Raw genomic sequence first — 144,179 nt, 5'->3', positions numbered from 1 at the left:
AGACCTGGAAGACAGGTGTAGCTGAGAGGATCTTAGGTGGGCATTAAAAAGGAGCTCATACAGCTCTAGTTGGAAAAGAGAACTTCTGCTAAAATAAAAGTTGAAACCACTGGTCTGTGTAATCCCAAAGGACCTTCCCAGCTGCAAAGTTCCTTGATGCTGTTCACTGAAATTGCAGCTGAGACCATTTGCCTTTCTGGTGGGCAGGAACCATGTCCCCAGAGAGTTGGAAGCAAGATTCCTGGAAATGTGTATCCCTCAGTGCCCAAGAGTTGGTGCCAACTTTGCTCTATCCCCCACCCCTGGCCCTGCTTCCCTCAATTTCCATGCAGTTTGAGAGCTAACACAGATCGTATTTTTAAAGAGTCCTGATGGGACAGGAAAGAGGTGGGGCTGATAATCCCACCAGGCTGGGGGAATTTTCATCTTGTTCATTCCAAAAGTCCCAGCCTCCCTGCCAGCCTGGACTCCCCTCCACTCAGGAGCAGCTGTCGGCTCCAGACAGGAGGCAGATTTGGTGGTATTTAAGGGATTGGAGATTAAGTGAGCCAGAGAGGCCCCTACTGCACAGCCTCATCCTCTAATGGCTGGAAGCCCACTCCTGGGTATTATTAAATGATGATTACGTCACAGGTACTGCATATCCCTACCTTTGGAGCCCAGCAGGCTTGCAAAGCCAGCAGAGAATGAGAGATTAGGGTCAGAGTGGGAAGCCTCAATCCTTCTTCTCTGGTGTATGCATAGATCAATCTGTAGATGGAAGATCAGACTCACCAAAATTAAATCTGGGATCCAGTCTGAGCATTGTCATTGGCTGACCTTGGGTACACTACTTCAGCTCAGGACATTGGCCTTCCCTGATGCAAAACAGGGACATCCCCTGCTTGCATTTGACATGGTGAGGAACAAATGAGAAAAAGCAAGCTATAAAGCAAACGTGCCCTTTAGTGGGGCTGGGGTGGGCATTGGGGGTGTGACCTGTGGGCTGCTGGAGCCCAGGATGGGACTGATGGAAAATGGTCCTGATGCAGGCACCAGCCACAGTCAAGATGGGACATACGGGCTCTGATCAAAAGGAGAAGGAATAAACCCAATAAAAGTCTCTCAAGAGAAAAGACAGGAAAGAAAATAGAATGGAAGTAGGCATAGCTCAAACCTCTCACATCATGGAGGGAAACCTCAGGTCCAAGGACAAACTGTTGTAAATAACAAACCCACCAGTGCCAGGCTCTGTGCTAAGCGCTTCACATGCATTATTTCACTGAATCATCACAACCCCAATGCAGTAGATGCAACAAGCTTCTCCCTGTTACAGATGAGTAAACTGAGGCTGAGAGGGGTTGAGCAATTTACCCAAGTGTCACAGCTAGTTAGCAACGGTATCAGGATTGAAATCCAGGCAGTGTGCCTTGCAGATTGTTCTCCGGCTTCTTTTTTTTTTTTTTTAATTGAAGTATAGATGATTTACAATGTTGTGTTAGTTTCTGGTGTACAGCAGAGTGATTCAGATATATATATATATATATGTATATATATATATATATATATATATGTATATATACATATTCTTTTCCATTATGGTTTATTACAGGTTGCTTATTCTTTTATATTTTATATTCTTTTCCACTATGGTTAGCATAGTTCCCTGTGCTATACAGTAGGACTGTGCTGTTTGTTCTCAGGCTTTGCCCATTGTTCTCTTTTCTCACAGGGAAGCTGTCTCCCCAGGTAGCCTCTAAGATTCTAATTGTCATCTATATTCCTGTGACTCACAAGTCTGTCTGCCCAACTCCCAAGTCTGGCCTAAGTTTCAGATCCATGGGTCCATCAGCCTTCCTGACCCACCTCAAGCTTAATGTGTCCAAGGATGAATTCTCATTTAGCTCCAACCCACTTCCCAAGGGGTACCTCCACCATCCACCCAGCTGCAGAAACTGGCCACTGCCTGAACTCTTCTCTCCTCACCCCTGACATCCAAGTCACAGCCTTGGTACCTCCCACACAACTCTTGATGTCATCAATTCTCTCCTTTCCACTGTCACTGTAACCAGTCCAGGACCGTCACTAGAAGAACTGGGCCCCAGTCTCTAGTCCTGCCTCCTCTCAACCACCTCCCCGAACCCCCATGCTGTGAAGGGAAGGGTCTAAAATGCAAATATGTTGGTGCCACTCCCCTGCCCAACAGCCTTGAACTGCTTCCCATTGTTCTCTGGATAAAGGCTCTCCTCCTTTGCGCTGGTTCCTTCCCCAGGTCAACTCCTGTTGCTCTCCCTCCCTGCCCTCTGCTGCTCTCACTGAACTTCTTTCTGTTCCTCCAAATATCAGGGTCTCTCTGGATGCCAAGCCCCCTGGCTGGCTGTCCCCTCTGACTGGAACACTCTTCCCCATTCCTCATGTGTTTGGTGGACTTCTGCTCAGACTTCACTGTCAGCTCAGAAGTCCAAAGTCACAGCTAGGATGTCCATCTGAAGCCAAGTCCCCCTAAACTGAGTTCATGATTAATCTCTCTATCCAAAACTTTATTCCCTTTCTCGTCCCCTGTGACCTCAATCCTGTGCTAACTGAACACTAATCAGCCAGAGTCAGATGACTAAAACTGTTGTTGTTAACATCATTAATGTACTAAAATTGCTACTATAGATATCATCATTAACATACAAACCCAGGTTGTTTCTCCAGGGCAAGATGAGCTAACAGACCCCCCAGCCATGGACCATCTGGTTGGAGAATCATAACCAGAGATATCCGACTCCTGAAACAACAATTAACAAATGTCACAAGACGATGATTAATCCCAGCCTCTTTGTTCTTCCCCTTAAAAAAAAAACCCTAACTCAAAGACTAAGTTGGCGTGGATCTGAGGCTGGTCTCCCACTCCCTTGCTTGGCACCCTGCAATAAACGTTGTACTTTCCTTCACCAAGTGGACCAAAAAAAAAAGTTGTCCACCATCAAGCCATCAGTCACTGCAGCTGCCCCCCACGGTGCACCCTGAGGGGAATTCAGGATGGAGAAAAACAGGATTCTGGCCCTAGATAGTTAAGATGCAGATCAAAGGTCAGTAAGCCCAGACTCTTGCATCTTCCCATACACTAATATCTTTAACTTGAGATGTCTGTTTTTTGTGATTAGCGGTAATCTTTTGATGTTCGACTACATTTTTTTTTTCCTCAGCAAAAACTCCTGTGTATCATGGCTCCTCCCTTACCTCTTTGGAACAGTTCCTCAGAGTTATCTGAGCTATCTGGCCTACAGTTCTCAGTAATACCCCGAATAAAACATAATTCTCAACTTTTAGGTTGTGCATTTTTTGTCAGTCGACAACCACAACTCATTGTCAGTAAATTGGCTTTGCTCCACGTTTGCAAACGGAGTTCAGTTCCCTAAGGCCTCCTCCAGAAGCCTTGTCTGACCCCACCCCCTTCAAGTCTCCACCCTCACAATACTCAGTACCTTCCCCAGCACACCACTTACCAATCCGCACCCCGAACACCCCATGTAAGTCTACTAGGGTAGGGCTCATCCATTCTCGTGTGGGATGGGGCGCTGCTCAGGAGTTAATACATGTTTGAATGGAAGAGAAGGGAAGTAACTTTTACAAAGCCACAGAGTCCAAGAAAGTGACAAAGCCGGAAATGGATTCTGCATCACCCTCCTCCCCAACCTGGAAAGAATTCGCTCTTCTTTGCGTCCTACCCTCCTATCCCACCGATTTTTGATTCCCAGCGTCAAGGGCCATAGAGTTGACATTTTAAGGAGTGCTATCTTCCATCTGAGGAAGGAAAGTGCATAACACAGTGGGGAAGGACATTGAACCCGTCCCTCCAAGCCTTCCCGTCCCCCAGGACAAGGGAAATCCAGTCTCGTCTCCTCCCCAGGGGAGCATTTGGGTCGAATTAGTCTTTCCCCACGTCCCTAGCCCACCCTAGACTAATATCTAATATGCGGGTCTCGGGCAGCCTAGGCAAAGCTTCCCGCCCCCGGCCACGCAGGGAACCCCAGCAGATCCCAGTCCCATTAGGCTACCCTTTGTGCCCTCCTGCCTCGGTCCCCACCCACTGCCTGGGACGCCACAGTCATCGGGCCCCTCCTTCTCCGCGCGGAGCCGGCCCCGCCTCCCGCGCTCCCGCGGCGCGTCTCTTGTCCCGCCCCCCGCCGGCCCCTCCTCTGGCCCGCGCCTCTGGCCCGCGCTTCTGGGGCCGAGCGCTCTCCCGCGGGTCCGTACCCGCGGTGGGTATTTGCTTTCGAGGCAGTCAGGCCAGCCGAGCCCGTCTCCAGCTCGGGACAGCGGGGCGGAGGGCCCGGCCGGCGGGGCAGCCATGGAGGCGGCGGCGCGGAGGCGGCAGCACCCGGGAGCGGCGGGTGGCCCGGGCGCGCAGCCGGGAGCCTCCTTCCTGCAGGCCAGGTGGGCGCGCGCCGGCGGGCGGAGCTGAACCGCAGCCCCGCCACGTGACGGGGAGGGCGGGGGACCGGGGCCACGGAGCCCGGGTGGGTCGTCCACGCGCTATCCCTGCAGCTGCTTCTCGCCTACTCGCCTGAGCCCCGCCTCCGCGCTCCTTTCTCTTCCTGGGGGACCCCCGTGCCCAGGGAGGCTCAGCGGCGGGGTTCAACGGCCCAGCGGCCCGGCCGGCTCTAGGACAGTCGCTCAGCTGGGGTCCAGGAAACTAAGGGTGGGGACGGCGGCGGCGGGCCCAGAGGACAACTCTGCTCACTAGGGCCCCCAACGCGCCTGCAAGCCCCGGGCGCCAAGCCGAGGTCTCGGGGTGCCTCTGAACTTGACTTGGGTTCTGATGTTAACAGGAGGCTCACTGCTTGCCCCGAGGAACCAAAGAATGTGGGAATGTAAATGGAAGAGACAGCGAAATGTGGAAACTTCCCCCCAGAGAAAGAATTAAGAAGGGCTTTTCCCACACGGTTGCTGTTCCCTTCTCTCAGTAAGGGGAAGTTATCGGTTTATGTAGCTGAGACCCGGTGCTTGGGGCAGAGGAAAAGGTATAGAAGCCACCTTTTAATCTTTCCCTCCACTCTACTTTCATACCATTTTACAAATTATAGACATTCATTGCACAGAGTAGGCATTCATTAAGCATCTCTGTTGAGTCCAGCGCTGTGCCAGGCACTAAAGCGGTGGGTAAGGTGAAGCTGGGAGGGTCCCACAGTCCGGTAGGGCGGGCCTGGGAGGAACAGTCCAGGGACTGAGAGGTCATCTTGGAGGGCTGCCTGGAGGAAGTGGAGCTTGAGAGAGATCAGTAGGTGACAGGGGAAGAAAGGTTGTCCCAGCCATGGGAAAGCTTGGGAAAGGCAAGGAGTGCAGTGGTGTTGGAGCTTCTTTGTGTACAGTGGCAGGAGGATGCAGACCGATTGTGAAGGGCCTTGAATGGCAGCAGAGCTGGGACCATAGTGAGAGCCTTGAGTGCAAAAATTAAGGAGACGCTCTCGGTGCACTAGTGTTCAAAAACCTTCCGTGGCTCCCCTATGCCTACTTAAATGTTGGGCCCTGTGTGCCTCACTTGCGTCACCCTAGTTCCTGCCCTAAATGTCAGGTTAAGGATGCAGCTTTTGTTCTGTAGGGCACGGGGGAGCCATGGAAGGTTTTTGAGCACTAGTGTGCTCAGTTTTAGGAAGCTTGTGGTATGATTTGGGATGAGGGAAGAAGTCTGAGAGACTTGGGTAAGAGTAGCTCTTTTTCATGCTACTAAGGACATCTCTGTTCCAGATCACCTATAAGTTGGGAGTCTTTGACTGCCTTGAATTGTGGTAGTCCAATTAGAACAGCATGTGAGTAGCAGATACGGTCACCACTTTATCTCATATGCGGGGTTTCCACATGCCGCATCTTACTCGGTCTTTTTGTATTTTGTGTATGTGGAAACTGAGGTCTAAGGAGCTTTTCATCATTTGCCGGCAAGAAGCAGGGCCTAAACCCGGGGCTTCTGATTTCTGTTTTCTGTTCTAACTACTCCACTCTGGCTATTCCTCTTTACTCCTACATGAGCTCCCCACCATCCAGGTTGCTCGTGGGGATGGCATGAGAGGCTGGCTCTCTTCCAGGGTGTCTCTGCCCCCCTCATTGGGTGCCTAGGCCGGTTCTCAATATCATTGCTGCACAAGACAGTAGGCAGAATCATCCTGTCTAACTCCTAGGATGCTTGGATTTCCTCTGCTACATTCATGCTTTGCTTACATACCTCTAATGACAAGGTGCTCGCTACCTTTCAAGGTACCCTATTCCAGCTTCCACCTGCTCTGTTGACAGTTTTTTGTATTGTAATCAAAGTAATACCTGCCCATGATTAAATACAATTGCACAGACAGGCTTAGAGTAAAAAGCAGTGGCCCTTTTTCCACCTCTCCCTAGTACCAGAGACAACCATGTTAGCTTCTTTTAACTGTTTCTACCAGAATTAAATTCATATTTCTAAATAATAATAACAAATACTACATACATACCACTTTCTGTGGGCCAGGCCCTGCTCTTAAGTTTTTGCATTAAAAGAAAAAAAGTTTTTGCATAATTTAATTCAGCCACAACTCTTGACGTAAGATCTAGTATTATCCCCCATTTTACAGATGAGAATATTGAGGCCAGGAGGTAACTTGCTCAAGATTTGGTTAGTGGTAGAGCTGGGATATGAACCCAGGCAGTCTCCAAAGTCCACACTCAAAAGCTATGCTCAGGGCTTCCTTGGTGGCGCAGTGGTTAAGAACCCACCTGCCAATGCAGGGGACACGGGTTCAACCCCTGGTCTGGGAAGATCCCACATGCCGCGGAGCAACTAAGCCCGTGCGCCACAACTACTGAGCCTGCACTCAAGAACTTGTGAGCCACAACTACTGAAGTCTGCATGCCTAGAGCTCGTGCTCTGCAACAAGAGAAGCCACTGCAATGAGAAGACCACACACCACAACGAAGAGTAGCCCCCACTCACCCGGAAAGCCCACAAACAGCAACAAAGACCCAACACAGCCAAAAATAAATAAATTATTTAAAAAAAAAAAACTATGCTCAACTGCTATTTCTTGGTTTATCAGTTGCTATTAGCCTCTAAGCTAATGTTTACCTACTAATTTCCTGTTATGATTTGGTTCACTTATGCCTCTCCTGTCTTCACAAGATGGTTTTGTATCACCATTTTTAGTTTTGCTCTTTATTACCTTTGTAGCCTTAAGGAATATGTATATACCATTATTTCTTTTTCCATCAACTGTAAAGCAATATCTTTTTTTTTTCCCAAAGTTTACTTATTTATTTATTTATTGAAGTATAGTTGATTTACAATAAGGGCAGTATCTCTTGATTCCTTTTTAAAAGAATATTAGTCTCCTACCCTAATCTTTAGCATTCTTTAGCCTTTCCCCAACTCCTGTCATCTATAGTTTTACTTTCAAGTTGTCAAGGTTAACAGTAGTATTTACTTGCTGTGTTTTAACCATAATTGCCTTCCATGTTTTGTTTGTGGATTGATTCTGAACTTTGAAAATCAGTATACAATGTTTTTATTAGTTAAGCCATGTAAATATTGTTCCCTACAGAGTCCAGTAAGTTTAACAGTTACATTTGCTTTCTTATATTGCTTTTGTTTTTACTGGAGTTTCTAATTGCCTTTCCTTTTTTTCCTCTTATTTTTTGCCTTCATTTTCTCATTTTTTGTTCAAACTTGTCATCATGTCATGTATTTCACCATTGTGTATATAGAACCAAAATCAGTCCCTCTATAGTCCCCATTCATAGGTCCCTGCTTGACTCCACCATGGCTGAGACTGCTGACCGCTTTGAGTATTTCATCTATATGTTATGTGCTTTATGGCAGGGGTCCCCAATACCCGGTACCAGTCCACAGCCTATTAGGAACCGGGCTGCACAGCAGGAGGTGAGCAAGTGAGCAAACCTTCATCTGCCACTCCCCTTCACTCCCCGTCACCACCTGAACCATCCCCCATCTCCTCCTCCCCCACACCGCCCCCGCCCCCCGTCCATGGAAAAATTGTCTTCCACAAAATTGGTCCCTGGTGCCAGAAAGGTTGGGGACCGCTGCTGTATGGTATGCGCTCCCCAACTGTCGTGGTATCAGTTTTCCCAGATGGTAGACTTGTAAAGCCGTGGAGGAGATTAAAGGCCATCCTTGTCTTGGGTTACCTGCCATTGTGCTTTCACTGTTGTTCTCAGCAGGAGTTTCTGATGATTGAGGCCTAGAGCTGGCATGGCTGGAGGCTAGGTGTGTGAAGTCTGTGAAGTCAGAAAGTTGGGTTAGGTTTGAGGATGCTCATCCCCAGGAGAGGGGCTGGGGGAGAGGATGCCTTCACCCTTCATGATCTGCCTCCTGTGCTCAGAGTCCCAACAGGAGAACACCAGTCAGACGCTCACCAATCTTGATTCCCAAGTTAGGTGTCTGCCCTGCACCTGGCCTTTTCTTCCTGCTCTGCTCAGCCAGCCTGGACTCAGGACAGGGATCCCCATTGACTGAGTGCCTCCTGAGGTGGAAGAGGAAATAGTCACTGAGCCCCTAGTGTGTGCTTCGTATCCACAGCTTCCAGAGACCCACACTTAAGTGCTTCCCAGGCTTTCAAAACGCCTTTATTTCCTGTACCAAACATCCTGCTCTTTGCCCAGTTTGAAGGTTTCCAGAATAAAACACTGAGGACTGTCATTCTCCTTCCCCATCAAAGTTCTTCAGGCCCAGAGGTTGCCACCATCTGCTTTTTGAGGCCTTGCCCTGATGGTCACAAAGGGGAAGGGGCATGGTGGGGCCTCTATACCAGTCACTTGTCTCAGACAGTGACTGAATGTCTGCCCCCATCCGAAGGCCCAGCAGCCCCTCCTCTTCCTTCCACCGATAAGCCAGGCATCTGAGCTCCCTTTAGCCCCTTTCTCACTTCCACCTCCAGGCCTTTGATCCTGCTCTCCTGCTTTTCTGCCTTCTTGAATCCACCCATCCTACTTGAATCCACCCATCCTACTTGAATCCACCCATCCATGCTTCCAGGCTCCCTTTCTTCCTGCAGGTTTTGCATACTGCTTCAGGCTACACCGATCCCTCTCTGTCTTGATCTCCTGATATGCCACAAAGCTTATAATAATCAGCAACAAAATAGCAAGCTACTTAGAGCACAGGTCTTGAATCCTTATAGACCCAGCTTTGAATTCTCTGCCTTTCAGGACTCCTGGAGAGTGACAGAAAGCCAGTGTGAACTACAGCACCCTTAGCAAAAGGGAATGTATTGGCTCTTGTGGCCAAACCATTGCCTTGGGGACGCCTGGAACTGGGAATGCGAACCCTCTCAGGCCTTCTTCTCCTATTTTTCCCTGCTCCTCTCTGCAGCGCTGCTTCATTCTCACCTGGCTGTCCCTTGAGGCTGGAACCTTGGCCACAGGCAGCCCCGCGCTCTCATCTTCAGCGTCCCAGCACCAGAAAGGAAGATGCTCTTTTCAACTCTAGTTAGAAAAGTCCCACTGCGCCGGCCTGGGTCACTGGCCCTCCCTGTGGCTCAGGATACATCATCTCTCACCAGAAGAAGGAGGGAGTAGGAAGGCTGACAAAAGGAATAGTTGATGCAGCTTCTTACTAGTGGGGGTAACCTTGGTTAAGCCTCAGTATCCTTATCTGTAAAATGGGAGGGTAACAGCCTCCCGGTACGGCTGTGGGGATTAGATGAGATGGTGCTAGTGAAGCTCCTAGCACAGCACACAGTCGACACTCAGTAAGTGGTGGGCACTGAGTAGAGGGGACAGGAAGACTTAGTTGACCTAGGAAAGGCCCACTCCACCTGCCTTGCCTGCCGCTAGAGGATGATGAGATCCTCCAAGAGCTTGCCTCTCTGTGTCTGGGTTGCTCTAGCAGCCCAGTGTGGACCATACTTGGAATTGGCTAAAAAGGATCCCAGAAAGTTATGGAAGCAATAGCTTGACAGAGGAAAATCTTCATGGTGCCTCTAAGCTGTTGTTTGCCACTAAAACGAATGAGTAACTGGTAACTGAGATTGTTTTATATCAGCCAGTAATCACTGAGCATAAATCAGGTACTGAGCTGAAAACTCTGGAGAATATGGACTCACATCACACAGCTCCTGGTCTTGACACTAGTGGGGCAGTACAACTTACACCTCAGTCGTCTTAGGAGGAGTGGGCTGCTTGTCACTGGAGGTATGCAAGTAGTGGCAGGGACACTGTAAAGAGGATTTGTACTCTGATGGGGAGGTTGGTGAGTTGAGAGAACCTTAAAATCACCCTTCTTCTTGAGGATCTAGATACGAGCAAAAGTCCAGCCCTGTGATATCATGGCCTGAGTGGGAGTTAGGGATGATGCACTCCCTATAGTGGGCTTTGGGAAAAGCTTCATCAGGGAAGGCTTCTTGGAGGAGGTGGCACATGCACTGGCCCTTTAGCTTCAGCTCATTTGTGAAGAGCAGATGGCTGACTGCTTTGCAGGAGAGACAGGCATCCAAAGTTGTGTTGTCAGATGGTTCTCTTCTTGCCACGTCTCTCACATCACCTTGTCCCTGCTGCCTTCCTTCTTAGGTTTCACTGCGGACTGGTGAGAAGAAGGACACCTGCAGCCCTGTTCCTACCTCCTCATGGTTCAGAAACCAAGGGAAAGGGAGATCCCCTGTTCATCCCAGTCTATAGTCTGTAAGGCACATCTCACCAGAGGGCTCTGATTGATCCAGCTCAGGTCACATGCCCATCCCGTGGACCAATCACTGTGGATACGATGATGGGTTAGAGGTTAAAAATATAAGCTCTGGAACCTAATCATTTAGGTTCAAATATTTAGCTATGTAACTTTGGGCAAGTTGCTTAACATCTTGGGCCTCAGTTTTTTCACTTGTGTAATGGGGGTAATCTAACCTCAGATGGTTTCTGTGAGAATTAAGAGAGTTAAATGAGATGGTACATGCAAACAGCTATAGTAGTGCCTGGAATATAGAAAGTGTTCAATAAAGATTAGCTATCATCATCCATCACCATGTTTCATGCTTTTCAGCCACATTCGCATCCTTTGCCCCATCTGATTTCCCCATCATTCTATAGGTAAGAAAACCCAACAGTTATTATACCCTTTGGGCATTTTCCTGCCTGAATCATAGAGAAGCAAAGGTCAGGGCAGATGGAGTCCACTCCCAGGATACCTTCCCATGGACCACAGTATTTCCAGCAAAACCTTTTCCTAGAACTTAATCATGTGTTTCCTCCTGCTCTCAAATCTCTGTGGCTCATCTTCATGGGGAAGCTTCCCATGGGAGGAGAGAAGAGCTGACCCCTTTTGTCTGCCCCTTTCCCAGGCACAGCTCCGTCAAGGCTGATGAGGCTGCCAGCACAGCTCCCTTCCACCTTGATCTCTGGTTCTACTTCACCCTGCAGAACTGGGTTCTAGACTTTGGCCGCCCCATTGCCATGGTGAGTGTGAAGCTGTGGACAGAGCCCTGACCAGCAGTGAGGAGACAGGGTGACATGAATTGTCAGAGTGACCTCAGACAAGTCATTGCCTCTACCAGTACACTGTGAGAATAGGTCTGGATGCTTTCATGTCCTTTAGTTCTATGACTGACCAGTGCGGCAGCTGCCAGCGAGTGGGAGATCCGGGGGGGGCCTGACTAGTCATACTGCATCCCCCCATATCTCACACCCAGGTTTAACCAAAGCACCAATTCAGACAGTGGGGTATGAGAAAGGGTCCCACCTGCTTTCCCCACAGCCTTGGGATAGTTTTGTTTTTCTGGAGGTGAAGAGTATAGGCTGAATTTGCCTATCATGTATGACTTGAGCCTTGGGTAATTTTTAGTGTCGTCTGGTGAAACTGTCCCCTTCCCTCCAAGGCTACTTCATGCATCAGTGGGAGCCTCTACGGAGATTAATACTGGAAGAGCACCAAATCCCCTCACTGGTCACGAATAAGATAGATAGATAGACAGACAGGTAACAGAAGGTGAAAAAAATTGAGTGAGTTCCCACCAAGAACTAAGGTGTTGGGCTTCCCTGGTGGTGCAGTGGTTGAGAGTCCGCCTGCCGATGCAGGGGACACAGGTTCGTGCCCCGGTCCGGGAAGATCCCACATGCCGCGGAGCGGCTGGGCCCGTGAGCCATGGCCGCTGAGCCTGCGCGTCCAGAGCCTGTGCTCCGCAACAGGAGAGGCCACAGCAGTGAGAGGCCCGTGCACCACAAAAAAACAAAAAACTAAGGTGTTAATTTTTGCATGTGGGTGGTAAAAATAACAATATCCAACACTGAAACTGACACCTCATACATGCTAATGCTAATGCAAATTAGCAAAGCCCTTTGGGAAAGCAGTTTGTCAAGGCGATAACTAGTACCTAGAATAGTGCCTAGCAAGATACGTGCTCAGTATACTTGTACTGAATGAATAATAACAGTAAGCTAGAAAGAGCGGTTAACATACATTGAGCGCTTACTCTGTTCTAAGCTCTTTATGTGTTTAAACTTATTTAGTTCTCCCATCAATGCTATTATTAATCTCAATTTTATACATGAGAAGAGTCGAGGATAGAGAGGGTAAATAACTGGCTCAAGGTCACCCAGCCAGCAAGTGGAGGAGTCAGCACATGCCCCCAGGCACTCTGGCCCCAGAGCCCACCCCCTTCCATCATGATTTTATCCAGAACCCTAATGTGTTCATCCCTCCTGACTCAGTACGACCCCTTCCAAAAAGGGGTCGTACTTTTGCCCTGAAGATGTAATCAGCAAGAAGACAGCCTCTTTACCAAAGGTGTTCATTGAAGTGTTGTTATAATAGCCAAAACTTGGAAGGGACTTGAGTGTCCAGCAGTAGGGACTGGGTAAATCAGCTTTGCTGTACGCAGTCTAGAGGATGCTACCTGGGCACTAAACAGGAATTATGAATACTCTAGAGCAACCTGGAATGTTTAAGGAGAAAAAAACATGCCTAAGTGTCATGCATATTGACTGCCTGCCAACTAGTAACGGCCCTAACAGTCTTGTATACATGGGATCAAAGACTTGAAGGGGATGAAGAAAAGCTTCCTGGCAATGGTGTCGGGGAGGACGTGTGGTGGCTGCTGATTCTTCTTTCTGCAGGCTTGCCATAAGGTTTACATGTTTTTTAAATGTAGGTGAAAGTAAAGGGACTGAGCCAGGAGTCAGGGCACCCAGTCAGGTTCATAAGTGACTTTGGGCAAGTCAGTGTCATCTGGGCTTTGGTTCTCTCATCTGTAAGAGGACTGGTTGGACTAGCTGCTCTGAGCCCCTGTGTAGCATGAAGGTTCCACATACTGGGGGACAAAGGAGCTGCCCACCAGACTGGTGTTACAGGAAGAGGGGAGATCAGGCCAGGGGCAGGCTCATGGCTCTTCTCATTCACTAGGACTCAGCCTCATCAGCTCTAATAGGGGTCTCCTGCAGGGCAAATCACTTCCCCCATCCTGCTCAGAGTTGCTGTGGCCACTATAACCCTAAGTGGCCTCATCAGGAATATACATTTGTAAAACTCTTGTATACACTGGAGCTTTTCAAATGTACCCATGATAGTCCCAAATTTGTAATAACTACAAAATAAAACTTTTTACAAGTTATAAAAGTAATATGTCATAGTTACAACAAGTCAGTTCATACCCAGGGGTATAAAGAAGTGTGAGACTCTCCCTTTCCAGTTCCACCCCTGACAGTTTGAGGCTCATCCTTCCACTCCTTTCTCTACTCATGCAAACATATGTATACATCCTTTTTTTTTTTCTCTAACCAAAATGAGATTTTACTTTATACTTTATTTTACAACTTGCTTGTTTTACTTTAGAATATATCATGGATATCTCTCCCTGTCAGTACATATGAGGTGTTATTTCTGTTAATGGCTACTTAACCTTCTATAGAAAAGATGTACTGTAGTGTATTCAAGTAGTCAGCCTATTTCTATTTTGCTATCAAAGAGTGTTTCAGCCAACATACATATCTTGCTATAGATAAAGATACAGAGATACATGCACACAGCAAGTAAGAAAGAGAAAGATTGAGATTCTTGTATCCTGAGAGTTTTATTTCTGCAGGGTGAATTTTTGATAGAAATTTATGGTCATTACACGTGTTCTCAATCAACAGATAGTGGGTGTGGCAGGGCAGAGGTTGTGAAGTGTTTTGACCTCGAGTAGGAATTTTCCCACTGACACCGACAAGGCTGGGACTCACGGCGTAGAGCAGTAGGAGAAACCAGGGCATCCTAGACAGAGGAACAGCCCTGGCCTGCCTGCCTCTCTCAGGGAAGGTAGAAAAGGAAGAACTGAATCTTTGTAGAACTCACTTATTCTCTCCTTTGTTTCATAAGGTATAGTTTTGACCTGATTTGGAAGTGGTCCATCTGCTCAGTGGACAGAGTGTTTTTCCATACCTGCGTGGCCAGGAGATCTTGTCATCATCCTAGGACCTGGAGTGCCAGATCCTTAAGGGTCCATGTAGATCACCTGGGCCACACTTCGTGTTACAGATGGGGGAACTGAGGCCTGAAGAGGGGAAGAACTTGCCCAGGGTCACCCAGAACGTTGGTCCCAAAGGAGCCTCCAACTCTCAGGCTGGTACCCAGGGACCTTTATTTAGTACCCAGAGGGAGAGGGACACAGGGTCAGGCCCTGGATTTGTGTCTACTGTGTGCTTACCTTCTCTGGGACTCAGTTTGTCTATCTGAAAACACCTTCACTTCAGTGCTGCTGAGAGGATCCCAAGAGATCACAGAAAGAATGAAGTGTGTGCAGAAGAGGTTCTGAGGGTCTCATGGGGCTGTGCCTAGTATAAATCATTCCTCCCCTTGCTCCCCAGCTGGTGTTTCCTCTCGAGTGGTTTCCGCTTAACAAGCCCAGCGTGGGGGACTACTTCCACATGGCCTACAACATCATCACGCCCTTTCTCCTGCTCAAGGTACAGTCCAAGGCTCCCTGCCCTCCCTTCCCACCCTCATTTCTTCCTCCACGCGGCAGGGAGCTGGTGCCGAGCCCCGGGAGTGCCCTGAGAATCAGACTGTCCCCTTCCTGACTCTGGGGGACGAAGGCTGTGATAGAGGGACATGTCAAGCCCCAGGAGAGGCGGGACTGCCTCTGGCCGGGAGGGATGGAGAAGGCCTCCCCAAGGAGGGGCATTTGATTTGGGCCTCCGCCTGGTGTGCTTGGGGTTGAACTGGGAGAGACCTTCAGGCAGGAGCACCTGAAGATAAGGCCGTGCTGGAGGAGCCATAATACATCTGGGGAGGCTGAGGTGGAAGGAGTGGCTGGATCGCCCAGGGCGAGGTCAGGGACCAGTTGGGAAGGCAGGTGAGGGCCAGGTGAACTCTCTCCTCTGGCCTGGAGATCCTTGACTTTGAGATACCACTGGGAACACAGAGCTGTCTCCTAGATAGCTGCAGGAGATAGATATCTGGGCGATGGCTATCTCCAAGGTAGCTCTCGGCAATGCTGGCTTTGCATTTTGCCACATAAGGGCTCTTAAAACGATCGCTGTTTGTTGTCCCCATCATTTTGTTTTTAGAGAGACATTTCAGATCTCCAAAAAACAGGGAAGGTGTAATCTCAGAATTCAGAGGGTCTTTAGTAAAAGAATTTAGTTTCAGAAGCACCTGCCGCATCCCTGTCGTTTTCATTTTTGTTTGCTTGGATTGCTCAGTTGCTCAGAAATGGGAGGGTCTCCTCAACAGGCCAGCCCAGTGACCCAGGAGCAGAACTGGGGGTGGTGGGAGGGCAGGGCCTGGATGCCTGTGTCACCTCCAGCACAGCCCGTGGGTGTGTGTGACCTTGGGCAGAGCTGGCCCTGCTGAGTGTGTTTCCTCTCCAGCACAAGAGGGTGCAGATCCCTGGCCCCTGCTGGGTTCACAGGGATCTTGTGAGACTCTGGAGGCTGGACTGGCCCCACTAAAGGGACCCACCAAGTTGAGAGTGACGTTCCAGCTGGTGGCATCCATCCCACTCTGGGTGTGAGGGAGGGAAGCAGAGGGCGTCTCCTATCATGGTGGAGGCGGGGGTCATGCTGTCGGGCCTCCCTCTGACCTCAGCTCATCGAGCGGTCCCCACGCACCCTGCCGCGCTCCATGATCTACGTCAGCATCATCACCTTCATCATGGGCGCCAGCATCCACCTGGTGGGTGACTCTGTAAACCACCGCCTGATCTTCAGCGGCTACCAGAACCACCTGTCAGTCCGCGAGAACCCCATCATCAAGAATCTCAAGCCGGAGACGCTGGTGAGCCTCCACCCAGGCACTGCGGTCCGTCCTGGGGCCCAAAGAGGCTGCCCGACCTATCACGTTGCCCTAGATGAGGGCAGGCCGCCCCGCCAAGCTAGGATGCTCCTGTGTTACTAAGTAGTGGCACGTAGGCGCCCACCAGGGCCCCCTCCTCCGGGTAGGGAGGGACTGAGGGCAGCTGGGGGAGGCCTGGGCATTGGGGGGAGGGGGGGCGCCGGGTTGCGTGGGTCCCGCACCCTCCCTGAAGCCCCTCCCCGAAGCCCCTCCCCCTCTGCCTCGCCTCTGCCGCCCCCAGATCGACTCCTTTGAGCTGCTCTACTACTACGACGAGTACCTGGGCCACTCCATGTGGTGAGTAATGGGGCCCGTGGCCCCAGCCAGCTCTGCCGCCGGCCTTGGTGACACTGAACAAGGGCCTGGGGTCTCCAGGTGTCGAGCGCAGCGGCTGGAATGGCGTGCTCTTCCCGGGCGGGAGCGCTGTCACTCAGCTCTGGCTCCTGCCGCGCCGCCTTCCGCTCCCGCCAGCCCGCGGTGCCCGCGGCGGCCACTAGAGGGCAGCGAGTGGCTGTCCTCCCTGGGCCGAGGCTGCAGCGCTGATAAACATCTCCCCCAACCTGGGGACGGGGATGGGGACCCCGCCGTGTCGGGCTGCGGTCTTGGGCATGGAGGCGGGGAGGAAGATGAGCAGGTCCGGCTGGACTGGGTCGGGGGTGGGGCGGGGGCAGGGTGCTGTCTGTGCCCCCGCTCCTCCGAACTCCCAGGGGAGCGCCTCCCTCCCACCCCTTCACCCACAGTGGAGGAAACCTCACGAATGCGGGCTCAGCCACAGGAGTTGCAGGGCCCAAGCTGGGGGCAGTCGTCTGTTCCAGGCCCACACCTTACACAGGATAAGCTGGGGCCGGTGGGAGGGGGTTTGGCCGTGGGTTGACAGCTAGTGAGTGACAGAGCCAGCCCTGGGCCTGGGTGGCTCCACTCCCGAGCGAGGTGGGCTTACTCTTGTCGCACTTGCCCTACGCTGTGTTTCTAGGTTCTGTTTGGGGGCCTGGGAGGTCAGGGGCTTCCTGGACAGGCAGGCCTCTTGCCAGTTCTCCCTGACCTGTGCCAGAAGACCCTTCCCGTGGGAGGCTGGGGACGGGAGGAGGAGAGAGGAAGAGAGGCTGGAGAAACGAAGGAGCAGGAGAGGACTGGGAGGGCGCGGGGGCACATGAGGGGCAAGAGGGAAGGTGGGGAAGGAGACGAGGTGGTGCGTGGGAAGAGGAAGGGGGTGTGTGATGGCACAGGTGCGTGGGGAGAGCAGCCTGTGTGTGGAGAGGAGAGAGGGCGGTACCTTTGGGGTGAGATGGTGTGTGTGTGGAGAGGGGGTGAGGCTGTGGGCTGAGTGTGGGTGAAGGGGCTTCACGGAGCTCCTTGGAGTCCTCTGGCAGGTGCTGTCCCCCCCCACCTTATTTTAAACTGGGACCTCGGGCCTCTCCGTCCTCGACCCTGCTGGGTACACCCCTTTCCAGGGCAGTGAGGGGCCGGGACTGCTGGTATTTGGGTGCGTACACGAGGCAGACACACACACACACACACACACACACACACACACACACACACACACGGAGTGAGTGGGGTGGCCAGCGCCGCGTGGGAGGGAGCTGCCCCTCCCCGCACCCCCCAGCCTGCGGGGCTCTGACCGGCATGTGCTCAGGGAGCAGACCTCATCTTCCTGCTTCCCTCCTGGACCCCCTGCTCGGTAAAGGCTGCCAGGGAAGAGTGCCACCCGAACCAGGCATTTTTGTAAACCATGAAGTGAGACTGCATAGGATGGTGCTGGGAACCAGTACAAGGATGGGTGGGGAAGAGGCCCTGGGTGGGGGCAGCTGGGCGGCTCAGCACTGGCTTCCCTGCTGCAGGTACATCCCCTTCTTCCTCATCCTCTTCATGTACTTCAGCGGCTGCTTCACTCCCACCAAAGCTGAGAGCTCAATGCCAGGGCCAGCCCTGCCCCTGGTGGTGCCCAGCGGCCTGTACTACTGGTGAGTGGACGCTGGACCTGGGGTGCGGGGAGGCTGGGAGCCCTTAGTGAGCCAGGGAGTGAAAATGTGCTCTTGACCACAGGGCTGCTGTGTGACCCCAGATGAGACTCTCCCTGTTGAGGTCCCTGCTTCCTCCTCTTTCAGCGGGGACTGTGACTGCCTTATGGTGGCCACTCTGTGACCAGGAAGCCAGGCCTGAGTGTGACCTCTTCACATTCAGAGTGCAACCTCGGGGCCAGTAGAATCCATCTCCAACACCAGACCCTGTAAAGGCCTCGGGACCTCAATTTACTCCTCTGTGAAATGGGAATAATACCCACCTGTCTCCCTTTTAGGACATGGTGAGAATCCAGGGGGAGAGAAAGGGGCTTTGTAAACTATGGAGCATCATAGAGATGACAAGGACAGATATGTGGGGAATTCCGTGGCCTCAGGGGCTACCCGCCTGGTTTCCTTTTCCCTCCAGCTCCCTCTCCCCGTTCCAGAGGATCCAGGCCTCAGCCAGGCTCCCCCTCCTCTGTCACTTCCGCTCTGGAGAAAGGCTCCCCTGGGGGTTGTGGGTGTCCTGGAAACAACTAGCCCTTCTCTGGCGGGAAGCCTCCAGCCAAATGAAAAGGGCCTCCTCTCCTGAGGCCAGCTCCGGCCCACCTCCAGGGGCTGCCCTTGGCCAGCAGTGGGGGTCCACCAGGGCAAATCCGCATGCCTGCTGAGGGCAGGATTAACAGGAATGGGTGGCAACTACAGCTGGAGGGAAAGAGGTGAGACGTGGGAAGGAACTTCGGCCCGTTCTTACCCATAGCACTACCAGAGTGATAGCTACAGGAGGCCGTTTATTGGACAATATGCTTCTCCAAGTACGTAGTTCATGAGAGATAGGGCCATTTATGCCCCTTTATGAGCAAGAAAACAGAGGCTCCAAGATGTCTTGTAAATTCCCCAAGGTGACACAGCCACTAAGTTGCAGAGCTATGTAGTTCCTTGAGTGGGATGGGTCAGCATTGCGGTTCTCTCTATAGGCAGGGGAGTGGACAAGATAACCTCTCAGAAGCCCTCTAGCCAGTGTTACTGAGTTCCTGGCCACATGCTAGGTACTGCCTTAAGAGCTGGAGAGAACCCTGGGAGATGAGACTGTCCCAGCCTTCAAGGAGACAATAATGACAACTCCCATCAGCTGAAACTCCATTCCCAAACTCAGACGCCTTTAGGAACCAAGCTGGTAACAGAAATGCATGAAGCAGGCATCAAGTGAGGCAGTAGGGAGTGGTGGGGACTGTGGCAAGCTGCAGAACAATGCTCTCTCTAAAGGCAGCAGCTGCTTTCTCCTCATCAGTTATTGTTATGTGGGAATACAGGCCTAACGTGAGCAGGGAAACCAGAACTCCACATTGGCAGGTAATCTGTTATTTACATACTGGCAACAAACTCAATGTTTTAAAAAATAGTAACTCTACAAGCCAAATCAATATGCTGCGTATGGGCCATGGCTCAGAGTGAAGTGGTTGCCTCAGCCCCTCACTTGACGTGCTAACCTGACCAACTGGGTGGGCAGCCTGGTACTTGGGTAGAGGGAGGGATGCCGGGCAGGATGGGCTGTCACGGCACCCACCTCCGCTCACGCACGGGCCTCCTTAGGTACCTGGTCACCGAGGGCCAGATCTTCATCCTCTTCATCTTCACCTTCTTCGCCATGCTGGCCCTTGTCCTGCACCAGAAGCGCAAGCGCCTCTTCCTGGACAGCAACGGCCTCTTCCTCTTCTCCTCCTTTGCCCTCACCCTCCTGCTCGTGGCGCTCTGGGTTGCCTGGCTGTGGAATGACCCCGTACTCAGGAAGAAGTACCCGGGCGTCATCTACGTCCCCGAGCCCTGGGCCTTCTACACCCTCCACGTCAGCAGCCGACACTGAGTCCGGAGGGGTATGTGCACCCCAGATCCTCACCCAACCTCAGGCTGCACGGGGTGTCAAGCCACCTGACTGTGGGCAGCCAGAGCCCAGCCCTCCCCGCCACCCACCGGCCTGATCTCAGGGTCTGGCAGTGGTCTCTGATCTCCCTCTGCCAGAAGCTCTCTCTCCCTCCCCGCTCCAGGATCATGGCACCCCTTTGTGTGAGGCTGATTGCAGGTTTCTGAGTGGCCGCCGAAGGCAGAGTTCTCACGCGCTTGCACTGTTCCCTGAGCCGCTCACTAGGGGTGGGGACGTCGTGAGACTCTTCAGTCAGCCTTGTCTCAGCTTCAGTCTCTGCCTGCCACCAGCAGGCCTGCTCCCAGGAAAGGGGCCCTCGTTCCCCATGGGACGCCCCCTCCACCTCCCCCGAGGCACTGGGGCCCGGTCTCCTCCCTCGGCTGCGGACCCTCGGCCTCATTTCCCAGCAGTGCTGGCCTGCGTGTGTGCAGGGGTCTCGGGGGCCTGCCTCGCCCCCCACCCCCGGCCCCGCCTCCTCTCCTGTGCTCTCAGGGAGCCCTGTGCCTCAGAGCCTCCTTTCACCCTGCATGCAGTGATCCCCCAGCCCCTGTCAGTCCCCGTCTGCTGGCAGCATCAGGGGTGAGAAGTGTGACTAAAGGCGGTGTGGAGCCCAGCCTGGCTGGCTGCTGCTGCTTCTTACTTTGGGAGTGAATTTGGGAGGCAGGAGGAGGGTGGTCCCTGGAGCAGGGGAGGGAACGGCTGGTCTGGGGCCCAGGCAGGAGCCCTGGGCTGACCCCAAGGGCCCACTCAGCCCTGTGTGGCTGAGAGCAGGTGCTGCCACTGTCTGCTGGCCCTCCGTGCCACTTAGTAGGATCCTGCGGTTGGGGGTCACCTCAGGAGCAAGAAGGGCCTCCTCTAGGTCCCAGCTCTCTTCAGAGGAGTCTGGGGGAGGTCACAGGGGTGGGGACCAGCATAGGGCATCTCCAGACCTGCCCCTCAGAGATGTCCCACTGAGCCTCCCAGCTGTGCTGCCAGCCTGTCCCAGGGGCTGAAGCAGAGAGGGTGCCCTTTGGGGGAAGGTGGCGAGCCTGGTTTGTGGGAGGTTGGCACTTAGCCTTGGGCAAGTTGTTTAATCCCTTGGGGCCTCAGCTCTTGATCTTTGAGGGTCTCAGCCTCACCACACAGCCACCAGGGGCTTTGTGGGCTACTGTTACTAGAAAACACAGGGGAGGGCCACGCTGAACAGGAGACGCATCATCGTAGGCCATGTTGTGATGAGAGAAACACCTTTTGAGGAAAGCAGCTTTGTTTTTCAGTCTTGCTGCTGAGGCATGTTACAGCACGGTAACCCTCCTCACACCCAGAGTGTGGACATAAAGACTGTAGTTTAGGATTCCCACTTTGCTTTTCCCAGGCACCTTTTAAAATAACCACTCAGCATTTAAACCCATAAAAAGCTGGTGACCTCCACCCCTACCGTTTTATGATAGGTGCTTGGTACTCTGCTCTCTTCTCCCTCAGGACCTGGGACGGAGGATGGTCCTTCGCCTGGCTCATTGCGCCCCCTGGCGTCTGGGGTCTGGAATAATAAATCTTGTGGCTCTACTTACTTGGTGTGGGTGTATTGAAACTGCCTTCAGTCAAAAGGACCCCATGGGTTTCATTTCCCGAGTGGGAGCTGGATGCCGAGGGAGCTGCCTGCCACCCCCGCGTGGGTGGCTTGTGCCCCCTGACTCAGCAGGTCACAAGTCTGCACATTCTTAATTCATAAGCCAGCTGCAGCCTTTCAGCACACAAGGGCCCCCACCTGCGCAGCAACCTCGTTTGACTCCTTCCCTGCCTCAAGGCCACTGTTAACTCCAAAGCCTGCTCCAGGCCTGTTCTCCATAGAGAGATATTAATGGATATCGTCTGAGCAGGCATAGGCCTGGTTATGTGGGGTCTGAAGCTTACACAATTTTGGGGGTGCTTGATAAGAAAACAGTAAAAAAAAAAAAAAAGTGAATAAAAAATTAGGTATAAAAACGAGTGTTTAGAATGGTAAAGAAATCACAGCAAGTTATTGGAGCCTTGGAGAGTCATGTCCGTCTTGACCAAGATCTCTTTGGGCAGTTTACTGAAAATGTTGCCCTAGAAATACTTCTTAATTGCAACCTGGCTTCCCTCCACCTAGAAAACTCTAGGCCAATGGTTTTCAAAGTATGGCCCTGACTGGCAGCATCTGGATGGCAGGAGAAAATGCAGATTCTTTTCCCCTTTCACCTGCTGAATCAGAAATTCTGGTGATGGGGCCCTTCAGGTGAACGAAATCTCAGCCCCCAAGTTGCATTGGAGGGGGTTTCTGTTTTGTGTTCTGAGTTGAAGTGTAGCCTACACACAACAAGGTAAAGCGTACACCTTGAGAATTTTTGTATAGTGAACCCTCAGGTAGCCACCACCCCATGCAGGTGTTTTCAGTCATGAGAAACACCTCTTAGAGACACCTAAAAACACCTAAAAAAAGGAGTTGGCCAGGGTGTCTCAGTTGGTGTGCCTTTGGGGACACAGCCCCAAACTCTAGCACACACTGACCTAAACTCAAGGAAATGTCACATGTATGCTCAGGCCATTCAAGATGGCTGTTCTCTTGCTCTCTGTACATCCCCAGCTCGACCAGGCCCTGCTTCACTCCCATGACTATCTAATCCTCTTAATTGTAGGGCTTAACTAGCCCCTGGTAACTGATGAACCCACCTGAAGTCAATTCCCCCTATAACTGGTAACCTCCTTCCCCCGCAGAGCAGTAAAGATGGCTGCCGAGTTCTGTCTGCCGCACACGGCGCGGTGTTGCTCCAGGATGTTGCTTCAAACGTGTAAGATCCCCTATCCAACAAATCACTGATGTCTCTGTCACTGTCTCTGGGCTGTTCCTTTGGTCTCTAGGCTGGGCCACAACAAAGCTTGCAGGCCTGCGGGAGTGCAGCCCAACAATTGGCGAGCCAGCCGAGAAGCCAAGGAAACTCCCGGGTGCACCGAGATGTCGGGGAACAAGGACAGGGAATGGAAAGTTGTGAGGAATCCGGGGGTGGCCATCCACTCGTGTGCGTCTGTCCTTGATGAATGAGGGCCGCCAAGAGACTGGCGAATCCACAGACCACCCCGAGGGTGTTGCAGAGATGTCGCTGCTATTACTGTGGGGAAAAAGAAGCTAGATGGTGGAAGGGGTGGCTGTGGCTGTGGGCTGGCTGCTGCTTTGGAGGCTGAGAAAGGCCACAGACACTGAGCAAGTGCCCAAGGCTCAGCTTAGGGGCCTACAGGTAGGATGCCAGGCTGGCCCAAACCAAAACTGCTGGAACGTTAATGGCCAGATTGAGGGAACAAGATGGGAAACAGACATTTAGCTCGCCACGCCGCGTGGCTGAAGGGAAGGCAGCTTCCCTGACAGGGAGTCCAGATGGTTGGGGCCCGTCCAAATGGGAACCCCAAGGCGTGGGACCCTACAGAGAGCACTGATGAAGAGGAAGAAGATTGGGACGAGGTCATCGAGCTCCCTGTCCCCCAGGCACAGATGAAGAGCTCTTTTCTCCCCCAGAGTGGAGGCAGCTGACCATCAGGAGGGACACCTCTCTCTCCCATCATAATGATGATATTCTGTTAACCTCAGGGTCTGTTTCCCGTTTCAAAGTAGCAGCCCCCACGCTTGGAGCTCATTTGACAGCAGAGGGATGGCTGGGGAATGCAGACAGAAGGCAAACACCTGGATGACCTGTCAAATACTTGGGTGTTATCTGGTCAGGTAAGCCCGAAGTGGTACTCAGCAGTTACTGGCAAAATGCAAGCACACCTGTGACCCATCACCCCGAAACAATTACAGACCTGGCTAGGGCTGTTGGGCTATTGGAGGCCTTTCATCCCGCATCTGGCCCAAAATTTTGACCCTTATTCAAGCCTGTAAAGAGGGGAGCTCAGTGGGAGAGGACCCCGGGGGAGGAAGATGCCTTCACCCTATCCAAGGTGGCTGTTAAACAGATCCAGGGCTTTAGGGATATGAACTCAGGGACAGGCTTGTGAGTTGGACATGGCGAGTTACCTGAAACGGTTTGGTTGGGGCCTGTGGTAACAGCATAATCACAAGAGTGCCCTTGGGCTTCTGGTCCCACCCGTGGAAGGGGGCGGGATAACAATGCCGTGTGATGGAACAACAGCTCTGTGCAATCTACAATGCTTCACAACAGGTGAAAGACATCCCAGAAGGCACCCCAGTGACTGTACGTACTCAGGATCCCACAGCTGAGTGGCTAAAGGATACCTTCCAGAAGGGCATGCACAAGTCCAAGCCATAACTTAAGTGGCATGTCTGTTGAAGGCAACGTAGCCCTTGACCTACTGGCTCACTGAGTGCAGTTACAGGCTGAGGCCTGGTTACCTACACCATGGAGGACCCCACCGGCCTGACGGAGACAGCTGATCCTCCTGAGATACCTCCTTTAGTGGAAGAAGGCACAGGCTCCATCCCTTGGGAGGTTTCGTACACTGATGGGTTGGCCTGGGGTGATCAGTGCAGGTGAGCAGCAGTGGCCAGCCGGCCTGCAACGGACAGCATCTGGATGGATACAGTGGATAGCCCAGGAGTGGATGGTGGCGGGGCGACCCTATGGGGAAAGGGCCCTGATAGTGACCAAGGAACCCACTTTATGGGCCACGAAATTCAGGCATGGGCTGATAAAAATGACAGACACTGGCATTTCCCCCTGTGCTACACCGCCCCTGCTGCCGGGCTAAGCAGAGGGATGAATGGACCACTTAACCAGCTAGTGAGACTGGGAACCTGCTCTCTTGACATGTGGACCAGGACGCTAACTCAGCCCCTCCGAGCTATAACTGAACATACCAGGAGCAGTCGACCCAGTGCCTGAAGCACGTTAACCCAGAAGCAACTAGGCAACACCATCCAAGTTCAACTGTTGACCACCGAAGGACCAGTACTGATCAGGACAGTAACTTGTTTTCACCCTGGCCACCAGACCTATTCCTAGGGGAACCCAGTACAAAATGGCCTGGGGCTCGCAGGTAGGCCCCCGGCGGTTTGGGTTTGCCACTTCATGGGGAATAGGATTAGAAAGGGACTTACAGGCTTCACCTGTCCTCCACTTGGCCCTACCTAACACCACTAAGGTAATTAATCCAGGCCCCTATTGGAGCAAGCACCATTATATGAACCCTATGGTCTGTTATACGCCCTCTCCGGTATTTGGCTGAGGGGACTGAGGGTGGACAGACGGTGTGGGACTGCAGGCTGGGATGCAGGCCACAGGTAGGGATGGTGTGATCTCAGAATGCTGTTACTGCTTGTATTGGCTTCAGGGCCATGATCTTCCCCCCATCTCGTGCCTGTAAAACATCTCTATATTTCGTCTCTAGCCTGAGCAGAGGGAATCTGTTTGGGAACTGGGCAGCAATGGTGGCCTCACCATTGGTAAGTCTGACTGCTGGGTCTACAGCGAGATGCTATTGTCATCCTCCTCTGGACTTCCATGAAAAGTTGACCCAATAAGCGCCTGGCTCCAAAGTCTGCCCACCTCTTGGACTCTTGATACTCCTTAGCAGCTGTTGGCTCTGTTGCATTTGTGGTATTTGGTTGCAGTGCCCTCTGCATACCTGACCCCAGGGATATGGTGGAAGAGGGTCAGACCAAGATTGTAAGGGTCACATAGGGTGTGTAGGGGTGGAGTGTATGGTCAAGCCGTTCAAGATGGCTGTTCTCTTGCTCTCTGTACATCCCCAGCTCGACCAGGCCCTGCTTCACTCACATGACCATCCAATCCTCTTAATCATAGGCCTTAATCAGTAACTACTAACTACCTATGTGTTTTTGCCCCTGCCCCAGCTGCTGGTGTGCCTGGTAACTGAGGAGCCCACCTGAAGTCAATTCCCCCTGTAACTGGTAGCCTCCTTCTCCCCTGGAGTAGCGAAAACTGCCGTGTCCTGCCTGCCACCTTCCATCCACAGTGGGGAGTCGCTCCAGGATGTTGTTTTGGACATGTAAGATCCCCTATCCAACAAATAGTTGTTACCTCTGTCGCTGCCTCTGGGCTTTTCGGTCTCGAGGCTGGGCTACTACAAGGCCCAACAGTCATGTCTCCTCCAAGAGACCCTTTCCAAACACAGGGTGATTCGGAGGAAGCACTTGGCCCGGCCCTGCCGGCCTTCCCCCCAGGCCTCTGCTCTGTGCTCCCCACCTGACGTCCCGTCTCCTCTTCTCCCGTAAGGCTGTTAGTGAGAAGTTCCCCTCCTCTCCTGCCTCCCTCCAGTCTCTCCTCTACTCAGCCCAACCGGGAAGAGTGCGAATCCTCAGCTGAAATTCTCTGGGTCTAGAAATGGGTGTGAACAGGTGACTCAGGAGACACGAAGTGGAGGAAAAGAGAACCTTCCACATGGAGGTGGTCTAAGGGACAAAGGAGGGCCCCAGCTGTCCATGTGCCAATTACCAACGCATCCCTCTGCGCACGTGCAGCCCCTTTCTAGGACCCACTTGTCCCTGGTCCGGGAGCTCTGGTGCAGTGCACAACATGTGCAGCCGTACGTGTCGGTCCTGACAAAGTGGGTGGACCCTGGAGTTGGAGCCCACAGGCAGGACAGCCGCGGACAAGGGATATAACAGGTGTCTGGGAGAAGAACGGGGAGAACCCAGCTGTGCCCAGCGCTGTAGCTCCAGGGAACTGCCCCCCTCACTTCCTCAGTGGGTGTGGGGAGGGGTGGGGGGCAGCACAAACCACTGAGAAATGGGGAGAGTCAGCAGCTTCTGCCGGAAGGGGTGGGGGCTGTGGTGGGGAGAGGAAGGAAAGGAAGAAAAAGGGGGAGACTTCCCGGCTGGGAAAGTCACTTAAGAGGCCTCCCTCTGAGCCCCCTGGGCAGCCTGCGGTGGGGCCAGAGACCGCAACGCAGGCATCTACTGCATCCCCACCCCAAACCGCCCCCCCCACCAGAAGGAGGGGAGAGAACTGACACACATGCTGAGAACTGACAGTGCACCGGCCATTTGACCATCAACAGCCCTGTGACGAGGCCCGTCCAGGACACTGAGGCACAGAGCAGTGAAGTGACACGCCAAAGTCACTCAGCAGAGGGGCCTTAGAGCAACAGTGGCTGTGTCCCTTCTGCATAAGGCATCCCAAGGCTCTGGCAGTGGAGGTGGCTGTGCCGTCACAATGGGGTTTCCTCCCACCTACACGGTGGTGTGTGATGAGCCTTAAGTAAGGCGGTGTGCAAAGTGCCCGACACCTAGGAGGAGCCTGTCAGCCCCCAGCTTAGTCCCCGGAGAGAGAGAGGAAAGACCCCCCGGAGACAGGGCCAGGGACCCCCTTTCTGTGTGTCACTGACCCCTTCTTAGTGTCCACAGAGGGCTCCCAGGAAGGAACAGCAGTGTTTGTCCTCTGGCTACAGAGCATCAGCCTCCTGATGCAGGATCGAGTGCTGGGGAAGCCCTCGTGCAGCCCCGGTCTCTCAAAATCCAACCTGCCACTAGCCCAGGCAGGCCGGGCATCAGCAGTGCACGGGAAGCTGGAATCTGACCCCTGGCGTTGGGCCTGGTCTCCATGGCAGCCGTGGATTTATAACCGGGGCCTCCACCCAGCTTGGCGGACTTTCGACTTGAAGCCGGGAGGAAGGGGAACAGGAAGGCCGTTCTGGGAGCAGCGAGCACACTGGTGGCAACCGGAGGCCCCGCAATGGTGAGTGAGGGTCTGTGTGGCCCTGTCGGGCTGTCCTGGGCTGGGGTGGCCGGGGGGCTTTTGTGGAGTCCCTCCCTGACTGTTCTCCTCTCTCTGCTGCAGGCCAAGTTTCTTTCCCAGGACCAAATTAATGGTAGGTTTGGTTTGTTCTTTCATTAGCAACTCACAGCAAAATATGGGTCTCGTTAGGCAATGTGCTCTGCTCATTTTTTGTTAGTGGGAGGGAAGGAGGTTGGTGGGAGAGCTGGGCCCACCCACAGGCAAGGGGCCGGCGGCTGCAGGGAACGGCTGGGTTGGAGGTGCAGGTTGGGGGCAAAGCTCGGAGGTAAGAGATGTTGGTGTCGCACTTGTCGGTGTGATTTACAAGAGGGAGTGATAGGAGAAGGAGCTCACTGGGTTTTCCCTCAGAACTTGACAGCTGGATTTGGGGAAGGAGAGGGAAAGGGGATGGACAGAGAGACGCCGCTGGGGCTGAGGACCCAACCAAAGGAGGGGGCTTTGTAGCTGGCCGAGAAAGAGAAAAGAGCCCAGGTTTGCACTCTCAGGCAGGATGCTTCTACGCTCTGGGCCTCAGTCTCCCCATCTGTAAAGGGGGGAAGGTCGGCTTAGGTGGTCTCTGAGGTCCCTTCTGTCCTGACAGCAAGCCTAGTTTTGGTGTTCGGAGCACTTTGTTCCCGGAGTCCCATGACCCGCTGGTCCCCAAGCAGGCTTCAGTTTCCCGCAGTGCATGGTTCTGTTTCCACAAGGCCAAGCCAACAGAGTTGGGTTACACAGAACTCAGGGGCCCAGACCTGGCTGGGGAGGCCCATCTGAGCTCAAGTAGGGAGATGAACTGAGGGTTACCTAGGCAGGGATTCCAGAGTTCTGGGTATCAGGAGTTTGGTCTATAAGGGGGAGTGGGTGGGTGGGTTGTAGGCACCTCCCCACAGACCCCTTGGTATCCTTACCCCACGAGGGGGCACAGAGCAGGGAGTCTTAAAACACAAGGCCCAGGGCAGGGGCCCCTCTTGCCCAGGTCTCGAGGCAAGACTTGAGGAGTCTCGGGGCTGGAGTCCAGCTGTCAGCCTCAGCCTTCCCCAACCAACACTTGGCTCTGAGGCTCACCTTCCCTCTGGGGCCTCTGAACCTCCCAGAAGGGAAGAAGGTAAGTCCCCCTTTGTATCTTAATGTCTGACACAAAGAAAGTGACCACAAATGTTAATGAATGAAAGACTGGAGTGGGAAGAGCAGGGACCTTGGAGGCAGTGGACCTGGGGTCCAGTCACCTGAGCCTCAGTTGTCTCATCTGTGAAGTGGGGCTAATGATACTGCCTCACCAGGCTGCTGTGAGAGACACAGCAGATGTCAGCCACGTGCCTGACGCTGGGCCTGTGTGTCACACAGACGTACACTGGGGCCAGCTTGCTCTTGCTAGCGTGAGCCAGACGGTACGGTTCTAAGAAATTTGTGAGCTGGTTGTTAAAATCAGCCATTATTAAATAATGGAAGATGAAAGAATGCTCCAATCCCTCCATCTGTATAAACTTTTTTTTTTTTTTGTGGTACGCGGGCCTCTCACTGTTGTGGCCTCTCCCGTTGCGGAGCACAGGCTCCTGACGCGCAGGCTCAGCGGCCATGGCTCACGGGCCCAGCCGCTCCTCGGCATGTGGGATCCTCCCGGACCAGGGCATGAACCCGTGTCCCCTGCATCGGCAGGCAGACTGTCAACCACTGCGCCACCAGGGAAGCCCTGTATATAAACATTTATAAAAGATATCTCATGGGGCTTCCCTGGTGGCACAGTGGTGAAGAATCTGCCTGCCATGCAGGGGACATGGGTTCGGACCCTGGTCCGGGCTGATCCCACATGCCGTGGAGCAACTAAGCCCATGCACCACAACTTCTGAGCCTGTGCCCTAGAGCCTGTGAGCCACAACTACCGAAGCCCGCGTACCTAGAGTCCGTGCTCCACAACAAGAGAAGCCACCTTAATGAGAGGCCTGTGCACCACAACAAACAGTAGCCCCCACTTGCTGCAACTAGAGAAAGCCCGTGTACAGCAACAAAGACCCAATACAGCCTAATATAAATTTATATATATATAAAAAAATCTCTTGCAGTCAATAGTGCTGAAGATTTCAGTTTAATGAATATAATTTGCACAAAGGCCGAGAAGTAGTTTAATAGTAGATCACTTATCAGATGTAATGATAGTATAGTCATTGGGAAAAGAGTGGCATTCATTGGCATGCAGCCTACCTCACTTATGGTTAAATGAAAACTGTAGGTTGGCAATGGCTACAAGAGCTGTCAAAACTCACTGTGATAATCAATTGGCTAGATGGAATTTATAATCAAGTATATTTTATGATTTGTAAATTGTGTGCTGCACATCCTTAAGTCTATAAAACAAACTATGTACATATATCATCACAGCTGGTTGTTACATTCCGAGCATACAACTGGTGTTATCCTAGGCCCTGGGGAGGATTCTTTCTTGCCTTGGGATATTTGTATTTTCAAAGGGAAAACCTAAAGGGGATTTTTAATTCAATTTATTTAACCCAATTTGTTCTTTCATTCAACAGTTATGAGTCGTTTCTTTGTGCCGGCCCAGTTCTAGGCATTAAAAATATAGCAGTGCACATAATAGCCCCAAATTCCTGTGCTCACAGGGTTCACCTTGCAGGGATGGTTGGGGGGGGACATCAGGAAAGTAGTAAAATAAACAGGATGTTGGATGGCCGGATGGCCTATCAGAAGGAGAGCCAGGCAGGGAGAGGAAGGAGGTGTGGAGGTCTCAGGGGGCGGGGCAGCGGGTGGAAGGAAAAGAGCCCTGTTGTTCCAGCGCAGGACTCCCAGGTTCAGAGCCAGACTCCCAGGTATCTAAAGGCAGGAAGACAGAACACATTTTATGTAACTGAGGGGGTGGGCCCCCAATTTGACCCTAGCCCTGCTGATATCAGGGACCACGGGCCCCCGTGGTGCAGGGCACAGGGGCGGGGGGCAACGTGCACCCCGGTAGAGCCTGGTGGATTCCAGGCCCCAAGAATGTGATGTCCCCACCTGGCCACTGTCGGAAGATGGTCAACTGTCATAGGACAAGGTCTCAGGAAGGCAGCGGGCCCACCCCTCGTGCAGCGGCAAACCAGACAGAAGACAAGGTGGGGTGGCCAAGAGCAGTCCCCAGGAGGGGGAAGGGGAGAGCTGAGTTTAAGCCCTGCACACATGGTGGCCCTCTCTCTCTGCCCCCATCCCCACTGGCACTGGGCCTTGGAGGGAATTAGGTTTTGCAGGAACCAAAGGTGGGGTTAGGCCAGGCTCTGGCCCTGCTTCCCCTGGGCCACTCCAGCCCCTGCCACCAGGTCCTGTTGGTGGTCTGCCCCTCCGAAGCTCAGGCTCTGTAAAGTTCTGAAAGTTCCCATTCAACCTCTCCACAGGCACAAAAGCAGCTAATTGTCTCTAAACCCCACTGCCTGCCCTGCCTTTGATTAGCAACCTCCCTGAAATCCTCCTCTGCCAGGAGAGGCCTTAAGGAGGGACCATGAAAGGGCCCTAGGCCTGGGCTTCCTTTTGCTGTCTCTCCCGCTCTGCTGCCCTCTGGTAGCTTCTGCCCAGGAGTGGAGATCCAGTGTGGCCGCCGGGGCAGAGCAGGCTGCCCACTGCGAGTCTTCTGCTGCTCCAGCCTTCCTTGCCCCATCTGCATCATGGGAACAACGAAGGTACCACCCCCACGGGGTCACAGTGAGGATTACACAAGGGCCTGGGGGGCAAGTGCTAGTAGCGGGAGCTGCGGTTGCTGGTTTTGTTACTATCAGCTCAGGAGCCACTGGTCTAGCCCTCTGAGGAACCAGCTGGGTGTGGGAAGCGGGAGAGAGCAGGGTGCTGAGGACAGCGCAGGGCCCTGCACGTTCCCAAGCGGGGCTCAAGCAGGAGCTCTACCCCGTGGGCCCCAGGGACAGGACGAGAGGGGAGTCTTGACCAATTCTGATGAGAGCCCTACCCACAGCCCGTGGTCAGAACCTCTGTGAGGGGCCCCTGATCTTCCCAAGCTCACGGCTGGCCTCACTGTGCCTCCAGGGCTGGGGGTCGGGGGAGATGCAGGTGGGGTTCGGTTCTGCTGGGCCTGGGGGGATCTGTGGATCTGGAGGCTACTCTGCCCCCAGCAGGGGAGAGAGGGTTTGGGAGCAGCAAGCAGGATCTCAGCAGAGCCTGGGACGACGTCCTGGCAGCGCCTCTTGAAGTCTTGAAGGGGGCCAGGGCCTGTGTCAGAGAGCGGCTTGAGAGTTCAGCAGCCTGGAGGCCAGCGGCTGGAGCAGTAGACTCAGAAGTGCCCACAGTTGTGATTATTGTCATCACATATGAGAGCCTCTCTGCCAGGCCTGCCCAGAGGGGATTTCTGGTCCTTCCCAGAAAGGAGGACCAGTAGCCCTGAGGCATTATTGTCCCTGTTTCCCACATAAGCTGTCTTTGCCAAGGTCCCCTGGGAGTCTGGTGCCCTGCTGTGAGCTCCTGGTCTCCCTGGGCTGGCCCTGGAGGGTGAGAGGGAGGAGGCAGCAGGGAAGTCAGGAGAGGGAGGGGAGAGGGTTGGCAGATGAAGCAGGACACCTAGTTAAATGTAAATTTCAGATAAACAACAAATACCTTTATAAGTATATCCCATGCAAAACTTGGGATCGACTTAAACAATGAATACATTTCTTAGAATATCTGACGTCCGGTTTACCCTGGCAGCCCTGGATTTCTCTTTGCTGTCTGGCCACTCTAGGAGGGGAAGAGGAGAGGGGAGCAGGCAGAAGGAAGGGGAGGGGCAGGAAGAGGGGGAGAGGACGGAGAAGCGCGGTGGAGGGTGAAAGAGGGCTCCTGATTCTCCCTTCTGGGCTTTGGCAGAGTACAAGGAATGCTTCTCCCTGTACGACAAGCAGCAGCGGGGGAAGATGAAAGCCACTGATCTCCTGATGGTGATGAGGTGCTTGGGGGCCAGCCCGACGCCGGGGGAGGTGCAGCGGCACCTGCAGACTCACGGGATAGGTGAGTGGGCTGGGCCGGGTCAGTTGCCAGGGAAGGAGGAGTCTGGGCTGAGGGTGGGCTCTGAGCCCCACAGCTGTGGTCCTGGGGAGGGCCCGGCAGGCAGGTGCAGATGATTGGGGTGTAAACAGCTCAGAAGTTTGAGGGGTAGGTTGCAGCTGGAGCTCACCGGCTGGGTGCTGTGGAGGCACCTAGCCAGGTGTGCTGTGTATCACTCAGGCTTCCTTGAATCCTCACAGCAACCGGTGACACCCCCATCCCAGAGGACCAAGGGATCTAGGCATTCCAACAAGGTTATCACACACCTGCAGTCCAGACAGTGCTAAGTGATCCCAAAGTTGTTTTGATAGAACAATGTCCCTCTACTATTTGTCATGTGCTTAGCTCAACAACCCAATGAAGGAGGCACTATCCTAATCCGGGTTTTACAGACAAAGATCAAGATTCAGAGCCAATTAGGTAACTTCCCCAAGTGCTTACGCCAATGGTGGAATCAGGCTTGGAACCCAATTCTGATCTCCAAGTGGTTCTCTGGTGATGTGATTATGGGATTTTCATTCCCCTTGTTTCCTGTTTTTGACAATGGAAACATGGGACTTTTCATAACCCAAAACAAGTTTTTTTGTTGTTGCTGGTGCTAGGTTTTTATTTTTTAAAGAAAAAGAGGGAGGGATGTCAGAGGCCAGGATGGCTGTTTGCATTGGTGGCTGGACACTCAGGAAGGAAAGAGAAGGGTGGCCTGGAAAGAACACTTGATCAAGAGCCCATCTGGACCTCAGTTTCCTCATCTCTCAGATGGGCTCCCACCATCTGCTAGCGTTATCCTGAGGTCCCATCCGAGGGTGCCTGAAGTAGCACTGGGAGCCCGTCCTGAGGCCAGCCTGGGCCTGGGGGTGGGCCTCTGAAGGCTTCAAGCCCGGTGATGGGGCGCTTAGCAACTGCGATCCGCTGCTTCCATCTCCGAAGGGGTGGTGGTTTCCTCTGACTTCTGTCTCCTGCAAACAGGAAGCTGTGGTCAGGGGCAGTTCTGACTTCCTGCAGTTGTAGCCCAGCCAGGGCCTGGGCTGAGGTCCCCAGGCATGCCTGGCGGAGGGGTGTGGGCTGGGGGGACTGGGGTGGAGGCTGCAGTGAGGTGAACAGCCTGGGTGGGACAGAGGCTTGAGGCCCCAGGTGGGGGCCATCTGTCCATCTTTGTAGATGTGTTACAGTGGCTGCCAAAAGGGGGGCTAGACATGTTGGTGCACTTCCCTCCAGTTTAGGGCAGGAGAGAAGCATCCAGAAGGGGGTAGAGGAGGCAGTGCTTCATCCTAGTCCTGCCACTGCTCTGAGGTGACTCTATGCTCTGAGCTTCTGTCGCCTTAGTGGGCAAAATGTGATGATAACCAGTCACTAAGGGGTTGTTGAGAGGATTAAATGAGGCATATCCATGGTGGGAACTCAGCAGGACAGGCTGCATCCTCTTCCCCATGACCACTGCCTCCATGATGGTGCTTCCTGAGTTAGGTGGCCCTCGAGCTGGCCATGAAGGCCGGAAGCCAGCTGCCTTCCTCAAGAGAAGCCTTTTCCTCCCTGCTCACTCCGCTGTGTTTGGGGGTTTCCTAGACAGAAATGGAGAGCTGGATTTCTCTACTTTCCTGACCATTATGCACATGCAAATAAAACAAGAGGACCCAGAGAAGGAAATTCTTTTGGCCATGTTGATGGCAGACAAGGAGAAGAAAGGCTACATCATGGCGTCTGAACTGCGGTCAAAACTCATGAAACTGGGAGAGAAGCTCACCCACAAAGAAGGTAATGGCCTGGGTCCCTCTTTTCCAACAGCAGGCGATTAAGGGGTTGGGGGAAGGACACCAAAGCCCAATCCATGCCACCCGGGTTATGTAGGCACTGCATTTGATGGATGCCCCAGAAGGTTGTGACTAGATGTTGAGCTTGGTGAACTCTGGATTGGATCCCAGAAAAGAACTAGGGACCCTGTGGGTGGCAGGAGAAATTAGCCAGGGTGAAGGGACGGCTTGGGGAAACCCAGTTATGATCTACTTGGGCATCACACTGTGTTCTAAACTTTCACTGTGGGCCTTCATTTAGTGATTATGACATCTCTGGGAGCACTAGTGTCCCCCTCATACTGATTAAACAGGTGCAGTGAGTGGCTTGTGAGTAACAGAGCTAGGAGCTACATGCAGGTCTATTAGACACTTGGACCCCCGCCCCCCAGCCCCTCTCAGGCTCTTTCCTCTAACCACAGCTGTCTTCTGAAGCTGCTACTGCTGCCAAGTTTCTAAATTGAGATGTTACTTTGCTCCCTTTCCTCACGACTCAGCCAGCTCTAAGAGCTTTTCCAGAAGGGGCGTTCGTGGTGGTCTTTGACTCCTACCTTCCCTGCCTTCCTACCTCAGAGAGGATGAGAGGCTTGGGTCTTCTAGGAAAGCCTGATGTCCATGGTAAGGGCGACCCCAATGCTGGGCCCTTTGCAGGTGTTCTCCCAGCCTGCCTGGTGGGCCCCTCAGTCCAGCCACGGCAGCCATGCCAGGTTGCTGCTAGAGTCCACACCCACCAACCCCAGAGGCTGGGATTTCTAGTTAGGCCACTGGGCCACTGCCTATGATTGAGGCAGGAGGAAAAAGGCTTCAATAGTGATGGGCCTTTAGCCTTTGGTTAAATCACAACAAACAGACTTGAATCCTGGCTCCCCCTCATTCTGGGGGACCTCAGGTGAGTTTCTTAACCTCTCTCACCCTCCTCAGTTTCCTCGTTGGGAAATGAGGTTACAATAGACAATCCCTCAGGTCCCTCCCAAAGCTAACATTCTATAAAGCAGTCTGCTGAGATTTTATCTGCAGTCACAAAGGCACAGTGCAAAGCATGTAAAAATAGCTCTACAGAAGGCAGATGGAGCTTCCCCCGCTTTTTCAGGCCGGCAGCTATCACGATCTCATCTTTCATTGTGGCTGTTTTAATGTGAACAGGGAAACACGGGCTCTCCTTCCCTCCCCGGCTCTCAGGATACTGCTTGGGCTTTTATGTACCAAGTGGAGTGTTTGTTAGCAGAGGGCCAGCAGGGGCCTTAATTCTTACGGTTAATGATCTGTCTAAAGCAATACCACAGCTCCCAAACTCAAACATATCTCTCATTTGTTTAACCAGTAAAGAAACATTTCAAAGAAACTGACAATGTCTTCCAGACAGAGACTGATGTCCCTTCCCCTGGCTGTGGGAGAAGGAAAGATGATACTAGAAGTAAGACTCCTTTACGCTCAGTGATTGAAAGAAAAGCTTCAGTTTTACTACAGAAGCATCCTTGGAGCTGCTGAGATAGCTGGGAGGGAGGCCTCCTTTGCAACCCGGTTCTTTGTGGGTTCACAGGGAACCGCCGTTCTACCCAGAAGGCATCATCAGACTCCAGCTGCCCCTCTTCTGGACAGTTGGAGGCTGCAGTGGTTGGTGTTAGACCTGTCCATTGGGATGGTTTTAACCAAGTGGTTGATGGGTAGAAGCATCTCTATGAAATAAGATAAATTACAGTCTCAACATTCTGAAAATACTCAGAAATACTATCAGCTTAAGCACAGAGCACAGTAATTACATTTTTGGAGGAGGATGGTTAAGCAGGAAGTCACAGGATATTTTCTAACAGCTACCCAGGATTATGTTGGGGACGCCTAGGGCCAGGGAAGTTAACACAGAGCAGTGAGATAGTTTTGTAAGAGGGTGAGGATGGTCCTGAGAAACCACCGTGGAAAAGCGTAAGCTGAAATGGCTCTTCTTGTCAACTCCTGGGACAAGCTAGTATTTTGTCCCAGGGATCCAGAACCAGTAACTGTGGGGGTTTTGGTTTTTTCTTTTTTTGAGCAACATTAGAGAACAATGGCAGTTTTTTGTAGGCTTTGAGCTTAGACACAGTTGAATGTATTTTCTCTTATACTACCCCACCCCCAAAACGCACACTTTTTAAAAGAGGTGATGGTGGCAGGTACCACTTGTCACTGAGCCCCCTCGGGGTGGGGGGGTGTCAAGCTGGAAGGCAGACTGGCAGGTCAGGGGCAGAGGCCAAAGACTGGGCTGGGGGGCCTGGGATGGAGCTGCAGAGCGTTATCTGTTCTGCAGGGGGCTGAGACAGTGGGCTGTAGAAGGTAAAATTCATGCCAAAGCTTTCTGGAAATACTGGCACAGGGGCCAGACATTTTCTGAAGGGGAAAAAAAAAGCACAAGGTGGTTTCAGTGACTGAACCCTTACCAGTACACTCCTACCCTGGCCCCTGCAGAAAGCCTGATGAACTCAAAATTGGATACATGGTCTCCAAGGGGTAGGGGGTGGGTTGTCCTGTTCCCTCCACTGGTTTATTTCCTCATCTACGGGAACAGTCAATTAGACGCTCAGGGAAGACCTCCAGGGAGTCCTAACCCCCAGCTGGATGTCCTATAACAACACTAAAGCCAAACTGAAAAATTAATGTGATTTATTGCAGTGGATGATCTTTTCAGGGAAGCAGATGTTGAACCTAATGGCAAAGTGAAGTATGACGAATTTATCCACAAGATCACCATTCCTGTGCAGGACTACTGAATGAGGAGAAGGCAAGAGAGCCTCCCCTGGGCCGGAAAACTCAGACTGATGAATCTTTAAAAAGAAAAGTGCTCCTTTCACTTGCGGGAGATGGCAAACACAGCAAGATGACATACCTGACCACAGGAGAGGGTAACTTAGCAAGGAAATGCAACGATTTCAGCTACAGTATTAGCATGTCTTTAATAAAAGATTGTCACTGATTTTAATAACTAACTACCATCAGTCTAGCCCTTTATATCATGGAAAGAGCCTATGGTTTAGAGTTGGGCCAGGGTTCCAGTCCTGACTCTGCCACTTCCAAGTCAGGTGATTTTGGGCAAATCATTTCACCCCTCAAAGGCTTAGGATCCTTCCTCACTGAGGTTGGATTCCTACTTCTTACCTCATGGAGCCTGTTGAGAATGGGCTTCAAAAGGCCTCTGCAAATTGTAGGGCACTGTGTAATCCTGGGTTGCCATGGTCGTGCTTCTCCTAAAAAGGGCAATTTACCAAAAGACTAATTTGGGTGCTAGAATCATCTTCCGCATTTCCAAGATAAAGCTAGCTGAGAAACAGCAACAAGCAGAGAGCTCAAAGTATGGCAACAGTTCTTGCAGCACCACAGGGTCACATACAAATTCTCATTCCCAGTGCATACTAATGTAGTTCAGGATATTCATTCACAAACAGGATAAAAAATAGGTTTAAAACAAGGCAGCATCAGCTAAACCCTGGGAAGAGTGATCTGACTACACCCCAAACCAAAGGAAACCAGATGTGATGAGTTGCATTCACTGAGGCCTTGCAGAGCTTGAGAAGACCTGTTATGATGCTTCTGTCAGAATTCTGAGCTCCTCCCTGACCCATGATCAGAGAGGTTCATGGGACTGGGATGGTCTGCTCAAGTGGGCCGAACTGATGATGGCTTCAAGCCATTTCCTCAGGACTAATGGAAAGTAGTAAGGGGATGGAACAGGCCACAGCCATGACCCAGCGAGAGCCCTGGAAAACAATAGTAGGGGTACTGGTCCTGCCGGGAGCTTTTCCAGCACAAGTGGCTTTTTAAGTTAGTTATGTAGCCAGGAGGTGCCAGGCTGGTGCTGCCTGTGCACTCATCAAAGTTGTGGATCCATTGCTAGCGCCAGCACAGCCCTAAAACAGGCTGGAGTCACACACCAGCATGCTGAGCGGGGAGCAAGGCAGAACTCTAACTACAGAGATTTTCATCCTTATATGTATCAAAACTGGGATCTCTGGGCTGTGGCTTTTTCTAATTGTGCCTTAGTGGCTAAAGCAAAAGAAAACCAAATTAAGAGAGAGGTGCGTCTCTAGGGAGGTTTACACAGAACACAAATCTAAGGGCCAGGAACAAGGGAAACTTCAGGGGACAAAACAGTCACAGTCTTAGTGCAGCTATCTCACGATGCTGCACGGCCTCAGACCAAATGGAGGTCCTGAGAAAGGAGAGCCGCTTTCATTTCCCCAACAGTGTAACTGCCAATGAAGTGAGTAGAAATTCCTAGGAGCTGTAGAGGCGGCTTCTGTGGGGGCAGGCAATATATGGGCCCCAAAACACCAGCCTGTGATCGTCAAGCTGGGGATCTTAGGCTCACACGGTACAGGGGCAGATCCAGGTTTTGTGAGGTCTGAGGGTTATACGATTCGGCAGCCTTCTTTAAGAATATTACAGTAGAAATACAGAATTACTAGGGCTGCTCCTGGGACCCTGGAAGAGACCAGAGCAAGTGAGGGGCCCTGGTGCTTAAACTTCATTACCTTCATGGTAAATCCATCTGAGGGCTGGTTAGATGTTGGCACCCCACGTTGAACTGCTGTGTTTCACTTTCAGGCAAGGCTCAAGGGTCCTAGTGCGCCACATTTCTTTTTAACTCATCGTGGACATGAGGAAGTTAGTCCTGCACAGCCACTCTGGAATACCAAGGATTAGACAGTAGATACCTGTGATTTAGATGGGACAGGAAAAGGAAGTTCTGGGCTGTAACAATAAACGAGGGTACGTTCCCTCAAAGCTTTGTCTTCATATGCCACTGAATGGTACCCGTATGGTTTCAAAGCAAGTTTTATGAATCTCATTTGCCTAACAGGAATCTGAAGTAGACCTTGCCAAAAACACATAAGTGGTGTGTAATGGCTTTGAGAACCTGGGGCTCGTGTCCACTGACTCAGTGTTCCTCATTAAGGGTGTTCAGTGGGTAGGAGTCCAAGATCCTGGGATGTGCTCTGATTTAAACTTCTACCCCAGGAAAGGCTCTGACACTACCCCATGTCTAGGTTTCATGCTCATTCCTGAAATTCCTGTTGGTTTACCTAGCACCAAGTATTGTTTGCAAAAAAAGGCCACAGTGCTCTTAACAATCAAATTGCAGATTAAACAGATTTAAAACTAAATGGATGATGTGGTTCATTATAAAGCTAGCCATATTTCAGTAAGAAAGGGGAATGATAGCTGTATATTTGTTACTTACCTCAAAGCATGTTGCAAGAGAATGAGTTACTTGTCATGCTTTGAAATCTCTGGATCAAAGGGGCTCTGGAAGCACAAAGCATTGTCACTTTTTCTCATAGGGATTGTCCCCTTGTATACGCAGCAGTGTATTTTACAGAAGACAAATTAACTGAAGGCTTTTCTTTTATTACATCTAAAGAGCTCTACATAAACAGGTAACATTCAATAGGTAAACAATTTTTTTTCCAATGCATGTAATAAATATTTTCACTTGGTACTTTTATACAAACTGACATTGGTCTACTATACATTTTTAAAAGCCATTTTACTGGTTTGGCATGCGGTATGGAAATTCTAAGAGAGAAAGTTTTAAGGCAATGAATCACAGATTTAAGTTCATGGAATTTATGGTAACTTTTATATCTGTTTATATACATTTTTCCCCTTTGTTAATTAAACAATTAACAGCAGCACACTCTGGGACCACCAGCTATTCTCCCTCCCTCTTTCTGAAATCTAAGCTTTGTGTTTTCTTTTAATTAAAAAACAGAATTCAACATGTATTGATAAAACAAAACTCTTACTAAAATAATTTCAAATGTGCTTTAAAGTCCTAAAGATCTTGAAGTGTTTTATGTGTTTAAAATTGCAGCTGTTTAAAAACAATATTCTTTCCACAATTAGTAATTTAAAATTGGGATGTATTTTCATTCAGTTTCAGACATTTGACTCAAAGGAAAATCTGCCAAGAAATCACATTTCTCAGAAGCTTAAGTGTATCTTTTCTAAGTCAGTAATAATAGAGAATTGTGATAATGTCTACATTAATAGAAGTAGAAGATTTTTAATGCTCAAAATAAATTAGTCAACCAAGCGTGGCATGGTTAAGGTCCAGATACTTTTAAAAACGTGTTCAATAATGCCCACAAAATAATTAAAAGCCACTTCAACCCTGCTAGTCAAACAGCTATTATACTAAAGATGTGTGTGTGTGCATATACACACACACCCCCACCCACAGTACTATACAGACACACAAACATATGCGCACCTATTATGAGTGACCAAGGCAAGGGGGTGGTGCTAACTTGACTAAAGATTCTGAGAGTCATTATTTGTCCACAGCATGTCAATATTAGCATGGGTGGGGGAGTGACGGTGGGCTAGGGAAAAAAGAAATAACTGTGCTTTAAAAACAAACAAACAAAAACTTAGAAGATAAAGATGCAGTGCATGACTCCACTAATAATTACTATGGACCATAAAAAGTCTGATTGACTAATAGCGGCCATGAGACCAACAGAGTAATAGCTACTACTACTGCAACATTTTAGAAAGTTAACAACTGAAGGGAACAAACTCCTTAAGAGTGGAATGAACTAAAATAAAAAGACAAACTGAATGGTTAGTTTCTCCCGTGGAGACACGACCAAAGCTACTAGACAGACATTTATTTCTCCCTGTTACCTGTTCTTCCCTTCGGTTGGTATAACGCAGGACCCTGAGGGAAAATAACCCTCTCCAAAACTGGGCTGAAGAAAGTAGAGGGACGGTTTTTCAACTGGATCATTCAAAGAGTTTGTTATTCAGCATCATACACAAAGTTATTGATCAGAATTCTGAGACCACTAACAACAACAAATAAAGAAAAACAAAACTATTCATTTTATCTTAGGTAGCTGAATTAACAGAAACGTTTCCCATAACAATGTGAAATAAGAAGCAACTCCCTATAATTTAAGTAATTTCTATCCCAATCTGAATTTAGACACAAATTATAATACTATTAGATATTAGCCTAAGTTAACATGGCAATGAGAGTTCTAAAGTGTGTACTCACATAACACCAGATTCATTTAAAAACTTAACTATTTCCTGTTTTAACTGACAATGAATTTTTTTTATTGCGAATTGTTTAGTGACTATAACTCAGCCATGTATGTGTGGAATACACATGCGTAGGGAAGACTATATAACTCAGTTGTCACTCATACACACTTGTCTATAAATACATATATACACACAAACATATACATATCAATACCAACTTGTTTTTCAAAATTCAAGTCAACAATTTGGTGGCAGAGAGATACTGTAAAAACAGGTATGTTTAGATGCCACACAGTCATGTGAACCATTAATTTCATCAGACAACAGAAGATACAGCCATCTTGAACTCTAACTGGATTAAAGTAGGTCAATTTGTTACCACTGCAAGGTCTAAAATGACAATTTTATACACAAAGGTGGTCCTTCATCAACTCTGAGAACATTAACAGTTGTGATATAAAAATCCAGTCTGGGGCTTCCCTGGTGGCGCAGTGGTTGAGAGTCCGCCTGCCGATGCAGGGGACACAGGTTCGTGCCCCGGTCCGGGAAGATCCCACATGCCACGGAGCGGCTGCGCCCGTGAGCCATGGCCGCTGAGCCTGCGCGTCCGGAGCCTGTGCTCCACAACGGGAGAGGCCACAACAGTGAGAGGCCCGCATACCGCAAAAAAAAAAAAAAAAAAAAAAAAAAAAAAATACAGTCTGGAAAATTGGTAATCGTTATGCCCCTTCTTTATCTTTTCTGTTAAACCTGCTTAAACCTTTCAATCAGATAAACAACACCTTCAGATATTACCTGAAAAACGGACCTTCTCTGACGAGGATTTTGGAACACAAGTAGAACCACTTTTTCCTTCCCTCCAACCCTCACTCATTTCCTGAAAAACAGTTTTCAATATATTTACATTTCCATTATTAATAAGAGTAGATCAGACTGATCCATGAATTCTTAAAAAGATTTGACTTTCCTATGTCATGCTTGTCTTTAAAAGGTGAAGAAAAATATAAAACAAACAAGATAACTAGGCTAAAAAAATAAGTACACTCAGAACCAGAGAGTGAAAATGACTAAGGATCAAGCCCATTTTGAATTTCAACTGTTTATCAGATGATAGATTTCTACAGACTGACATGTGTGGTGCATTGTATTTTCCGAAGAGAATTTACTTTTAAGGATAATTGACTTTCTTTTTTGAGGTGATGTAGCCTTACCTCTGTCAGCTGCACAAGACATCCAACAGGGCTTTCTAAGCTATTTTTACTTCCTACTTTGGTATGAAGATCTTACATGAAAACTTGTTACCCTGTGGCCAAAAAAGCAGGTGTTCACAGACTTGGTTTAAATACATAATACTGGCAATCCAAATTTAAAATAAAGAACTCGACTAAAGTGTATTATTCACAGGTCGGCTAAGCCTACTCCTTACCCAGATAGCTCTACTCCCATCTCTGAAACATATTCTCAGGGGTATCTAGCAAATAAGAGACAATATGTGATGGAGAACATGCAATTGGGATAGTCGATAAAGATGCTCATATGAGAGTTCAAGACCTTCAAAGCACTTTGAAAGAAGCAGGCAACTGATTTATCAACTGAATGCAAACTCGGGAGAAGGAACAGTAACGACACAAAAATACACACAGACACACACACACCCACAAGCTATGTCCTGAAAATACATAGGGAATGCAGAGGAACAGATGAGATTTATAACTTAAGGCTGGATAAAATATGCACACACACAAACAGAATCCAAGTCTGTCATTTTTAGAAAATGGAAATTAAAACTATCCCCCCCAGCCCCTCCCCACAACAAAGAAAAGCCCACAATTTAAAACTTCATACATGCAATTCCTTTTCTGTTATTGCAAATAAAATAATGCCATTGAAGTAAAATAAAACCAAATAGGACAAATGATGAAAAAAAAATCTTCAGAATCCAGAAAGAATGAACTGAAGGTGGTTTATGGGTACTTGTTTTTTTTCTTTTTTTTTTCTTTTCTTTCCTTTTTTTTGTTTTTTACAAGTGTTTTTTCAGACAGGCAGTCTTAGATTTATATACAAAAGTAAAACTGAAAATATAGTTTTGTTCTCTGTACATTTCTTTTAATTTTTTCCCTAAAAAAAAGGAAAAAAAACACGCTTGTGTACTTTTCTAAACAGAATAAGGTAAAACATAGCACAAAGTTCTCTTCTTTCTACCAAGTCCATTTAATCTGGGGTAGGGATGGAAGCAGCAGGGGCAAGGGAATCAGTCCAATGAGATAATGTCTGGTATGATGCCGAAGATGGATGCTGTGTCTGTGCTGCTCCTATTTGCGACGGTGTGGCTATGGCTCTCCCTTAGGCTGTTGGAGGATACGAGGCTGCTGTTACTGCCACTGCTGCTTCCATTGGTGGTTGGCAGAGAAGTACTGCCTCCTGCACTTAACTGATCAAGAAACATCTGTGAGGAGGTATATGGAAAAAACCGAGACGAGTGTAAGAGGTCTTGATCATCTGAAACCGCTGCTGCTGCAGCGGCAAGCAGGGAGGTGTTATAATGCTAGGGAGGGGAAACAAAACACAGGAAATAAAGTTAATTATACTTATAAATTAATAAACTTTCTTCTCAGCAGAACAAAGTCCTGAATTTAATATATTCTGAGTACCTGGTGTTTCTGAAATATTTAGTAAAACATTTTGCAAAATCAAATGGTCTTATGTAATGATCACATCATTGACCTTTTTTTTTTTAATTTTAATTTTTATTGGCACATCACTGATCTTAAGAGACATTTTTGTAGCTAAAACTGGGGGGGGGGGTTGTGGGAGGGAATAAAAATATTATTTTTTTGTCTTCATTTGTATTGCAAGCAATTTTCATAGTGCTATTTCCAAAGAGGCATATACTCAGAAGCAGCAGGAAACAGGAAAGTCCACTTTCTTTCTCTTCTGGAGATATATGGCCAAGAAATTTATCAGTCAATATGACTCACTGCCCTGTTTTTTATAAAACAGTACTGGGAACCAACAAATAGACACTGTAGTTACTATATATTCAGGCACAGCTGAAACAAAGGGACTTTTATTTAAATTTTTAAAACCTTAACAATAATGGGTATAACTACTCTGAATTTCCTAAGGAAATTTATTTTCTTTCTCCTGGCTACATATTATATTTTTAAGTATTTTAACTTAGAATTAAAATAACAGTATTTTTTTTCATATAACATACCTGATTGTCTCCTGATAAGAAAGGAAAGAAATCTAATCCTGTGGGAGAAAAAATTATTTTAGTTTAAAAAAAAGAAACAAAAGAAAGAAAGAAAAAGCCTTCCAAATGCCCCAATACTACAAAAACAAATATCTTAAAAAGCTAATTCTAAATTCATTTAGAATTTTATTTGAACATGAAGAGTTGAGCTGAATGTTTTACATCTCTCCCATCTCTAGATTACAAAGCCTAGAGTTCAACCTTTAGCAATGATTTGCACTCCGGTGACTCCATTTGTGGGACTTGGGCCACTGCTGCCCTGTTAAGTCCAACACTGATCCCTTAAATTGACAGAGCACTTTTCACTAGATGCTCTCATCGACTCCCCTAAAGTCACCTTTCAATCTACTTGAATTTACTCCTCACAAGCACCTCATGAGGTATGTAATTACTTTGGTCTCATTTTGTGGATAAGAACGTTTTTACATTAAGCAAGTTGTAAGACAGATTTTCTTTCTCAAATTCCTTCATTTCCCACTATCTGTTCCAGATTCTAACTCAGAGACTCCTGAGTGACATGAGAGGGGAAGAGATCTGAGGGGGTGTCTGACTGCTGGCGTGGAGGCTATTACAGAAGGACCAGCTCTCATCCCTGGCTGCTAGGAAGTCATTGTAAGCCGGCCCCTTCCAAGTCACATTCTTGTCCATATTGCCCAATGTGTAATGCGACGAAGAGCAAGTAAACCAACATGAATAAAATGCCTTATTATGATATCTAAATTTGGAGAAAAGTACAACAAGCAGGTATAGATAAAAATATGACAACAACAAAAACACTTTGGGGATCCATCCACTGTCTACACTAGAACAGATTATAACATAAGGATCCTGCAAAATGTATAGTGCTGTGTTTTTTGTTTGTTTGTTTGTTTGTTTTGGCCATGCCGCAAGGCATGTGGGATCTTAGGTCCCCAACTGGGGATCGAACCTGCATCCCCTGCACTGGAAGCATGGAGTCTTAACCACCAGACCGCCAGGGAAGTCCCAGTACTGCAGTTCTTGATAGTGAGCTTGGCAGTGGGCTAACAGGCAGTGAGAAATGGGGCTACACTGTCTAACAGAGTAGCTGCTAACCACCTGATGTAGCTATTTCAATTTACTAAGATTAAATAAAATGAAAAATTCAGTTCTTTAGTCATACTAGCCACATTTTAAATGCTCCATAACCACATGTGGCTAGTGGCTACTGTACTGGTCAGATTACATTTCCCTAACTGCAGAAAGTTCTATTGGACAGAGCTGAAATAGGGTTTTCATAACAATCACTAAGAATCCACTCAACTGTCTCAGCTCCCAAGATCCTTGGCAGTGACCCTGAATTTTACTGTAGGAAATGGGTGGAGGGCACTTTGTGCTTCTGTATTATATTTTCTACAATGAGCAGATATGGCTTTTTGTAATTTAAAAAATGTTCTCAGATTATATGGCTAATGTACAAATTATTAAATTACAAAGATAATGAGAACTAGTAATTCTTTTTGATAATGTAAATGATTATTATGAACTCAAAATACATCGTAGAAATGAGTATACTGACATTTCAAATTACTTTCAAAAAGAAGAATCAGGTTCACCGGAATAAAAATTAAAGCTTTCCAATGTTTCAATTCTGCATTATCTAAAATACAATATGACATAGCTACCCACAATGCCTTCTGCATTATAACTGGATTCAGGGAACAAAAAATAATTGCCATAAATATCAAAATTTAAAGCAACATATTGGAAGTCATTAAAAAACAACCTGCAGACTACTTTGAAGCACACAAAACCTAAAGGTCATTGCACTGTTTTTACCACTGGTAGTAAAACACTGGCTACTGATGAAGGTACTAACAAGGAACTGAGTCTGTATTTATTTATGACCACTGTGTGTATTTCTCCCAGTTTCCTAGATCCAACCCCCTCTTTTCCTAATCTTTCGACCTTTCTTATACTTGGCCAGAAGAAGACTATATAGATCAAAGGCATTCACAATGCTATGTGACGACACAGAAGAACCGGTGACTCACCTTGCAAGTCATAAGGCATGGGTGTCATGTGGAAAGGATGTCTGTAGTCTTGGATGAGGGATGTGTTAATATAGCTTGTGTCTACAGCAGGGAGGCTTGGGGTGCGGGACACTGGAGATGCTTGATGTGGAAGACTTAATATGCTAGAAGAAGAAAAGGTTTGCAAATTTTCATGAGTCAGTTGAACTTTTAAAAAGGATTGCATCTCACAATGAGTCCTAGTTTTTGTGCTGAAAATAAAAACAAAAGACAAGTAAAGCAATATATAATTTAGACTACCATAATTATTAGGAAATAATTTGTATACTTAATAGCATCTTTCAGAGGCTATAGGGGAAAAAAAGATGGACGCAATGGTATCCAATATTCATAAATCACATGTTGTCTTTGGAACAATGTCATCTACACTTTCAGAATGCAGGGGGAAGGCACGGCTGAGCCACTTCAATGGAATATGAGTGAAAAGTATCTACAGCAGACAAAATTCTGAAACCTTTAAAAAATAAGCACTAGAGTGCTGGCTAGTAAAAAGTTTAGGTAAATCCTTGCAAAGAAAACACATATAACAAGACTAGGGGAATGCAGCAATATGAGCAGTGAGGAGTTAACAGTGGCCCTCAGACTTGTAAGATTTACGAGAATAAAAACTAGGTACTGTTTATCTTGGTATATTCAATGCCCGGCACAGTCATTATCACGCTATTTACATAAAAGGCCTGCTGAATGAACGAAGGCAGCAAGACAAGGAGTAAAGATGCTCCATAATGAACAGGTGGTACAGCGTTTTTAAAGGGAGAATAGTATAAATGGAAAAAGACAAAAAGAACAAAGAGAGGGATTCTGGAAGAACAGAGTGAAATGTTTAAGTAGCTGAGTAGTTAAATCTTTTTTTCTTTACCAAAAATCAAGGAAAAGCAAAAAGGAGGGAGAAATAAAGGAAAAAGAAAAGGAAGAATTAAAATGATTTTGAAAAGAAAAAGAAAGAATTCTAATAGTCCTGAGTGAAAACATAAGGGCCATATGCTATCCCAACCATACAAGAGGCTAATAGACATATAAGTTATAGAAAATAAAGAGAAAAGAAGGTAGAAACAGGCTGTCTTTTGCTTTTAAAACTTCACGTAAAGTCCTCAGGGTATAGAGATGCAATTTCAATCGTAAAGAATATTTCAAAAGATGCCAAGGTTGGATTTCCAGGAATAGAGTTCTAGTTATGACCTTCTACCATATTTTTATGAATGGGATATGAAGCATAAAATATACTCTCATCCACCTCATAAAAATGTTTCGTCTAATGGAAACTTAACTAAACCTCTTACATCTATAGAAAGTACCATTTTCCATTAGCTATCTCCTCTGACAATACCTAAGGGATTACAAGAGAGACAAAAGGAGTTGAAATGCTAGTCTCTGAAAACATCTTGGTATACCAAACAGCAAAGGTAATTTCTGGATGAACACTCAGCAGCTAAAGACAGCAAAATGTTTTACATTTACTAATCTTTGCCTCTTTCTAATTCCTGGCTGGCTCCTTCTCTTTCAATTTTATGATAATATTCTAAAGTGCATTTCCACCTTCACACTGCACAATAACAAATACAATATGCTGGGTTTAGGTTTCTATTTATTGGCTAGTCATTACTGAAAAATGGTCACTGGTACTGAATATGGTGCTATTCTTTTAAAAATGTCATAAACTTTCAGGTTGCCTGTTTTTATCTGAAAATCAAGAGAGAAAGGTCTGGCGTTAGCAAATACTCTATCTGGGTTCAATTAGTCACTGGGAAGCTCAGGAAGTAGTTAATGCATCTAATGTAATTTCCCAAACATAATAAACAAACTATTTCTGGAGAAACAGCAAAGCAAATATTCAAAGAAGAAAAATTAGATTTCGAAACACTCAGAAAGTTTCCTTTAAGGAAAAGTGTTTACATATGTATGACTACTATCAATATACTAAAGAGCAGAACTAACGTATATATAATGATGCATTTAATCCATAAAGTATTTATATACCCAGATTTATGAAATATATTTTAAGGTGCTGTTTTAGGGCATTTAAAGTAATAAAATGATGATATGTTTTGGTCATGCTATGTTAAAAATCTACCATTTAAAAATATATATAAAACATAAAATATCTTAGGATCAAAATTCTACAGATATTTGCTCTAACTACGCCAGCTTTTGCTAATTTGACTCTTCGTCCCTCCCCACCCCCCACCCACAACTCAGATTTAAGAAAGAAGCTGGTATAGTAATACGGTCGGGCTTGCTGGATAACAGCCATCAACGCAGGCTTTCATCAGAGGTGAATGTTCATAAAGTAGGATGTAAGGCAGAATTAGTGTTTAAATATTCATTTTGTATAGAATTATGATACTGCTTTTAATGTCTTTTATTTCTGTCTCTATGATAAAATAAGCTACGCTAGAGTGAAAATATCAACCTGCGTCATATGTCTGGTTGTACTATAAAGATTCCTGAAATAGTCAAAGTCCTGTAATGAGAGAGGAGCCACATTTATCACAATTGTGCTCTTTTACTGTTGCAACTTCATCTTTCAAGTAACTACAAATGTACTCAAATAGAAGATCTTTTTATCTCATCAAACAATATCAAGCTTGAAAATAATTTGACTCCAAGCACAGAAATGCCTGCTTTTGGTCTGGTGTTTACTTTCCCTCTTTAACCTTGAAATCTGTAACAATGCTTTCTGCAGACTTTCCCTTCCTCACTTGCATTCTTCCTTCAGGCACTACAGTTTGCTGGAAGATTTTCTGAATAGCTCCTATTCAATTACATCAGGCCACATAACTCTCCTGATATATACCTAAAAGGGGCCACACGTGGATTTCTAGATTTACCTTTGGTGTGCTACAACTGTGCCTCAGCAAAACATGAAGTCTTTTGCTGAGAATCCCCGAAGTGTCTCTTAAGACTAACACTCTGTTTAAGAGTACAGCTAGAGTCAGCTACTTGTTTTACCATCCTCTACAAAATGTTAAACTCTTTAAGGTTGGGACTGTACTTACTTACTTAATTATCACCCATGTTTAGCACAGCGTGTTTTACATAAAGTAGGTAACAGTGTTTCATGAAGTGACATGAAGCATAACCAAGGTACATTATTACCAATATGAGACTAATGGGAAGTATGGGAAATGAGCCTGCAAAACATAAAGCATTGTGTACTGCAACTTAAGTCCTGCACTTCTTTCATTGCCAGTCTTATACATTCTGAGGCAGGTTTAAAGCATTCATCTGGACTTCCTCTGCTTTCTGCTTGAAACACTCAACTTAGGGTTAATTTTACAGCACACATTTTCCAGTTTGAGTAAATATTTTAAATACTACGACCAGCATTAGGATCACCTGGGAACTTATTAGAAATACACATTTTCTCAGTTCCTATTCCTGAATCAGACATGGGGTCTAGGGAAGCAATGTGTTTTAATAAGCCCTTCAGGTGATACTGATGTATACCCAAGTTTAAGAACCACTGTACTAGAATCATCTTTTGGTACGATGAAGACCATATCCAAGTGACCCCTTTAATGCATTATTCCAACCCTTTAAGAAACACACCTGAGAAAAATTCAACTTATTCTCTGATTACTAAGTTTTACAATCATTACTAAGTTAAGTTTTACAATCATTTTATTTAGCAGATCTTTTAACCCTATTTGCAAAATTAACTTTCACAATGAGTTTTTTTTTTTTTTTTTAAGATCTCACCACTTACCCTTTATTACTTAGTGGTGATGTGGGAGAGAGAGAAGGGCAGGTTCTCTTGGCAGATGGCTCTTCCTCCTCTTCATCAGATGAACTGTCTATGGTTAGGTCAATCACCTCTACTTTCTTACTTTTATTTGAGGACTGGTGATGAGAAGCCACTTGGTGCTCTAATGTGGAGCTCAAGCATCCTGTGTGGGAATGATTGAAACACAAGGCATAAAAGACCTGTAACATCTCTTTTTCTCAGCCTATGGATTCAATTATCAGTTGTAGTTTAGACTTTATCAGTTACAGTATATTGCTAGGGTCCAAGAATACAAAAGCAACAGTGGCTCTGTTCCCCTAAGCGTAAAACTATTATTTATTATCGGTTGTTAAAGGATTTTTTTGAAAAACAATTCTGAATTAGGGCAAACAATCAAAGTATATGTCCACCTCAGAATAAAAGTAGTCTGAGGGCAAACACTATATATTACACATGTTTACCTGTACAATACCTGATATACTGAGAGATGTTATAGTAACATTTTTAAAAAGTCATAGTTTCCTTCCAGCAAAAACATATTTAAAAAGCCAGGAAAAAAATGTAAGTGAAAAAAGAACATTCACTAACCTGTACCAAGTCTGTAAAAAATTTAAAAGGATACCATTTCAAAAGCATGACTTTACAAATAACTTATTAGATTATGTTACTCTGAAATCTTATACCACAAAATTTTAAAAGCTGGCAGAAAGTGAATTTAGAGTTTCACTACTTCTGAACATTTAATCAATAATTTAATAAGAGTTACTGAGCTATCCATAAACTGCTGAGTATTCTTAAAATTTTTATGTGTTTTAATATTGAAAACCAAGCCTTTACAACAACAGGGAGACTGCCCCACTCTTTTGGAAAACTAACACTCACCATCAACTCCATTGTAAGAGGCAGAAACTTCCTGTACTTCCTTTTTTGATCTCATAGGTGCCCAAGAGCCATCCTCCTTAAACTGTATTTCATCACAATCTGTACAGTACTTCAGGATTTCCATAAACAAGCTATAAAAAACATTTTGTCCTTTGAATATCACATTCTAAAGTAAGACCAATTAGAATTATTACTATTCAAAAAACATTCAGACCTTCTATGTTCTGTACAAGTATAAATGAGAAAGAAAGTGTAACAAAGTATATCTGTTCTCAAAATCTAGGGCTAAATAGGAGAATAGTTACTTAAATTATGGTACCTGTATGCAAGAAAATATTATGTAACCATGAAACATGAGGTTTCCAAAGATTTTTTTTTAATAATATGGGGGGAAATATATGTTCACAGAAAGTGTGAAGAGGCCAAGAAAAGAAAACTCTATATTTTAAAAATAAAATTCTGTGTGTGAGTGGTATATAAATAGTGCTTATCTCTCAGTGGTGACATTGTGGATATTTATTCTTTTTCTTTATACTTTTCAACATAATCCAAATTGCCTACAATAAGCACATCTTATTTGATAACTGAAGAAATACATGCAAAAATATGTATTGAAAGTTAAAGCTCCTTGATAATTACCATGCAGATATTAAAAAATGAGATTTTCAAAAATGTGTAAAACTAATGATCAAATTCTTAGGTTGTAATGTTAAATGAAACCAAAGGATAAAAAATACTAATACTGTATAATCACAAATATGGGGAAAAAAATCAGAAAATAACATAACAGCTTTTTTTTTTTTTTTTTTTTTTTTTTTTTTTTTTGTGGTATGCGGGCCTCTCACCGCTGTGGCCTCTCCCGTTGCGGAGCACAGGCTCCGGACGCGCAGGCTCAGCAGCCATGGCTCACGGGCCCAGCCGCTCCGCGGCATATGGGATCCTCCCAGACCGGGGCACGAACCCGTATCCCCCGCATCGGCAGGCGGACTCCCAACCACTGCGCCACCAGGGAGGCCCCATAACAGCTTTTTATTTTCGTATGTTTCCAATTTTTCTTTAGGAGTGTGTGTGTATGTGTGGCTTTTATAGTAAGAAAGAATAATCCCAATTGACGCAGGCATCTAGAGTTACATAATATACAGAGTTGGTAAAATATTATTCAATTCTGATTTATTAGTGATCACTGACATCTCTGAAAAATCAAACATAAAACATTTAAGTTACATGTTTACTTCTCCCCATATGTCTGGTCTGACATCTTTCAAGCTCTGGATTACACTTCTATCACTAAATGTATTCCATTCCTTAGGTTATACCTTCAGGCTTCTATGTTTTCTCAAATATTATAGGTAAGTTGTATTAAGCATTTTTCTAAAGAGTACAGGAAATCTCAAGAAGATCCTTCTTTTCACAATTTATCTTTGTTCAGTGGCAAAAAGGAAAAAAAGGAGGCTAGAGAATAGGAGAAAACTGAAAGAGATATTCGAAGATGTTTGGAAGGACAGATAAAATACCAGAGTGTTAAAAAAAATAATCAACTGTTGTGATGCTATAGGTGGAGAAGAAAGACAAAGACAAGTATTTTAGAGAAAACAGAAAAACAAAGAGAGCTGCTGTTCAGTGTGTTGATCAGTTTTAGGAGCCCGTATGGTAGGGAGTAGGTATGCTGGCCCACAACCAAAGCACCAGGAAATCTCCAAAAACAGACCAATTTCTGGTCAGTTACGTTAGCCAGAGTTTCACAATTCTTTCATTCTCTCTCCAAAATGGTCTGCATGTCTAGGGATAGATGGATTCATGTTAGGAAAAGGTGTAAGTACATCCTACTTAGAACCATTGGTGCTTTAAAATGGTAAATGTCAGGAGGCACTGACAGTAAGGCACACATTTTCCAAACAAGGGGACATAAAGTTAAAAAGGAAAAATGTTCACAATATTAATTACTTAGAAAACTACTGACTTCTACAGTCATGAAAATCCTAAAAATAGGTAACTCAGAAAACACTACCTATAGAATTTTAATCCCAAACGTGATGGATAACAAAACCAATAATAGATGGTTACTTTGAAGTACAAGGAAAAACTTTAAATTGACATACCCATCAATAATAAGGTGTTCATACGGAGCCTTCTTATCACAGACAGGACAAACCCAAGTTGGTTTTTTCTCATTCATCTGAATATAAAGAGTTGCATCAAAACACTGCAGATGAGAACACGTAAGGGCCCGACATGGAATTGTCAGCCGCATTTTACCAAGCTTTGAAAAAGGGAGACAAAAGTAAATATTAGACAACTGTTATACAAAATTTTTCCTGAAACACAAAGTGTATGTATTCCAATTTAAAGCGTATTCTGTTTACTTTTAACACATTTTCTGTGAAACATCTACCGGTTAAAAATTACAATATTTCTTTGGATGTTAAAATAGAGAGACTATGGAAGGTTACAGCAGAGGTTATTTACCCTCAATCCACAGCTTACAGATCTGCTTTTAGGGGGAAGAACTATGAACGCCTTGAAATTACATGCAAAATCTTGTAAGTGTGTGCATTTTTCCAGGGAAAGTGCTTTCACCAAATTCTTAGAGTAGTCCCTAATCCAAAAATGTTAAGAACCACTTTACTAGGTATTGGGAAAGGAAAAAGGAATGCCTTATTAAATGCTCAAGATACAGATACTCTCATTAAGATATCAGGTTGATTGTAATTCAGAGGTCAGAACAGAATAAGCATTCCCCACAATGCTCGGCATAATTGCCAAACAGCTCTGAGAAGAAACCCAGGTGTGCGCACTCTCTTCCCTCACTGGGCACCATCACAGGCAATTCAGCAAACACCTCTGGACCTCTAGCATCTCTAGCATGTTATGAGACTTGCTCTTCTTGCCCTGCAAATAGTGCTTATGCTGACATAGGTTGAGTCTGTCCTACGAACAATGAAATCTGCTTCATCTGGTCCCTGAAATGCCAGCTTTGGACCAAAGCAGAAAAGCTGTCCAAAGATCTGCCCAGGGAGTTACCATATCATGACCTCCTTGCATGGAAGACACTTCGCACAGTACAGCTGGATAACCACTGTGGGGTCCCCGTAGGTCACAATGGCCATACAGTCTAGAAGTCACCTACTTTCAGTAACCACATTTTTTGCAAAATATCAGGAAAAGATCTTCCACATGTTTGTGAGCTTGAAAAACATAAGGCCTTGGAAAGGATATGAGTTAAATGAGGAAAAAAGAGGAAAAGATTCTTGGCTTAGGAGAATTTCATGGAAATGTGCAATTTCCTAGTCTACCAAGGAAATTAACTGTCATTTGGGGCCCTAAATTATTGTTCTCACACCAGTGATTTACTGTGCCTCTAGGAAAGGCACTTAACCTTGCTGGGCCTCTTTTTCTATCTCTGAAGTAACATGGTTTCCTCCTTACTTCAACAGGATGTAGTGATGAAGAATAAAAAAGGACCCAGAATGTGTCATCAACTTGAGGGAGTAATGCCAATTTACAGTATCAGAAGTATGGACAGGAGGACTCCCAAACTCATTCTATGAGGCCACCATCACCCCTGATACCAAAATCAGACAAGGATGTCACAAAGAAAGAAAACTACAGGCCAATATCACTGATGAACATAGATGCAAAAATCCTCAACAAAATACTAGCAAACAGAATCCAACAGCACATTAAAAGGATCATACACCATGATCAAGTGGGGTTTATCCCAGGAATGCAAGGATTCTTCAATATACGCAAATCAATCAACGTGATACAACATATTAACAAATTGAAGGAGAAAAACCACATGGTCATCTCAATAGATGCAGAGAAAGCTTTCGACAAAATTCAACACCCATTTATGATAAAAACCCTCCAGAAAGTAGGCATAGAGGGAACTTTCCTCAACATAATAAAGGCCATATATGACAAACCCACAGCCAACATCATACTCAATGGTGAAAAACTGACAGCATTTCCACTAAGATCAGGAACAAGACAAGGTTGCCCACTCTCACCACTCTTATTCAACATACTTTGGGAAGTTTTAGCCACAGCAATCAGAGAAGAAAAGGAAATAAAAGGAATCCAAATTGGAAAAGAAGAAGTAAAGCTGTCACTGTTTGCAGATGACATGATACTATACATAGAGAATCCTAAAGATGCTACCAGAAAACTACTAGAGTTAATCAATGAATTTGGTAGAGTAGCAGGATACAAAATTAATGCACAGAAATCTCTGGCATTCCTATACACTAATGATGAAAAATCTGAAAGTGAAATCAAGAAAACACTCCCATTTACCACTGCAACAAAAAGAATAAAATATCTAGGAATAAACCTACCTAAGGAGACAAAAGACCTCTATGCAGAAAATTACAAGACACTGATGAAAGAAATTAAAGATGATACAAATAGATGGAGAGATATACCATGTTCTTGGATTGGAAGAATCAACATTGTGAAAATGACTCTACTACCCAAAGCAATCTACAGATTCAATGCAATCCCTATCAAACTACCACTGGCATTTTTCACAGAACTAGAACAAAAAATTTCACAATTTGTATGGAAACGCAAAAGACCCCGAGTAGCCAAAGCAACCTTGAGAACTAAAAACGGAGCTGGAGGAATCAGGCTCCCTGACTTCAGACTATACTACAAAGCTACAGTAATCAAGACAGTATGGTACTGGCACAAAAACAGAAAGATAGATCAATGGAACAGGATAGAAAGCCCAGAGATAAACCTACACACATATGGTCACCTTATCTTTGATAAAGGAGGCAGGAATGTACAGTGGAGAAAGGACAGCCTCTTCAATAGGTGGTGCTGGGAAAACTGGACAGGTACATGTAAAAGTATGAGATTAGATCACTCCCTAACACCATGCACAAAAATAAGCTCAAAATGGATTAAAGACCTAAATGTAAGGCCAGAAACTATCAAACTCTTAGAGGAAAACATAGGCAGAACACTCTATGACATAAATCACAGCAAGATACTTTTTGACCCACCTCCTAGAGAAATGGAAATAAAAACAAAAATAAACAAATGGGACCTAATGAAACTTCAAAGCTTTTGCACAGCAAAGGAAACCATAAACAAGACCAAAAGACAACCCTCAGAATGGGAGAAAATATTTGCAAATGAAGCAACTGACAAAGGATTAATCCCCAAAATTTACAAGCAGCTCATGCAGCTCAGTAACAAAAAAACAAACAACCCAATCCAAAAATGGGCAGAAGACCTAAATAGACATTTCTCCAAAGAAGATATACAGACTGCCAACAAACACATGAGAGAATGCTCAACATCATTAATCATTAGAGAAATGCAAATCAAAACTACAATGAGATATCATGTCACACAGTCAGAATGGCCATCATCAAAAAATCTAGAAACAATATATGCTGGAGAGGGTGTGGAGAAAAGGGAGCACTCTTGCACTGCTGGTGCGAATGTGAATTGGCACAGCCACTATGGAGAACAGTATGGAGGTTCCTTAAAAAACTACAAATAGAACTACCATATGACCCAGCAATCCCAATACTGGGCATATACATAATTCAAAAAGAGTCATGTACCAAAATGTTCATTGCAGCTCTATTTACAATAGCCCAGAGATGGAAACAACCTAAGTGTCCATCATTGGATGAATGCATAAAGAAGATGTAGCACATATATACAATGGAATATTACTCAGCCATAAAAAGAAACAAAATTGAGCTATCTGTAATGAGGTGGATGGACCTAGAGTCTGTCATACAGAGTGAAGTAAGTCAGAAAGAGAAAGACAAATACCGTATGCTAACACATACATATGGAATTTAAGAAAAAAAGAATTTCATGAAGAACCTATGGGTAAGACAGGAATAAAGACACAGACCTAGTAGAGAATGGACTTGAGGATATGGGGAGGGGGAAGGGTAAGCTGTGACAAAGTGAGAGAGTGGCATGGACATATATACACTACCAAACGTAAAATAGATAGCTAGTGGGAAGCAGCTGCATAGCACAGGAAGATCAGCTCGGTGCTTTGTGACCACCTAGAGGGGTGGGATAGGGAGGGCGGGAGGGAGGGAGACACAAGAGGGAAGAGATATGGGAACATATGTATATTTTTAACTGATTCACTTTGTTATAAAGCAGAAGCTAACACACCATTGTAAAGCAATTATACTCCAATAAAGACGTAAAAAAAAAAAGAAGTATGGACAGGAGGGATGCAGAGAAAACTGATAGCTTCCTTCTCTGTGCTCCCAACTCTATACTGCATATGATTACACTATTTATTTATGTGTTTCTCCTCCTACTAGAAACACACTGGGCTCATCTTATCCCTGGCACTGGGAAAGGTACCTGCTATACATACAGCAAGAAGATGGTCCTGTGTACTGATCAGGCTTCAGCTATGCACGCTGGGTAGTTCTAGGAGGCACCATTCATTGAGGGTATGAATCCTGGAAGTTATTTAGCCTCTCTGAGCCTTAGTTTTAGAAAATGGGGATAAAAATAGCATCTATACCATATGACTGTGGGGTCTAAATTATATTTATTGCACAGGGCCTGACACAGAGCAAGTACTCAATATATGTCCCCCATTATTAATTAAAGTACAGAAACATATTTGCTTCAAATCACTCTGTAAGCTAGTAGGAGACCCACTCAAACCTCAGCCCAGTCAGTCTTCTCTGTTATGCTCACACAGTATTAAACAACTCCATTACTCCCTTTCTACACTTCTATTCAGGTTTTATGATTTGATTTACCTAAGTACCTGATGAAAAAGGCACATACACAAAAAGAACAAACTGGCTCTTATAACAGAAATATCATGTATTTGCCATTAGCCAAGACATGCTGCGTTAGTCTAGAAACATCTTCCAAATAACGATCTAGGTGGTGGTGCTAAATTACATTTTTATGTCTTAAGTCACACCTTAACTTATCTGTGAAGTGCAAATTCCTACTGAGTAGGTGTATTTGCTACTGCCTTAATACTAAGTAGAGAAATCCTAGATAAATACAGTCATCGTAGACAAGGTTCATGTAACTGCAGAACTAGTAGGCTACTTCTGATAGTTTATGAAGACAATGGATAAGAAGATAAGAAACAAAGATTGTTTCAGAATCCAAGCCATAGGCTGTAGAACTTATACTATGAAAAGCAGTTATTCTCCAAAGACCGTCACCTCACATAACTTTAGCCCTATAATTCCCAGCTGTCAGTTCATCTTTTCGTTGGGAGAGCAACTCTCAAGCCCTTATATGATCAGCCACACTGACAAGTTTACCTACAGAATTTTTAAGGAACACTGCTACATGAATGGCACAGGAAGGACGTTTACAAATAGGTATACAAAAGGATAAGTTCAACTTCAAATGCAGTTTATTAGCCATCACACAAACGTCTTGCTTCAAAGAATTACAAAGTAATTGTTATATGACCCTCATACTTCTGATTTTTAAAAACAATCACTAAATTCTAAATACTTATCTATGAATGGACACTGAATTCTCTAACTTCAGAAAAGAAGCTGAGCTTTGAACATCTTCATCCTGTAATTACAAATTCCCCTTTTCCCTTTATAGGATGGGGTGGATATTTGCATCATTTGCAAATAAACACTTTGAAAACAACTCCCAAATGCCTTTTCTAATGCCATTAACCTTATCAGTTACATAATAGTAACTGATGATACTTCAAGAGAAAATACCCTACTTAGATATAAGTTCAAATCAGCTTATACCAAAGGACCCCCAAAACATCAATAATATATGTACTTTCTCCTTATAAAAAGAAAGTAGTGTGATACTGAGAATTTTATAACTTTTTCATCATCATCATTATGATAAGTATTTCATGAATAAATTTCCAAGGAGTTTATTTTTTTTTCTTCTATCAACTCCAAGTGATTTGCATTTGAGTTTACAGGTCTAGGGAGTATCTCACAAAGCAGGTTCACAAACATTCTTCCAGCTCTATTTTTAATAAATTAGAACTGAAAAATTCCCAAGGAGCAAAAACATCTTTAATTATTTTCACTGCCTTTAGCTAAACAGCACACAAAAAACAGAAACTCATTTATTTTGAGCTGTGTATATCACAAGGGTAATTCAAATGCACAGACATCATATTTATATATTTCAAAGGGAACAAATCTCTTTTATTATTCTATAAATTTGATATATAGATGAGTTGCCATTACAAAGTTTTACTTTTTAGAGTAAAAACATACCTAAAATATATTGTCTTACTGTTCCAGAATAATTGTAAAGGGATTGTCCCTTTGGCCAAATAGAAACCCATAAAAGTATTATAATTATGGGTTATATATATAGTTGTTTTTCCTATAATCTGAATTTTGAAAGCATAAGTCAATTTAAAATGAACTGCTGTAACGGCTGAAACTAAAAAGGGAGGAGCAGGGGGATATAGAAAGAAAATTTTAAAGCTCGCCAATTAAATTAAGAGGTGTAACAAGCAAAACATGATTAACATTTTCTAATAATATAAAGATCACCTGAACTATGAAATTCAAAACTAGTTATAAATAAGAACATCAAGGTTTATATTGTAGTCCTTATTTATATGAATAAATGTTTCATATAAATGTTAAATAATATAAACATCATATATATTAGTACAACTGTGAACACTTTGAAAATGAGACTGCAGAAAAACAAGACTCCTTCCAGTGATTTGAATGGAAAATGAAGCTTATGCACGTTCCTAAATTTCTCATGTTCTCTGAACTGGTGTTTTATAATGGACTGGGGTGGCAAGGAATCATGTCAAGGGGGAGGGTGGATAAATAGGTGTTTGGAGGAAAGAGGGTATGATAGGTATATACCTTAAAAAAAAAACTTTGTCTTCTTCCTACCCTCTACTTAGCTGGTCTGTGAACCATTTTTCTAAATGTTAAAAAATACCACATTCCTTTACACCATAGTCTGTTATATCATCTGATTACTTAAGAATCCACCCGATGTCCCCCTGGCCAATATTTTTTATTGTGGTAAAAACATTTAAACATTAACATTAAACCTACCACCTTAACCATTTTAAAGTGTACAATTCAGTAATGCTAAGTATATTCACACTGTTGTACAACAGACCTCTAGAACTTTTTCATCTAGCAACACTGAAACTCTACATCCACTAATTTGCCCTCCCCCAGCCCTTGGATCCATCTTTCTACTTTCTGCTTCCATGATTTTGACTATTTTATATACTTCATGAGTGGAATCATATGGTATTTATGCTTTTGTGACTGGCTTATTTTGCTTATTGTAATGTTCTCAAGGTTTATCCACATGGCATATGACAGGATTTCCTTTTTTCATGTTCCATACATTATATTCTATTGTATGTATATATACCATATTTGTTCATCTCTTGATGGACATTTGGGTTGCTTCCACCCTTTGGCTATTGTGAATAATGTGATGAACGTGGGTATGCAAATTATTTCTTCAAGATCTTGCTTTGAATTCTTTTAGATATATACCCAGAAGAATCAACAGATCATATGTTAATTCTATTTTTAACTTTTTGAGGAAACTTCATACTGTTTTTCCATAATGGCTGCAGCATTTTACATTCCCACCAACGTCCACAAGGGTTCCAGTGTCTGTGGCATCCTCACTGAAACTTGTCATCTTCTGATTTTTTTGATAGGTGCCATCCTGATGGGTGTGAAGTGATATCTCATGTGATTCTGATATGCATTTCCTTAATGATTAGCAATGTTAATCTTTTCATGTGCTTGTCAGCCATCCGTATACCTTCTTTGGAGAAATGTCTATTCAAGTCCTTTGCCTATGTTTAATCAGGCTGTTTGTTTTGTTGCTGTTGTTGGGTTGTAGAAGTTCCTTATATATTCTGTATATTAACCCCTTATCAGGTATAAAATTCTCAATTATTTTCTCCCATTCCCTAGGTTGTCTTTTCACTCTGTTAACTGTTTCCTTTGGCAAGAAAAGGTTTTAAGTTTTTAAGTTTAAGTTTTTAAGACCAATGGGTGTATTCCCATTGGTCTGTCTTTGATTTTGTCACCTCTGCTTTTGGTGTCATATCCAAGAAGTCACTGCCAGATTCAACTGAAGCCTTTCCCCCATGTTTCTTCTAAGAGCCTAACAGTTTAAGGTCTTACGGTTTTGATCTTTAATACATATTGAGTTAATTTTTACATATGGTGTAAAGTAAGGGTCCAACTTCATTATTTTGCATGTGAATATTGTTTTCCCAATGCCATTTGTTTAAAGAGACCATCTTTTTCCCATTATGTAGTCTTGGCACTCCTGTAGAAAGGCATTTGACCATATTGTTTCTCTCTATTTTGTTCCATTGGTCTATATTATCTACCTCTCTGTCAGTACCACACCATCTTAATTACTACTGCTTTGTAGGATGCTTTGAAATCAGGGAGTGTGAGGGCTCGAACTTTGTTCTCATTAAGATTGTTTTGGCTACTCAAGAGTCCCTTGAGATTCCACAGAAATTTAAGGATTTTTTTTTGTATTTCTGCAAAAAATGCTACTGGGATTTGATAGGAACACACTGAATCTGCAGATCACTTTGAGTAGTATGCACATTTTAACAATGTTAAGTCTTCCAATCCATAATTATGGGATATCTCTCCATTTATTTCTATCTTCTCTGAATTCTTTTTTGTTATGTTTTAGTTTTCAATCTCCTTGGTTGAGCTTATCCCTAAATATTTTATCCTTTTTGATGCTATAGTAAATGGGACTGTTTTCATAGTTTCCTTTTCAGTTTGGTCACTGTTAGTGTATAGAAATGCAAATAATTTTTGACTGTTGATTTTGTATCCTGAAACTTTGTTGAATTCAGTTCAAACAGGTTTATTTGGGGTTTTTTTGTGGAATCTTTGGTGTTTTCTACATAAAAGATCATGTCATCTGCAAACAGAGATTATTTTACTTCTTCCTTTCCAATATTTTTTTTCCTCCTTGTCTAACTGCTCTGGCTAGAACTTCCAGTACTATGCTGAACAGCAGTGGTGACAGTGGGCATCCTTGCCTTGTTCTTGGCCTTAGAGGAAGAGCTTTCAAGTCTTTCCACATTGAGTATGATGTTCATTGTGGGCTTTTCATATATGGCTTTTATTGTGTTGAGGAAGCTTCCTTCTATTCCTAGTTTGCTGAGTGTTTTTATCATGAAATGGTGTTGAACTTTGTCAAATGTTTTTGTCAAGTTTTTTCTGCATTGATTGAGATGATTATGTGGTTTTTGTCCTTCATTTTGTTAATGTGGTATATTACAATGATTTATTTTTGTATGCTGAACCAGCCTTACATTCCAGCTATGAATCCCACTTGGTCTGGTGTATGATCATTCTAACGTACTGGTGAATTCAGTTTGCCAGTATTTTGTTTAGGGTTTTTGCATCAATATTCATCAGGAATACTGGTATGCAGTTTTCTGGGGGGGTTTTTTGCTTCATTTTGTCTTGTCTTGCTGTGTCCTTGTGTAGTTTTCGGATCAGTAATGCTAGCCTTACAGAATGAGCTTAGGAGTATTCTTTCTTCAATTCTTTGTAAGAGTTTGAAAAGGATTGGTGTTAATTCTTCTTTAAATGTTTGGTAGGATTCTCCAATGAAGCCATAGGGTCCCAGGCTTTTCTTTGTTGGGACATTTTTTATTGCCGCTTCAATCTCCTCACTAGTTATAAGTCTGTTCAGATTTCTTATTTCTCCATGATTCAGTCTTGGTAGGTTATGTGTTTCTAAGACTTTATCCACTTCTACGTTATCCAATTTGTTGGCACAGTAGTGTCTTATAATCTTTTTAATTTCTGTGACATCAGTTATAATGTCTCCTATTTCATTTCTAATTTTAACTATTTGAGTCTTCCCTCTTTTTTTCTTAGTCTAGCTAAGGATTTGTCAATTTTGTTGATCTTTTCAAAAAACCAACTCTTCGACTTGTGATTTTTTTGGACTGTTTTTCTATTCTCTATTTCATTTATCTCTGCTCTAATCTCTCTAATTTCCTTCCTTCTGCTGACTTTGGGTTTAGTTTGTTTTTCTTTTTTTTGGTTTCTTCAGGTATAAGATTAGGTTGTTGATCTGAGATCTTTCTTCTTTTTTAATGTAAGCAATTACTCCTATAAACTTCCTTCTTCTGCTGCATCCTGTAAGTTTTGGTATATTGTGTTTTTATTTTCATTTGTCTTCAGATATTTTCTAAATTCCTTTGTGATTTCTTCTTTTACTCATTGGTTGTTTAAGAATGTATTGTTTAATTTCCACGTTTGTGGATTTTCCTGTTTTCCTCCTGTTACTGATTTCTAGTTTCATCACATTGTGATCAGAGAAGATACTTTATAATGATTTTAATCTTAAATTTATTAAGACTTGTTTTGTAGCCTAACATGTGCTCTGTCTTGGAGAATGTTCTGTGTGCTCTGAGAAGAATGTGTATTCTGCTTTGTTGGGTGCAGTATTCTGTATATACCTGTTAGGTCCAATTGGCATACAGTGTTGTTTAAGTCCTTTGTTTCCTTATTGACCATCTGTCTGGCTGTTCTATCCATAACCAGAAGTGGGGTATGGAAGTCTACTACTATTATTATGTTGCTGTCTATTTCTCCCTTAGTTCTGTCAATGACTGCATTATATATTTGGGAAAGAATTTAAAAATTTTAAGTAATAATATAAAAAGCCTGGAGTCAAAATACTTTCCCTATAAAAATGACTGGCTATAGTAAGGAATAAAACGATAGAAGGATATATACAAAATTATACATTTGGTGGCTTTTATTAACTTCACTGTATTTTTTTCTGTACTTTATAGATGTTTAATAGTGAACAGGAGTTCTCTTAGCAATTATAAAACAAAAAAGTTTTTTTTAAAAAGAGCTATGCAAAGTACTCTATTATAAACTAATTCATGAGCTAATGACTTTTTCATATTGTTTGAGGTTTTATAAATTATAAAAGACTAAGATATAAGACAAATAACACTTAATTTTTGTTTAAATTTTTTGTTTAAGAATAAATAACTTCGTATCAGATTAGCAGGATTTCAATATTAAAAGCTTTCAATATCAGGCTTGCCTGAACAATCCTGGCAAATCAGGAAAGAGCTGAGTCGCCTTATTTTCCATACTTTCTCCCCAAATTTAAATATGATTAATTTGATTAATTACAGAACAAAAGGCAATCAAAATATCAAAGTAATTTACTCTCAGTTTTTCACATATTTTTGTATGAAAGCATCACTCAACTACCATTCCTACTGTTGGTGGACCTGACATCAAACTAGTTAAGAAATAAACCTTAACACATTTTTGGAAACTTTTTCACTACCAGTTTAATCATTTGGTATGTCTTGAGCCTTATATTTATTTTGTAGAAATGACTGAAATTGATCTCATTTTCTGGTTTAAAAATATTTCTAGTTGATTTTTATATGCATAACCAATTCAATTATTCAGGCTAAATAGAATAGTTTTTAATTGTTGTTACAGTCATTGTTGGCAAAATGGTTAAACTGAATGTGTGAATAATCATGGCCAGATTTTTATTCAGAAGTATACTATTTTAAAAATGAAATTTTAATAAATATACTAAGATAATAAAATGCATTATGTGGAGATTTTACACTTAAGTCTGAGAGAAAGTCATTTAATAACCACAAGCAATATTTAAATATAACTTACTAAGAGTAGAAAATTTTTATAGACATAAATTTGTTTAGATTTCAAATCCTAAGACTACATGATGTCTTTTACTTTTCATAAACTCTAACAAACAAGTGGGCATGTTTCAATTTAACAGAACTTGTTAAATACTGGAAATACTTAATAACCAAAGAAAATGTATATTAAGCCTCCTGGAGAGCAAATATTAGTTAACACTTACTGGACATAGTAGAGAAACCCTCAGGCTGGTTGTAGCTATTTCACTGTCTGGATCCGCAGTCAATTTCTCTTTAACTGACATTCATCAAAGAGAAAACAAACAGAATAAGTTTATTAAAGATACATCACTGATGCAACATAAGAAAAAGAATGAGGAACTTAAAAAAAAGAACTCAAAAATAATCTGCTCAATTATTTTCCAATCAATTGAATGAAAAGATAAAAACAATTATAAGGTTCATAATCTCTACAATAAGCAAAGGAAGGAAAACAACTGTATATCTATAGACTGACTACATTTCCTGTAAGTCTCCTATTTCTCACCCACAAAACAAAAACTGCATTGCACTAACATAAAGGAAATTTATTTAGCAGGTTAATATATTCAGCTGATGGCAGACCATCTTCCTTTTATAACTCTAAGATACTGGATAAAGATTTTCTTTCTTTTAAACTATGACAATATTATTTGAAAAGAAACATAAAAAACAACTACAAAACTAACATGTATAAGTTTTTACAATGCTCACATAATATAAATATTTATTGTAAACACATTAATTCTAATTTCAAATTATAAAAAGAAAAAAAGTTCAATTGATTTTTTTTACCATATGATTATTTGAGTTTTATATTTATTTATCCATAGCCTAATTAATTATGCTACCTTGGGCAAGTCAGTCCTCCTCTCTGAGCTTAATTTTACTTCTTGGAAAATAACAGCCTACACTAGATAATCTCTACGTCTTCTCAGTTCAAATTTCCTTTGGTTCTTAAGAGAGGAGGCACTGGTAATTTTACTTTTTTTTTTTTTTTTTTTTTGCGGTACACGGGCCTCTCACTGTTGTGGCCTCTCCCACTGCGGAGCACAGTTTCCGGACGCGCAGGCTCAGCGGCCATGGCTCACGGGCCCAGCCGCTCCACGGCATGTGGGATCCTCCCAGACCGGGGCACAAACCCGTGTCCCCTGCATCGGCAGGCGGACTCCTAACCACTGTGCCACCAGGGAAGCCCGTAATTTTACTTTTAAAGCTGTTCTGTTACTCTCGGTCAGTCTAATATAACAAGGACCTTTTTTAAAAAAATTAATTAATTTATTTTTGGCTGTGTTGGGTCTTCGCTTCTGTGTGAGGGCTTTCTCTAGTTGTGGCGAGCGGGGCCACTCTTCATTGCGGTGCACGGGCCTCTCACTGTCGCGGCCTCTCTTGTTGAGGAGCACAGGCTCCAAACGCGCAGGCTCAGTAGTTGTGGCTCACGGGCCTAGTTGCTCTGTGGCATGTGGGATCTTCCCAGACCAGGGCTAAAACCCGTGTCCCCTGCATTGGCAGGCAGATTCTCAACCACTGCGCCACCAGGGAAGCCCAACAAGGGCCTTTACACTTCTCATCTGAAAACCTGAGACATGTTACTTCTGAAAACCTCAGAACTTTAATTAAACTTCAGCACAGAAGTGAGACTGGAAATACCTAAACGTAATATTTCAATAATTTTAGAAGCTGTTCCAGAATAACTTTAAAGTCTATATGTGTAAGGGGGCACAAGTGGAGTAGTTGTGGAGTCAATCATAGAATTTCAGAGCTGAGGCACAACTGAATGTGACAGGAAGGAAGGGAAGGAGGGAGGGAGGGAGGGAGGGAGGAAGGAAAGAAAGATACAAGAAAATGGAAAGGGGGAAAGTACTTGGGTAAGGAAGAATAATTTCAGATGTCTGTTCAACTGGTAGCTATTTATAAGAACTAAGAATTCTGGGCTTCCCTGGTGGCACAGTGGTTAAGAATCTGCCTACCAATGCAGGGGACACGGGTTCAAGCCCTGGTCCAGGAAGATCCCACATGCCGCGGAGCAACTAAGCCCGTGCGCCACATCTACTGAGCCTGCGCGCCACAACTACTGAGCCCATGTGCCACAACTACTGAAGCCCACGCGCCTAGAGCCCATGCTCCACAATAAGAGAAGCCACCACAATGAGAAGCCCGTGCATCACAACGAAGAGTAGCCCCCACATGCCACAAGTAGAGAAAGCCCGCGCACAGCAACGAAGACCCAACACAGCCAAAAATAAATAAAAGAACCAAAAAAAAAAATTGAAAAAAAAAAAGAATTAAGAATTCTGCCTTTATTAAACTTGATGATCACAGAGTCTGGATTGTTTTGAGATGGTTCAAGTCTTAGATATTCTATTCAACTGCCTCCATAAACTAGTGGATCTCAACTAAGATGCACATCAGAACTACCTATAGAGCTTTCTAACTTATAACTGCCCACTGAACCAAAATGGGGAAAAGGGACACTAATAAGTAGTTTTTAAAAAGCTCCAGATGTGATTCTGATGACAGACTAAAAAGTCATTCTATGGCCTGGAAATTCAAAAATTTTACAGTCTGTATAACTCATAGGCTGTCTATCACATCTAAAAAGGCACACAATCCGTGGGTTTTAGTTTGGAAAATATAGTTATCATATCACTTATGCTAATTAATATTATATGTAAATTATGAAAAGTACGCTTTTGCCATTATAGACCCAATCTTATTCCAACCTTTCTTATAAAGATACATTTAACAAACAGTATCTTTTTAAAGGTGACAATTGCCATACGAAACAAACATGTAAATAGAATTCTAATATGATTCCTAACCATTCTGCATGTCTTCACCAACCACTCCTTAACACCCACCATGCACACAGCAATGGGAACAGTAATTGACTTTACATTTTATCTATTTAAACTTCGAGTTAAATGAAGCAATATCATAGATCATAATATCAGCCTTACGCAAAACAAAGTTCATTGTTAGTACTTTGAAAAAAAATGCAAAAGGAAAGGCAACCTGAGGTAGTGGTTCAGAGCACAGGATCTAGAGCCAGCCTAGGCTGTAATTCAGCCTTAGTCATTTAACTTTTCCGTGCCTCAGTTTCCTCATCTTGTAAATGGGAATAATAACAGTACCTCATAGCATTGTTGTAAGGATTAAATGAGTTAATACAAATAAAATACTTTAAAATAACCTAACATTATACTAAATAAATATTAGTTATCACAACTTAAAATGTGACTTGTATGTTTATTTTCTCTGAGGTGAAAGAATTTTCTGAAATTATTTTAGAATTAGCTTATCAATTTCTATTTTAAAAAAACTTTGCTTTTCACCTTTGCCATTATAGACTCAATCAATTCTTTCCTGTAAAGATACTTTTTATTACTTTAGGATCTTGATTGGATTGAATTTAACCTACAGATCAACTTGGAGAGAACTGACATTTCTCCAATAACAATACTGAGTATTCTGATCCATTAACGTGATGTATCTCTTCATTATTCAGGTCTTATTTTAATTACCCTCACCAATGTTTTATAGTTTTCAGCATACAAATTGTGCATATATTTTGTGTAACATATTCCTAAGTATTTCATATTTTAAAAATTCTTATTATTTGAATTTCAATTTCCAGTTGTTTACAGCTAGTAGAAATACAATTTTTATAAACTGACCATGTATTCTGAAACTGTGCTAAATTCACACATTGGCTTTAGTAGCTTTTTTGTAGATTTTTTGGGATGTTTTCTATACAATGAAGTCATCTTCAAATAAAGACAATAACTATTGTTCATTTCTAATCTGTATGCTTCTTTTTTCTTGCCTTATTGTGCTGACTAGGATCTTAAGGGCAATGCTGAATAGAGGCATTAAGAAAGATACTCTTGCCTTATTCTCAGTCTTAGGGGTGAAGTTTTTTACCATTAAATATGATGTTAGCTAAAGGCTTTTTGTAAATACCCTTTATTACATTGAAGCACCCCTCTTCTCTCTATTTTGCTGAGTTTTATCATGAATCGATATTGAATTTGACCAACTGCTTTTTCTGAATCTATGGAGATGATCACATGATTTTTTCTTTTTTAGTTTGCTGAGATGAGAAGGTGAATTATATTGATAGATTTTTGAATGTTGTATGAACCTAATATTCCTGGAACAAACTCTATTTGATCTCTATGTATTACCTTTTAATATACTGTATTTGTCAAAACAATTCTGAAAAAGAAAAATAAAGTTGGAGGACTACATGATTTCAAGAATTACTATCGAGCTTTAGTAATGAAGACTGTGTTATTGGTATAAGGATAGATAAATAGGTCAATGGAAGATAATGGAGTCCAGAAATAAATTCATACAACTATGGTCAACTGGTTTTTGACAAAGGTGTCAAGGTAATTAAATGGAGAAAAAATTAGTATTTTCGAGAAATGTTATGGAACTGGGTATCTGTATGGGGAGAAAATGAACCTCTAAAGCTTACTTTGCATCATACACAAAAATTTATTTAAAATAAATTGTAGACCTAAATCGAAGAATAAAACAATAAAACTTCTAGAAGTAAAATGTTTGCGACCTTGGGTTGGACAAAGATTTCATAGTATGCAAAAAGCACAAACTATAAAAGAAATGGAGGGAAAAGTTGAATAGACATTTCATCAAAGAAGCTATAAGGATGGCAAATAAGCACATGAAAAGATGCTTAATTAACATCGTTAGTCATTAGAAAAGTTCATATTAAAACCACAACGACATATCACCTACACAGTGACCAGAATAGCTAAAATCAAAGCAGCCTGACAATAACAACTGCTAGAGAGAATGGGGAGAAAACTCTAAATCTCAAATCTTGTGGGTAGGAATGCAAAAACGGAATATGCACTTTATAAGAAACTGCCAACCTCTTTTCTATACATTTATCATGTGACCCAGCAATCCTAGTCCTGAGTATTTACCCAAGAGAAATGAAAACGTATGTCCACAAAACTGATATTCATATGCAAACTGCAAATGTTTTAGCAGCTTTATTCATGATAACGAAAAACTGGAAGCAATCTAAACGTCCATCAACTGATAAATGGATACCCAAATTACAGTACAGATAAATGGAACACTACTCAATAATAAAGAAGAGCAAACTACATGAATGAACCTAAAAGCATTATACTATGTGAAAGAAGCCAGAAACAAAAGGCTACACGCTGTGGGATTTCAAGTTCTGGAAAAGAAAATACCACTGAGACAGAAATCACATCAATGGTTATAAGAACTGGGGGTAAGGAGATGAGACAGAATGCAAAGGGCCACAGGGGAACTTTCTGGGGTGAAGAACGTTACATATTTTGATTGTGGCATTTAGTTCATGATTGCATAAACCTGTCAAATTCATCAAACTGTACACTTAAACAGGTGAATTTTTACCGCTTGTAAACTATACTTGAATAAACACAACGAAATAAAAAAAAGAAGAAAGGTGTGTGTGTGTGGGGGGGAATCACTATGTTAAATTTCATAAGAACGTGAAAAATAAAGATAAGACATCAATATTCATCCTGCTGCATCAACCAACACCGGGTAAATCTTTCAGGAGTTCAGGTTTTCTTGTGTCACTGTGAGCTGCAGCCGTAACAGTATTTTACTATTTTACTATATGATGATTAATTTACTAAAATTAATCTTTGAAAATCCCTGTCGTCATGTGCTATGAGAGTTAGCCACTAGTCACATGTGGCTATATTTAAATTTAATTAAATTTAAAATTCGGTTCCTCAGTTGCACTACCACATTTCAAGTACTCAACAGACACACAGTACTAGTGGCTATCACACGGGACAGTGCAGATATAGAACATTTCCATCACCATAGAGTGTTCTATTAGTGCTGTTCTAGGTTTTCAAAAAAATTTCTATCCTTTTTAGAATTTTTTTTTTTTTGTGGTACGCGGGCCTCTCACTGTTGTGGTCTCTCCCACTGCGGAGCACAGGCTCTGGATGCGCAGGCTCAGCAGCCATGGCTCACGGGCCCAGACGCTCCGCAGCATGTGGGATCTTCCCGGACTGGGGGACGAACCCGTGTCCCCTGCATCGGCAGGTGGACTCTCAACCACTGCACCACCAGGGAAGCCCTCCTTTTTAGAATTTTAAGGCTGGAAACAATTGAACATATTAAGTCCAACACTTCATTTTATAATCAAGAAAACAGAGGCACAGAGATGTGATCTTTTACTCAAGATCTCTTTTCATCAGTTTACTTAACAAAAGTCTGAGGATCTACTATGTGCCAGGCCCTGAGCTAAGCACTAGGAATTCAAAGAAAGATAAGATTAAGTTCCTGCCCAAAGGAACTCATAGTCTAGTAGAGAGCAAAGATACTTCTCTAATGTGCTGTAATGGAAACTAGCTGAAAGTCAATGCATCAACTCTGGGGGTTCTGAGATGCCTCCTGGAAAAAGTGAAACATGAAGGATAACTAGAATTTAGGCAAAGTAGGTAACAGGGAAGTTTGAGGCACAGAGAACAATACTGGAAAAGCACTGAAGAAAAGAAAATAATTCATTATTTTTGGAGTAAAAAGAATGAGAAGAAGAATGAATACAGATGACACCAGAAAGTAATAAGCAGGTGCCACACGATGGAAAGCTATATGTTTAAGTCATGCTAACAAATTGGAGTTTTTATCCCACTGGTGTTAGGAAGCCATGGATTGCAAAGAAATGGTAAGATTAGATCTGTATTAATCACTTAGATTGCTACCAGAAGAGAGATATAAAAAGGGGGGCCAATGGGCTTCCCTGGTGGCGCAGTGGTTGAGAGTCCGCCTGCCGATGCAGGGGACACGGGTTCATGCCCCCCACACACACAAAAAAACAAACAAACAAACAAAAAAAACGGGGGGTGCCAAGAAAGGAGAGGAATATATAATTCAAGAATAGGTTTTTAAAATAAAGGCGGGATATGAGAGCTTAAATGAGGTTAGTGATGGTAGGGAGAGAGAGAGAGCTCGACAGAGTTGAGAAATATTTAGGGTTTATGTCTGATAGAACTTGGTGAGTTCAGTTTTCACTACCTGAATCTGAGGAACCAATGGTATATTTCGGTGAAGACAGTTAGCTATGTGTATCTACATTTGAAATTCAGGGGAAGGTCTGGAATGAAAATATGTATTTGGGAGTTGGTGCTAATTTAAACCACAAGAGTAAATGTGATTATGTCTAGGGAAAGTATGTATGTCCTTGTAGAGACCAAGGACAAAAACCCAGGGAAAACAAACATTTAGGATACTACCCTTAAGAGAATCCATTGAAGGCAAGTGATTGAGAAGAAATAGAGATGAGAATTTCAAGGAGAAAGTTGTTGGTATGAAATGCAGCAAAAATATCTAAGACATAAACTGAAAAGATAAACTTTAAATCCGGCAATCAGATTGTCACTTGTGACATCTGCAAGAGCAGTTTCAGTGGAATGATGGGAGTTAAAAGTTCACAATGGGTTGCAGTGAGGAGGTAGAAAGGGAAGTGTAGATGACTCTTTGAAGAAACTAGGATGAGAACAGGAGGAACACAGATCTCTATCTAGACAGTAGCTTGCTTTTGTATTTTCTAAAGGATGAAAAAGACTCGACAGTGAAGGCTGACAGAAAGAGCCTATAGAGTGGAGGAAGGAACTGAAAATACAGGACAGAGAGCAGATAAGTGAGCAGAGAGGCCTCGTAATGCTGTTTCTGAGCATCTCCATCTGGATGCCTCATAGACATCTCAAATACCAAAAGTCCAAGAGTGCACTCTGATCTTGCGCCTGCAACTGGATCTTTTCGACACTGTTTTCCATTTCAGTAAACGGTACTACCATGTAAGCTGGTGCCTAGTAAGTAAGGAACCTAGAACTCCTCCTTCACTTCTTTTTCTCCACTCCCCACACGTAGTCACAACTTCTCCCCTTTAACACCTCTCAAACCATCAACTTCTCTCTATTTCCATCACCATTACTTCAGTTCAAGACATCATCAGCTCTTATCTGTACAACAGGTTCCTAACTGGCCTCACTACATCAGCCTAGCTCCCCTTCAATTCAGTCTTCTAAGTGAACTTTTTATTGCCCATATCTGATCATACCACTCTGCTTAAAAATCCTTTAAGGGTTTTTTTTATCATCTGTCTTTATATCATCTATATGAACTCACCCCATGGTTATCTCTCTGGCCACTTTCCTCCTTTGTTCTCTCCACTCCAACTCTACTGGCCTTGTCTCTTGGCATATTCTCCTCCCATCTGGGGCTTACCTCCTCCTCATCCTTATAATCGTGTCTTAAATACCACAGCACCAGAGAAGACTATGTTCTCCTGCTGTTACCTCCAGAGTTCCCTGTCTTTCTTCTTTAAGACACATGTCACAACTGTAATTTCACTAATGACTTGTACAATCATTTAATTCTGTCTTTCCCACTGGACTGCAAACTTCTGACGAATGCAGAGACAGTATGTGTTTTGTTTAATGCTACAGTCTCCTGTGCCTGGAACACAGTAGACTCTTAATACAATTTCTTGAATGAGAAGAATAAATGAATAAAAAATTAACTTTGGGCAGGAAACTGGACATTTCCTCCTGAGATTGAAGAGAATAAATAAGGATGGGTACAAATGAAGATAAGTTGAAAAGTAGTTATATGACATTAAGGAAGAAATGGGCAATTTAGACAAGTCACATCTTATAGCACCAATTTTCTTGCACTGACAGTGTTGAAAGAGGGGGAATATTGTTTAAGTATAGCCAAGGTTTAAAGTGATTGCTAAAGTGAAAAAGAAGAGGAGACAGGAACTTGACCAAGAATTAGTAAAGGACTGTTTTGTGATAGTGGTGAAGGGACAACTCTACACAAAGATGGAAACCACAATACAAAAATCTACTAAATCAAATGAATCAGCGTGGATTTCTCTGTGAAAAGTCTAAATACCATTGACTTTATTTCAAGAATAATGTCTGATTTGACTAATAAAATTTTGCCAGTAGAATTCATTGATAAGATTAAGAATGACTTACAATGAACATATTTGTGGGTAATTTGATTCTACAAAAATATCTGAGAAACCCACCAACATTTTCTTCTGTCAAGTTGTTTCACACAATCTTTTAATTACATAATTAATTTGTTGGGTAACTTATTTCCTTAGAGATAGCATAAAGGCAAACAATCTGTTCTTTAGTCAATTATGACAAATGTTTTATTGGTAGGATCCAAATTAAAGTTTTGTTGGTTCCCCAAGCCAACAAGATAACATACAAAGTGCCACAAAAATCCAACCCAATCTGCAACTACTCTCCACCTCCAGGATGTATTAGAGACGAAATAAACAGCTTTTGAATTAAGTAGCTTTTGCTGCTTAACAGTGGCTAACAGTGGTTTGTTCTAGTAAATAAAATAACTCTAGGCTCACCTTCCCACTCTCCCTCCAGATGGTGCCACAGCTGCAAGCGGAGAAGAGTTTACAGCTTGAGCAAAGACAGCTTGCCTTATTTATTATTATGCAACATAACAACTACAACAGCTTTCAGCTTTATTTCTTGGTATGACCTTTTCTACAAAGGCTCACACAATTCCATAACACTTTCTGACTAAATGGAATTCTAGTGCTATGTGGCAAATACGAAGATTCTCAGGAGAATGACCAGGAATGGAGTGTGAAAAAAGAAAAATTCTTCTCTCATGTGCTCCTTCAAAGCAGGTGTCTGTCCCTCCTCTTCTTTCAGGATCCCCCACTCATCTCCTTGTCCTTGCCAAAAGGTGCTTCCACTCCCCTAGACCTCAAACCAGACCTCTAGCTCTCCACTGTCTATCAAGGAATGCCTACAGAGGCATTAGCCACTAGTGTGCTCCTCCTTGACTCAGAATATTTTCAATTTTAAAAGGACCCTTTTAATACAGAAAAATCCTTCAATGAACTCTTGAGGGTATACTGATATTCAGAGGTAATGGGATCTTTTAATCCGGCATAGAAACAGGTTAGAAAAAGAGATAAAAGCTATGTCGCAAAGGGAAACAAGAGGAAAGGTGGTCTTACTACCTTAGTTTCTTCCTACCAGAATGTTCCTAACTACAAATCTGATAGTGGGCTTCATTAATCAACTCACATCAAGAATCCTTAAAGGGTAGGTATCGAACCCCCATCTGTAAAAGCTTTGTTCTCCAAGTGCCCATCCCCACCCCCCAATCCATCTATCTCTCACAAAGAAGAGAATAAAGGAAGAACTTAGTTCACGTCTTTGGAAAGGCCACCAACCTCTGGCCTTAACCCTCAAACACTGAGGCCAGAAGAGTCAATGTGCCCCTTACTACCTCTCAAGTTCACCTGGACAAAAGGAACCATCTAGTTATTCCTACCTAAGAACCTAGATTTTGAAGGAGCTTTAGATATCATGTGGTATAAACTTCTTGTTACAGATGAAGAGTAAGAGATTCAGAGTACGAGTAGACTGACTTTCCAAGGCCACATAACTGGTTAAAAGCAGAACCTACTTCATTATTGTATTTACCACCCCACTGACTCTCTTTTTACTTTGTTAATGCAGGGATGTTGTCATCACATATGCTTGGACATTTTTCCTGGACAAACCTTAAATATAAAATAATTCTTGTAAAATATATGCCAAGATTTCCTTTCCATCTCCTAGAATTCCTGAACATTTATTTATTTTTATGAAGCTTTGGTAAAATATTCTTCTGTATTCATGTACTGACTTTACAAAGTTAATTTTAAGATCAGTAAAATATAAATTATAAAATATACGGGCTTCCCTGGTGGCGCAGCGGTTGAGAGTCCGCCTGCCGATGCAGGGGACACGGGTTCATGCCCCAGTCCGGGAAGATCCCACATGCCGCGGAGCGGCTAGCCCCGTGAGCCATGGCGGCTGAGCCTGCACGTTCGGAGCCCGTGCTCCACAAGGGGAGAGACCACAACAGTGAGAGGCCTGCGTACCGCAAAAAAAAAAAAAATATATATATATATATATATATATATATATATATATATATATATATATATACACGTCATGACAAAGATATCAAAACTACTCTCTTTTTTTTTGGCCCCACCACACAATGTGTGGCATCTTAGTTCCCCGATGAGGGATCGAACCCATGCCCCCCGCAGTGGAAGCGCAGAGTCTTAACCGCTGGACTGCCAGGGAAGTCCCTAAAACTACTCTTAAGCCTTAAATTACTCTAGCTCACAAAACAAAGTTTTCAGTGTTTTAATCCACTGTGACAAGCTCTAGTAAAAAAAAATAAACCCTAAAATTTCTTGAGTTGAAAAAACACTATTCTAACCTTTACCAAAATAGTTCAGCTGCATAAATAAAATAAGGTTATCATACGTACTTAAAGCTCTAGAATGATCCGGATTCCTTATTCCCTTTGCTCGTAACCTCTGAAGAAGAACTGTTGAGGACAACTGTTTTACAAGATATACTGCCATGGAATAGTTCTGGAAAAAAAAAAAAAAAAGATGTAGAAAGCAAACAACATACGTAAGTAAATAGGTACATCTATTTTAATCCCACAATAATAGGGAAAGAAAATTAACACCTGTTTAAAACACCTACTGTGTGCCAAGCACTATCTTAGGTGTTTTCATGAATGGTAATTCATTTAATCTTAACCAAAAAGCTGCTGAAGTAATCCTATTTTTACGGATGAGGAAAGTGAAGTGTAGAAAAGTAAAAGAACTTGTTCTAATTTTGCAGCTTTCAAGAGATAATGCCAGGTCTGTCATGCTTCTGTATTACCTGACTACCTATGCTTGAAGTTAATCAATTTAGGCACTTATGTAAAGAACACTGTTAAAAATAAATATAACCAAGGCCAATAAGATGTCAAAGTCATCATAAAACATATTTAGCAGGTAACAGTAGCTATTTAAAAAATTAGACTGGCATCCTAATTTATACCATTTAATCTCTCTCTATGCCTTTAACTAGTTTTGAAAAGACCCTGCTTGGGCTATTATCACAACAAGCAGAGGGAATATTAAATATTTTCAAAGAGAAGCTGATGGTTTGGCAAAAGAACAGATGAATATCCATTACCAGCAGAGGGACTACCCAGAGATGGTACTAGGAGAAGGGAGACAAAGAAAATAGTTTATCAACAAGCCAAGGCAAAGTAAAGGGTACATGACTGGATAAGAGGAAGAAAAGAGAGCTGAGGCTTATGAAGGGTAAGAGAGAGATCTAAATGAGAAGGCCCACTTTCCACTTGGTGTTGGAATCAAGAGGAAGATCAAGAGATTTGGAAAGAAGCAAAAGGAAAAATAATTATTGCCATCTTCTATTTATTAGCTACAAACAGTTTTACACGCACTCTTAATATATACTATCCACTTCATTTAAACCTCAAAGAAGGCCTGTAAGAGATAAGTAGGGCAAGTATCTTTCTAAGTAAAGGATTGAAAAATGGAGGCACACAAAAATGCTTTTAATTTTAAATTTTAAAAAATATATGTAATCTGCTCATGATCATGCACCTGCTTGGTGACAAAGGTGGCACTAGAAATCAAGAGGAAAGTGTAGGGATGTCAGGACAATGGACTAATGGCCAAGGCCAGTGTAGTTCTCTATAGTTCTTGATTTCACATACCATTTGCTTTGACCCTCCTAACCTAGTCCAATGTACATTCCAACTTTCAGTTACTTTCGCACTTTGGAAAATGCATCCCCCTCTTTTGGCAAGAAGAGAATATATTGTACAATACCCTCTGGAAGGTCAAATTTTCACTTACAGTTCAGAAACCTATTCATGTTCACATGCTACACATTTTCCAGGAAAAAAAATGAAGTATCAAAAAAGCTAATTTGGGGGCTTCCCTGGTGGCGCAGTGGTTGGGAGTCCGCCTGCCAATGCAGGGGACACGGGTTCGTGCCCCGGTCCGGGAAGATCCCACATGCCGCGGAGCCGCTGGGCCCATGGGCCATGGCCGCTGGGCCTGCGCGTCCGGAGCCTGTGCTCCACAACGGGGGAGGCCACAACAGTGAGAGGCCCGCGTACGCAAAAAAAAAAAAAAAAAAAAAAAAAAAGCTAATTTGGGAGGGGTAAATTAGGAGTCTGGGATTAACATACGCATACTACTATATATAAAATAGATAATCAACAAGGACATACTGTATAGCACAGGGAACTCTGCTCAATACTCTGTAATAACCTAAATGGGAAAAGAAGCTGAAAAAGAATGGATATATGTATAAGTATAACTTGAATCACTCTGCTGTACACCTGAAACTAACATTGTAAATCAACTATACTCCAATATAAAATAAAATTTTTCAAAAGCTAATTTACTTTCATTAATAAATCCCATAATTTATTAATGAGGAACAAATAACCTTAAAAGTTACCAAAATTTTAGACATACAACATACTAATCTAATATAAAACTAAAAAGCTCCTTTTAGAAAAAAAATCCTTATTCACCTTTATTATTTGATTAATAGTTCAAGTGTGATAGAAACTGGAGAAATGCTAATTAACACTATGAAATTATTATATATACTTACAGCCTGAATCTTCAGAACTAGTAATCACCCTAAGGCTTTATATAAATTTTTAAGGAGAGGTCAAGTAGAAACTACAAGTTCAGTGAAAAGGTATGTTCGCTCTAGTTGAAACACGTAACCAGATAAGAAATTTTAAAAAAAGGAACCAAAAAGAAGGTCAGGTATTAACAAACACCACTTGTACCGATAATATGGAATTAAATTTTATATCACATGAAAGAGATTCAGCAGCAACCCCCGCCAAAACTTCAGTGGTATAATATCTCTCCTAGGTAGATGATATATTGTTCCTGCTAACCCTTCAAAGTACTACTTAACTCCAACTACTGAAATATATTGCATTACACTGATGTTTTTGTCAAATGCTTTTTCAAAGTCTTCAAAATTGTCTATCAAGTTTATAGGACGTTTTCTTCATTATTAAGATATGATCTACTCATTAAGTGCCCTTTACACCAGTATCTAAATAACTTCTCTACAAACAATGACAGTTTAATAAATGCTAGATGCAGTGATTACTCTGAGGTAGGATAAGAAGTTACAACATAGTTCACTTATTTCCCTTCAAGCACTGTACTAGCTCTTCTTTTTCTCTTATATTACAATTTTTTTAGTTGAGCTATAATTGACATATAATATTGTGTAAGTTTAAGGTGTACATGTTGACTGCATAGAGTTATAATATATTGTAAGACGATTACCACCATAGCATTAGCTCTTCCATTTATTTCCTTTGAAGACATAATGCTAACATTTCTCAATGGCAACTAATAATACAGAAATTAATCCCCAAAACAGTAAGAGATCCTACGTGAACTATCCAGAGTATCTTCACAAGCTGAATAAAACTAGGATCAAAAACCAATCTAATAAGTTATCTTTTGGGCCTCAGAAAAGAACAATTTTCTTTCAATATTTTATTTCAAAAAGAAGGTCTCCAGGGCTTCCCTGGTGGCGCAGTGGTTGAGAGTCCGCCTGCCGATGCAGGGGACATGGGTTCGTGCCCCGGTCCGGGAAGATCCCACATGCCGCGGAGTGGCAGGGCCCGTGAGCCATGGCTGCTGAGCCTGCACGTCCGGAGCCTGTGCTCCACAACGGGAGAGGCCACAACAGTGAGAGGCCCGCGTACTGCAAAAAAAAAAAAAAAAAAAAAAAAAAAAAGAAGGTCTCCAACTTGTAGATCATGGTCTACACAAATCTTACCTGGGAGACCTGCAAATCACTGAAGATTACTGTTTTCTTTCTGAGGTGTGGAAGGCTTCCCATGGAAGAATATTTCCCCATCTCCTCTAGTGCTATATATCAGCAACCACATTTCCCTCCTCTCCCACAGTTTGACTCCTTTCATAGTTCACTGTAAACACCCTGGTGTTTATACACTTTTCACACACAGACAAAACCCAAAACATCTGCAACACCCTCTTCAAAAAGGGGGACAAAAACAGGGAGCCCAAGGTACACTAGAAAAAAACATTTAAAAGGATTTTAAAAACCTAATAGTGACATACTGATTAGGTAAAGAAAAAATATATAACCTTGATAGATGCCAAAAAAGAATTCTGACAAAATTCAAAATCCATTTCTCTCAAAGATATACAGTAAAAAAGAGGACCATAGGATTACGTTATTGCTATAATTAAGTTCTACCAAAATTAATAGCCATTATAATACTTAATGTTGTGACACTAGTATTCTCACTAACATAAAGAACAAGCCAGGTATGTCCACTAGCACTCACATTACTTAACATTGTTCTGAAGGTTCCAGACAGCACAAGAGAACAAGAATAAGAAATTATGGCATAAGTATTAGGATTATCATTATTCATATAATGATACAACTCAGACTCAAAACTGCCTATTTGGAAATACCAAGAAACCTACTAAAAAGCTATCAGAACCAATATGTGAATTTATGTACTAAGTAAATATTCAACAATAACTAGCTTTTAAATAAATCAACAATAAATACATTTTTTAGAAAATATAACAGAAAAAAGATCTATTTACAATAGCAGTAATAATAATAAACAACACAAGAATCAATAAAAAATATGGAAAATTTGTAAGAAGAAACCTATTAAATTACTGAGGAACATGAAAGAGGATTTGAATAAATGGAGAAACATACAGTTCCTGAAATAAGGACATTAAATACTGTAAATAAGTTAATCCTCTCTAAGTTAATATACAAATTTTAAAGCAAGCTCATTTATTCCCAGAAAGATTTGGGGGAATAATGCAGCAGAATTATGTCTTACTCCATGCAATTACTTTTTCAACATTTTCTCTCTCAAGGCCCAGATTTCTTCTCTCACTCTCAGCAGACTTCTCTCACTTCCTATCTCACGGACTTAAGAGAATTCATCAGATCAGAACTTACCACCTCTCCAGTACCAATCATATACATGCATCCAATCCCTTTATTCCACTAAATAAAGAAGTTGTCCCTCCTAGCTACAATGAGTTACTTAATGAAATTCACTATTGATTATTTTTCTCGTGTATATTTAATCTCTTCCTCCCAAGAAGATACCTGCCATCATCCTTTATACATGTTTAACACTCTCCCATTAAAGCAAACAAATAACTCTCATCTCAAATTTCCCTCCAGCTCAGCTGTACCTATTTCCAAAGCTACCCTTCTATAACTCACTACCTCCACTGCCTTACCTCTGCCTGGTCACAATCAGGCTTCTCCTCCCACCATCCACCAAAACAGCTCATGCTAAAGTCAACTTTATGTTTCTAATCCAAAAAGTATTCTTTAAGATTTCAACATACTTGACTTCTCAACATCTGTTCAGTACTGCTTACCATCTCCTTCTTTTTTTTAAATTATTTTATTTTATTTTATTTACTTATTATTTTTGGCTGCATCAGGTCTTCATTGCTGCGTGCAGGCTTTCTCTAGTTGAGTGGGGGCTACTCTTTGTTGCGGTGCGCGGGCTTCTCATTGCAGTGGCTTCTCTTGTTGCAGAGCACGGGCTCTAGGAACGCAGGCCTCAGCAGTTGTGGCTCGCAGGCTCTAGAGCACAGGCTCCGTAGTTGTGGCGCATAGGCCCAGCTGCCCCACGGTATGTGGGATCTTCCCGGACCAGGACTCGAACCCGTGTTCCCTGCATTGGCAGGTAAATTCTTAACTACTGCGCCACCAGGGAAATCCCTGTCCTTCTTTTTTGAAACTCTTCCCTTGGCTTCTTATACCCACCCCCCGTTCTGCCCCACATCTCTGGTACTATTTCCCCATGTCCTCTGCAGGTTCATCCTCTTCTATCCAGTATTAAAAGTTATAGTTCCTCACGAATGGTAAGTCTTCAACGCTCTCTTCTTTTTACTTGTTACATTTCCCCTTAACAGTGTCAGCCTGCTTGTATGGCTCTAGTAACCACCAATATGCAGATGACTCATTTTCTTCTCTAGCCCAAACTTATCCTCTGAGCCTATATGCCCAAGTGCCTCTTCAGAATGTCTCAAAGGCATCTCGAACTCAAAAGCTTCAAAACTGAACTCATGATCGTCTCCATGTAGTCCTCCAATACTCCTTCCTTCAAAGCAAAGCAAAACAAAATGCACCTAAATTCAGTCCTTTTTCAGTGTTTCCTCTATCTCAGTAATATTATCATTTACTTTGTCACTCAAGCCAGAAACCAAGGAGTCATCCTTGACTTCTCCCTTTCTCTTAGCCCCTATTTCTAATCTATCACTTAGTCCTACAGATCCACCTATTTATCTCCATCCCTAGTGCCACCACTCTAGACTAATATACTATTTCTCTCACTAATGCTTCAGCAATAGTAAGAGGTAACCTCTATGCATGACTCTGGTCTCCATTCAAGCTGTTCACCACTCTGAAGAGTGGCCTTTTCTAAACAGAAATATGGCCCTGTAAACTTTCTGCTTAAAAAGAGAATATCCTTAACATTAACATTACCTCAAAGGCCCTACATGGTTTGGTCCTTTTTTACCTCTCTAGCTTCATCTTGTATCCTGTTCTTCCCCATTCTATGTACACTAGCAATTCCTGCTCCCTTTCAGTTTCTTAAGAAGAACTAGGCTCACACCTGCCAGTGGACTATACTCTGAATGTTGTTTTCTCTGAAACTTTCACCTAACTGATTCCTTCTACCCTTCTCTCAGATCTTAGCTCAGTCATTACTTCCTCAGGGAAGCCCTGCCTGACCTCTCTCTAGTGCAGTGGCCTTTAATATACTCTAAAATCACCACACACCTCTTCTTTATATTACTTATAATACAGTTTCACCCTAGATCCTAGGCTCCAAAAGAGTCAGGACTTTTTTTTCTCACTATGGTACTGCCAGTTTTCAGCAGAGTGCATGGAATATAGCACACATTCTATAAATTTCAAATGAATTAGTGAATAAACATGAGCTCATATCATAAAACTGTAATAATCAAAAATATTCTGGGGCTTCCCTGGTGGCGCAGTGCTTGAGAGTCCGCCTGCTGATGCAGGGTACATGGGTTCGTGCCCCGGTCCGGGAAGATCCCACATGCCATGGAGCGGCTGGGCCCGTGAGCCATGGCTGCTAAGCCTGTGCGTCCGGAGCCTGTGCTCTGCAACGGGAGAGGCCACAGCAGTGAGAGGCCCGCGTACCGCAAAAAAAAAAAAAAATCTGAAATTGTGCCGGAAAAAGAATGCTAGGCTAAGAAACAATACAGAAAAGTTCAGAACACACACAGGATAAATCAAAGCAAATATATAATAATGGTGGCTTCAGAATTAGCATTTATTTAGTTAATGGTATTAGAACTGGCTATTTTAAAAATTAAATTTTTATTTCACACTACACAAAAATTCACAATGGATTAAATATTTAAAGGTAAAACTAGAAACCTCAAAAGTCAAGAAAAAAATATAAACAAATATTTATATAAGACTGGGAAGGGCAGACAGACTAAACTTGATGGAGGCTGACTGGAAAGACTATAAAGAAACAAAACTGTGCAACTAGAGATTATCATACTAAGTGAAGTAAGTCAGAAAGAGAAAGACAAATGCCATATGACATCACTTATATGTAGAATCTAATATATGACACAAATGAACCTATCTATGAAAGAGAAACAGAATCAGGTATGTAGAGAATAGACTGGTGGTTGCCAAGGGGGAGGGCAATGGAAGAGGGTAGGAGTGGGAGTTTGGAATTAGCATATGCAAACTGGTATATATAGGATAAATAAACAAGGTCCTACTGTATCGTACAGGGAACTATATTCAATATCCTTTGATAAACCATAATGGAAAAGAATATGAAAAAGAATGTATATATATGTGTATATATATATATATGTATAACTGAGTCACTTTGGTGCACTGCAGTAATTAACACAACACTGTAATTCAACTATACTCAATAAAAAATAAATAAAGAAAAAAAGAAAAAAACTGGTTAAGATTTGGCTCCGTAATAATTTAAATCTTCTACACATTAAATAAAAATAAAGGGCAATAAACAAGAAACAAACATTTGCCACATGTAAAAGAGGGTTAAATCAATATATAAAGAACTCATAAACAATAAAAACAGCAATACAGAAATAGATACTGATATGATTTTTAAATGTGAATAATCACAAACATAAAATATGTCCAACCTCAATAATAATAAGAGGAGTACTAATTAAAACAATGTGGTACCACTATTTACCTATTAAAATTAGTAGAGATCTTAAAGAAAATAAAACTCAAAGTTATCCGTCAACAGGCACGTGAATAAACACAAAGTCAGAGAATAAATCTGTACAACATCTTTTGGTAAGGCAATCTGCCAATGTACACAAAATTTCTTTAAATTCTGATGCTCTTTGACTCAGCAATTCCACTCCTGGGAATTTACTCTAAGGAAATTACCATGTATGTATGCAAAGTTAGAGCTACTAGGATGGTTTTCAAAATGTTCTTTGAAATAGTAATCAATCAACCAAATAAATGTTCAACAACAGGGAATATCATATTGGAATATGATGTAGCCTTTTAAAATCATGCAGATGAACATGAAATGACATAGAAAGATGTTTATGAAAATTACTCAGTGAAAGTTATCAGGTTATAGAACACTGGGTCGGCAAGATCCCGTTTTTTTAAATGGGAACATGTTGAAAATTCATTGTGAGACAAAAATAAATCCTTTTGCAACTCCTTTTATTTACATACAAGCTCAGGTAGCCATGGAGATTAACCATTCCTTATAATACAAAAATCTGGTAGAAACAAAAATTTACTTACTCTTCCAATTTCTGCAGTCCATGAAACAACAATGGTGTTTGGTACAGTTGTGGACAATCGGACAAGTGAGGTGATATTAATTGGTCGGCTGGGTCGCTTTGGTTCCACACCATTTTTAGTAGGTGGAAGATAACCCTAAGGATGAAATATAATTTATTTCTACTTATTATTTCCACAATCATTTCAACTTCCATTCCTTAAAAAAAAAAAACCCTACAAACTACATATGAGAAAATATGAGTATTTTCATTTAAAAGTAGAGAAGTAAACGTTTGTAAGAGTTTCCTGTATGTTTCTCTAAACAACCATACAGTCTCATAGTAAGCCTGCGAAAAATACTGGTGGCAGAACTTTAAAAATTTCTAAAATTTAAGAATCAGGTTGAATTCATAAAGAGCTTGGATAAGTATATAAGGACTATTTTAAAGGTGAACAATAACAGCCCCCACTCCTCTGTTAAAGGCACAGCATTCTTCAAATCTCTATTCAACCAAAGCTTCCAGACTCACACGAATACATCTGAGGTTTTGTTGAAACAATCTCGTCTTCCCAAAATTCAGTAAAACACTAAAGTTACCACACCCAACTCCTAGACTATGTCTCCATAGCTAATGTCACAGCTGTTAATTGTACATAGTTGGTACAAGTGTTTCACTCAGTCACATGAATATATATCCCAAATAAAGATGTTTTCTTAATGAAAAAGTATGATTAACAACAGCTGTGATGACTTATTTGCTAGCTATGTTGGCAATGCACTTTTTAAAAAATAGCTTTTGGGACTTACTGGAAGGCTGCAAGGTTTTGTATTCACTTTCACACAAAGATTGGGTGGGAAGTGATCTTCTTGTGGACAACTGGTTTCTGATAAACAAAACCTAAACAATAAAGGACAAGTTTAATTACCTTTATTAAAGGATGACACCACATTAATACTTTTGTTCCATAGCTAATCTAAAAGATGGTCAAACTTAATAACAACAGCAAAAAATTACTAAACCTGAATAAATACATGAAATAGGTTCAAAATAAATAATTCTGTCAATGTAGAGTTTCAGTGGTCACAACTACCAACCTATAGTTGTCTTCATAATATTTCCAGTCATTTGTTCAAGCATGTTTTTGGGGGGAGGAGGTGGGGAAGTGCTCTGTGGTTGAATAAATTTAAGAAATTTTGAATCAAAAAATTAAATTAAGTTTCCTCCATATAGAACTTCTCAGAGCTAGGCTAACAATAACTGTAACTTTTTAAGAGGGAAATATAAATATATAGTAGTTCTCAAATTTATTTGTCTGTGAAACATTTTTTTTGGTTCTCAGCAGACTATACTGAAAATGCTAGAAGTCCATCCCCAGGATCAAGTTCTGTCCATCAAGCCCAGGTACTCCATTATTCCCTGAAAACTGAAGATGCTGAATAATAACATTAATTGTATTATACCCACATATGTTTAGAATACTATTTTAGAAACTCATGAAAACATTTATTTCTAAATTAAATGCATTATCTTTTGGGAAAACCAAGGACAACTACATAATTTGTACATTCTCACTCCATTCTTACATAGATCAAGAAATAAATTATTAATTTGCTATTTAAGACAACTGTTCTTGATTATTATACTTCCTTATTCCCAATACAGAGCTGAGGCTCATTCCACTTTACAGAATGTTCACAGCACCTTTGAGTTACATGTTAAGAAGAATGCTATCTCTGAATTGTGAAATATTCATCATGCACAAACATCTTCTCTCAACATCTTGATCTGCTTGCCATGCAATCTGTGTGAGGGAGTGTCCACAAAATGGGACAATTTTCTATGTAAAATTTTATGGGTACATATAAATATATGGTCTTCTTTAAGCAGGGACAATCTATAGCTTCCATTAGATTCTCAAAGGGGTTAGAGATCCATATAAACGTTGACAATTACTAATCTACAAAGATTTTCTCAAAATATACTTAGCAAACAGATGTCAAACCCCACAAGATCATCTCTAACCCCGGCAGAAGCTTCTATTACAGGCCAGTTCTTTACTTTGCAACAGTAAGAGGATGCCATAAAGTTTTAAATCAATTACTCCGATGCAGAGATAAATTAGAAACATGAACCTGGCTGCCTGAAGCTACAGAAAAGCAATATATGACAAGTTGACCCCTATTCAATTAAGCAAAAAGTGAAAATCTAAATCACCCTTACAAACCGAAGAGAAAAAAACGATTTTAAAAGTGGGAACAAGAGCAGAAAGTTTCTATATAGGAGTTCATGGGGGTGGGGAGGAGAAACAGATAAATGAAAACAGATTAGGAATCTAATAGAGAAAATATTGATCCTAATTCTGACCAAATTGTTTTCATGTTTTAGATAAAGACTTATAATTAGGATAGTGGAAGGTATACACTCCCAACTTAATACACTAGGATTGCTGTAGGGGGTGAGGAGGGTGGGGATGAAAACAATTTCGTAAAATACAAAGAACCACCTAACAATTACCAAATATAATACAAAATGGTTCTTTTTTCATCAAATTCTGGAGATAAATTTGATGGCTAAGCCATTTTTAACCGTCAAGATCCCCTTAGAATCTCTGCATTGATCTTAGAAAGAAAACCTTCCTTTGGAATGTGAACCATACCTCTTTGCTGCTTTAAAGAATGCATGCGTACGTTAATACTAAGGATAGTAACTAGATCTTTTGTTTTAGAGCTACGGTTTTCAAACTTTATTTCAGTCTTGGGATACTCTCCTCAAATGAAAACTAACCCAGAAGTCAAACATGTACAACAGATCAAAGCCACATTACTTTGGTTCAGAGTGTGTGTATATGTGTGTGTCAGGTGGGGCAATTGGGGGGGTTGGGGGAGAGAAGGTGGAATGGTAGCCAGAGGGTAGCCCCCAAACAGTGGCTCCAAGCAACAGTCTGAAAACCACTGTTTTAAAGGACAAAGTCACATATCAGTATGAACAAAATGTAAACTACTGAGGCAGGGAAGTAAAAAATATTCCAGCAATATATAATTAATTACGAAGGCACCATATTTTAGTCCTTTAATTTATTCAGTCATTATCATAGTCTGCCCCTGACAGAGGAAAAAGTACCTTTTACACAGAAACACCTTTGTCAGTGCCTTCCAAAACCAAGACCTCAGCCTCTCCTCTGCTTTCTCAGTTTTCATCACACTATTTTTGAACCTAGATCAGAGTTTTTCACATTATTCCATGAAGCACTGAGCTGGTGCTTTCATCTCTTTTCTGATCTCCTAGTGTATTTATAATCTGTACATACAACTTAGTATCTGATTATTGAGACTGGGCTATCTGCTTGACTTATCCTTCCCACTTTATAGGGAAAACAGCTGTCTTGTATTTCCTCTTCTATCCCTATTGCAACAAGAACAATGTAGGACACTTAGGTTTACACAAGGATAGTCACTGAGTAAAAAGAACAGCATAAGATGGTTTATGTAAGCAACAAGAGAGAGACATATTAACATAAAAGATGTCTTAGATATTCTTAGAAGAAATGGGCTAAGAAAAGAAACTGAATATGGGCAGTAGCATGTTGGAAAATTTTCGTTTTCCAAATTGTAAAATTTCGTCTTTACAAATCTATCAAGAGATGTCTCACATGGAATCTAAATTAGAGAGTATTTAAATTAATGGTTTAAAAATACAGGACAAAACAAATTAGACTATTTTGGTTCTTGTTAGTCCATGAGACACTGTAGACTTAACCTAAGTATTAGTTCTTTCTCTACAGTAGTCTGCCACTCATGCAGATAAGGTCTTTGCTTTCATAAAGCTTGGTACTTCTAAAGAGCTGACCACCATATTTAAATATATCATTAGCTGGAGCTTCTCAACCAACCAAGGGCAACCAAAATAGAGAAATATGGTTAAATATATGGCACATGACTTGCTACATTAAAATCTAACTTTGATAGTAATTAGGATGTATCATAACAGGAAAAGGTTTTCCCTCACCCAAATATCTAAACCCAATACTTTCAATTTACTTACTGAAAATCAGGTAGATTTTTTAAATCTTGAAGGAATATTAACTTTTAAACTTTGGATATATACTGTAGCAACACTGTACCTTAACTGGACCTGCACTGTGAAGTCACATTTGGTCCCAGAAATATCCCTAGAAAAGACAGAGTAAGAACTACAGTTATTTTAAAGATATACAGAGGAAAGCTGATTCAAAGACACTGTTACTCCAGAAAGTATTTCAAATTTATCAGAAATATTAACAGTTATTAGGGTTAACTAACACTATAATAGTATTTTCTTTCTTTCTTTTTTTTTTTTTTTTTGCGGTACGCGGGCCTCTCTCACTGTTGTGGCCTCTCCCATTGCAGAGCACAGGCTCCGGACGCGCAGGCTCAGCAGCCATGGCTCACAGGCCCAGCCGCTCCGCGGCACGTGGGATCTTCCCGGACTGGGGCATGAACCCGTGTCCCCTGCATCGGCAGGCGGACTCTCAACCACTGCGCCACCAGGGAAGCCCGATATAATAGTATTTTCAATACTAATATTTGCACGACAATAATACTCATCCAATACACTATTTTAAAAAGTCACTTATAGACAAAACTGGATTGAAAGGTCAAGCTGCAAGTTACACTCGAAGACAACTTACATGGAACTACTGATTTGCTGCACTTGTTGTGGTGTCAATGCAAATGCAAAACAGGTTTCTCGAAAGCGCTGACTGTTGTCTGATGCTAAAGAAGAAAAGAATTATATTTTTAATTACCTTCAAATTCATCAATATAGAACACAACAGCAAACAAAACAAAAAAACCCAACCATTCACACACCTTTAAATTAAGTAGGATGGATTCTAGAGTTTAGATAACTCAGTTAAGACACTGAAAAATAAGATATGTGCCAAATATCTAATCATATATATGTCTGCATCTAAAAAGCATACTTGTATAAAAACATGTTGATATTAATTTTATTTAAAATAATATAAACCCATTTAAAGATACATGGCTTCTGAGCTAAGTAACAAACATATACATACACCTTGAGATCTGCACAGGTGAGATGACAGTTGGACTTGAAGGCAAATTAAGAATTTGATCATCTCCCATCTAACTATACCATGCCAAGTTTTATACAATAAATATCATATATAGTTTCTCCTACGCTTAGATGAATTGACATCAAAATGTGCCTGTGGTCACTATCTCAAAGGAGGAAAGGAGTTACAAGAAGGGAAGGAAGGGAATAGAGAGAAGGAAGGGAGGGAAGTGGAGGTGGGGAGAGAGAAAAGAGCAAGAGAACAGGCAGGGAAGCACAGGTCAGTGAAGACCAGGGATTCCTACAGGGCGCTGCCGTGAGCAACAATATTTCTATTGGCTTTTAATACACGTTATGTCTATTTTTAAAATCAGTGGTCAATATCCCTCTTGTTCACTAATATTTCCTCAGTGCTTGGCACAAAGAAGCACTGAATGACTGTTTGTTGAATGAACAAAAGACTAAAAATTAAGAAATACCAAACTTAATTATTTAAACTGTCCTTTTCCAGGATAATTTTCTAGAACAAATGGATCACTGAAAGTTATTACCAAGGAACTCCTGGCCTGTGGGGCACTTAAACTGGTACAGAAAAAGGAGCTGAACCCATCTCTAAAAGGGTTCAAACAAAGTATAAATGGAAGAAGTGAAAGGAAGGTTGAACTCTATCTAGATCAATGGTCTGCAAGCTCATTTGATTATTTATACCTTTCAGCAAAATAATTTAGCATATACCATGTATATGTTATGTATGTTAAACTATTATATTGATATTGTATATGCTATAAAACACACCAAAAATAGAAGTTAAAAAAGTTAAGATTTGACATGAAATTTTAGATATTTTTGTGAATTAGATTTTATGGAAAATCTCAACTTTAGAAACTTCTGTTTTACAGGTGGATATATTTTCCTTTATCCCTATGGATCGTCTTGTGTACCCACTGAGATGCATACCCCCAACATCTGGAGGTCATTGTTTCGGATGAGTTGCCTGCAAGCAACACTTCCTCCAAAATTACCACCAAACACAAATGTCAAAAAGCTGTACAAATGTATCACTATGAGAAAGAAATGCAAAAGAACACTGTTGAACTACAATTTCATGTCAATATAGGAGTATCTTTTAAAGTCTACATTTGCTTTTCTGCTTTCTGTGATCTGGGAAGGTTTTTTCTTAAAAACTCTATCCCCAAGAAACAGTTACTAACCAGAAAGTTATCTTTTTTTTTTTTTTTTTTTTTTTGCGGTACGCGGGCCTCTCACTGCTGTGGCCTCTCCCGTTGCGGAGCACAGGCTCCGGACGTGCAGGCTCAGCGGCCACGGCTCACGGGCCCAGCCGCTCCGCGGCACGTGGGATCCTCCCAGACCGGGGCACGAACCCACGTCCCCTGCATCGGCAGGCGGACTCTCAACCACTGCGCCACCAGGGAAGCCCCAGAAAGTTATCTTAATCATGAAATATCAACGTGGCAAAAGGCAGATAACCAAGGACCAGAATGTAGAAAAGCAAACAGTTTCCTCTGTCAGGCAATGAAAGTAACTTCTTTTGCTTCTTAGAGGATATGTTTCTATAAAGATTTTAGTCCAGTAGGCTTATCCTGATTTAGATTTCTGGCTCCATTCTAAAACAGTGCTATTGATAAAATAATTTCCCAAGTACCAAAATTAATATTATTCTCTGGGCAAAATTTCACATTCATTTAAAAATACATGAGTACAGAAAGTTTTGGACACACACACATGCAGATTTAGATAGAGAAGATACGACTAAAATAACAAGGCTGTTTCTTGAGCCAGACATAGAAATCAGGTTTATTACTTAATAGTAACCCCTTTTTACATCCTCTTATATATAAATGCTCATGGGGTTATTACTGTTTACCTGGAAAAGCATCTTTCATACTATTTGATTTTCAGGTTTAATTTTGCTATGAATGCCAGTGAATTTATAGTTTTGGTCTTAGATAAGGTTATTTAAAAACTTTTCTAAAAGTTAATTAAGCTATCATCATCCCTTTCAGAAAAGTTCAGGCCAAACAGAATCATGGAATCTTCATACTGAAAAATGAGTCTTACAAATCATCCAAAACAATGACCTCCGATGTTGGGGGTATGCATCTCAGTGGGTACACAAGACAATCCATAGGGTTAAAGGAAAAAATATCCACCTGTAAAATAGAAGTTTCTAAAGTTGAGATTTTCCATAAAATCTAATTCACAAAAATATCTATAATTTCATGTCAAATCTTAACTTTTTTAACTTCTATTTTTGGTGTGTTTTATAGCATATACAATATCAATATAATAGTTTAACATATATAACATATACATGGTATATGCTAAATTATTTTGTTGAAAGGTACAAATAATCAAATGAGCTTGCAGACCATTGATCTAGATAGAGTTCAACCTTCCTTTCAATTCTTCCATTTATACTTTGAACCCTTTTAGAGATGGGGGAAGAGAAGCCATCACCTTGTCAAGCAGATGATGACTGGTGATGAACAGTGTAATTGTAAGAAAGCTTGCAGCCCAACAGAGTAGCAAAGTTTAGTGGAAAGAGACGAGATCACATACACCTGGATTCCAAACTGGTTCTACCACTTATTTGCCATGTGACCTTAGGTACTTATCCACTCTGAATCTGTTTTCTTCAATATTTAAACATAAACATACACGAGCACAAAACCCCTCATAGGATTATTTTAAATTTAAATGAGGTAAGGTATTTAAAACAAGCACCAATTTCCTTTTCTGTCTCCCTTCCTCCTTATGCCCTTACACTGAATCAAAATATATAATGCTGTAACTCCCACCCACTGATGTCATATAGCATATCCAGTCATAGCCATTCTTCAAATATTTTAGACAGCATTAATGTGCCCCCTCTCTCTCCATCGACTCTTGCCACTGTACGTCAGGCAAGACTTCAGAATTACTCACCATTCTAATCTTTCTCCTCTGGACATATCCCAGTCTATGACACTTTTAAAGTGACAGCCAGAATTGAACACACTCTGCCATAGCATACTATTTCTCCAAAATATTTGCTGCCCCTCTGTATTGGCCCATCCCCGCAGGAGGAATATGACCCAGTGCCACCAATGCCTTGGCCAATGAAATATGAGAAGTGTACCACTGTGGAGCAGACCTCTAAGAACTATCCTTGGGTTTCAACATCTTTTTCTTTCCAGTCTGCCTTGATTCTAGAGTGGAGAGAACAGAGCAGAGCCACAACCAATCCACAGCTAATAAGTAACGTAAGTGAAAAATTAATCTTAGTTGTTTGCCATTGAAATTTATGATTGCTTGTAAGCTGACTTATTATTCAGATGTGATATGACAAGAACAATATTTTTATCAACAACTACCATCTACTACTGTTAATCCATACAACAATCATAAAAAAATGTACTCTTTTTTCAGATTTAGAAATTGAGGTTCAAAGTAGTTATGCAACTGTCAAGGCCTCATACTAGGTAAGTAGAACACGAACTGGAAGTCAGATCTACACATTTCCAAAGCCCATGCTCTTCTCAAAACATAGGTCTATTAATTAGCTCCCCTGATCTAAGTGTGCTGTACTTCTATTAATGCAGCCTAGCATTATACTGAATCATAGAAAACAGGAAAAGAATTACCCACTATACCCTCATCATAACTGCTTGTCATTTTTACATATTTCTTTTCAATCAAATTACACATAAATTTAAAAGCTTGCTTTAAAAAAATTATTCACCACATTTTCAATTACAATCTCTATTACCATATTTTAATTATTGCATTGCATACTATCTGTGGGGTGTATGAAAATTTTAATTGCTCCCTTGATAAACCATTTAGGTTTTTCTAATTTTTCATTATTTGAAATGACTCTGTATACAGGGCTTATACGTTTGTTTTTTGGAACGGGGTGGGAGGGGGTAGCTATTATTTTCTTTGGATCAATTCCCAGATGTGGGTTTTCTGGGTCAAAAAGTATGGAGATTTTTTTAAATGAATCTTGACATATCACGAGAGTGGTTTGCAAATGCTTGTAACACTATAAGACCATTAGCAATTTGTGCATCTACTAAATGCATCCTAGTCTGGCCTGCACGGGAGTTGCTGCTAATTTAATGGAGGATCTGGGCAACTCCTTAGTAGTTTAGTTTGTATTAAGAACTTTTTTCTTGTTTTTAACTTCCTATTTAGTTAATTGTCTAATCTTGTCCTATGCCCATTTTTACATCTGCATAAGAGTTTCATATATAAACAATATTAATCCTTTGGAAATCTGCTGCAAATATTTCCCCCAGTCTGTTATGTTTTTTCATTTTGGCTACATTTTGGGATGATACAAAAGTTTTTGAGAGTCCGCCTGCCGATGCAGGGAACACGGGTTCGTGCCCCGGTCCAGGAAGATCCCGCATGCCGCGGAGAGGGTGGGCCCGTGAGCCATGGCCGCTGAGCCTGTGCGTCCGGAGCCTGTGCTCCGCAACGGGAGAGACCACAACAGTGAGAGGCCCGCGTACCACAAAAAAAAAAAAGTTAAGTTTTATGTAGTCTAATCTGTCAACCACCTCCTTGTAAATTCGTGTTGTTCCCCCTCTCAGGTTCAATCAGTACACAATCAATTCTTTGGCTTCTTGTTTCTATGTAATTATCAATCCATCTGGAACTTATTTTAGTATGTGATATTTTTTAAAAATCTAAATTTTTTGTTTCTCCAAATTGCTTAGTTATACTAACACCATTTGTTAAATAATCCTTCTTCCCTATGGATATGTGTGCTTCCTTTATCATATATTAAATCCTTATAACCAACATGTTCCATTCCCAGGCTATTTTCTCATTGGTCTTTTTTATCCTGGTGCTGGCACTCTGTTTTTTTTTTTTTTTTTTTTTTTTTTTTTTTTTTGCTGTACGTGGGCCTCTCACTGTTGTGGCCTCTCCCATCGCGGAGCACAGGCTCCGGACGCGCAGGCTCAACGGCCATGGCTCACGGGCCCAACCGCTCCGCGGCATGTGGGATCCTCCCAGACCGGGGCACGAACCCGTGTCCCCTGCATCGGCAGGCAGACTCTCAACCACTGCGCCACCAGGGAAGCCCTGGCACTCTGTTTTTTAATTGTTATAGTTTCACTATGTTTTAATATCTTCTATCAGGTTTCTCTCCATCCATTCTTCTTTTTTCAGAACTTTAACATCAACTCAAATGTTTTATCATCTAGATAAACTTTTGAATCCTTTTGCCATGATTCTCAAAGCTCAATGGTATTTTGAGTAGAATTACAATAAACCCATAAATTATTTTGAGGGCTGACATCTTTATATATCTTTACATCTTTAATCTTCCCATCCTGGAGTACTGTATCTGTGTCTATTTATTCATATCCTTAAGGTTTTGTCATTTTCATCATATAAATTAGTCACACAGTTCCCATTAAGATTATTCTTATGCAAAATATCAACAATAGGAGAATGACTGACTAAACATTCACATAATGGAATACTCTGTAACCAAAAAAATAGAGAAAAATCAACAACACCAGAAGCTAGTTTCTTTTTGAAGATCAATAAAATTGATAAACCTCTAGCAAGACTACTAAGGAAAAGAAGAAAAGAAAAATAAGAATAAGGAATAAGAGGTAACATCACTACAGATTCTATAAACAAGAAAAGTTTATAGGAGAATATCATGAACACCTTTCGGCCAAAAATTGACAACTTAGAAAAAACAAATTTCTTGAAAAACAAAAACTACCAAATAGATAACCTGAATAGCTCTATATCTAGTTTAAAGTTTGAATTTGTAGTTAAATATCTTTCCTGAAAGCAAAGTCTAGGCCCAGATGTTTTCTCTGTGGAATTCTACCAAATATTTAAGAAAGAAATAGTACCAATTCTACATAAATTGTTTAAAAAAACTGAAGAATTCTATCAAACATTTAAGCAAAGAGTAATACAAATTCTAAACAAACACTTGCCCCCAAATTAAAAAGAGAATATTTTGCAACTCATTTTATGACAGTATTACTCCAGTACCAAAACAAGACAAGGACATTAAAAGAAAATTACCAACTGTTACCTCTCATGAACATAAATACAAACATTCTTAACAGAACTTTCACAAATCAAATCCAACCATATAAAAAAAAAGGATAATACATTATAACCAAGAGAGATTTATCCCAAGAATGCAGGGTTGTTTCAACATTCAAGTCACTAGATTAACAAACTAAAAAAGAAACAATATGTTGTCATTTCAATAGATGCAGAAAAAGCATGTGACAAAAATTTAACATCCATTCCTGATTTTTAAAAAAACTCTCAGCAAACCAGGAATAGAAGTGAACTTCCTCAACCCAATAAAGGATTTCTATGAAAAATTTACAGCCAACATTACACTTAGGGACTTCCCTGGTGGTCCAGTGGTTAAGAATCTGCCTTCCAATGCAGGAGACGTGGGTTCAATCCCTGGTCAGAGAACTAGGATCCCACATGCTGCGGGGCAGCTAAGCCTGTGTTCCACAACCACTGAGCCTGCGTGCTCTGGAACCACAACTAGAGAAGCCTGCTTGCCGCAACGAAGGGTCCCGCATGCTGCAACGAAGATCCCACGTGCCGAAATAAATAAATTAATTAAAACAACAACAACAAAATTACAATTAAAGATGAGAGACTAAAGAATTAGAAACAAGACAGTGACATCCGCTCATCATTTCTATTCAGCAATGTACTGGAGATTCTTGCCAGTGCAACAAGGCAAGAAAAAGAAAGAAAAAACATCAGGATTGAAAAAATAACTAAAACCATCTATTCACAGACAACATGATGATCTATGTATAAAATTTGATAGAATCTACCAAAAGGTATTAGAATAAGTGAGTTTAATAAGGTAAGAATCATATACAAAAATCTGTGCTATTTCTATAAATTAGCAGTAAACAATAAGAAATTGAAATTTTAAAAACACATTTATAGTAGCATCCCCTCAAAATGAAATACTCAGGCATAAAACTGACAGAAGAGGAGCTAGACCTGTACATTGAAAAATGCTAATTATTGCTCAGAGAAATTAAGGACCCAAATAAATGAAGAGATAGACAGTGTTCATGGATCAGATGACTCAATGTGGTTAAGATATCAGTTGTTTCCAAACTGATCTACAGATTCAATGTAATCCAATAAAAATCCTAGCTAGTTTTTTTTTTTTAAGAAATTGATAAGGTGTTTCTAAACTTCATGTGGAAATGCAAAGGACCTAGAAGAGCTAAAACAACTTTGAAAAAGAAGAACAAAGCTAGAGGGCCAATACCACTTGATTTTGAAACTTATTATAAAGCTACAGTAATTAAGACAGTGTGATGTTGGTGTCTAGATTAAAAAAATAGATCTATGGGGCTTCCCTGGTGGCACAGTGGTTGAGAGTCTGCCTGCTGATGCAGGGGACACGGGTTCGTGCCCCGGTCCGGGAAGATCCCACATGCCGCGGAGCGGCTAGGGCTGTGAGCCATGGACGCTGAGCCTGCACGTCCGGAGCCTGTGCTCCGCAATGGGAGAGGCCACGACAGTGAGAGGCCCACGTACCGCAAAAAAAAAAAAAAAAAAAAAAAAAGAGGAAAAAAATAAATCTATGGAGCAGAATAGAGAATCTTGAAATATATCCACATATATATGAACGACTGACTTTTGACAAAGGTGCAAAGGCAATTTAGTTGAAAAAGAACAGTCTTTTCAATGAATGGTGCCAGAACAACTGGATACCCATATGCAGTGGGGGGAAAGTGCTTTGAGTTATATAGTACACCATATGCAAAAATTAACACAAAGTAGATCATAGGTGACATCACAGAAAATGGTAGAATAGAAAGCTCCAGGAGTTAATTCCTCCTCCCAAACAACCATTAAGCTGGGGAAAAAAAAATCAGAATCAATGATTTCAGAACTCTGAACCTGATCAGACACATAGCAACCAGGGGAATGCTTGATGAAGAAAGAGACTGCTGAATCTGTTGAGAGAGCTGTGTGAGTGATCTAGCAATTATCCCCTATTCCTCAGCCCCACTGTAGCTGTAGGGACTGTAGCCTGTCATCTATCACAAGATTTAAAGAGATGTACACACTTTTGGGGGGGCAGGATGAGGGGTGATTGGATGTTTGGAGAAATCTCCATCAGATCATAGGCCGACTGAAGAGACAATGGAAGAGAAGCTCCACAGACCACACACAAGGAATACAGACTTTGCAAAAGTAGTAAAGGAAAGTCACTATAGTCCCCTTGCAGATCTAGCTCCAGCTTCTCACTGAGGGTCACACTAAGTTGCTGAAGACCTCTTTGGACTCCTCATGCACCTCAAATCCACAAAAATTGTGAACAAACTGTGGGCAAAGGTTCTTCCAAACCCCATTCATGGTGATGGCTGTAACCTCATGGCAAGCAAAGTCAATGTTTTTTATGGCCTTGTAGATGTTATAGTCCCTCCAAAATTGTTGCAAGGTTGTTCCTGATTTGTCACTCACCTTTACTGCCTGACGAGAAGTGTGATGTAAATAATATTTCTTGAAAGTCGCTATAACTCTCTGGTCCATAGGTTGGACGAGCGACGTAGTATTCGGTGGCAGATGCACTACTCTGACGTTGGGATGAAAGTCATCTATGAATGGCGGGTGGCCCGGAGCACTGTCAAGCAGCAAAAGAATGTTGGAATGGGATGTCCTTCTCCAAGCAATATTTCTCTACCTCTGGGATAAAGTGGTAGAAAAACCAGTCCTGTAAAATGGCCTGTGTAACCCAGGCTTTGGGGTTACTCTTCCACACAACAGGAAGAGAGCCCTTGGCTATGTCTTTAAGGGCTCTTGCGTTCTCTCAATGATAAGCTAAGAGAGGCTTCAGCTTCATATCACTGGAAGCATTGCCACCAAACAACAGTTAGCTTATCCTTTGCTGCTTTATAGCCTGGCATCAACTTTTCCTCCTTACTGATGTAGCTTTGGTCTGGCAGCCTCTTCCAGTATAGTTCTGTCGCATCCACATTAAGAACCTGCTCAGGTAAATACTCGCCTTCATCAATAATTTCTCAAAGCGTTTCAGGAAATTCCCGGACAGCTACTGTATCTGCACTTGCTGCCTTGACACTTACTTTTACATCGTGACGGTTGGCTCTAGCCTTGAACTGATGAAACCAGCCAAGGCTGGCATTAAAAGATGTGCAATCTGATTCTTCACCGTGTTTCTTCAAGTCTTCATAAAGGCTTTTAGCTTTCTCTTCAATCAGCATTAAACTGAGTGGGACTTGATGCTGATACTGCATCCATACACTGAGAAGTTTCCTCATCTCCTCTATCACTTTTCCATGTTTCTTTGATATTAATGATATTGTCCACTTCATCGGCACAGCAGACTTTACACGTTCCATGATCTTGTCCTTGTTCTTTAGAATCATGCCAATGGTTGAACGATTCATGTTATAAGAATGAGCGATATCTACCATCTTTTCGCCTTGCTCCACACTCTCAATTATTTTCACTTCTGTTTCCATTGTTATCACTTGGCACTTCTTAGCAGTACCAGCTACACCACCGCTACTTTTACGCTTGCTTCCAGACATCCTGGGCTTGAAGTAAAGATACTGTACTACGGTACTCTATACAGTACTGTACAGCCGGGGTCCCCAACCCCCAGACCAGTACTAGTCTGTGGCTTGTTAGGAACTGGGCTGCACAGCAGGAAGTGAGCGGCAGGCGAGCAAGCAAAGCTTCATCTGTATTTACAGCCACTTCCCATCACTCACATTACCGCCTGAGCTCTGCCTCCTATCAGCATTATGGTGAGTTGTACAATTATTTCACTGTATATTACAATGTAATAATAATAGAAATAAAGTGCACAACACTTGAATCATCCCGAAACCATCCCCCCCACCAACCCTGGTCCATGGAAAAATTGTCCTCCACGAAATCAGTCCCTGGTGCCAAAAAAGTTGGGGACCACTGCTGTATAGTAAAGTACACAAAAGCACAACCACTTGTAGAGAACGCACGCACATGACAATGTACACCAGACACGTGATCTTACATGACTGGACATGAAAATGAGCATTTGCATCTCTGAATTTTCCCAACTTGAAGGTTCGTATGTAGGGGAATTACTGTACACAAAACCAGAACCACTTCAAACTGACGAGGATGGCAACAATTAAAAACAAAACAAAACAAAATCACAAGAGTTGGTGAGGATACGGAGAAACTGGAACCCCTCATACACTGATGACAGGAATACTAAAATGGTACAGATGCTGTGGAAAACAACCTGGCAGTTCCCCCAAGAGTAAAACACAGAATTATCATTAAGACTCAGCAATTCCACTCCTAGGTATATACTAATGCAAAGAAATGAAAGCAGGGACTCAAACAGATACCTGAATGCCAATGACCGTATCAGCTTTATTCACAATAGCCAAAAGGTAAAAGAAACTCAAGTGTCCATCAAGAGATGAATAGATAAACAAATATCTATTCCAGGGATGGATTGGGAGTAAAGACTTCTTTAGGTACAGTCCCAAAGCATGATCTTTTTTTCAAGTGATGAACTGGACTTCATCAAAATTAACAACTTATGCTCTTGGAAAGACACTGTTAAAAAAAAAATGAAAAGAGAAGCCACAGACTGGGAGAAAATATTTACAACTCACATATCCATTAAAGGACTTGTAGCCAGAATCTATAAAGAACTCTTACAAGTCACTAACAAGAAAGCAAACAACATAACAAAATTTGAATGTGCAAAAGATCTGAACAGACACCTCACCAAAGAAGATAAATATATGGATGACAAAAAAGCACATTAAAAGATGTTCAACATCCTTAGTCTGTGGGAAATGCAAATTAAAACTACATGAGATACACACCTATTAGAATGTCTAAAATCCTTAAAATGACAACACCAAGTGTTGACAAGCATGGAGAGCAACTGCAAAGTTCATATGCTACAGAAGAGAATGTAAAATGGCCTAATGGTTTAAAAAACAGTTTGGCAGATGCTTACAAAGTTAAACCTGTATCTATCATCTGACCCACTTGCTCCATTCCTAAGTAATTTACCCAAGAAAAATATAAGCATATAATTATACAAAGATTTGAGCCCAAATTTTCATAGCAGATTTGTTCTCAACAGCCAAAAACTGGAAACTCAAATGTCTATCAGTGGGTGAATGAATAAATAGTGTTATATCCACATAATAAATACCACTCAGCAATAAAAAGCAACAAACTACTGATACAACAACATGGGTAAACCTTAGAATATAATCTTGAGTAAGAGAAGTCAGCCTCGCCCCCCCACCCCACCCCCCCAAAAAAGATTATATATTCCATGATACCATTATATAAAATTTTAGAAAATGCAAACTGATCTATAGTGACAGAAAACATCATATCTAGGGGCTGGTTGGGAATGGAAGGGGCAGCTGGGAGGAATTACTAATGGGATGAGGAAACTTTGGGGAGTGATGGATATGTTCATTATTTTTATAATGATGGTGATTTCACATAGTCAAAATGTATTAAATTGTACATTTCAAGTATGTGAAGTTTATGGTATGTCAAGGATATTTTGATAAAGTTGTTTAAAAAAGTAGTAACTAAAGCAAAATGGTGCACACACGCACCCACACAAAAAAAAACCGGCAGATGGTGAGGGGGACTGAACAACAGAACAGAACCCTTGTACCACATTTAAGGCTCAAGTCAAAGAAGAAACAGCCAGAAATTCAGAAAGAAAAACAGGAGGAAATGGCGACCTTGACATCAAGGGAAGAAAGAATTTCAAAGCGGCAGTGGTACACGCTCAGAAGTCAGGTTAAGAATTGAGAACTAGACTTAATAACTAGCAAGACACAGATGATCTTGGCTGGACCTGTTTCAGTGGAATGTGGAGCAAACGTCAGATTGCAACAGATTCAGGTATGAATGGTTATTGATTTTAATACTTAAATATGAGAATTTTGTTTTCATATCTGCAATAGGAAATTAATATCTCAGATTTGTGAATTAATTACTATTCTGTTTTGAATCACTACAGCCAATCCTGAAGGTCTCCAAAGTTCTATAATGTAATTTGAAATTTTGCTAAGATAGGACTTTGAATATTAGCTGTTTTGAGGATGTAGGATGAGTGTCCCAGGTAATAACTCAGCCTCTCATTGTGGCCTAAATTGTATACTTGTCAGTAGCTCTCATTGAGGGTAAAAACAGTCATTCAGATTTCCACCTTTTCCATACTCCAATTCAGAGAAAGGATGAAATGTTCTAGTGGAGTTCGTAATTAAGGATACCTATAAAGGTCGTGGAGGATATCTCTTGTGAATATTAAGGGCTCACTGTACTTATAGGAGAAGATTTTCAACAACCCGCCCTCCCCCCATAAGTATTAATTACCAATATTTCATCTGTAAGAAAGAAAACCTTTGCCTATAATAACCAGAATATAATTATCATTCAAAACATAAAATGTACAGAGAAAAAGTTAAGGCTTTAGAAATTTCATTTTTTTTAAACATTGTTCCATAGAGAGATGAACTAGACTAAAAAGAGAAAGAAGAATCATGTTGCAATTTACATAAACTAAACATATTGGAAGGCAAAACCTAGATACATAACATAAACAAAGTTATTGAGATTCTGATGATAGAAACACTAAGCTAATCTAAGTGGTTGTACTTTCAACTGCTCTAAAAATATTTGTTATTCCACCTAACCAGCAGAAAGAAAAGCTAAAAATAGTCATCTTTCTGTTATAGAGTATTTCTTGCTGTCTTGGGGAAAGTGAAACTAAAGTACCTATCTACAAATGTCAGTCTTAAAATCTTTATTGAACATTTTGGTTTATTCAAAAAAACAAACAAAAACCTGGACAATAAGGTAATTTTTAAAAATATACCTGAAATTACATAATTTCATCATTAGGCTGCTCTACCATTGAAAAAGAGGTTGCAGAGAATTTGTTTCCCCCAATAAAAGGCATATACAGAATCATCAACGAACTTATACTGCTTTTGACTATCTATCTTTAATATGGGAAGTATTTTAAGCAAACAAAATATAATGACCTGAGAACACAGTCATAAAATATTAAGGTAAAAAAGGCAAGATATAAACTTGAAATGTACAGCCTAAGTAAATTTATTTATATATGTGTATATAGATGTATATACGCATTGAAAGATCAAAAGAAGCAGCAAAAACTGGTTTCTTTGTAACTTAAAAGTTTTTTCACATTGAGTATGCATTGCTTTTATAATAATTTGTTTTACATATCTTATATAGAAACCAATGTAATATCACACATACACGTTAAACACACAGCTATGATGTTCTACTGCTAGAGTTTAAGAATTCTCATGGTAGCAAATATTCCAAAATATTTGCCTGGCTAAAGGCAAAAGTTCTTTGGGGGTACAACAAAAGCCACACATGAATTTTTCCATGAAGCAGGAAAGAACACTGTAACATGCAATTCTGTTGGACTCTAGCTCTATAAAACCCTCTGATATCATTTTATCACACCCTAACTGTAGGTTCCTAATAAATTCATTTTCAGTAAGCTTACTATGCTTTTCATCATCTTTCTCCTCTGGAATTTAACTCTACCTGTCCTATTTATTTTGTCTTTATAAGTTCTCAGATAGCTTACTGAGTTAGTCAGCTGGTCTCCTGAAGGACTTAAATTGTTATGAGCCTATACAGACTCCTGAGTAACTTTAGAGCAGCTAACAGTATGGTAAATATTATATCTGGCCTATCTATTCTATCACAGCTGGCAGGCTATAAGGCTATTTTAAGTTCAGTGGGGTTAAGAAACAAGACTGGGTCAAACCAAGTCAGCCAGCTATGAACAAAGTCTGATGATCAATGTTTAAATGCAAAAACAGAAAAAGGAACAAGACTATAATTGGAAAGTTAGTTTTCTTTCTTTTGTAAAAAATTTTCATTTTCTTCTTTTTCTGATGTTGGCAATACAACCAATCCAAGTTAGAAAAACCCTAAAATTCTGCCACTTATAGCAGCTAAAAAACATTTTGGTATCCATTTTTCCAGGTATTTTCCCATATATACACACTGTGTATATGTTCTTCCATGAGTGTAATATACACAATGTTTCCCACAAAAATTGTTCTGAATACTTTTCTCATTTCAAAATGTGCAGTAAAAATCTTTCCATGTCAATAACCTATCTCTGTCATCATTTTAAGTGGCTACATGGTATTGTATTATATAAATATGCCATAATTTAACTAATCACCTATTGTTGGATATTTAGGTTGTTTTCAATATTTTCCTTTTATAAACTATGCCTTGATGAATCCTTTCCTCTCCCCCTGGGGGTGTGTGTTTGTATTTGTGTGATCTTTATTTCCTTAGGACATACTCTTAGAAAAGGAATGCGTGGGTCAAAAGATATACACATTTTTAAAGCTTTTGTAGAAGTTGCCGAACTGCTTCCAGAAATGCTGTTCATTTGCATAAGTAAGTGGTATATGAGAGTTCCTTGCCAACACTGGGCACTAGATGAAAAACATCTTATTGTCTTAAATTTGCATTTCTTTGGCTACTCTATAAGTTAACAACTTTTCATACCCTTATTGGCTTTATGTTGTGAGCCACTCTAATCATAACAGTCACATTTTAATTTTTTCTTTTGATGTTTCAAAACTGAACAATGGGGCTTCCCTGGTGGCGCAGTGGTTGAGAATCCGCCTGCCGATGCAGGGGACACGGGTTCGTGCCCCGGTCCGGGAAGATCCCACATGCCGCGGAGTGGCTGGGCCCATGAGCCATGGCTGCTGAGCCTGCGCGTCCGGAGCCTGTGCTCCGCAACGAGAGAGGTCACAACAGTGAGAGGCCCGCGTACCGCAAAAAAAAACAAAAAAAAACTGAGCAATGACTTGCTTTTAGTGACATAATGGTCACTGATGACCTAGATTACAGAAGTTTCTTTGGCATGGGTTAAGTGAAAACCTACTTGGAAAGGATTCATGAGAGAAAAGGGAGGAAAGAAATCAGAGACAGTGAATCGAAACACTCCTGGCAAGGAATTTTGTGGTGAAGGAAAAGAAAAAGGGGGTATAGCTGGAGGGAAATTAGGAGAAAAGTAGTTTGTTTTTTAAGATGGGAAGTTAGCACAAAATTGTATATTAATGGAATGATCTAGTACACAGGCAAAAAACTGATGATGTACGAGAGAGAAGGAAGAATTAATAAGCAATGTCCTTGAATAAGCAAGTGAATGGGATCTAACACAAAAGTGTAAGGATTGGCCTTAGTCCAGAGACCAAAGAATTCATCCAGAGTCACGGGAAAAACATCTATAGCATATGGTCAGAGACGTAGGTAGGTGTGGATAAAGTACTTATGGGGTGGGAACTTTTAGAAGTTAACTTTTGGGGACTTCACTGGTGGCACAGTGGTTAAGAATCCACCTGCCAATGCAGGGGACATGGGTTCGATCCCTGCTGCGGGAAGATCCTACATGCCGTGGAGAAACTAGGCCTGTGCGCCACAACTATCGAGCTTGCGCTTTAGAGCCCGAGAGCCACAACTACTGAGCCCACGTGCTGCAACTACTGAAGCCCATGTGCCTAGGGCCCATGCTCCGCGATGAGAAGCCACCGTAGTGAGAAGCCCGCGCACAGCAACAAAGAGTAGCGCCCGCTCACCACAACTAGAGAAAGCCCGCACACAGCAACGAAGACCCAACACAGCGAAAAATTAAATTAAATAAAAAAAAAAGAAGTTAACTTTTGACTGGTTCCATTTTCCTGGTGAAGAAGAAATAACAAGCACAGTCATAAACAAAGAGAGTGGAAAAATAGCTGTGTGAGAGAAAAAGTGTGTTGTGACAGAGTAAGATGAAATAGTCATTCAGTGAAGTGGAAAGAGTGTATGAACTAGGGTAACACTGTCTGATGGCTGGGTAAGATTAAGCACTTCTGTGCACACATCAATTATTCTAACAGCCTCTCATATATTAAAGATTTGTAATATGGTCATATATTGTAAATATTTTCCCTTGGTTTATTTATTTTGCCATATAATGTAATAAAAAATTTTTGAGTCCTCACAATTCATGTTTTTCCTGAAGAAAAGTTCCTTCCTAACTCCAGTATTATTTAAATATTTTTATGCAGTGTAATACATTATTATGCATCTATTTAAATGTAACCTATATTTCCCTCTGACATCACTATAGTTTCATTTTTAAGCATTTAAATCTTTAAGCCATATTTTGATATTATTCTGACAAGTTGCAAGGTAGGAATTTAACTTTTTAATGGTTAATTAGGTACTCCTGAACAATTTAATGTCTAATTCATGCCACTAATTAGAAATTTCACTTTTGTTATTTTAAAATTATATTTCTACTTCATTAATTGCTTATTCAGGCATCAGTTCCACAGTTTCAATTATTATACCTTTGTCGTACATACAGACAGTATATTTTACATGTGTTATGCCATACACCTATTTTTCAGAATTCCTCTGTCTATTCTTATTTTTTCTTCTAAATTATACTGGCTATTTTAGTCATGCTACATCCAAATTTCCCTCCTAGTTGAACCTTCCCAGCCCACACCTTCTACCAGGAAAGCAGCTATAGGCTGTTTTCTGTACTGGACAGCCATTGATAGCAACAGGCAGCATAATTTTCCCAGGGGTGGCCTATCCACTGGGTAACCCATAAAATGACTATGCCTGAAGGTATCCATCCATTAGCAACATATTTACTAAAATCAATTCAAACTAGCTTCTTCCAGGATTTGGAGTATGGAACATAAAGGGTCTCCAAGAGCTCTCTGTAGTCAGAGGCAAACAAACTAAATGCTTAGAAAGATATAGAGGTGCCATAGAGGGAGAGAATATACATAACCAGACAGAGAAAGTACATAATCATAACTTTCTAATTCTTAGACAACCTTACAATAAACCTTTCTTAAGTGGCCTGAGGTATTACCCTTTCTTGCAATCAAAAAAACCTATAACACAAAGGAACTTTGGAAGTCATTTGATAAAGCTCTCTTTCTCTTCCCTTTACCTCCCTATTAAATTGGATTTCTAATTACAACTATGCTAAATTTATTGAGAACAGACATCTTTCAAAGGACTGTGTCTTTCTAAATATTCAAGTCTTTGTGGAATCAAACATTTTTTCTTCTAATAAATCCTGTAAATGTGAAGGGTATTCCTTTGTATTTTTTCTTTTGTTGCTGTTGCATGAGATTTTTCTTCAATTTTCTAACTAGTTCTTAGCAAACGTAACAATATTTCTCATTATGTGGGCCATGAGAATATACCATGAGATGTTCTAAAGGGAAAAGGCTTCCATGTTCAAAGAATTTTGGGAAGTTGTTGCATAAAACATATCCCACTTAGAGATTCATAGAGTACATTATTATATTTAAAACCCTGAGAAATTCTGCCATAACAAAGCTTTTTTAAATTTAAGTTTCCAAAATTAATGGGACATGGTCAAAGCCTACTGACATCCCATGGAACCAGTATCCAAGGATCACATTTTGTAAAACAGTGGTATACAAGCTAGTAGACATGCCTTGTATTCAGCAGCTTCTATTCCCGCAACAGACATTTTTATTTGTGACTTTACTTCCAGTCTCAGAATGGAGCATATGACCAAAGTCTAGGCTGAAAAGGGCACCCCACTCCCCTGAAGGGTTGATTGGTCAAGGGCAGGACATGGCATTTAAAGTAGTTCAATCATAGTGAACCTCAGGATCTTTTCCTGGGGATACTGGGACAAAGACTTTTTCTCTTTTGGGCTAGATCTGAATCTGGAAGTATTCCAGGAACTGCTGGGAACTATATAATGACTAAAAAAAATAAGACCAACAGAAAGAAAGCAGAGTCACAAAATAACATGAAACAAATTTGTTACACAAACATTCATTCAACAAATATTTATTGAGCACCTAACATGTATAAGACATTATTCTAGGTGCTTGGGATAATCAATGAAGAAGAAACCAAAACCTCTGCCCTTATGGGACTTATATTCTCACAGGAAAAGAAAGATAATAAATGATATCATAATAAATAAAGTATGTTAAAAAGTGATAAACATTACAGAAAAAATAGCACAGGGTAATAGGGATTAGAAAGAATGAGGTGGAATTTTAAATAGGGTAGTCTGGGTAAGTCTTATTAAAAAAAATTAGTATTTTGGCTTGAAGGAGGTGAAGGAGATAGCCATGTGAATATACTGGGAAGAGCATCCCAGGTAAAGAAAACACCCATGCCAAGGCCCCAAGATAAGAGCATACAGTGTATCTGAGGAACAGCAAGAAAGCCAGTGTGGTTAGAGCCAAGTTAAAGAGAATACTAGTAAATAATAATACTGGACGGGTAATGAAGAGAGGGCTAGATCATAGGATTTTGGATTTTACTCTGAGTCACATGAGAAGCCAACAGAGAGTTTTAAACAAAGAAGTAACGTGATTAAAAGAGTCACTTAATGGAATCACTCTGGCTGCTAAACTGAAAATATTATAAAGGAGGGAAATGTAGCAGCAGAAATCAATGTAATAATCCAGGTAAGAGATGATGGTGGCTCAGATCAGGGTAGTGGCAGTGCAGGTAATGAGAAGTGGTCAGATTCGGGATATATTTTAAAGATAGAGTCAAAAGAATTTCTTAACTAATTGACTGGGGCATAATAAAAGAGCAGAATCCAGGATGACTCTAAAGATTTTAGCCTGAGCAACTAGGCAGATGGAAGATGCCCTTAACCAAGATGACGACTAGGGGTAGAATTTGTTTTAAAAGAAAGAACAAAAATTATTTGCTGGACATATTAAGCTTGGAATAGACATGTGAATAGTGATTTTATATGGGCAGTTGGATGAGACTCTGGAACTCAGAGAGGACTTGGCTAAGATATAAATGTTATTTTGTCAAATAAATGTTATTTTGTCATATAAATGTTATGTCATTAATATTTAGTTACTATTTAAAGCCTTGAGACTAGATAAAATCACCAAAGAAGTGAGGACAGCAAAGAGGTCTGGGAGAAGAAGAGAAACAAGAAAAGAAGTGTAGAAGACACACAGATGGCCAAGGGGCACAAGAAAAGATGTTCAAAATCACTAATTACTAGAGAAATGCAAATCAAAACTACAGTGAGGTATCATCTCACACCGGTTAGCACAGCCAGCATCAAAACGTCTACAAAGAATAAATGCTGGAGAGGATGTGGAGAAAAGGGAACCCTCCTACAGTGTTGGTGGGAATGTAAACTGGTACAGCCACTATGGAGAACAGCATGGAGGTTCCTTAAAAAACTAAAAATAGAGCTACCATATGATCCAGCAATCCCACTCCTGGGCATATATCCGGAGAAAACCATACTTTAAAAAGATACATGCACCCCAATGTTCACTGCAGCATTATTTACAGTAGCCAAGACATGGAAGCAACCTAAATGTCCACTGACAGATGAATGGATAAAGAAGATGTGGTACATATATACAGTGGAATATTACTAAGCCATAAAAAAGAATGAAATAATGCCATTTGCAACAACATGGTTGGACCTAGAGGTTATCATACTAAGTGAAGTAAGTCAGACAGAGAAAGACAAATATGATATCGCTTATATGTGGAATCTAAAAAAAATGGTACAAATGAACCTATTTACAAAACAAACAGAGTCACAGATATAGAAAACAAACTAATGGTAATCAGGAGGAAAGGGGTGGGGGATAAACTGGGAGATTGGGACTGACATATACACACTACTATCTATAAAAGATAACTAATAAGAACCTACTGTACAGCACAGGGAACTCTATTCAGTGCTCTGTAATGACCTATATGGGAATGGAGTCTAAAAGAGAGTGAATATATGTGTATGTACGGCTGATTCACTTTGCTGTACAGCAGAAACTAACACAACATTGTAAATCAACTATACTAAAATTTAAAAAATTATTTAGAAAAGAAGTGTAAGAAGAAATGACCAGGAAGATATAAGGAAAACCAAGAGAGAGAGAATTGTGTCCTGGAATACTTTGTCCAGTGACAAAGTGCTGCAAGTAGGAGAACCTGATGAACTGTGTCAAATGTTGCTAACAGATCAAGTGAGCTGGGGACTGAGAAGGGACCATGGGCTTTGGCATCAAAGATCTTCCTGACAAAGGAAGTTTCAGTTAAGTGACTGGAACAAAAGCATGACTGGAGTGAACTTACAGGAGAATGGAAAGTGAGGAACTGGAGACAGAGACTACAGAAGACTTGTTCATGGAATTTTGCCACAATAAGGAGCAAAGCAATGGGGGTAGAGGTTCACAGGGTAAGAGTAGAGGGATAAGAAAAGGATCAAGCGATGTCATTGAGCTGAGCATCGAGCCTCTTATTCTTTGGTTATATAAACTAATGGATTAGTTTTTACATTTATGCCCAGTTTTAGGTGGATTTTTCTATCATTTGTAGTAAAAAGAATACTGATTTTTCCCCCCACAATAACCTTTAATTAGCCCTCACGCTGAACTCAATTAGTTCCAACATGTACAAATAGCTACTACTATCCTGGACTCCCATCCCTAAGCAGAGAACCTATAGGTTCAAAAGTAGAAATATCGGGCCTCCCTGGTGGCGCAGTGGTTGAGAGTCCGCCTGCCGATGCAGGGGACACGGGTTCGTGCCCCGGTCCGGGAGGATCCCATATGCCGCGGAGCGGCTGGGCCCGTGAGCCATGGCCGCTGAGCCTGCGCGTCCGGAGCCTGTGCTCCGCAACGGGAGAGACCACGGCAGTGAGAGGCCCGCGTACCGCAAAAAAAAAAAAAAAAAAAAAAAAAAAAAAAAAAAAAAAAAAGTAGAAATATCATGAGTATCAAGGTTAATTTAATGGAGTTGACCCAGAAGAATCCTCAAGCAAGATGTATGTACCTCTCCTAACAAGAGCACCTCACCATGCTTATTATGATTCTAGTTTTTTAAAGATCCATTAATAATTTTTCATACAACGACCCTAAAGATAAGCCAACTTCCTCTGTGTTCAACCAATGAAACAGCAATCTGACCCAATGCTGGAGAAAAGCTTACTGTGCTGTATATCTATTTAAATATGGTACACTATTATAACTGACAGACAATTTCAGGAATTCTCAGTAGTCAGGCTAATACACTGACTTTTAGAACCAACTCCCTTCACTCTACAGATCAGATTGTTTTCTTATTTCACAGACAACATTAGAAAGAAAATGGAGGGGTTTTGTGGAGGTTAAGAGGTACATCTGCAGGCCTGGAAAAAATGCCACAGTAAGGAGCTAAAGACACTTAGACACCTAAGAAGAAGGCAGGAGGAGGTGGGAGAAGCATCAAGAAAGACAAATGGGAAGATGCCAAAGACAACTTTCCACTGAAATTTGGCCTGGGCCAGTTTTGCACACGAGGAAGAGAATAGTTTCTTCCCGCTCCTCAAGTTCACCTTCTTGTACCACAAAACCCTCCATTCAGAAAATCTAGAAGGCCTAGAAGCAAAGGTTATTTTCCTCATGCGCACAGAAACAGGTGTTTAACCATCATTTTTAGCCTTGATGGGGGGAAAGGGGGGTGCAAATACTTTAATATCTCTAATGTACACATTCTCATTTCTTTCTCCTATTCTTTTGAACTCCGGGTGCAAATGAATGCACTCTGTCTCTTACACACAGACATTCTTGTATGCAAATGTATTTAAAGTGTATTAAAAAAAAATCGAATGGAAAAATAAGTATCACCTTTAATTGAATCAGTATCTAAACTGTAGCTTGCCATACAGCAGAAAAAGTATGCTTTGCAATGACCTTCAGTTGAAGAACTGAATTAGATTGATAATTATCATTTTTTTAAAGGGCAAAATGTTTAACTGTGTTAGGTGGTTTCTTAGGTATCAAAAAAAATTAAGTGTCTATCCTCTAATTTTATATATTAATAGAAAATCTAATATATGTAGGACAATAAGAGATATAACAAACTACTATCATTAAGAACTATAATTTCATTTTGTAAAAGTTAAAACACATTTCAGAAGTTACTTTAAAAGCATAATGGGGGTAAAAGTAGAGGTGAAATGCTAGATTGGGGAGCAAAGAAGTAAGCTGCAGACAGAAAGACTGATATAGATTACTCATTAGGTAGTAAAAGCTCCAGCATTTTAATTCTAGTCACACTAAATTAAATGTCATTCTCCAGCCTTCTGATTTAGCAAATCCAGATCTTACGGTGGGAAGGTGAGAATTAACATGAAAAAAATCATCACGTATATGAATACAATTTTGGCTTTAAACTGACTCAAAAGCACACCAAAATCTACACAAGCATAAGCAAGTTATACACAAACACATAAACAATAAATACACACATATGACCTTATTTACTTTATCTAAAAGTAACCATGGGGGACTTCGCTTGCGGCACAGTGGTTAAGAATCCACTTGCCAATGCCGGGGACACGGGTTTGATCCCTGGTCCAGGAAGATCCCACGTGCTGTGGAGCAACTAAGTTCGTGTGCCACAACTACTGAGCCTGTGCTCTAGAGCCCACGAGCCACAACTGCTGAGCCCACATGCCACAACTACTGAAGCCCACATGCCTAGAGCCTGTGCTCCACAACAAAAGAAGCCACCACAACAAGAAGCCCGTGCACCGCAACAAAGAGTAGCCCCTGCTTGTCACAACTAGAGAAAGCCCACGTGCAGCAACAAAGACCCAATGCAGCCAAAAATAAAAATAATTTAAAAAAATTTTTTTTAATTAAAATAAAAAAATAAATAAAAGTAACCATGGGATGAATTCTAAAGAAATTTCAGCCTTAAGTAGAAATATAAGTTACAGCATCAAGGCTATCTGTTAAAGAATAATGTATTATTTCTATTAAAAAGGAAGTTAACAATTCACATCTTAGGTGAACTTGGAAATATGAATTACCTAATCTGCTTAATGGATAAAATTGCAATTTAACATGTTAAATATTGTTAGAACTCCACTCTTTTGGTTGAGTTTTAACTAAATTCACAATGTATTCATCAGATTTTCTAATCCCCACTCAACCTACTTTGATTTGAAAGACCGCTTGTTAGCTTTTGGATTCTATAGAGACCTCTCAAAATAATCTGAAATAAACCACTAAAGTGAATGTCTGTTTCTCCATTTGACAGCAATTCTTTCATAACCATAATTATTGAATCTATTAAGATTTCTACTCTTATCATGCAATGAGGGAAAATGCTTCTTCTGTCAATGACTCTCATGTAAGCTTTAATTGTTAATATAAACTTTGAGGAAATAGCCATCAACATATTTCTGATTAAATAAATCAATGAATAAATTAACGAGGGGGAAGGAGAGGCAAGACACATTGATTACACTGAAAAATTAACAATGTTGGTAAGAAAATTTAGGTTTAAATGTGCTTGGTAAACTTTAACTAGTAACTACTTAAGGAAACAAAGATGGCAGAACAAAGACCAAATATAACAGTGACAACATAAAAATGAGAATATGTTACATTTTTAGATTGAGTTTTTTTAAAAGCCAGCTAGATGCTTGCTATGTATAAGAGCAAAAACTGCCACAGTGAGATACCACTTCATACCCACTAGGTTCCCTATAATCAAAAAGAGAATAACAAGTGCTAGCAAGGATGTGGAGAAACAGGAACCCTCACGTATCACTGGTGAGAATGTAAAATGGTACAACTGCTTTGGAAAACACTCTGGCAGTTCTTCAAAGTTTAGACAGAGTCACCATAAGACCCAGCAATTCTGCTCCAAGATATATAACCAAGAGAACTGAAAATACATATCCATACAAAAACATGTATATGAATATTCATAAGCATTATTCATAATACCGAAAAAGTGGAAACCCAAATGTTCATCAACTGATGAATGGACTTTAAAAATGTGGTATACCCATACAATGGAGTATTATTTTGCCATAAAAAGGAATGAAGTACTGATACACGCTATAACATGAATAAACCTTGAAAACATTATCCAAAATAGGCAAATCCATAAAGACAGAAACTGCATTAGTAGTTCCAGGGGCTGGGGAGCTGGGACTGGAAAGCGACTGATAATGAGTACAGGGTCTCTTTTTGGGGTGATGAAAATGTTCTAACATTGACAGTGGTGATGGTTGCACGACTCTATGAATATACTGAAACCAATGAATTGTACACTTTAAAACAGTAAATTTTATAATATGTAAATTATACATCAATAAAGCTGTTATTTAAAACACAGAGAACATCCTAAAATAAAATGCCACAAGAGGTTGAAAAAAACAAAGAACACAGCTTTTATCAGGCAAATGATAATAAGGAAGCTTAAAAAAGAATAGTAACACAAAACAAGGTAACTTTATGAAGAAAAGTCTGAAAGCAGGTGGGAAAAAAAATTTATCTTGAGACTTTCACCCTAAAATTAAAAACAAAGGATGGTAACTCTCACCATCAGTATTCAACACTCTGTTGGAATCCCAACCAGTTAAAAATAAGATAATGGCATAGAAAATGGTAAAAGAAATAAAACTGTCCCTATTTCCAGATGACATTGTAATCCATGTAGAAAATTCCAAAAAACTTACAAAAGCCTTCCTAGAACTAAGAAATGAGTTCATCAAGGTCACAAGATACAAAATCAACAACAACAAAAATCAACTGTACCTGTATATACTAACAACAAACACATGAAAATCAAAATTTAAAATACAATAACATCTGTAATCACTCAAGAGACCGAAATACTTACATATAGCTCTAATAAACATGTGCAAGTCTTGCATACTGAAAACTACAAAATGCTGATGAACAAAAGAAAAGAAAAAATAAATGGAAAGACATACCATGTTCATATATTGGAAGACTCAACAGAAAAACTTTTTTTTTTAAACATCTTTATTAGAGTATAATTGCTTTACAGTGGTGTGTTAGTTTCTGCTTTATAACAAAGTGAATCAGCTATACAAATACATATATCCCCCTATCTCTTTCCTCTTGTGTCTCTCTCCCACCCTCCCTATCCCACCCCTCTAGGTGGTCACAAAGCACCGAGCTAGAAAAACTATTAATTATCCCTAAATTAATTTGGAGGTTTAATTCAATTCCTATCAAAATCTCAGTAGGGGGCTTCCCTGGTGGCGCAGTGGTTGAGAGTCCACCTGCTGATGCAGGGGACACGGGTTCGTGCCCCGGTCCGGGAAGATCCCACATGCTGCAGAGCGGCTGGGCCCGTGAGCCATGGCCGCTGAGCCTGCGCATCTGGAGCCTGTGCTCCGCAACGGGAGAGGCTGCAACAGTGAGAGGCCCGTGTACCGCAAAAAAAAAAAAAAAAAACTCAGTAGGTTTTTTTGGTAGAGATAGACAAGATAATGTTAAAATTTGTACGGAAAGGCAAAGAAACTAGAATAGCTAAAATAATTTTTAAACAGAAGAATAAAGTTACAGAAATTACTCTATCCAATTTTATGACATTATATAGCTAGTAACCAAGATCTTGTGATATAAGTGGGAGACAGACTACAAATCAGTGGAACAGAACAAAGGACCCAGAAACAGACCCATACAAATAAGGACAACTAATTTTTGACAAAGGTGAAAAAGCAATTCAATGGAGGAAGGATAGCCTTTTTAAACAAATGGTACTGCAGTAGTCAGACACCTATAAATGAACCTGAACCTAAACCTCACCTTATATAAAAGGTAACAACAAATGGGTCATAGATTTAAATGTAAAACATAAAAATATAAACCTTTTAGAAAAAAACATAGGAGAAAATCTTTCAGATATAGGGTTGGGCAAAGAGTTCTTAGACTTGACATCAAAAGCACAATCTATAAAAGAAAAAAATATTTAATTTTGCTTTGCAGAAGACCCCATTAAGAGAATTAAAAAAAAAAACTACAAAATTGGAGAAAATATTTGCAAACCACATACCCAACAAAGGACTAGTATCTAGCATATATAAAGAACTCTGAAAGCTCAATAGTAAAAAACAAAATAACAAAAACAAAAACCCAAATACTCCAATTAGAAAATGGACAAAAGTTATGAAGAGGAAATTCACCAAAGAAGATATTCAGATGCCAAATAAGCAAATAAAATGATGCTCAATATTATTAGCCATTAAGGCAATGCAAATTAAAACCATGAGATATCACTGCACATCTATCAGAATGGCTAAAATAAAAAATAATAATAATACCAAATGCTGGCAAGGATGCAGAGAAACTGCATCACTTATACATGGCCAGCAGAAATGCAAAATGGTATAGTTATTGTAGAAAATAATTTTGCAGTTCCTTTTAAAACTAAAAATGAACTTACCATATGGCTCAGCAATTGAACGCTTGGGCATTTATCTCAGAGAAAGGAAAACTTATTTCCACACAGAAACTTGTATATGAATGGTCATAGCAACTTTATGCATAACAGCCAAACACTGAAAACTATCTAAATGTCCTTCAGTGCATAAAATGGCTAATAAACAGTATATCATACAATGGAATACATCCCAGCAATAAAAAAGAACTACTGATAAACACAATAACTTGGATAAACCTAAAAGAAATTATGCTGAGTGAAAAAAGCCAATCTTCAGAGGATACAAGGCATGATTTTTTTTTAATATAACATAGATGAAATAATTTAGAGATAGAGAACTGATTAGTGGTTGTCAGGGACTAGGAACAGGGCAGGAGGGTAAGTGAGGCTATGAAAGGGTAGCAAGATGTGGTCTTGTGGAGTTAGTAAATATCTTGATTGTGGTGTTGGTTACATGAAGCTACCATGTGATAAAATTGCAGAGAGGTATACACACACAAAGAGTGCGTAAGTAACTGATATAATTTGAATAAGCACTGTGAATTGTACCAATGTTAATTTTCTGGTTATGATATTGCACTAAAGTTAGAAAAAATGCTAACATGGGGAGGCTGGGTGAAGGGTATATGGGATAATCCTTACTGAAGACTTCTTCACAACTCCCTATGAATCTATAATTATTTCAAAAATCAGATGTTTTTTAAAAAAGAAACACAAGCTATACCCTGGAAGAAAATATTTCCAAATCATGTATCTAAGGACTAGTATCTAGAATATATATTGCAATGCTTAAAATTCAACACTATAAAAACAAACATTGCAATTTAAAAATGTGAAAGATATCCACAGATATTTCAGCAGGGAGGCTACAGAGACAGCAAAAACACACATGGAAAGATGTTCAACATCATTAGCCATTAGGGAAATGCAAACTAGAACACAAGGAGATATCACTACATACCTATTTAAACATCTAAAATAAAAAGCGACAATAACAAATATGCTTGCAAGGATGCAGAAAAACTGGGTCTCTCATACACGGCCAGTAGAAATGTAAAATGGCATAGACACTCCGGAAAACCGTTTGGTGTTTTCTCAAAAAAACTGAACACACACTTACACTTATGACTCAGAAATCTCACTATTGGGCATGTATCCAGAAAAAAAGGAAACTTATGTCCATACAAAAACCTGTACAAGAAAAAAAGAAACAAAACCCCTGTACATGAATGCTTATAACAACATTATTTGTGATAAACAAAAACTGGAAAATACTAAAGCACCCTTCAACAGGTGAAAAGGCAGAGAAACCATGACATATGCATACTATGAAATACTACTTAGCAATAAAAAAGGAATGGAATGCAAATTTCCAACACCAATCATAAATAAAGTCAAAAGATATCACACTAGAAAAAACAGCTGCAATTTATATCATGAAAGTGCTAAATTCCTTAATTCTACAAATCAGAGAAAAAAGTCCTATAAGCCAATTTTTAAATGGGCAAAGTTCACAAACAAAAAAATTCAGAGAAAAAGAAATACAACCATCTCAAACAAACTTCACCATCACTCTTAAGAGAAATGCAAGTAGAAACTATAATGAGTTACAAATATTCGCCTAATAATTTGAAATGATCAAAAAGTTTAATAACACAGCATTGCTGAGGCATAGGGGAAAAAACACTCTCAACATAGCCACTAGGATTATAAATTCACACAAACCTTCTCTGGAGGGAAATTTGGCAACATCTATCAAAATTTTAAACACACATTCTACTTCTAGGAATTTATCTTACAAAAACATTGGATATATTTAGACATGTGCATAGGGATATATATCACAGGACAATCTCTATAATGCAGTTTTAATAGCAGGAAACTATCTAAATATCAATCAACAAGAGAATATTTAATAAAGCACACTCCAATCAACTACATACTAAGTAGATGCTAAAAAAAAATGAGGCAAATATGAGGATGAGAACTTTCTGGACTGACATAAAAGGAACTGAAAACAACATCTCTGGTTGAAATAAAAGTAGGAGAGGGACTTCCTTTTCACTATAAACTCTTGTAACTTTCGACTTTTGTATTAAGTAAAAATGTATTAAAATGCATTTTAATTACAATAAAAAATTAAATATAATAATCACGTTAGTGCAGAATATATAAACAGATCAGGAGAACAGAATAAGGTCTGGAAGAATATTCATTCAAAAAAAGTTTTGGGGCTTCCCTGGTGGCGCAGTGGTTGAGAGTCCGCCTGCCAATGCAGGGGACACGGGTTCGTGCCCCAGTCTGGGAGGATCCCATATGCCGCGGAGCGGCTGGGCCCGTGAGCCATGGCCGCTGGGCCTGCGTGTCCGGAGCCTTTGCTCCGCAACGGGAGAGGCCACAACAGTGAGAGGCCCGCGTACGGCAAAAAAAAAAACAAAGTTTTGGAGAAAATAAGAGCCTTACAATCATATAAATAAAAATAAAATCAAGAACTGATGCAAAACCCCCCACAAATGTCAAATAGAAAATGTAGGCACTTGCAATTTACTCATCTAGACACAGGATAGGTCATCAAAAATCAGAAGACAAAATCCATAAGTCACACTGTTTAATATAGGAAAAGCAATCAATATAATAAAGAACAAAAACCACAGAGACATCTCAACGAGAAAAAACATTCAAACAAATTCCAACATACTTTCATGATTTTTAAAAATTCAACAAAAAGAATATCTATGAAAAAAATCCACAGTTAACATCACACTCAATGGTAAAAGACTAGATGCTTTCCCTCTAAAGAGCAAGATTAAGAATGTCCACTCTTCAAATTCAATAGCACATGAAAAGGATTATACACCATGACCTAGTGGGGTTTATCGTGAAATGCTAAGATTAAAATATGACAATCAAACAATGTAAAATACCACATTAAAAGAAGGGGAAAAACCCAAAACATGTGACCATCTCATTTGATGCAGAAAATGCACCTGACAAAATTCAATACCCTTTCATGATAAAAATACTCAATAAACTAAAACTAGAAGGAAACTATCTCAACATAATTAAGACCATATACGAAAAACCCACAGCTAACATCATACTGAATGGTAAAAGATTGAAAGCTTTTCCTCTAGATCAGGAACAAAGTAATTTTCTATTCAACACATCATACTATAAGTCCTAGCCAGAGCACTCAGGTAAGAAAAAGAAATAAAATGAGGTAAAATTATCTCTGTTCACAGACAACATGACATATATGTAGAAAACCTTAAAGATGCCACAAAAAACTAGTAAACAAATTCAGGAATGTTGCAGAACACAAAATTAACACTCAAAAATCAGTTGCATTTCTATACACTAACAATGACCAATCGGAAAAGGAAATTAAGAAAATAATCCGATTTTCTATTATAGCATCAAAAAGGATGAAATACTTAGGAATAAACTTAACCAAGGAGGCAAAAGACTTAACATGCTGAAAATTACAAAGCATTGCTGAAAGAAACTAACACAAATAAATGGAAACACATCCAGTGCTCAGGGATGGGAAAACTTAATATTGTTAAAAAATGTCCATATTACCCAAAGTGATTTGCAGATTCAATATAATCCATATCAAAATCCCAATAGCATTTTCTGCAGAAATCGAAAAAAAATCATCTTAAAATTCATCTGGGGGCTTCCCTGGTGGCGCAGTGGTTTAGAGTCTGCCTGCCGATGCAGGGGACACGGGTTCGTGCCCCGGTCCGGGAAGATCCCACATGCCGCGGAGTGGCTGGGCCTGTGAGCCATGGACGCTGAGCCTGTGCGTCCGGAGCCTGTACTCCGCAACAGGAGAGGCCACAACAGTGAGAGGCCTGCATACTGCAAAACAAAAACAAAAACAAAAACAAAACAAAACAAAACCAAAATTCATCTGGAATTGAAAGGGACTCCGAGCAGCCAAACAATCTTTTTTTTTTTTTTTTTTTTTTTTGCAGTACGCGGCCCTCTCACTGTTGTGGCCTCTCCCGTTGCGGAGCACAGGCTTCGGACGCGCAGGCTCAGCGGCCATGGCTCACGGGCCCAGCCGCTCCGCGGCATGTGGGATCTTCCTGGGCCAGGGCACGAACCCACGTCCCCTGCATCGGCAGGCGGACTCTCAACCACTGCGCCACCAGGGAAGCCCAGCCAAACAATCTTGAAAGGAAAAAAAAAAAAGATCAGAGGTCTCATATTTCCTGATATCAAAACACATAACAAAGCTATAGTAATCAAAACAATATGTACAAAAACAAACAAAAAACAATGTGGTACTCACATAAAGATACATATAGATCAAGGAAACAAAAAAGAGCCCAGAAATAAACCCTTGCACATAGGGTCAAATGATCTTTGCAAGGATGCTAAGACTACACAATGGGGAAAGAATAGTCTCTTCAACAAATTGTGTTAGAGAATCTGGATACCCACACACAAAATAACAACGTTGGACCACTCCTTTACAGCATACACAAAAATTAACTAAAAATGAAATAAAGACCTGGAACTATAAAACTTCTAGAAAAAAACATAGGGGAGACACTTCATGATACTGCATTTGGTAATGATTTCTTAGATATGACACCGAAAGCACAGGCAACAAAAGCAAAAACAGACATTTGAGGCTACATCAAACTTAAAAACGTATTCACATAAATGGAAACAACAGAGTGAAAAGGCAATCTATGGAATGGCAGAAAATATTTAGAAATCATATCTGATTGGTGGTTTTTTTTTGTTTCTTTGTTTGTTTTAATTTATTTTTGGCTGTGTTGGGTCTTCGTTCCTGCACGCAGGCTTTCTCTAGTTGCAGCGAGTGGGGGCTACTCTTTGTTGCAGTGTGCGGGCTTCTCATTGCAGTGGCTTCTCTTGTTGTGGAGCACGGGCTCTACGCGTGGGGGCTTCAGTAGTTGTGATACGCAGGCTCAGTAGTTGTGGTGCACGGGCTTAGTTGCTCCACAGCATGTGGAATCTTCCTGGACCAGGGCTCGAACCCGTGTCCCCTGCATTGGCAGGCGGATTCTTAACCACTGCGCAACCAGGGAAGTCCTGATCAGGGTTTAATATTCAGAATAAATTAAAAACACCTACAACTCAACAACAGAAAAACAAATAACCCAAATAAAAAAATGGGCAAAGGACCTGAATAGAGATTTCTCCAAAGATACACAAATGGCCAACAAATACATGAATAGATGCTCAACATCATGAATCATCAGAGAAATGCAAATCAAAAGCACAACAAGATATTACTTCATAACCATTAGGATACCCACCATTAAAAAAAAACAAAAACAGGGGGCTTCCCTGGTGGCGCAGTGGTTGAGAGTCCGCCTGCCGATGCAGGGGACACGGGTTCGTGCCCCGGTCTGGGAGGATCCCACATGCCGCGGAGCGGCTTGGCCCATGAGCCATGGCCGTTGAGCCTGCGTGTCCGGAGCCTGTGCTCCGCAACGGGAGAGGCCACAGCAGTGAGAGGCCCACATACCGCAAAAAAAAAAAAAAAAAAAAAAAAAAAAAAAAAAAAAAAAAAAAAAAAAAAACAGAAAATAAGTGTTGGAGAGAATGTGGAGAATCTGGAACCCCTGTACACTGTTAGTGGGAATGTTAAATGGCATAGCCATTATGGAAAACATGGCTATACCATGTATGGTGGTTCCTCAAAAAATTAAAAATAGAACTACCATACGATCCAACACTCTCACTTTTGGACATAAATCCGAACGAACTGAAAACAGGATCTCAGCTATTTGCACAATAATGTTCATAGCAGCATTATTCACAACAATCAAGAGGTGGAAGCAAACTAAATGTCCATCCAGGTGAATGGTTAACCAAACGTGGTACATGCATACAACGGAATATTAATTAGCCTTAAAAAGGAAGGAAATTCTGTCACACACTACAATATAGATGAAACTTAAGGGCACTGTGTTAAAAGAAATAAGCCAGTCACAAAAAGATAAGTACTGTATAATTCCACTTATATGAAGTACTTAAGTAGTTAAATTCTTAGAAATGAAAGTGCAATGGTGGTCACCAGGGGCTGGGGGGAAGGAGAAATGGGGAGTTGTTTTTGGGGTATAGAGTTTCAGGTTTTTGTTTCTTTTAACATCTTTATTGGAGTATAATTGCTTTACAATGGTGCATTAGTTTCTGCTTTATAACAAAGTGAATCAGTTATACATATACATATATCCCCATATCTCTTCCCTCTTCCGTCTCCCTCTCCCCCACCCTCCCTATCCCACCCCTCTAGGCGGTCACAAAGGACCAAGCTGATCTCCCTATGCTATGCGGCTGCTTCCCACTAGCTATCTATCTTACATTTGGTGGTGTATATATGTCCATGCCACTCTCTCACTTCGTCCCAGCTTACCCTTCCCCCTCCTTGTGTCCTCAAGCCCATTCTCTATGTCTGCGTCTTTAAGATAAAAAAGTTGTAGAGGTCTGCTGCACAATATGAATATACTTAACACTACTGAAATGTACATTTAAAAATGGTTAAAAGAGAAATATTTTTACCACAACTTAAAAAAACTTTTAAGGAAATCAGACATATCCCACTAAAAATAATTATATATACCAACCTGCAAAAGAATGAAGTACGGATGCATGCTGTAACATGGGTGAACCTTAAAAACATTATGCAAGTGAAAGCCAGTCACAAAAAGGCCATATATTATATGATTCCATTAATATGAAATAGCCAGAATAGGCAAATCCATAGAGACAGAAAAACAATTAATAGTTTTCAGGGGCTGGGAGGAGGCGCAAATGGGAGTGACTGCTAATCAGTATGGTGTTTCTTTTGGGGGTGATGAAATTTTTTACATTAAATAGTAGTGATGGGTACACAACTCCATGAATATACTAAAAACCATTGAATTGTATGCTTTAACAGGGTGGAGCTGTTACTTGAAAAATCCGAACACCATAAAAGTAATAACAGAGTTGACAGCTTAACTTTTTTCAACTTCTGTATAATGAAAGATATTAGAAATTACATAATAAGATCTGTAACAGACCAAGATAAAATATTTACAACATATAATAGAGGGCTGGCTAGTATGCAATACATACAAAGTACAAACCAATTAAAAAAAGAAATATAGAGACTAGAAAAATGAGCAAAGAATATAAACAAGCAATTCATGGATGACAAATGGTTAATAATCATTAAAATGTTTGGCTTCAGCAGTAAGCAAAAATATATAAATTAAAACAAGATGGGGCTTCCCTGGTGGCGCAGTGGTTGAGAGTCCGCCTGCCGATGCAGGGGACACGGGTTCATGCCCCAGTCCGGGAAGATCCCACATGCCGTGGAGCAGCTGGGCCCGTGAGCCATGGCCACTGAGCCTGCACGTCCGGAGCCTGTGCTCCGCAACGGGAGAGGCCACAACAGTGAGAGGCCCACGTACCGCAAAAAAAAAAAAAAAAAAAAAAACCAAGATGGTTTTCATCTTATCAGTTTATAAAAATTATTTAAAGTATTGATAAAACTGTGGATAATAGGCACTTTCATAACAACGCTGTTGGTCGGAGTGTAAAGTCTTTTGGGGGGCGGGGGATGAAATTTGATAGCAAATTAGAAGTATGCATATCCTTTGACCTAGCAAAATTATTTTAAATTAAAAAAAAATACTCACATAATTACAAAAATATATACTCATATATAAGGATGTTTGCTGGAAGAGGAGCAAAAAATAGAAACAACCCATATGTTCATGAAAAGGAGAAAACTTAAGTTTACGACTATACTATGATACATTCTGTAGGAGTTCAAAGAAATAACATGATCTACATGAGAAAGTTTTTATAATGTACTATGATGTTAAATACAATTCAGAAGATCTGGAGTGTGGAAAATCTCTATTTTTTATAAGCACCCTCAGTAATTCTGACTCAACTACTCCACAAGACAAAATGTTAAATTCATGCTCCCTGGTAAATATAATCTCTTTAATTTTTATCCTTAGGTTATGCCTTTTAGTTTACTTTCCCTTGTGTTTTCTAAGATGAACTATGTATGTTTGACTCCTCTACTAGATCATGAACTCCTTGAATAACCATGTCTTATTTTTTCTCAGAAACCAGAATGATGCTTGGCACAAAAAGGAACTTAATAAATATTAGTTAAATGAATAAATTTTTTAAAAATCAAAAATATAATATTTTTGTATCTATGTTGTCTAAAACATTGGGAGGAATGCATGGAGAAGACTATACTTTCATGACCATGGGTATTTACATAAAAAAGAAAACATGTTTTATTATGATCTTTGTTCTTTTGGAACATTTTACAGTGGCTTGATCCGTATGGAAAGGATAAAAATGAGCCAAAAAAAAAAGAACTAAAGAAAAAATAACCAATAAAATAATCCTCTATAACTTCATTTTATATTTCTCTTTTATTTACGTAATTTTAGAGGAACTTTAAACTTTTTATTTATAATTTTTTCCCTATTGTTTTTGAGGAGTCTCAGAATCTTCATCTTATTTTTAAGGTCTCTTTATATGTTATAAAATACCATAAATTGGGCTTCCCTGGTGGCGCAGTGGTTGAGAGTCCACCTGCCAATGCAGGGGACATGGGTTCATGCCCCGGTCCGGGAGGATCCCACATGCCACGGAGTGGCTGGGCCCGTGAGCCATGGCTGCTGAGCCTGCACGTCCAGAGCCTGTGCTCTGCAACGGGAGAGGCCACAGCAGTGAGAGGCCTGCATACCGCATAAAATAAAATAAAATAAAATTTAAATAAATAAATAAATAAATTTTTTTTCTTTCTTTAAGGCAAACAAGGTTTTGCTCCCCACAAATATCAGAAGATCAGGGAGATTGAGATTAACTACACATACTTGTCATTTCAACAGAATGAATTTAGCAAACACCTGAAATCTACACTGGGTTGAAAAAAACTTAATTCCTCTTTAAGATACTGAGTTATGAAGGGTCTATAATTCTAACACCTTAAAAAAAAATTCTAGGACTTCACTGGTAGTGCAGTGGTGCCTGCCAATGCAGGGGACACGGGTTCAAGCCCTGGTCCGGGAAGATCCCACATGCTGCAGAGCAACTAAGCCCATGCACCACAACTACTGAGCCTGCACTCTAGAGCCCGCAAGCCACAACTACTGAAGCCCACGTGCCTAGAGCCATGCTCCGCAACAAGAGAAGTCGCCACAATGAGAAGCCTGCTCACCGCAACTAGAGAAAGCCCATGCGCTGCAACAAAGACCCAATGCAGCCAAAAAAATAAATTTATTTTTTTAAAAAATTCTAGTGACCAAGATCTAGAGGTGCTAAATCAGAATTCTGCACATGTACTGTGAATTTCACACAGGTCCAAACTGATCTATTGAAATAAAACTCCATTTACAGTATGTACTGGTAAAAATTATCATGTAAAATTAAATTGTCAAACCCTCTTTCAATGTATGTATGAAATACAAAAGACCTTCAGTAGTTCTCCATACAGTAAATTTCAACACAGTGATCCCACCTGTAGATCCAACGAATTCTACTGGAAAAAAAAAAAAAAATCAAGAAGACTTCACTAAATAAAAATGAGAGCAAAAGATGTTATAAAATTGCAAAATTATTTTAAAGAAAAAATTTTAAAATACTTTCATTTATTTTTAATATATTGTTATACAGGAGCATTGGCTTTGGAAGCAAACTTAACTTATTTTCAAATCCTGACACCTTCCCCTCATCTCTGTGAATTACCTTCTTCAGATCTCAGCTACTACCACTTTCATAAAATTTAGGCTATTGGTCTAACCGTCCAAAGCTGTTTGGAGGTTTAAGTGAGATAACAGAATAAAACTCCTAGTTTAATGCTTATCAGAGTAGATAATAATTTTTAGTTGTGTTATCTAATTTCTCTCCTCATGTATTAAAGACTTTATAATTTTAACTGATCCTTAAAATATTCTCTATAGTAAATATATCAGTTTAATTAAATGCTATTCTATAATTGGATATTTAAGTTATTTCTAATTTTTATACTGGAAATAATGTTGCAATGAATATTCTTAGGCTTTGAGTTCCCAAAGGTGGAACTAATAGATAAAAAAGTATTTTTAAGCTCTTCCTGCATATTGCCAAAATATACTCTCAAAGAGCTGTATTATAGTCTATATTGCTACCAGCAATGAACATAACATTTTAACACATCTCATGGATACTGTATAGAAATTCATATATATTTTAATGTAAGCTATAGACAAGATTTAAAACCTCATTATTGACTTATTTTGAATTTTGGTTAAGAATTAGTGAAATTCAGTGTCTTTTCATGTTTCCTAGCTGCACTTCCCCTTTAATAATTTACATTTTCATACACTGCCTAATAGAGTCTTAGTATCCTACCCCATATTGATTTGTGAGTTCTTTCCTTCAGTCTTACATTTGATTCAAATATTTTTATTCGGTATTTACTCTGACACTTGGGCTTTAAGAAAACAAAAAAACTGATGCATAGGGGTTTGACATTTTTATGTAATCAACTCCATCATTTCCTTTTGAGGTTTCTTAAATTGTATGTAAACATGAACTGCTAATTTTACATTTAAACTTTACATGGAGAGGTGGTGAAAAGAAACACAAAATGCCACGAGTACTTATAGATAAGTGATTTTCCCCTCTAATTCATATCTTATGTAATAAACTAATTTTAAAATTAATAAAATTTAAGAGCAGAAATAAAATATTCAAAACTACAGCACCAAAATAAACAATGGAACAGAATTCTAAGAACTGCAGAGAACATGTAGAGGTGATAAATTGAATTTGTTAAAATAATTCAGCCTTTTTATTTTTACCTACCTTAAAGTGATTTAATTGTAATAATACATTCAACATCCAGCTTCTTTTAAACTGCAAAATCCCCATCTTTGGCATATCTAAGGCTTATTTACATTTTAGTGTTAATACGTTTAGCAAGAGTAGTGCCAAAAAACTAGAATGACTAATTGCCACTCAAAACCATTGGGGTCACCTGCAAGCACTATCAACACCGAAATAGTAAGGCTCAAGAAAGGGAATGGCGGTCCAGTGGGACTCTGCAATTCTACTGCAGGGGGCACGGGTTCGATCCCTGGTCAGGAAACTAAGATCCCATATGCCACAAGGCGGCCACAAAAAAAAAAAAAAAAAAAGAGAGAGAGAGAAAAAAGGGAATGTCTTAAAATTACCTTCCAATCACCCAGATATGTAACAACAAAACTTCTGTTTTAAAGAAAGCAAAGAAGGGGCTTCCCTGGTGGTGCAGTGGTTGAGAATCTGCCTGCCAGTGCAAGGGACATGGGTTCGAGCCCTGGTCTGGGAAGATCCCACATGTCGTGGAGCAACCGGGCCCGTGAGCCACAACTACTGAGCCTGCGCGTCTGGAGCCTGTGCTCCACAACGAGAGGCCTGTGCACCGCGATGAAGAGTGGCCCCCACTCACCGCAACTAGAGAAAGCCGTCGCACAGAAACGAAGACCCAAAACAGCCAAAAATAAATAAATAAATAGTTTTTTTTTTTTTGCGGTACACGGGCCTCTCACTGTTGTGGCCTCTCCTGTTGAGGAGCGCAGGCTCAGCAGCCATGGCTCACGGGCCCAGCCACTCCGCGGCATGTGGGATCTTCCCAGACTGGGGCACAAACCCGTGTCCCCTGCATCGGCAGGTGGACTCTCAACCACTGCGCCACCAGGGAAGCCCTAATAAATTTATTTAAAAAAAAAAAAAAAAAACAATGCCAAAAATGGGTTCTCCCTTTGCTGTACCATCCTACCTGTACCACCATTACCACAACCAAGTCCTCCAGCTGGCTGGTCTGCAGCTTGTATGGTAACTCAACTTGTGCTGGGAAGACTGGACCAAAGTGGTGTAGGATTCATTGGCAAATTCTGAAATGCTACATTTCAAGCACTATATATTCTACATGTTTGATCTTTAAATTTCATCCCAATAAAGTCTTATATGTTGGATTTCTCTGTAAAACTATACTTGCTTGCTTCTGAACCTAAATGGCTGGCTCATTGGTCTCACAATTAAAAATTTTAATGTCATATTTACAATTATACACAAGGATTCTTTACTGATTCTGATCATCAAGATTCCTTCCCAACAAAAACAAAGTCCATCATTCTAGTTCCCAAGATAACAATCAAGAACACAAAGATTCATTTATTAAAAACATAATAGATGGCTTCAGGCTTCTGGGTCACTTAAACAAACGATAATAAAAATATTAAATTAGGGCTTCCCTGGTGGCGCAGTGGTTGAGAGTCTGCCTGCCAATGCAGGGGACATGGGTTCATGCCCCAGTCCAGGAGGATCCCACATGCCGCGGAGCGGCTGGGCCCGTGAGCCATGGCCGCTGAGCCTGTGCGTCCGGAGCCTGTGCTCCGCAACAGGAGAGGCCACAACAGTGAGAGGCCCGCATACCGCAAAAAAAAAAAATATTAAAGTAAACTCACCAGATAAAAAGACAGATTATCTACAACGGGATGTACATTGAGAAGTAAATTTTAGATTTTGTTTTGAAAGTTAGAAATCAGTGCTGCTCTCCAAAAAAAAATTGCAGAGGAAGGAGCACTTCCAAATTCATTCTATGAGGCCACCAACACCCTGATACCAAAATCAGACAAAGATACCACAAAAAAAGAAAATTACAGGCCAGTATCACTGATGGACACAGATGGAAAGGGCCTCAACAAAATACTAGCAAACCGAATCCAGCAATACATTAAAAGGATTATACACCATGATTAAGTGGGATTTATCCCAGGGATGCAAGGATTTTTCAATATCTGCAAATCAATCAGTGTGATACACCACATTAACAAACTGAAGAATAAAAACCATATGATCATCTCAATAGATGCAGAAAAAGCTTTTGATAAAATTCAACATCCATTTATGATAAACACACTCCAGAAATTGGGCATAGAGGGAACATACCTCAACATACTAAAAGCCATATACGACAAACCCACAGCTAACATCATACTCAATGGGGAAAAGCTGAAAACATTTCCTCTAAGATCAGGAACAAGACAAGGATGTTCACTCTCACCACTTTTATTCAACATAATTTTGGAAGTCCTAGCCCAGCAATCAAAGAAAAAGAAGAAATAAAAAGAATCCAAAGTGGAAAAGAAGAAGTACAACTGTCACTGTTTGCAGGTGACATGATACTATACATAGAAAATCCTAAAGACACTACCAGAAAACTACTAGAGCTCATCAATGAATTTGGTGAAGCTGCAGGCTACAAAATCAATACACAGAAACCTGTTGCATTTCTATACACTAACAACGAAAGGTCAGAAAGCGAAATTAAGGAAACAATCCCATTTACCATTGCATCAAAAGAATAAAATACCTAGTAATAAACCTACCTATGGAGGCAAAAGACCTGTACTCCGAAAACTATAAGATGTTGATGAAAGACACCAAAAATGACACAAATGGAAAGATATACCATGTTCTTGGACTGGAAGAATCAATACTGTCAAAATGACTATTACTACCCAAGGTAATCTACAGATTCAATGCAATTCCTATCAAATTACCAATTGCATTTTTCACATAACTAGAACAAAAAATTTTATAATTTGTATGGAAACACAAAAGACCCCGAATAGCAAAAGCCATCCTGAGAAAGAAAAACGAAGCTGGAGGAATCAGGCTCCCTGACGTCACACTATACTACAAAGCTGCAGTAATCAAAACAGTATGGTACTGGCACAAAAACAGAAATACAGATCAATGGAACAGAACAGAAAGCCCAGAAATAAATCCACACACACAGTCAATTAATCCACAACAAAGGAGGCAAGAATATACAATGCAGAAAAGACAGTCTCTTCAATAAGTGGTACTGGAAACACTGGACAGCTACATGTAAAAGAATGAAATTACAACAATCTCTAACACCATACACAAAAATAAACTCAAAACGGATTAAAGACCTAAATGTAAAACCTGATACTATAAAACTCCTAGAGGAGAACATAGGCAGAACACTCTCTGACATAAATTACAACAATATCTTTTTGGATCCGTCTCCTAGAGTAATGGAAATAAAAACAAAAATAAACAAACGGGACCTAATCAAACTTAACCAGCTTTTGCACAGTAAAGGAAACCATAAACAAAACAAAAAGACAGGCTTCCCTGGTGGCACAGTGGTTGAGAATCTGCCTGCCAATGCAGGGGACATGGGTTCAAGCCCTGGTCCGGGGGGATCCCACATGCCACGGAGCAACAAAGCCCATGCGCCACAACTACTGAGCCTACACTCTAGAACCCGTGAGCCATAACTACTGAAGCCTGTGCACCTGGAGCCTGTGGTCCGCAACAAGAGAAGCCAATCCCACTGAGAAGCCTGTGCACCGCAACAAAGAGTAGCCCCCGCTCAACACAACTAGAGAAACCCTGCATGCAGCAATGAAGACCCAACACAGCCAAAAATAAAATAAATGAATTTTTTTAAAAAAGGCAATCTACAGAATGGGAGAAAATATTTGCAAACGATGCGGCTGACAAGGGATTAATCTCCGAAATATACAAACAGCTCATACAGCTCAACAGCAAAAAAAAAAACCCAAACAACCCAATCAAAAAATGGGCAGAAGACCTAAAAAGACATTTCTCCAAAAAAGACAAACAGATGGCCAAGAGGCACACGAAAAGATGCTCAATATCGCTAATTATTAGAGAAATGCAAATCAAAACTACAATGAGGTATCACCTCACATTGGTCAGAATGGCCATCATCAAAAAATCTACAAATAATAAATGCTGGAGAGGGTGTGGAGAAAAAAGAACCTTCCTTCACTGTTGGTGGGAATGTAAATTGATATAGCCGCTATGGAAAACAGCAAGGAGGTTCCTTAAAAAACTAATAATAGAGCTACCATATTATTCAGCAATCCCACTCCTGGGCATACATCTGGAGAAAACCATAATTCAAAAAGATAAATGCACCCCAATGTTCACTGCAGCACTGTTTACAATAGCCAAGAATGGCTAGCAACCTAACTGTCCATCAAGAGACAAATGGATAAAGAAGATGTGGTAAATATACACAATGGAATATTACTCAGCCATAAAAAAGAATGAAATAATGCCATTTGCAACAACATGGATGGACCTAGAGATTACCATACTAAGTGAAGTAAGCCAGACAGAGGAAGACAAGTATCATATGATATCACTTATATGAGGAATCTAAAAAAAAGGATACAAATGAACTTATCTACAAAACAGAAATGGACTCTCAAACATAGGAAACAAACTAATGGTTGCCAAGGGGAGGAGGGGAGAGGGATAAATTAGGAGTCTGGGATTAAAATATACACACTACCATACATAAAATAGATAACTAACAAGGACGTACTGTATAGCGCAGGGAACTATACTCAGTATCTTGTAATAACATATAATTGAAGAAAATGTAAAAAAAGAATATATATATTTATATATATGTGTGTATAACTGAATCACTTTAGTATGTACCTGAAACTAACACAACATTGTAAATCAACTAATTTCAATAAAAATTTAAAAAATAAAGATAAATAAAATAGCAATTTATAATACTTAATGGACACTAGTTTATGGTGATACTGTTGTATACAACAACAAATGTAATTAAAATGCACAAGCAATAAATTAGTCAAATTAGCCAAAGTTCAAAATAAATAAATAAATTCTCTCTACATCTCTTAAAAAAGGAAAGAAAAGGAACCAGTGCTGCCAAATTAGGAAGAAAAGTTCCTAGGGAAGAAACCTGCCTACAGAAAAAAATAGTGCTTTTGATTTCCTAAAATTCAAGCACAGAAGAGCACAGCTTGTGTTGAATTGTTAGAAGGCAAATTTTCTAAAAGCAGAGTAGAGTAAATCACAAAACCTCTGAATGCCCTTCGCAATACTTATCAGAGTCTGTGTCCTTGAATTTGCATCACCTGATCTTTAGGCACTGGCTATTAGGCATGTGGAGGAAGGCAAACTCAATTATAAAAAATGAGAAGAGAAGGAAACTGTGAAATCTAATCCAATGCCAGTCGAGCCCTTGGCAGAAAACACTGGTAACCAATGTTATTAAGATGTAGCAGAAACCTTACCCACACTGCACAAAACAAGATGGATCGTTTTAACTATTTAGGAGTGCTGAAGCATCTGCTGCCTTGTTTCCTAAGGCAAAAAACCAAGTGCATATATATAAAACATATATATATTAATTCAAATCTTTTCTATAAATTATTCATACATCTTCCCAAGCCTAAAATAATTATAATTTTCTATATACAAATGTTCTACTTTAAAAAGGAAAAACAGACTGACCTAGCTTTCTAAAATACTGAAACTATAAACCCTATACACCTAGGATGTTGGACATCCCTAGGAAATACCAATACACCGTCCCACATCAGATTAAATTACAACTACTTGTAACAGAACTCAGGAAAATCAAATATGTAACTCAGAGAAGAGATATTTGTGGTGTTTAATGGAAAAGATTGTTTGACAAACGTTAAAACTTAAATAGAAACCACCTTCCAAGACGTAAAAAAAGAGGGAGGGAGGGATAAATTGGGAGACTGGGATTGACGTATATACATTACTATATATAAAATAGATAAGAACCTACTGTATAGCACAGGGAACTCTACTCAATACTCTGTTATGACCTATATGGGAAAAGGATCTAAAAAAGAGCAGATATATGTATAACTGATTCACTTTGCTGTACAGCAGAAACTAACACAACATTTTCAATCAACTATACTCCAATAAAAATTAATTTTAAAAAAGACAAAAAAAAGAGAAAGAAAAAAAATAAGTGACTTGTTTCATGACAAACTGAAGAATGACATCCATATCACCAATTAAAATGTCTCAGTGTTTCAGATTCTTCAGTATGTAGCATCCAAATACTTTGCAAAAAACATTAAAACAGACTTTATTGTATTTAAATAAATTGGAGAGCTAATAATTGTTTACTGTGGTTACCACATAAGAGGTTCATAGCTCTGTATATTATGGGAATATACAGATGAACGCAGCAGAGCTGATCTTGAGGAACTAACAACAACAAAATGTTATTAAGAGCATGCAGGAAAGTGAAATTGATTTGGATGGGGGAAAGAACAGACAGATATAAGGGGGGCATCTTAGAAAGATTAATGGAAAAGGTTTTTAAAAGCATTTGAAACGGGATTTTAATACTGACAGACAAAAATACACAGTAAATCAAGCGTTTTACTTTACAACCACCTTTACTTCATCTCCCAATTAATGAAAAGAATTCTCTTTAATATGTGTTCCAAAATGAATAAAGACCTTAAAATTACTTATTGTTAAAGAAATAATAACAAGATGATTATAAAAATGGATAAAAATTATCTAATAAAATGGGGGAATACCAAAATTATTGTTTTGATTTTAGTTAGAAACATGAAACACATACAAACATTCAGCTTACACTAGAACACCTTAAACTCTGTTTAAATCTAGTGCTTACAGATAAAATGGAAGGGAAGAAAATGAAAAATTAAATTTAACCATCACATTCTGGACTCAAGTGATTAAGTGTGATGAACTAGCTAAGTACAGATCAAAACTAAACTCTTAAGAGCTTGTAATGATTTTAAATGTATTCAATATGTATACTAAGAAAGAGAATGCTGAAAGCCATTTAATTTTTCAGAGAATATTGTTTTCTGAAACTTAAAACAAACAATCTACTGGCGAAAGTAATCCCTTAGAAAACTGAATTCCATGATGAAGTAGTCATTTCATTTAATGAAGTACAGAGATAGTCTTTTAACAATGTTAAAAATCTTATAGATTCCTTTTTTCTTTCTTTCTTTTTTTTTTTTTTTTTACTTAACAGGGCCTTAAAATATGTTCATCCTAAACTCTTGCAGATTACTCAGAATCTTTTTTCAAATTCTCTTGAGTATTTCCATCCCCTGAATAGTTACTGAACCAATAAACTTCCACAAATTACTTTCTGGTGATCTTTTTATGCATAACCAAAATGTTTGCTTTTATTTTAGTTCTATGATAACAATGAGAAATTAGAAATCTATTTACATACCACCAAGCAATTCCATACCACCTATTCATTTTGTGTTTATATCACAAACAATGGATTTATTCATGAAAACTGGTGTTCTATAAAATTGCCACAAACAATGAGTTAGTGAATACTGAACCACTGCTCCTAGGAGAAATACAGGGTTAGGTTCCTGCAAGCCTCTGAGCACAACATTTTCATCAACTGATCAATACCTAACCTTGTTTTATGTGTGCTTCTGTTTAAAGACACCTTATTTGATATATATTGATGATTCATTCACACTAAGCTCATTGCCAACAGCACTGTAACTCAAGCCTGAAGCAAACTGATCTAATACACGTATTTTCTCCATAATGCACATCATAGCCTTTGTGCATACAGGAACACTAGATAAAACTTCAGCACTATGCTTGGGGGCCATTTTAAACAATCCAATCACCAACAAAAAGCACAGAAATGCAAAAACTGTGGCATTAAGTAGAGTGCAAAGAGGACATTTGTTTACAATATGACAGCAGAAAACATGAAAGCAAGAACCACCTAGTTCAACCACAGGTGGGAAAGCACACATGAGCCAACTCAAATTCTTTGCAGCTCTGTGCATGTCTATAAATGGCTGTGAAACTGTTGTGAGTAGTGATTTTGGATTTACTGAGATAGCAGGCATTCATCCACTAGCATGTGCAAATAATGAGGCTTGACAATACAAAGAAAGACCAATTAAATAAATCTTATGGGAAATATTTTAGTACTTCAACCAGTCAATTTTGTAAATGCAAGGGTTTACTTATGGTTATCAAGAATGGGAAAAACTTTATGACATTGTTCTTAAACTGCTACACAAAAATACCCCATTGAAGCATTCTATAAATTTTCAGATGAAGAGTAAAGACAGAAAAATTATTTAAAATTTATTGACTATTCTTTAAAAAGTCATTAGGGAGAAAATACTATAAAAAGAAAGCAAAAACTATCTGCAGCTTCTTTTTTTTTTTTTTTTTTTTTTTTTTTTTTTTGCAGTATGCGGGCCTCTCACTGTTGTGGCCTCTCCCGTTGCGGCGCACAGGCTCCGGACGCACAGGCTCAGTGGCCATGGCTCACGGGCTTAGCTGCTCCGCGGCATGTGGGATCCTCCCAGACGGGGGCACGAACCCGCTTCCCCTGCATCGGCAGGTGGACTCTCAACCACTGCGCCACCTGGGAAGCCCTATCTGAAGCTTTAACAACACAATTTCTTATGAACTACCTGCCTCTCATACCTTTTTAGGGAAAAACCAGATGTTTGCCCACTATTATTACACACTAAAAAGTTCATAAGGATAAAGTACCCTGAAAGTATTAAAACAGTAAGATATAAATTATGATACATTAAGTTAAACTGCAAAGGCATAAAAAGACAGTGTAGACAATTAGAAATGAACACATAACATACATATTTAAGCAAAGTACCTCAGTAAAATAAAAATAATTTAAAATGCTCAATTTTTATTTATTAATATTTAAAATATTATCCAATATAATCAGAATGTATGTCCTGTTTGCATTTCTACTTTTCATAACAAAATTTAGATACATATGTAAACATCACCTATTCACACTGGTACTTGAAATTTATATTAGTGAAACTGAAAACAAGAAGATATGTTAATTATTAAGACCCAAAGAAAATTTGAGAGCTGGGAATCAAATCAAATAAAAGCCACCAACATTCTTTTCCTTTCAAATTTCAGATGATGTTCACTATAGCATGTTTTTGGCAGCGAAAAACTAGAAAATACATCTTTTAATAGAGGACTTATTTAGAACATAAAATAATACACAGTCTTTAATAAGAAATGAGCTCATATATATATACACACACATGCTCACACATGTACACATAGACACTATATATACATGTGTGTACATATAGCCTTCAATTAAAAATGGGACAGACAGACAAGGAGAAATGTCTATAATATATTAGTAAGGCAAAAAAGGGGGTAGGGGCAAGTCACAGAACACTATGTATTGATACAATATGATTCCTTCTTAAAAACAAGAAACATAACTTGCTTATATATGCATATATACTGTACTAACAAGAAGGGACTTTGGCACTTTCATTTTTTATAATGAGCATGTATAAGTTTTAAAAGCTTACAGTAGGTTCTCAGCAAGTGTTGTTTTCTTATTAATGGCTATTTAAAAAATAAAGTCATGTGAAAAAATTCATGTTGTTTGAAAATGACTCCTATAATCTTAATTTATTCAGTTATTCTGCTAAAAATAATTTAAAACAAACATTTGCCAGTTCAAAGAATTTCTGTAAATGTTCTCAAAATTCAACACTCACCAATCCCCCAAACTGAAATGTTTACTGATTTGTAACAGGGGTTGGCAAACTTTTTCTGTAAAAGCCAGACAGTAAATATTTTAGGTTTTGCAGACATACATGGTCTCTGTTGCATATTCTTCTCTGTTTTTGTTTTATTTTACAACTCTTTAGGAATATTAAAAAAAAATAATAAATCTTAGCTCAGATCCACCAAAACAGGCTGCAGGCTGGATTTCCCTTGCCAGCGATAGTTTGCCAACCACTGATTTATAACAACAAACCAGCATCTGGAAGTCTGATATTTTAAATATATTACACCAAAGGTAGCAGAGATCCCAACAGGGTCAATTTTCTTCTACCTTAAATAAAGTAAGGTAGCATTATAGTAATTAAAATTTCAAGTTGATTAATACATCAAATTCTATTAATAGGCTAGGCACTTATCAAATGATGGGAAAACATAGTACATGAAATTTCAAGTGTTTATTAGTATTATATAACCATAATCATGTGTGCACCTGCAAGGTACACATATCCACTTGAAAAAGTCAACTGAAATTAAAATACTACACATCAAAGCTCAACTCTCCTTTTATAAAAATTTAAACCATTTACTCATTTAAATAATCAAAAATAGTCATTTATTTTAGATGTCATCAACCCTTGAAAATTAAAAACTGAATTCAGAGACTGATAGTAATTACGGGGTTTTAATTTTGTAAGGATTATTATAAAATAGTAATCAACAATCTAAAATATTACACTTTAAAAACGTTTATATTCTTGGAAAGTTTTTAACATTTACTGTGTCAGCAACCATCATGGAAGACTTGAATATGCTTTTTTTCTGTCTAAAAGACAGCTTTTATATATTTGATTTTGTCTAAAATTGAAAGATCCTTTTTACCATCTGGGTCCTACCACCAAATATAAATTTTATTATGAATAATAATCTGGGTCAAATTCAAACTCAAAAATGAAAATGTATCCTCCAAAAGTAACCAAAAAATCATTACAGAATAATCTTACCTAGACTGGTGGGTTTTATCAGTTCATCCAGTAAATCGTAAAATGGTAATTTTTGAAGTTTTATATCCGGATGGACTGGGTGAAGAGCTGATGTAAGATGTGGGAGTTCCAGTTCATGTTTAGGTCCCAGAAGAGAAACAGGGAGTAACGGTGATGATGCAGGGTGACCATCATAAGTGAGTTGTGGAATGGTAGATGGAGACAAAGTTGCTGGCATAGGACTTGAATGTACGTTGGGGATGGACAAGTCCGCAGGCGTCATGATTTTCTGGGGGAACCTCCGCCTATAGAGTTCTTTAATTTTCATTTGTACAGCAGGACTGCAGCCAGCCTTTAGCAAATGCAGGGCTTTTGTGAGAAGTTCGTGTTTGCGTCCGTGCTTGTTTCTCCCAGCGTAGCCCAACAGTACTTGGAGTTCAGAAACTCTAAGGCTCATAACCATTTGCTTAGAGACAAAACAAAATGTAAAACATTAGTATTCCAATGATATAATTTACAACATTAAACGATACTTTATTATAACACTTTATCCTTATGGTTTGTTTACAAAGGCCAGTTCATTTAGAGTCAATTCCAGTTATTTCAAAATTAAAATCTAATCATTTGATATAACCAAAGAAATTTAAAATTAATATTCATAAACTCACTAACTTCTACCTAGGGTTATGAAAGATGTAAAATAAGTATACACCAGGTAGAACCACATCTCACCTTATTCCATTGTTATAATGAAATTTTCAGGTATTTATCAAGCACTTACTAAGTCTCCAGGAGAGTACCGAGTGTTATGTGGACGGCAAAAGATAATGAGCCCTCAAGAACATTTGTTTTCTTAGGGGAAAATTATATAAATACATGTTAAACATATAAACAGTCCACTTCAAGCACCAGATGTGGGCAGGATACAAATAACATCATATTACATCCTATACTGACTTTGGGATTTGGATTCATAGGGCTTAAACTATACCTTTTTTGACCTATTATATACCAGATACATTTGATATTTTCATATGGGTTGTCATTAAATCTTTACAACTCCACAAGGTGTTACCCTTCCTGCTTTACATGTGAAGAAACTAGTTAGGAAAGGTTAAACAACTTACCTAAGGCCACATAGCTACTAAGTATCAATGAGGATTCAAACCTAGTTATGTGTAATTCTAAAGCCCATGCATGATCTTTCCACTAAACCATTAGGAAAAGGATGACACTGGAAACACATTATTGACACTCTATTGGCAAAGCCAGGTTAAAAAGTCCAGGAATTGGGAATTTCCTGGCAGTCCAATGGTTCGGACTCTGTGCTTTCACTGCCAAGGGCCTGGGCTCGATCCCCCATCAGGGAACTAAGATCCCACAAGCCACGCGGCAAAAAAGTCCAGGAATTCAATCCACATGCCATAATGCGTAAGGCTGAAGTAAAGAAATCTATTTAACTTTAACTGTGTTCCCAAACTTATTTCTCCTTTCTCCCCAACTACTAAGAGACTACCAACAGGAAATACCCACACCACTTCTCCCATTTTAAAGTTGAGGAAAATGAATTCCAAAGGGAAGACAAGATCATACAGCTATTAACAGAAGAATCCTGACTTTACCACCACTGACAGGGAGGTGTCAGGATGAAAGACACATGTAAGGTTACCATTTACTCTCTATTTGCACAACTATTTTATCCCCTCACCTCATCCCAAATACCACAAAAGCTAAGCTGCCTTCCCTAATTTACCACCACTCCCTGGGATAACATCCATCTCAAGCCAATCATCTAGAAGTTATTTGCAGTTTACAAAACAATTAAGAAAAATAAAAATAGTGAGAAAAACAAGTGTATAAAGAGCTTTATATGCAATATAGCGGGTTAATCAAAGAAATATGAGCCCTTCCCCTACCTTCCCTGGCCTGGAGAATGCTTTGTTTCCTCAAAGCCCAGATTTTGTCAGCCTTGCCCTTTAGGCCTGGCAGAACTAAATGACTCTCTTTTCACTGCTCTTACTGGCCATTTTTCATACCTTTATTTTAGCACTTATCTTGCTGTATTATAATTTTCTTTTTTTACAAATGATTCCATGACCCGACTGAGGTCCTCTATGGCAACAGTCCCCAACCTTTTTGACACCAGGGACTTGTTTTGTGGAAGACAATTTTTCCATGGACCAGGGAGGGGGGGATGATGGTTTCTGGATGATTCAAGTGCACTGATTTATTATGGTCTCTGTGGAGTCAAACCTATCTGCTCATGATAATCTGTATCTGCAGCCGCTCCCCAGCACTAGCCTCACCGCCTCAGCTCCACCTCAGATCATCGGGCATTAGCTTCTCATAAGGTGCACGTGACCTAGATCCCTCACATGCGCAGTTCACAGCAGGGTTTGTGCTCCTATGAGAATCTAATGCCAGGATATCCATTTCTCCCTACTATCCAAACTGTCCTAAGAGTACAAAATAGTTTTAAAGATTTTTTTTTACTTATTTTAAAAGCAACAAAGATTTCAACAGAAAAGCACTGTATTAATGTAAGCTTCTGCTCTTAGAGAAATCACATGAATTATGCTTCAAAGATTATAGGTTAAAACTAAACTTAAGTTGGCATTGGTCAAATGTATTTTGTTTTACAGAGAAAACACAATAAATTTTTAGAAAGAGAAGAATGTCTTTCCATTTCAATTCAGCTCCATTCTCTTAAGTCAAACACAAAAACCGAAACTCAGCGGTTACCATAAACTTATGACAGCTTTTGTCCTAACTCTATGTGTATAAGGGTTTAAATGCAGCACAGATGTATTATTGTTCTATTTCTATGGAAGAATACATTGACAACTCGCATAAAATAAAATCGCTTGCTTGATGATCAAAAGAAAAAAGTTAATGACATAGGCATAATTTTTGTTTTCATTTTCACAGGATGCATAATTAATCATCACAATTATAAGGTAAGTATTGTCCTCAATTTACAGATGGGAAAACTGAGGCCTAGGAAGGTTAAGAAATTTGTTGAATGTTACAAAACTAGTTCTACTCCAAATGTTGTACCTTTACACTGTTAGTGTCTTTTAGCGAAAACAAACCACATGCCTTTTAATTAGCAAAGAGAAAAACTTCTAAAAGATCAATTTATTTAATATTCAATCTCAACTTCAAGCTTCAACATTTTAGCTTTTAAAAAAATTGGTGGTTAAGATAAAAGAAAACATCTGGATTCAAATTAACCATTGCACCTTGTAATCAGGTACAGTGAAAGATGAGGTGCTATCTATTGCTATTATTGGAGCAGCTGCTGCATAATCTTAAGGACTGTAATAAGCATGCACTATTTAAAAAACCAAATAAAAGAGAGCAGGAAACGCAACCATCTGAAGTATCTCTCAACCAAAAAGCTTCAAAGACGCATGGAGCAGTCAATTCACAATGTAAAGTGTTGACAACATAGAGGAAAACTAAACACTTAAATGTGAAATGTTGAAATGCAATGTATTTTAATCTTTTGTGTGTTTAAAATCTCCATTTGTTAGCACTACAACAAAATGAATATTTATAACTAAGGATAACATCAACCACTGCTATTACTAGAAATCATTGCCTCCTTGGATAGCATTCTGCTGACTCTACATCCCCAAATGATAGAATGCCTGAGAAATGTGTATATTCTGTACAGAAAGCATTCTGTGAGGGTCAACTTTTTTAAATGAATCTTTTTAATCAGAAAGACCTGCACACTGTTTTAAAAGTCGAACAGTTTTACAAGAAAAACAGATGTCACTTGCCCTGTCCCCATTTTTCACATCCCTAAGGCAACTACCTTCAAGTCTCTTTAGCTATTTCTTCAGGCGTTTTTTTCACTATTTCTACTATATAGTAGGTCTATTAGTTATTTAAAATATTTTCCCTTTAGGAAAAAAATTGACTTCCTATTAAAAGGTAATGATTTAGATCTGTTACAACTTCCCATCATCACTTTTGGTTGAATCAATTGTTAGTTTATAATATTACTACGGCTGTAAATAATATTCACAGACGAGCCAAAAGTACATCATGATTGCTGTTTCTTTTTTTGTATGACCTTGTTTTCCTTCTAGTTAATAACTGCACCATTTTTGCATTTGCAAAATTTTCTGTGTAACCACGGTTAACTCATCTTTAAATTGCTAGTGTTAACTTTCCTCTCAACGTATTCAAATATATCAGGTAAATCTCTGTTTTAATTTCTTTTTTTTTTTTAATTTTATTTTTGGCTGCGTTGGGTCTTCGTTGCTGCGCATGGCCTTCCTCTGGTTGCGGCGAGCAGGGGCTACTCTTGGTTGTGGTGCGCGGACTTCTTATTGTGGTGGCTTTTCTTGCTGCAGAGCATGGGCTCTAGGCGCATGGGCTTCAGTAGTTGTGGCACACGGGCTCAGTAGTTGTGGCTCGCGGGCTCTAGAGCACAGGCTCAGTAGTTGTGGCACATGGGCTTAGTTGCTCCGCGGCATGTGAGATCTTCCCGGACCAGGGATCGAACCCATGTACCCTGCATTGTCCTAACCACTGCGCCACCAGGGAAGTCCTTTAATTTCTTTCTTAAAAATATACTTCATACAATCCTCCATCAAGTTCCAATTTAGACTGCTTGCTCTCTAGGCCTGGTACAAAACTATGGTCATGGAATTTCCCTTTAACTTATCCTGGGAATTCCCTTATCACTCTTCGTGTTGGACCCCGTTTCCTTGATCTCACTTCTTCCTATCTTGATTTTCTCTTTTTAGTGGGGTATTTCCTCCAGTAGCTTCCTGAGAAGGGGGCATGGGAAGTACACTTTTTAAAAAATCCCTTGCATTGTCTAAAAATATCTTCATTTACTCATACTTAGTAACTGAGCTTGGCTCAGTATAGAATTCCAGACAGGAAAGTATGTTCCATCAGAATTTTGAAGGCCTTTCCTCATCATCTTCTCTTAAGAAGCCTGGCACCATTCTGATCTGCAGTCTTTCACAGTCACCTATCTATCCTCCTCAGGAAGCTTCCAGATGCTTCTCTTTATGTGTTCTGAAATTTTACAATATTGTATCTTGGAGTAGGTTTTTTTTTTTTTAATTGTATGAACTGATAATTGCTAAGTCTTTTACATTTATAGATGTATGTCCTTCAGTTCTGGGAAGTTTTCTTTTTTTTTTTAATAAATTTATTTTTGGCTATGTTGGGTCTTCGTTGCTGCATGCGGGCTTTCTCTAGTTGCGGCAAGCAGGGGCTACTCTTCGTTGTGATGTGCGGGCTTCTCACTGCTGTGGCTTCTCTTGTTGTGGAGCACGGGCTCTAGGCGCGTGGGCTTCAGTAGTTGTGGCACACGGGCTCATAGTTGTGGATCGCGGGCTCTAGAGCACAGGCTCAGTAGTGTGGCACATGGGCTTAGCTGCTCTGTGGCATGTGGGATCTTCCCGGACAAGGGATCGAACCCGTGTCCCCTGCATTGGCAGGTGGATTCTTAACCACTGTGCCACCAGGGAAGTCCCTGGGAAGTATTCTTGCAGTAGTATTCCTTTGACTTGTTTCTGTTCTCTTTCTTGTATGCCTATTATTTAGATACTGGCCTTGATAGACTGTTTAATTCTTTTTTGCTCTGTTTTCTTTTTCCTCTTGCATTTACATCTCTTGTCTTTAGCTCTATTTTCTGGGAGATTTCCTCAACTTCATCTTCTAACTCTTCTATTAAAATTTCAATTCCCATGAGCCCTTTTCTGTTTGCTGCATTTTTCTTTCTCTTTTTTTCCCCTCTACATCTTGTTCTTATTTTACATGAATGTAGTATCTTCTCTCTTTTTTAAAAATTTTATTTTATTTTTTACTACAGCATCTTCTTTTCTCTTGAGAATATAAATAAATAGGGTGTTTGACGTCGTTGTTTTCTTCACCTGCCTGCACTGTCTCTGTAATCTGAGTTCTTTCTTGCTATTTCCTCTGGTCTCTGCCTTTCATGCTTGACATTTTCCTCAAGTAAGAGGGAACCTTTGGCTGTACATTTATATCTAAGAGTAAGACACGAAAAAGATGATCAGATGAACTGTGTGAGTGAGCAGACCGGAGTACTGCACTCTAGGATGATAAGGCAGGAACTTGGCTATCATGAGGATTCCATTTTTTCCTTTTATCTGATCACTTTTGACACAGAGGAATCCTCCAACCTCCTGCTTTGGCAGTATAAGGTTGGCTTCCAGTGTTCTCAGGGCAGAGTAGGGGAATGGGGAGGGAGGAGGGGAAGGTCCTCACCATTCTATCA

At 40.9% G+C, this 144,179-nt stretch overlaps 3 protein-coding genes across 4 annotated transcripts; 2 read left to right on the top strand and 1 right to left on the bottom strand.

The window, feature by feature from the left end:
* Window positions 1-4,318: 4,318 nt before the first annotated feature.
* Window positions 4,319-22,659, top strand: CLN6 (CLN6 transmembrane ER protein; the record flags this gene model as incomplete). Its single annotated transcript, XM_079699527.1, has 8 exons — window positions 4,319-4,404; window positions 11,280-11,394; window positions 14,779-14,877; window positions 16,001-16,189; window positions 16,488-16,543; window positions 18,088-18,210; window positions 19,843-20,123; window positions 21,632-22,659. The coding sequence occupies 7 exons, from the start codon at window positions 4,319-4,321 to the stop codon at window positions 20,111-20,113; spliced, it is 939 nt and encodes a 312-aa protein (XP_079555653.1). The 3' UTR covers window positions 20,114-20,123; window positions 21,632-22,659.
* A 5,131-nt stretch (window positions 22,660-27,790) lies between these two features.
* CALML4 (calmodulin like 4) lies at window positions 27,791-37,519 on the top strand. Of its 2 annotated transcripts, XM_079701361.1 has the most exons (6): window positions 27,791-27,819; window positions 27,922-27,952; window positions 32,689-32,829; window positions 34,429-34,617; window positions 35,974-36,066; window positions 37,296-37,519. In XM_079701361.1, the coding sequence occupies exons 1-6, from the start codon at window positions 27,817-27,819 to the stop codon at window positions 37,391-37,393; spliced, it is 555 nt and encodes a 184-aa protein (XP_079557487.1). In that variant the 5' UTR covers window positions 27,791-27,816; the 3' UTR covers window positions 37,394-37,519. The 2 variants fall into 2 exon arrangements, with proteins under 2 accessions (XP_079557487.1, XP_079557488.1); XM_079701362.1 differs by lacking the exon at window positions 35,974-36,066 and having other exon boundaries at window positions 37,312-37,484.
* Window positions 37,520-43,643: 6,124 nt separating this feature from the next.
* On the bottom strand, window positions 43,644-138,371 carry PIAS1 (protein inhibitor of activated STAT 1; the record flags this gene model as incomplete). Its single annotated transcript, XM_079700801.1, has 13 exons — window positions 43,644-44,217; window positions 44,890-44,927; window positions 46,941-47,083; window positions 50,686-50,866; window positions 51,586-51,716; window positions 53,685-53,845; window positions 65,473-65,546; window positions 76,658-76,763; window positions 85,078-85,212; window positions 85,865-85,955; window positions 89,179-89,226; window positions 89,725-89,809; window positions 137,930-138,371. 13 exons carry the CDS (start codon window positions 138,369-138,371, stop codon window positions 43,924-43,926), a joined length of 1,929 nt encoding a protein of 642 aa, XP_079556927.1. The 3' UTR covers window positions 43,644-43,923.
* Window positions 138,372-144,179: the final 5,808 nt, after the last annotated feature.

The sequence above is a fragment of the Hyperoodon ampullatus genome (genome assembly GCF_949752795.1).
Source record: "Hyperoodon ampullatus genome assembly, chromosome: 3".
Lineage (NCBI taxonomy): Eukaryota > Metazoa > Chordata > Mammalia > Artiodactyla > Ziphiidae > Hyperoodon > Hyperoodon ampullatus.
Note: the sequence above shows the minus strand (reverse complement) of the source record. Positions and strands in the feature narration are given on the sequence as shown.

What these genes read in the sequence shown, in the direction of transcription:
- CALML4 (XM_079701361.1), top strand. An exon ending in TTCCCAGGACCAAATTAATG is followed by an intron (nt 27,953 to 32,688) that starts GTAGGTTTGGTT and finishes GGGCTTTGGCAG; the next exon opens with AGTACAAGGAATGCTTCTCC. An exon ending in GAAGCTCACCCACAAAGAAG is followed by an intron (nt 34,618 to 35,973) that starts GTAATGGCCTGG and finishes TTGTTTAACCAG; the next exon opens with TAAAGAAACATTTCAAAGAA.